At 45.6% G+C, this 144179-nt stretch overlaps 1 protein-coding gene across 1 annotated transcript; it reads right to left on the reverse strand.

Moving 5' to 3' along the window:
- Window positions 1-60396: 60396 nt before the first annotated feature.
- OLFML2A (olfactomedin like 2A) lies at window positions 60397-120833 on the reverse strand. Its single transcript, XM_083160990.1, has 8 exons — window positions 120652-120833; window positions 90012-90275; window positions 85047-85154; window positions 80215-80391; window positions 76883-77132; window positions 64261-64551; window positions 62446-62631; window positions 60397-61499 (listed from the first exon to the last, which is right to left on the reverse strand). Exons 1-8 carry the CDS (start codon window positions 120715-120717, stop codon window positions 60898-60900), a joined length of 1944 nt encoding a protein of 647 aa, XP_083017116.1. The 5' UTR covers window positions 120718-120833; the 3' UTR covers window positions 60397-60897.
- Window positions 120834-144179: the final 23346 nt, after the last annotated feature.

The raw sequence follows: 144179 nt of genomic DNA on the forward strand, positions 1-144179 counted from the left end.
TGATAGAGCTAGTGTCCACAGAAAGGGGAGAGTCCCAGCTTTTGTAATATACTCTCAGTCAGAAAAACTCTAAGTCAGAGAGAACATGAGAAATATGACTAGGAATTGCAATTAACAGGTCGGATGTGGACTGCTGCTTTGAAGTTGGATATCTCCAGTTCCCCAGGGCCGATTTTCAAAATTCTGGTATTGCTGGAAAAAGGGGATCCTCAGCTATCAACCTAGGGCCCCTGGGCAAGTGCCCATTAAGCCCATACGAAAAGACGGCCCTGCAGAAAGCTACTCCTTACTGTCCAATAAAAGGGACCCTGGACATGGTGGCCTTTGGCATTCTTCACAATAACCATTCAAATAAGTGAACTACTAAAAAAGATGGCAATAGAAGCCAATGGGCCGGGTAGATCACAAATATATTCAGCAGGGGAGAACTGGGAGGCATATATATATATGTATATTATGCTGAATGTTATAGCAATATCATATGTTTTTATTTGAAGAAATGATTTGTGATGTAACAGGCGATAAAGGCCCCTGATGGAAGTTGATCATTTCTACAATATAAGCTCTGACAGGAAATGCCATCACCATACTGTGGGGCATATTTATTAATCCTGGTGAAAGATAAAGTGGGCGGTGATAAGGTACCAGCCAATCAGCTCCTAACTAACTCCCCCCCCCCCCATGTCCATACTTGTCTACTTTTGAAAACTAGTTTCAGGGAGATTGTAGTTGGTAGTAGAGTTTTTGCGCAGTGGCCCATTGAGGGGGCGTGTCATGCTCCTCCCAAAGGGCGTGTCTAGTTCCGTATATGGAGAGATCGTGGAAAGAGATTGTGAACGTGGCACCTAGAAGCGTGGGTGTGTACTGCTACAGCTGAGAGGAATCTTATCAAATGACTTATATCCAAATGTAGATGAGCCCCAAAGCAGTTAGTAAGAGATACAGTACTTGGTAAAGTGCTGGGAAATGGCTCAGATGATTCAATGTAAATGTATTCATTCCTCTCATTCCTTTTCCCCCAAAAAATGTGACAGTGTAATCAGTGTTCCCTCTAAGCTGTGCGCGTGTGCGCGTGCACACAACTCGCCGAGCCCGCGCACAGACATTACAACTGAGCGCACAAAGGTTAAAATCTTGTTTTAGTGTACCACGAGTTTAATAAGGTTGAAAATCACTGCTATAGTCTATATGTGTGGTGTGTGAAGTCTGTAAACATTCAAATTGCTTTATTAACTCAACAGAACTCGAAACCTAGGCCTGTATACGTTATGTGACGCACAAAAATGTACATTTCCTTCCAAAGTTGCACAGCCAATATCTTTTTCTGCACAAAGCCTTCGTAAAATTAGAGGGAACATTGAGTGTAATGTAGGCTAGCTGAAATGAGGGAGATTGCTAGACTAATGAGGGAAAGAGGGAGATTGCTGCTATGTCAGGGAGTCTCCTGCAGTATGCAGGAGGGGAGGTAACTATGGTGTAACAGTGTAATGTGGGCTAGGTGACATGAGGGAGATTGCTGCTATGTCAGGGAGTCTCCTGCAGTATGCAGGAGGGGAGGTAACTATGGTGTAACAGTGTAGTGTAGGCTAGGTGACATGAGAGAGATTTCTAGACTAATGAGGGAGAGAGGGAGATTGCTGCTATGTCAGAGAGTCTCCTGCAGAATGCAGGAGGGGAGGTAACTATGATGTAACAGTGTAATGTGGGCTAGGTGACAAGAGGGAGATTGCTAGACTAATGAGGGAAAGAGGGAGATTGCTGCTATTTCAGGGAGTCTCCTGTAGAATGCAGGAGGGGAGGTAACTATGATGTAACAGTGTAATTTGGGCTAGGTGACATGAGAGAGATTGCTAGACTAATGAGGGAGAGAGGGAGATTGCTGCTATGTCAGAGAGTCTCCTGCAGAATGCAGGAGGGTAGGCAACTATGCCCATGTCTTTATCAGGACACTGTAGACAGGAACAAACTACCCTGTTTGTCACACTGGCCTGCCCGCCCACAGTGACCAATGTGCCCGGCCTACCCAATCACAACGCTCTCTTTGCCTGCCTAATTATGAACTAATTATCTTTATTTTCCACACAAGGCAAACAAACGATAAAAGTCTTACTGTGTCCACAGAAGGTCACTGACCACAGAATCCGATGGAATATTTTCCACTGGTCTCACTCTTTGAAGACTTCATACTCACACAAAGAATTCCATGTGCCAATGCTTTTCAATGAGTTCATGGATATTTAAAAAAAACGGGCACACAGCAATGTAGCAGGAGCCTGTATATTTCCCTCACTGCCTACTACACAATACATTAGTGGCATAAGTACAGAAATATATTTTGGGCGCCCCAGACTATAATGTTGTAATGAAGTCTGCACTCACTGCGATTGGTAGTGTGTCACCACGCAGACGTAGCATCTGTTAGACAGCGAGCGTGGCACAGTCTTTAGTGTTAAAGGTTAATAACCTCTGGTCTCATGGCACAAAGAGCCTCTCATTGATTCATCAATACAGACACCAGCTCAATGTGGCTCATGCTGTATTTATGACATATTGTCTCATTTACTTTCCATTTTTTCTCCTGTCTGTGTGTATTAATGCATTCATATATTATCTTCAGTTGCTTTATGTATTGTCATAGACATTGAATGTGGTGGCAGGAAGCAGACAGAATATATTTCTGCACAAAGACACAAAACTTCTGTTCCGCCCACCCTGCGTAGACACCATCTCACCCAGCTTACAGGTCACAATTAACAGACGAGCCTGCGATTCAAGAGACTACATCAGAAAGAGTCATATGAGTTAGTGTATAGCCGCATAGATATTCCATGTCATAACCCCTTCGGGTGTGGTATGGGGCTCCGACAGTCGGGATCCCCACAGTCATTAGCCCGGCGTCCGGCACCCACCCCTTCACTCCTGTATAAAAGCCAAGTTTTTTCATGTTTGGAAACGAAAGGATGCATAACAATCATGACGCATTGGAGAGTTTGGGGCAAAAATAGTAGGTCTTGATTTGGGGAAGGTGCAGCTTGTCGCTGCAACATTTTAAGCACATTTCTCTTAAAGCAGTGGTTCCCAAACTTTGTGGCACCCCGGGGTTGCCTTGGGACACTTGCAGGGGTACCCTGGGTTGGTGTTCCAGGACCAATTCAATTTATTTAGTGTCAATGTAACAGGCGAACCCAGTGGCGTAGCTTGGTTTGGGGCGCCCCCCCGCCGTTACTGGGGGGCGCCTCCGCCCCTCCCCGCCGGCCTCCCCAACCCAGCCGCCGTGCCCCCCCCCCCCATCACCGCAGGCTTACCTGTCTGTGCGTCCCGGCTCCCCTCCTGGCTTCAATTAATAATTCTATGCAGACTGACCACGATAAAATGGCCGCCCCCATACCGCAGACAGTTTCAGAGAACTGTCTGCTTTATGGGGCGGCTATTTTATCGTGGTCCGTCTCCATAGAATTGATTGAAGCCAGGAGGGGAGCCGGGACGCGCAGACAGGTAAGCCTGCGGGGGATGGGGGGCGGGGGCATTACTATAGCACCGCAGCCCCCCGGCGCCCCCACATGCACAGCGCCCCCCCCGCGACCGCGGGGGCTGCGGTGCTATAGTTATGGCACTGGGCGAACCCAATGATTGTGACTTCCAATCATAACATATGTGGACAAACACAAGTGAATCCTGTCCCTCACCACATAATTAAATTGAATGTAAAACACAATTTACTTAATTGAATTTTTTTTTTAATTTCTTAATAAGAAGCCTTTGGCCTTGGGGGGCCGTAGAGAAAAGGATGATACTCTAGGGTGCCATGATTCAAAAAAGTTTGGGAACCACTGTCCGGCTGGTGACTTGTATGTTCCACTTTGTTCAAGCTCAGCTCCATGCTAGTAGCAAGTGTATACACAACTGTTGATAAGGCCGTGCCTTCACATTGTTGTCCATGGACCCTGATAAACCAGATATTTATCTGATAAGATTAGATATGATAAATAACCCAAACCAAATTTATTTACTTTATTACCTTTAAATATAACGGCAACGCTGAAATGATTGCACACCCACACAACCTTTTTATAAAATGTATGGCAATGCTTTACTTAAAGAATAGCTTCATTACAGGTAATTTCAAATGCAGACTAACACAAGAAACATAAAACTGACTAGCTAATACTTAAACAGTAGTTCTAAATCAAAGCAAAATGGACACCTTTCAAGGACAGTGATCAGCCATGATTAAACCTCCTTCATAGTTACCTCCAGCCCCCTGTGCTTCCTTGTTCTTTCTCAACTGCCTTCCCCCTCCTTCTATCACTCTGATATTTAAACCTTTATCACATTAATTAATTAATTACTCATAAGCATTGAGTCTTATTGGAAAGCTCTGCTTTCAATCATGATGTCATAATTAACCCAACACCCAACTTCAGTGGCCTTGTGGGTCTACGCATGTGTGGCCTTGTTCCCATCTTATTCAGTTTGTGGAGACTAGCTTCCTGTCCTTGCTACATTATACTGTCAACATCACATTCTTAAACTTCTAAAACCAAAAACAATATTCTATAAGAAATCACTTTTACAGCTCTGTTCTGAATGATCAGCCATTTTAATAATATTATTATGCAAGTCATGCCTAACAAAATGGCTGCTGCTTTATAATATGTTAGATATTATAACTGTTTAGCGCAAAGGGAAGGCCTCATACGCAGTGAATAGTACAGTGTGCAACAAGCTAAAGTCATCTGCAGCAATAATAGCGGCAGTCAGGAAAACAGAATATAATAAAAGCATAGATTTATTGATTAGTTGATTTTCTGTATTATCAGTCCATCCTCAACTTTTTTCATATCTCCGAAAAAAAGTTCATATCTCTCGTACTGTGCATCATTTGTTTCTCTCTTAATACATCGGAAAACCAGCTTGAAGCATTTCACTAGTATACAGAAAAATCAATAATATTATCTTGGCAAAAACATCAAACTTCTTAAAGCATATATAACATTGACTTATGCGAACCAGTTATTGGGGTTCAACCAAATAAACCAACTGTAGGGAATCACATCACTCACACCTGTTTAATAAACTAAATTTTAACCCAAATAATTTAATTCAACTTTCCTTTTAACGTCACCATCAGTTTTGTACCATATTTTAATTATATTCACAAATTCAAATACAATTTTATAAACTTGGGATAATGTAAATAAGTGTGTTTCTTTAATATACCATGTGTTACTTTCAAATCTTCATGTTGAATCACAAATGTATTAATTAGTAAAAGTAAATTTATTACAATAGATCTTGTTTGTAACCATTTAGAAACCTTAAGTGTGTAAATATAATATAATCCTTGTGGTAATGTCCATATCTTAAGAGACAGTATGTTTGAGAAAACATCATAAGAAACAATTCAATGAGTACTCTTTATCTTTTATCTAGATGTTATACTAGCACACCCAACTCTGTCACATAACTACATGTTTTGTTGTACTCCAAAATATCTCCTGTTATTACACTCTTTACCAATTTTAAACCTAGGGAGAGTCAGTAACCTTATAAGATTCACTTGTGTAAATCCTACATAGAAAATTAAGTGTTGTTTGATTTGACTGCAAATATAAGTAGCCATTAACCCAACATTACCGGAGTGATACCGTAGATGACAATATAACCAACAATCAGTTTACCTTATTGTTATTTTTATCAGCTCATGATGAGCGTCTTAAAGAAGAAATGTCAGTTTGCATTTAGATATTATGTTTGCACCATTGTTACCATCCTTACTTAGAATGCCTCTTCTTTACTGATACCTTACTAGATGTATTCTATCAATGGTTCTGGTGTGGATGTTCTTAGTTACTTTTATGTTATTACTAATATATTTATTTTAAACCTTCTAATTAGTTTAACATATTGGCTATCAGTATTTTATTACCATCCTCTGATGCATACCGAAACCTGGGAGCATCAGTAGTATGATGTATATGTGTGTCTGTTATGATTATACTTGTGGGATTAAAATCAAAAGCAGAAGTAGAATACACCACCATGACTCTAGTAATACCTCTTTGATAACTATACACACTGTCCTTGCCAGCAACCAATCCCTGGTAACCCTCATTCACTATAAAAAGATGAAAACTTAAAAAAACAAAAATGACTTCTTCAGTTAGTTAATGTATGGGAAACTTGGTCACTCATGGGGATCATTGTTTTACACCTTGCCCACAACCCGCAGGGACACCACTAAGGGTATCCCCCGATTCCGTGGACCTCTTCTTGCCCACAACCCGCAGGGACACCACTAAGGATGCCCCCCGATTCCGTGGATCTTGTTTTGGTCTGTGTGGGGGCCCTGGACAGGCCCATCATCAAATAAGTTTATTAAGTTAGAATCACAGTCACAATATTTATCTGCATCAGTTTCTATTTCTTTCAACTGATATCACCACCAGGTCGGAAACCTTCTTGCAGTGAGACGCATTAATTCAATTGGTTTGTTTCACAGGGACAGGTCTTGCCTTTGATCTATGAGACATTTAATTGTAAGAATTTTCTCACCATTGCATAGTCTCCAGGCTGGACCTTATAACAACATCCCTTCATAAGCTTGTTTGCTTTTCTGGCAAAGTATTTAGATGATGTGAGAATTAGAGTGACAAGTCTGCTGCTGGATGTTGAATAGGGATTGATGGTCTCCCAAAAAAATGTATATATCAATTAAAATAATGATCTTATAAGGGGACAGGTTCAGTGGCTGCTGAGGAGTAGTGTGAATGTCATACAAAACCGAAGACAAAACTTCAAGTCAACTCATGGTAATTTCCACACCCACCCTAAATAATGTGTTCTCAATGTGCATTTGTTAACATGTTCAATTTTGACTAAAACCTTTTAGTTAATGGTGAGTGCAACCAACCTTCAATACCCATATATTGACTTATTCCTTAGAATACCTTTCCTGTCAAATATGTACCTCTATGATTTCTTTAATAGCATATACCTTATGGGATAACATATCTGAACACAAATTTCTCAAAACATTTCTTTGCTGTAAAGGATGCTGTACATGGGACAGCTGGGATGTTCCTTATAATCAAGATAACATATCAGATACCATTTAAATATAATGACAATTTTAAATGCATGTAAATTCCCCAAAAAATATTTTTAACCTTAGGAATGGACCAGTGGTAGGAGAAATGTTTGATGGTTCTATAGGAATAATTTTCCTGAGTTCATTCTTCTGCAGATGCGTTTGGGCCTCTGCATAAGATGAAATCAACATACATGCCCTCTCTCTCCTTACATGGGTCATCCCATGGGCAGCTTCCGCAAATGCCAGGAGGAGGGGTTTGGGGAGCTACTGATCTGCCCCCACCATCTTTACATAGGCCATTAGCCTTTTGACTGCATCCATTCATCATCCATTGGCACATTCCTTTTAAATACACAAAAAAACATTAAATTGTATAGTGGTGTGATTCACAACAGTGGCCATCTTATTTTTGTTACCAAGTGCAGCAAGATCACTTTATAACATGTGAGCTTGACACTTAACAACTACTGCCTTTGCAGGGAGTTGCACAGCCTCAATTAGCTCCTTTACTTGCTGTGATATTAGCGTATTATATCATAGCAAAATCACGATGGAAAATGAGGATCTCTAAATCCAATACTACCGCATATCCCGTATATGGCCATCCTGAGTCTCCTTGTTGGTGAAAACTACAATCTTTGTAGATGGTAGTGGCGTGTCAGAGATATCAGGTCTAATTGGAGAAATTTTGCTTTAAACATTCCTCACAATCATGTTCTAAATCCTGCCTCTCATCCATCCTCTGGGACTCCCGGGTCCCACCAGGTAGCAGAGTAGCAGGATTTAGCGTACCACACCTGACAATGGTCAGGTCATGTGGCGCTGGGAGCAAAAGTTCCCAACGAGAGCACCATGCACTGGAAATGTGTCTTGTCCGTAAAGAGTTCATTAGAAAAGATGTAGCATTAGAGACACATAGTGTGCGGTGTTCTGTAATTTCTATACAAAGGCTGCAGCAGCCGCCACAGTCCTTAAACATGTTGGTAAAGCAGATGCCACTCGGTCAAGTGTGCAACTGTTGCACCTGATGGGTCTATGTGAACCCCCATGTATATGTTTTCAAACTCCCAAGGCCTCTGCTTGTTGTTCATTACAGTAAAGACAGGTATATGATAAATCTGATATATCCAGTGCTGTGGTTTCTGTCAGTGCGTGTATCAGAGCCTCAAATGAAGCAATGATGTCAGTATATTGTACTCTGTCAGCTCTGTGTCAGTTAGATTTAGTAGTAGTAATAGAAAAGGTGTCAGTAAGAGAATCCTGTAAAGAATTTAAACACATCATTAGATCATAAACATATTGAATCAGCATTGTGGTAGCAATCATGCAACTCATTGTGGGACATAGTGGGGCTGTCCATAAAACTTTGACTTAATTGAGTCCACGTATATTGGACTGTGCTGTAAATAAATGTAGTAAGTACTGACTATCTGCTATTTGATAGTAAAAGATATGCAGATCATAAACCAATGACTAGATGACTGTAATACTTCCATAAATGTAAAGTGAATTGATTTACACTAAAAAAAAAATAATAAGAATAATCGCATTGGGTAGATAACCTGCAATAACAGAGTGTTGCAAATACTATGGGTATTAAATAGTATGCGTTGTTGTAAAATCTGGAAAAAAAACTATTTCTTGTGGTCCATAGATGTTTAGAAACTTGTTACATGATTAGTAATGAAAAACTCATCAAAATCCTCTAACCCCGTGAGGGTCCTCATATCGGTTAGTGCCTTCTGACAGCAGTCTCTCATGGATTCCTGTTAATAATACACAATTTCTTCCAAACCACTCTGAGAAAAAACAATCATTAAATCATTACAAATATTTGAGAGAATATCATGATTAGTTGTGCAGCAAATGCGATTTACTAGTAGCAGAACCCAGTAGTGCTGCACCTAATTGTGACCTCCATTCCTTATTTGTGGGCTCATATGCATGACCAATGGATCTAGTAAAGTGGCAACATGCAATCAGATAAATCAGTAAGCATAAAAATGCAACTCAATATGCATCTTATAATGATCACTATAAAATCTATATTTTTCAATAAGGGCTTTGATAAGGATTCTGCAGAGGTACCTGCAGACTCAATATTATTTTCTAAAGAATTTCTAGTCGCTCAGTAATAATAATAATAATAATATTTTTTTAAAAACACTTGCTTTTTCTTTGCAAAATGAAATGCATCAATTTGTAAATTAATATCTTCTCTGGAATGGTCACACCTCTCTTGGCTGGGATTTAATTTAAATAAAACAAGTAAAAGCAATAGCATTATTAAGCTCAGACATCATATTAGCATTTGTCATTTGGAAAAAAAATGGCAGTTTTTTAAACAGATGTTGACAAAACAACATTATCACATGAGGGAAGCAATGGGGAGGGGGCTGGAGGTCATCCTTGTGTATGGCTGATCACTGTCCCATACAGAACATTGCAATAACTTTAATCTATTCATTGTGCTTTTTCAAAAGGGTAAACAATGTCTTCAATTTTAAAATCTTTCATGTCCTTGTTATGGAAAACAGTTCTGTAACACTCCTTGGATATTTCACATCATTTAGGAATAAAACTTTACTCTCTTATCAATCTCATTAACCATTTCCTGCCTTTAATCTCCTACAGAGTTATTTCTGATGTTACTCTCACCTCATCACTGAAAAAAAAACTTCTTCCCTTCTGCTTTTTCAAAAATAAACAAAAAATTTCAAAATTATTCTTTTTTCCCCATTTTTTTCTTTTTCTCCCTAAGGCTCTAAAAAAGATATCACCTCTCCTCACTTCTCACTGAACAGAATTAACCCCTCAGTGGGACAGTACAATCTTTCCAAACATATGTGGGTTAGTGGGATATACTATCTCAATTCTTGAAGCTTTCACCACCTGTCACCAGACCATTGCACGTTCACTCTCATCAAATAATCATTACCTCACAGGTGCATCATCATTGCCAATTCCAACTAACTATGACCAGCATAGTATTTTCTATTCCTTCTCACTTGCTCACACTAGTCACATACTCAGAGAACTTTATGTGATCCCATACAAATGCTTAAAAAGGTGTTACCTCTTTCAAAGACAAAAATGTAAATAAAATAAATGAAAAATGTCCCCAAAAAACCTAACCATGCGTTATGTGTCATTCACTGTTACCACACCTACACCTTCCACATCCTGTCATTCCTTGTTACCAGTCTTGTGGGTCTCTACTGTCATTCTTTGTTACCAGTAGTCACGTGTCCCACCCCCACCCTGTCTTCTCTTGTTATGTTTCCCCATATATTCTACCTTGTACGTAGGTGGCAGATACCCCCTGTGAATCTCGCTACCGGTCAGCACGCTCACAGGAAAAAATCAACTCATCAAATCAGAAAAAAATTATATGCAATATGTCATTCTTTGTTACCATATCTGCACATTGTCTAAGTGATCATTACACGATTAGATCACTATCTCCCCTGGTTATCTGACTAACTGTGGCCACAGTATTAACCCCTTAAGATACTCTATAAATTTAGTACCCTCCCCCTTTCAAAACAAACAAAATTAAATTAACACAAATCAAAAACAAAACAAAAATTGGCTTAAAGAAAACCCCACAGCCTTGAGTCAGTTATCACTGATTACCTTCCATTCATAAGAATAAAAATAAACCCAGGACTTATCTGCGCATTACTCAAGGTATATCTGATTCAATATATGTATCCAGATTAAGCAAATAGGCAACAGAAATTGCCAACAGAAAACATGGTCTAATATATCAATATGAACCTTTAAGAATAGATGTTATATTGGACTTATATCTCATCGACATATATATCACTTTTCTTATTCAAAATGTATTACTCATTAAATGAAAAAAAAACATTGAATTCACATGATCATTTCCTGTCTCTTCACCTAACATGGACAACTCCTTATCTCGCATTACATCAACTGAATCCATCACTTTAGAGTTTCCAACTCACAGCTGCTTTGTTTAATAAACCAAAAAAAATTAAATCAAAAACCCATAGCAGAAAAACATCAGTCCTACATTACGTACTTCATCTCCACAAGACAAGAAATCAAAAAAACTTTACAATGAGATAAACTCGATCTTACTTTCTTTGTTATAAACAATATTCCAATTAACTTTATTTATTCTGGTGGTAAAAATGCAACGTATACTTAATTATTTATTAACATTTTCTTATATAAACCATATACAGTAGACAATCCGGGGGTTTCCAAACAATACAGATTATGGATAAATCATGCATTCCATTTCTTCCACATGTTGCTGGCCAGTCAACCAGAAAGAGTCGTAAATGCACAATCTCCTCTACCTATCTCTAATCACCAAATTATAAGCACGGGAAAACCTACAACAAATATATGCAACTTCTTTAAAATTTATAGATTGGACAAACAAAGAAACTCTAATTATCAAAACAACCGCTACAGATTAGTTACTTCAGCAATATCCTCAGCAGACAATATACACCAAACAATCCAATCGCGGTCAAAAAATAAAAACAAACAAAAAAATACTGTCATTTAAAGAATATTTTTTTTTTAAAAAGTAGAAAATTTATTGCCAGCATAACCTTTATACCAATATGCTTGCTATAGTCTGCATGCTTTGCAAATAAACCAAAGAAATACTCTTCCTGACCCAAGCAATGTTGTTTACAACTTCTTGCCAAGTTTCTCGCTGCTCTCCTTATCTATTCTCTGACACAGAGAAGAAATGGGCGATGCGGGGGGGTTTAGCAAGCTGACAGTCTGCAAAATGCAGCGTTGTCTTTCCATGCCTTAAATTACGATCTATTTGTTTTATAATTAAATAGCGAAGTTGCTTCAAGTAATTGTGGATTACCATACCTTAACAGATGTTTGAGAAGATTAGGGTACACAAATGCACCGACTTTAAAAAAATTCTACACATTTTTTTTTTTCCAATAGCTAATTTTTTTTTTCAAACTTTGATCTTCTCAATAACTGATAAAATATGGACACCAACCATCATTGAATCTCGCTGGGGCCTCCAACTGATAAACCAGATATTTATCTGATAAGATTAGATATGATAAATAACCCAAACCAAATTTATTTACTTTATTACCTTTAAATATAACGGCAACGCTGAAATGATTGCACACCCACACAACCTTTTTATAAAAGGTATGGCAATGCTTTACTTAAAGAATAGCTTCATTACAGGTAATTTCAAATGCAGACTAACACAAGAAACATAAAACTGACTAGCTAATACTTAAACAGTAGTTCTAAATCAAAGCAAAATGGACACCTTTCAAGGACAAACCAGATATTTATCTGATAAGATTAGATATGATTGATAACCCAAACCTGTATATATTTACTTTATTACCTTTAAATATAATGGCAACGCTGAAATGATTGCACACCCACACAACCTTGTTATAAAAGGTATGACAATGCTTTACTTAAAGAATAGCTTCATTACAGATATTTGCAAATGCAGACTGACACAAGAAACATAAAACTGACTAGCTAATACTTAAACAGTAATTCTAAATCAAATCAAAATGGACACCTTTCAAGGACAGTGACCAGCCATGATTAAACCTCCTTCATAGTTACCTCCAGCCCCCTGTGCTTCCTTGTTCTTTCTCAAATGCCTTTCTCCTCCTTCTATCACTCTGATATTTAAACCTTTATCACATTAATTAATTAATTAATTACTCATAAGCATTGAGTCTTATTGGAAAGCTCTGCTTTCAATCATGATGTCATAATTAACCCAACACCCAACTTCAGTGGCCTTGTGGGTCTACGCATGTGTGGCCTTGTTCCCATCTTATTCAGTTTGTGGAGACTAGCTTCCTGTCCTTGCTACATTATACTGTCAACATCACATTCTTAAACTTCTAAAACCAAAAACAATATTCTATAAGAAATCACTTTTACAGCTCTGTTCTGAATGATCAGCCATTTTAATAATATTATTATGCAAGTCATGCCTAACAAAATGGCTGCTGCTTTATAATATGTTCGATATTATAACTGTTTAGCGCAAAGGGAAGGCCTCATACGCAGTGAATAGTACAGTGTGCAACAAGCTAAAGTCATCTGCAGCAATAATAGCGGCAGTCAGGAAAACAGAATATAATAAAAGCATAGATTTATTGATTAGTTGATTTTCTGTATTATCAACCCCCACATACCTTAATCCGGCCCTGTACCGGACTGTTCGTGGACTCAGGGAATTGGCTGGTGTGCACATTCACACTACCATAAAATCAATGGAATTTATTGGAATATGTGTGCACAGGGGGTATACACATATCCCAACAAACTCCAGGACACCAACATTGGAGATCTTCGTGTATACTGCTATGGGGGTGCCATGTTGGTGGCCGAAAGATGCCATTAAAAGTATGAGCACACTCTGTAAAGACACGAAAAACTAAATAAATCTCTGCGCTCCTACTCGGATGCTGCTGGGTACCTGGTAGTACCAACCCCTACAAAAAAGACTCAATGAGAAACAAGAATAGGAACTCGCGCTTACTATTAGGGCAGGTGATTATGTGTTGGGGAGATAGTCCTGATTTAGAATTTTCCTCCTTTTTGGTACTCAGCCGAAGTTCTTTACTTCATAAGAGAACAGAAAAACATCTCATGGTGCAGACGCTGAAAGATGAGAGGAAAATGTAGCCAATAAATATATGCCTGTACCGTATGGGGGCCTCTCCTAGGCCAAATTATATAGCAAAGATCGGGGGTCACACTTGATTATCTATTCCCTTTTTTTCTTTTTTGATTCCTTCCAGTTTCACTCAAGAGATATAAGTACAGAGGGGGAAAGCTCATCAGGGCCGTCTTTTTGTATGGGCTTAATGGGCACTTGCCCAGGGGCCCCAGGTGTAGAAGGGCCCTATGCTGATAGCTGAGGATCCCCTTTTTCCAGGGATACCAGAATTTTGAAAATCGGCTCTGGGGAACTGGAGATATCCAACTTCAAAAAAGGGTACTTATGTAATATTTGGGCTCCCATTTTTCTTGTGAGACGGCGTCCCCTCGCGGGGCTTGCTGCGCTCGCCACGCTTCGGGCACGGTGGCTCGCTGCGCTCGCCACACTATATAAAATCAACTCCATGCGTAGTTGGATAGTAGGGGTATGAAAAAATGGGGTACATTTAACATGGGAGCCCAGATAATACATAAGTACCCAAAAAAGCAGTCCACATCCGACCTATTAATTGCATTTCCCAGTCATATTTCTCAGGTTCTCTCAGGTTTTTCTGAGAGTATAGTCCAAAAGCTGGGACTTTTCCCTTTCTGTCCATACTAGCTGCTTGTCTCTATCATGCCCAGAACCAGAGATATCAGCAGCCGGTCCCTGTTCCAGCTTCAAACGTCTGGTGTACAGTTTTATATATATGTCAATGGATTGCTCTGGCTTCTGATCTCTGATCCCCAAGTTCCAGGCACCTCCTGAAAGTTGGGACTGTTTTTATACTATTGAAGGCTAAGAAATCTATTTCCAGATAATGGCGATATCTGCAGTTATACAAGCTGCCCTTCCACCGGAAAATGACGAATATTAAGTCCTCTCCATCCAATCCTCCCCTGTGTATAAAACACCCCCTACTTCACTGGAAGTCATTTACAAGGGACCCTTCATTCAGCTCAGTGCCACCTTCCACACGTTAGTGTTCTCCCTCCCACCACCTGTGCAGTAAAGGAGTAATTAGCAGAAGTTACTGCTCCAGGTCCTACATGTGGAGTGGAAGATAGAGCACCCCCTGACACCTGTGGGACATCAAAGCTGCTGCTGATAGCACCCCCCACCCCTAGGAGGGGAGAATGGGCAAGGGCCCCAGTGCATTGCTTTGCCCAGGAGTCCACACTGCTGTTAAGACGGCCCTGAAGCTCATAGCGTAAAACATATATTTATTCCAAAAGACATATATACACACACAAAACAAATGCATAAAAAAAAACCTGGTACCATACCGTATCTGGCCTTTTAACAAAAGGCTAGTTTGGAAGTGTATGTGGGTTCAGATGTTGTAATCCGTATGGACCTCCTCATAAAATCTCCAAAGGTAGTCCCAATGCTAGGTTCAGTAGGGATTATATACAATATATATAATATATATCGTCTGCTTAGCATCAAATTTATCCATACAGTACTTAGACACATATTTATCCATACAGTACTCAAAAATTCGTGAAAAACACAAAACCCAGAGATACCGGTGACCGGAAGTAGTGATGTGCTCCAGATACATGGGCCTAATGCCCAGTGGTAGGGGTAGGTGGTAGGGGCCATGGGCCCAAAGGGCCCAACTACAACACAGGCCAGGAGGGCCCGACAATTATATGCCCACGGGCCAAGAGGGCCTGACTGAGGTGCTCACAGGCCGGAAGAGCCTGACTTTACCCACGGGCCTAGTGCCCGACACCCAGTAGTCTAGGGAGGAGGGGTAGGTGGCCCAAGGGCCGCCTACCTGCTGTTGGGAGAGACCACGGGGGGGAGCTTCGTTAGCACTTTTGCATTCCTCCCCTGCTGGCCTCTCCAGGAACCAGAGGCCGGGGGCAGGGTGGAGTATGGCGGTGAGTGCTGATTGGCTCGCCGCGGCCGTTTCCTATTGGCTGCCGATCCGGGAGCCATGATTGGCTCCCGAATGGCGCCAATGTTTAAACGCCGGGGGCAGCGGTTTTCATTGGCGGCCAAAAATGTGCCAATTACAAACCGCTGCCTCTCTCCATGGCAGCATCGCTGCCCCGCCTGGACTGTCTATCTGGAGCTACGTCCCGCTGGGGACACAGCTCCATCTCCCCTGCCTGCCACTGGTGCTCCGGTGCTGGGAGCATGGAAGCTGTCCCAGCACTGGGGCACATTACTACATGTGCATCATGTGCAATCAATGCAACTTGTAACAGTGGAGAAACAACTACAAGTGCCAGCGGGCCCTTTAACCCCTTCCCGACATTGCCTTTTTTGTTAATTTTTTTTTTTTCCTCCTTGCGTTCAAATAAGTGTAACTTTTTTAATTTTCCGGCTATATAGACACATGAGGGCTTTTTTTTTGCGGGACAAGTTGTACTTTGTAATGGTACTATTTACTATACCGTATAATATTCTGGGGAATCAGGAAATAATTCAATGTGGGGTAAAAAAAAAAAACGCCATTCCACAATTTTGCGCTGGTTACGCTTTTTTTGGAGTTCATAGTTCGTTTAAAATGATGGGTTATCTTTATTCTATGGGTCGTTACGATTCTGGTGATACCAAACTTATATAGTTTTCGTTATGTTTTACCACTAAAAAAAAAAATAGCAACTTTTACGGTTTTTCTAATTTGCGTCGCGTCGCCATGTTCTGCGGCTTATAACTTTTTTATTTTTCCACCTACGGACCTGGGTGAGGGCTCGTTTTTTGCGGGCTGAAGTGTACTTTTTAATTAATACCATTATGGGATATGGGCGACTTTCTGATCTCTTTTAGTTATTTTTTTTTGGGTAGGCGATGCGACCAAAAAACGTAGTTTTGGCGTTGGGAATTATTTTCCGTTTACGCCTTTAACCGTGCGGGATAACTAATGTTATATTTTAATAAATCGGACTTTTAGGAACGCGGCGATACCAAATATGTTTATTTTTTTTATTTTTTATTTATTTTTATTTGTGAAATGGGGAAAGGGGGGTGATTTGAACTTTTAATATTTTTTTTTTTTTTTTACTTTTACTACAAGGCCCCCTAGTGTACTTGACCACTAGGGGGCGCGATCGCCTGTACTAGGTTCAGCCATAGAGCTCTATGGCTGAACATAGTGATTTTCAGCACTTCCTATTACATCCTGCCTCAGGCAGGATGTAATAGGAATGCTGACACGGCCCGCACAGGGGTCTACATTAGACCCCTGGCTACCATGGCAACCGATCGGCACCCTCCGATCTCGCCGCGGGGGGCCGCGATCGGCGCCGGAGGGGGGCGCCCCCCCTCCGATCAGCTATTTAAGCACTGCGGGCGCTTTGCCCGCGGTGCTTAAAGGGTTAAACGGCCACGATCGGCGAACTCGCCGCTCGTGGCCGTGAGAGCAGGTGCCTGGCTGTAATATACAGCCATTACCTGCTCTCTTTCAAGCCAGCTCACTCCGTGAGCTGGCTTGATTCCCCCGCAACCGACATATGACGTAAATGTACGTCATATGTCGGGAAGGGGTTAATGCCCAGCAGGCTGGGACTTGTGGTTCTCCAAGTCCCAGCTTGCTGGCACTTGTAGTCAGAGCCGGATTATAGCGGGGGCACAAGGGGTCAGTGCCCCTGGGCCCCCCTTTCTGATGGGGCCCCCCGTTCCCCGCCCGGATTGCTCTTACCAGCAATGAGCAATCCACCGCTGTCTAGAGCTACAGATCAGATCGGTGCTCCGATCTGCTGCGCTCCGGGGCCCGCCTCAGGGCTGGTGTTGATGCACACAGTGCGGTTGCCCGGCAGCGGTGGCTGCCGTAAATGTTTGACAGCCGCCGGAGCCCGGTGTCCGCACGTACAAGTACAGGACACAATGGTTTTAGTAGATGCAGCCTGCGGCTCAGGGATTGGCTGAGCACGCAGGCTGCAATGAAGCAGAGGCTGCAGAGGCGTGTTTCCGGTCCGGCCTCAGACAGAGGAGCCGCCGGGGAAACGCAAGTGAAACAGGCAGGGGCAGCCCAACGCTCACCAGGCACATTATCATATCAAGGTAGCTGCTGTAGTCTGGAGTATATACATATATATCTATATATAGATATATATCGATATCTATCCATCTATATATATATATATATATATATATATATCGATATATATCTATAGATATAGATAGATAGATAGATAGATAGATAGATAATCTATATATAATCTATCTATATATAGATATATATCTATATATAAACATGTGCCTAATATGTTTATTCATGTAAGGAGAATCTTCCTCCTGTATTATGATAGGTTGAACACATATTTATCACTATTTCGCCGTGTGCCACACTGACAGATATGAGTGTTGGGCACAGGGTCGGAATCCAGATATAGGCCGCCTCTTGATTGACATGTATGTTAATAATACCCGATGTGGCCTCGCCTACAATGGTGATAGGTGGAAGGCAATTGGCTATCCATCTATGCTGGCACTTTTGACATTACCTATCCCGACCGCTGTGGAGTGCACAGCCATGTTTGTTGAATGTGCGCTCCAGGTACGGCATTGTAATTTTGATATTAGACCTTAGGGCCCCCCTATCTTAAGTACCCCGGGCCCCCCAAAGTCTTAATCCAGCTCTGCTTGTAGTGCCATAGTAAAAAACAATAGTTTAATCTATTTTTTACACCATAATCAGCCCGATGCCCACCGCCCAGGGGCATCGGGGACAGTACCAGGCTTCAGCCTGGTCAGGTAAGTCCTGGAGGGGGGGGACCCCTTCATTGGGGGGGTCCCCACTCCCCCAGGGCCCTTGGCCAGGCTGACTGGTCGGTAGGGTTAATGTTTTGGCCGCGGGACCTTATATTATAAGTGTCCCCCGGCTGTGACATTACCCTGCTGGCTGGTTGTGCCTGGGACTGGTTCTTGAAATACGGGGGACCCCTAGTCATTTTGTCCCCCGTATTTTGGGAACCAGCCCCGGACCTGGAGCCTGGGGCTGGTTGTTAAAAATCGGGGAACCCCTATTTGTCGGGTTCCCTGATTTTTAATTACCGGCCCCAGCTCCTTCAGCCTGGTGCTGGTTTCGGCTGTGGGGGGGACCCCACGCCGTTTTTTTTAATATTTATTTTGGTACTCTTTACTTAGTGCGGCGCCCGTCGCGGGCATCGCGGGTACATTAATGTATGGCCGCGACGCGACCGACGCGATGCCCGCGATTTCCCATTGAAACCAATGTTAAACAGGGAAATCGTATCGGTCGCGTCGCGGCCGCACATAAATGCACCCGCGATGCCCGCGACGCGATGCTCACGATTTCCCATAGGGAACAATGTTAAAAGTCGCGATGGACCCGATTTTAGTGTTAAATGGCTCAATCAACCCGATTTGGCCATAGGAATCAATGTTAAATGGGCCACAGAGCCCATTAACCCTTAAATGTCCCCCCAAATTTTTAACGCCACCCCACGATCCACGCCAACCCGAAGCGTGGCGAGCGCAGCGAGCCCGCGAGGGGCGGCGGTACGCGTCCTCCGACCTTTTCATGCCCTACTATCCACGTCGGCGTGGTGTGAGAATATAATAGTGTGGCGAGCGCAGCGAGCCACCGAGCCCGAAGCGTGGCGAGCGCAGCGAGCCCCGCGAGGGGACGCGGATACCTTCACAGGTAGACGCGTCCCCTCGCGGGCTTCACAGGTGTCCGTGGCGACCCGGACACCTGTGAAGCCCGCGAGGGGACGCGTCTACCTGTGAAGGTATCCGCGTCCCCTCGCGGGGCGCGCTGCGCTCGCCACGCTTCGGGCTCGGTGGCTCGCTGCGCTCGCCACACTATTATATTCTCACACCACGCCGACGTGGATAGTAGGGCATGAAAAGGTCGGAGGACGCGTACCGCCGCCCCTCGCGGGCTCGCTGCGCTCGCCACGCTTCGGGATGGCGTGGATCGTGGGGTGGCGTTAAAAATTTGGGGGGACATTTAACGGTTCATTGGCCCTATTTGGGCTGTGTGGCCCATTTTACATTGATTTATATGCCAAAATCGGGTCCATTGAGGCATTTAAGTGTCAAATCGCGGTCAATCAGGCTTTTTAACATTGTTTCCTACATCGCGGGCATCGCGACCATCCAATTTTACCCGCGATGCCCGCGATTACCGCGATCACCGCGATTTTTACCCGCGATGACCACGATTTTGATCGGCGGCGCCGTTCTAGGTAAAGAGTACCTTTATTTTTTTTCTATTTTTTTACACTGCAGCCTGCACGGATCTGACTGATCCGTGCAGGCTAAAATGCAAATAGAACAGGAAAATGGTGTTCTATTTTTCTGTCGTATTTGCGTGGGTGTTTCACACCACTTAGCAGCCGTATTATCGGTACGGCTGCTTAGTACATCAGGAACCACCATTCTTTTGAATGGTGATTTCTGTCGTATCCTATCGATGGTGTAGGACATTCGTATTTGTAACTACAAATACGAATGTCCCATCTTTAGGAATACGAATTGTTGTATTTTTGGGATTGTAAATCCCGAAAATACAAATTCGTAAAAAAAAGGTGTATTTCTCCCTACGAATACACCTTTTTTCTACGAATCCATTTTGGTAAATGTCCCTCATGATCTTCACGTGTGCTGGTCAGGCTTACCAGGTTAATATTAACGCATAGTAAAGTTCTAGTGGTACTTGTGTAGTTTCACGGTGGCAGTTACGCCGTCAGCGTAGCGTCCCTGTCAGAATCAGCGTAGTGTTCCCGCGGCCAGCGTAGTTAGCGTAGTCAGTCAGAAGTAGCGTAGTGTTCCCGCTGCCGCTTAAGCGTCCCTGTCAGATCCAGTGTAGTCAGTCAGCAGTACATTATATGGCTGCCAACAAATCCTCTATCCACAGCAGTCCGTAGCGTGGCGAGCGCAGCGAGCCCCGCGAGGGGACGTGGATTACCGAGGGGAAGCGGGGGCGCTTCGGGCTTGGTGGCATGCTGCGCTCGCCACACTATATAGAATCAACTCCACGCCGACGTGGATAGTGGGGGTATGAAAAGGTCGGGAGGATGTGTAACGCATCCCGTCACGGGGCTCGCTGCGCTCGCCACGCTTCCAGCTGCCGTGGATAGTGGGGGTTTGAAAAAGGAGGCATTTGCTAGTATGTAACATGGAACACTGGCAAATGCCTCCTTCATTGTGAATGAGATGCACTTGTGTCCGCACCCCCTCTTTGGACAGGAGATGCATGCGCTACAGAACCCCTAACCCTGTCGGCAGGGTTGATGTATACTGCCGCAATAGCTACTCAGATGCAGGAGCGTCTCATTGCTGAAGCGTCCGAGACACTCCTGCGTCTCAAACAGATGGATCGCCTCTCCGCCGGCGCTAGCATGATCACCTCTCCGCCAAAGAGAGGAGATCATGCTGGCACCGTCGGTGTGAGAGAGGCGCTCACTAGGCTTGCCAGGGACGCCGGGGACAGAGATGCAGTTCCCGGCAACAGTACGGTAGTTACTTGTGTAGTTTCACAGCGGCAGCCTACACTGATAACGTAGCTTAGGCTGCCGCCGTGAAACTACACAAGTCAGGCAGCCGTTGGGCTACACTGATAACGTAGTTTAGGCTGCCGCCGTGAAACTACACCAGTAAGGCAGCCGTTGGGCTACACTGATAATGTAGCTTAGGCTGCCGCCGTGAAACTACACAAGTAAGGCAGCCATTAGGGTACGCTGATAACGTAGCTTAGGCTGCCGCCGTGAAACTACACAAGTAAGGCAGCCATTGGGCTACGCTGATAACGTAGCTTAGGCTGCCGCCATGAAACTACACAAGTAAGGCAGTCATTGGGCTACGCTGATAACGTAGCTTAGGCTGCCGCCGTGAAACTACACAAGTAAGGCAGCCGTTGGGCTACGCTGATAACGTAGCTTAGGCTGCCGCCGTGAAACTACACAAGTAAGGCAGCCGTTGGGCTACACTGATAACGTAGCTTAGGCTGCCGCCATGAAACTACACAAGTAAGGCAGCCGTTGGGCTACACTGATAACGTAGCTTAGGCTGCCGCCGTGAAACTACACAAGTAAGGCAGCCGTTGGGCTACGCTGATAACGTAGCTTAGGCTGCCGCCGTGAAACTACACAAGTAAGGCAGCCATTGGGCCACGCTGATAACGTAGCTTAGGCTGCCGCCGTGAAACTACACAAGTAAGGCAGTCATTGGGCTACGCTGATAACGTAGCTTAGGCTGCCGCCGTGAAACTACACAAGTAAGGCAGCCGTTGGGCTACGCTGATAACGTAGCTTAGGCTGCCGCCGTGAAACTACACAAGTAAGGCAGCCGTTGGGCTACACTGATAACGTAGCTTAGGCTGCCGCCATGAAACTACACAAGTAAGGCAGCCGTTGGGCTACACTGATAACGTAGCTTAGGCTGCCGCCGTGAAACTACACAAGTAAGGCAGCCGTTGGGCTACGCTGATAACGTAGCTTAGGCTGCCGCCGTGAAACTACACAAGTAAGGCAGCCATTGGGCCACGCTGATAACGTAGCTTAGGCTGCCGCCGTGAAACTACACAAGTAAGGCAGCCGTTGGGCTACACTGATAACGTAGCTTAGGCTGCCGCCGTGAAACTACACAAGTAAGGCAGCCGTTGGGCTACGCTGATAACGTAGCTTAGGCTGCCGCCGTGAAACTACACAAGTAAGGCAGCCGTTAGGGTACGTTGATAACATAGCTTAGGCTGCCGCCGTGAAACTACACAAGTACCGTTTTAGCAAAACCATGTTGTAAACCTGTTTTTTTTTCCAATTCTTCCTTAGTTTAAATGTAATTTACATTCATTCACAGTCAGTTACAGTTTATTTATAATGACATTTCCAACAGCAGCATTGCAGCCATAGCCTCAGCTAGCTGGGTGACTGAAGATAATTACTATACCCGATGTGAAATGGGTGGTCAGCACATAATGAGCCTGAGAGGCGCACACCCACACACAATTCATACGTTTAGGAGATTTGGACACCCGTGGAATTAGGTGCATGAATCTCCTGGAATGTTGAATGAGTTGGAACAGCCGGCTGGTTACTATGCAGTCCCGCTAGCGGAGGTAGAAGCATTAATGTAGCACATAAAATGTTTGACATTTAGGAGTTATGGAGAACCACAAACCTTGATGTGTCACATAAAATGAATGCACCCTCCCACAGGGAAAGAGTCTTCTAGCAGTATGCCACAGTATGCGAGTCAGGACTAGTGACTGTAGCCACAAAACCCATGGGGCAGGATGGGCCTGATTCTAGTTGACTGTAAACTGCGAAGATCACAGCCTACCGAGTCCCAGAGTGCACGCCCCGCCACCCCAGCGAATACCCGCACCACCTCGCCGCCGTAGCTCCTTCCAACCATGCAAGGGTATGTGTTATGAAAACACGCCCCCTCGCACGTGCCCAAAGCAGTCAGTGACCAAGGAATGATTTCTCCTGAGCTCGCAAATATAAGGTGGAGACTGGGGCGAAGACGAGGCAAGAGCAAAGACAGGGCGGGATTTTAGCAAAGGACATCTCCTGCGGTAAGAGCTGTCCATTGCTATGATAGTGGGTTTTAGTCCTATCTGCACGTGCCGTCTACAATACTTGTGATTACCAAACAATACACAGAGCATCCCACTGGTGGCCACACATTACAAAGTGTATCCAAATGACATTCATAGAAGGCAGAAAGCATTCTTGTGCAGATAGTCATACATTCAATACAGAGAGCATACCAGTGTCAAATAGTCATACATTCAATACAGAGAGCATACCAGTGGCAGATAGTCATACATTCAATACAGAGAGCATACCAGTGGCAGATATTCAACAAATAACATTACTAATTTATATAATCATTTTAAAAAGAAATAACTGCTGTGTGTTTGTGCAGCGTATTAGCAATAACCCTTCAGACCAACTCTCGAGTACTTTCAATAGAAAACAATACAGTGCAGGTTCAGCTACAGCGCGGGATATAGTTTGGGTTGGATTCAGTGCTGGTCAGACGTGTGGGTCAGATAAAGCACAGACCAGATACAGTGTAAAATACATTGCGGGCCGGAAACAGTGGGGATACAGTACAGGGAAGGCTAAAGAGAATAATTCAGGTTCCCACGCTGATCTCTCTCGTTATATGGCGATTTACTGAGATCTTCGTGCAGGAGCCCTCAAACTGCAATCATGCTGCAACTGCAGTTGAAGTAGCAACAGGGGGGCGGTAGACATTGCCGGGGTGTCGCGTTGTTGTCTGTGGGAGCCGCCGAGACAATAGGCAGTGGCTTAATCAATTGGTCTTTATTTTGATTAGCAGCTCACAGCCTACCAGGTCAATATCACAGGCAAGTGTAATTACAGCAGGCATCATACAGGTAATCCCAGGGTAGTACAGACTCTTCCAAATGCTCCAGTGGTCCCCACCATAGCCCACACCCCGGGCCTATCGCTTGGGAAGCTAATCAGCCATACAGAGAATTTACCATCTGCCCTGGAAACACATATATCAGGAGAGCACAGGTGCTGCTGATTACACAACTCTGCTAATGCTACTGCTTCCAAAACCTGGTCTGGATCCTCCACATTATTCTCATGTGTAGAGATGCTGTCTCTGAAACACTAGATAGATAGATAGATAGATAGATAGATAGATAGATAGATAGACATACCCTCCAACATCTGAAGGCCAGACTTCTAACTGCCCCCTAGGGATGGCCATCGACCATCAATGATTCGGAATTATCGATGGTTCAAGGCCGAGGTTGAATACTTTTGCCATCGATGGGGGAGAACCAGAGGGTTTCCCTCCATCGATGGAACAGCAAAACAATGTTTTGCTTTTTTTTTTTTCAAAGTGCCGGGACACGGAGCATAGATCTGCACCCGACACCCGCAAAGCCCCGCCCCCCATGTTTTGATTGGCCCACAGGCCAATCAATCAAACACAATGGATGACCATCGATATATAAAAATATCGATGGTCAGCCATTGTATAGTTTAGCACTATCGATGGCCAGTTGCAAAATTGCCATCTATGGCAACGGCAACAATGGCCATCCCTAGTGCCCCTCCCCCCCCACCACCGTGGGACACTGCTGGTCTCGGGCGGGACGCGGGAATGTCCCAGAAAACCGGGATGGTCCCACAAAAAGTACAGTTGGGAGGTATGCTGACATATGACAACTTTTGAATAAGCACATCAGAAGAATGGAGCATACCTCAGGCCCGGCGTCAGCTGACCCGGGCCCCAACGATTCCAGGGGCTTAATGGGGTGGAGTTACATGTGGCTTAATGGGGGCGGGGCTACAGGGCACTCGCACAGATGCTGGTGCTGCTGTTGCCTGAGCAGAAAGAGAGGCTGCTGCAGTTCCAGGAACTTCCAGACAGGGATGCCCATCCAGTAAGACTGCCCCCTGCTGGTGTTTCTGAGGTAAGAGTAAGTGGTGTGTGTGCATACATGTGGGGTGGGTTATGGTTAGGGGGTGGGGGGATGTAAGGGTTAGATTACAGCATACCAGGGTTGGCACTAGTGAGGAGAGTTGGGATTAGGCTGCGGGGGTGGGGGGGTGGTGGTGGTGGGTTATGGAGCATGTTGTGTAATAGAGCACAGGCTGAGGCATGAGGGACTGCGTTAGTATGAGAGCAAGAGCTGCATGGTGAGGGAGCGCATCAGTGTGATAGAACGCAGGCTGCGGGGTGAGGGAGCATGTCAATGTGATAGAGTGCAGGCCACTGGGTGAGGGATTGTGTCAGTGTGATAGAGTGCAGGCTGCGGGGTGAGGGAGCATGTCAATGTGATAGAGTGCAGGTCCCGTGGTGAGGGAGTGCCGCAGGGTGAGTGAGTGCGTCAGTGTGATAGAACGCAGGCTGCGGGGTGAGGGAGCATGTCAATGTGATAGAGTGCAGGCCACTGGGTGAGGGATTGTGTCAGTGTGATAGAGTGCAGGCTGCGGGGTGAGGGAGCATGTCAATGTGATAGAGTGCAGGTCCCGCGGTGAGGGAGTGCCGCAGGGTGAGTGAGTGCATCAGTGTGATAGAACGCAGGCTGCGGGGTGAGGGAGCATGTCAATGTGATAGAGTGCAGGCCACTGTGTGAGGGATTGTGTCAGTGTGATAGAGTGCAGGCTGCGGGGTGAGGGAGCATGTCAATGTGATAGAGTGCAGGTCCCGCGGTGAGGGAGTGCCGCAGGGTGAGTGAGTGCGTCAGTGTGATAGAACGCAGGCTGCGGGGTGAGGGATTGTGTCAGTGTGATAGAGTGCAGGCTGCGGGGTGAGGGAGCATGTCAATGTGATAGAGTGCAGGCCGCTGGGTGAGGGATTGTGTCAGTGTGATAGAGTGCAGGCTGCGGGGTGAGGGAGCATGTCAATGTGATAGAGTGCAGGCCACGCGGTGAGGGAGTGCCGCAGGGTGAGTGAGTGCGTCAGTGTGATAGAAGGCAGGCTGCGGGGTGAGGGAGCATGTCAATGTGATAGAGTGCAGGCCACTGGGTGAGGGATTGTGTCAGTGTGATAGAGTGCAGGCTGCGGGGTGAGGGAGCATGTCAATGTGATAGAGTGCAGGCCGCTGGGTGAGTGAGTGCGTCAGTGTGATAGAAGGCAGGCTGCGGGGTGAGGGAGCATGTCAATGTGATAGAGTGCAGGCCACGCGGTGAGGGAGTGCCGCAGGGTGAGTGAGTGCGTCAGTGTGATAGAAGGCAGGCTGCGGGGTGAGGGAGCATGTCAATGTGATAGAGTGCAGGCCACGCGGTGAGGGAGTGCCGCAGGGTGAGTGAGTGCATCACCGCAGGCTGCGGGGTAAGGGAGCGTGTCAGTGTGATAGAACGCAGGGTGAGGGATTGCGTCAGTGTGATAGAACACAGCCCATGGGCGATGGAGTGCGTCAGTATGCTAAAGCGCAGACCGCGTTATGAGGGAGCATTTCAATTGATAGAGCGCAGGGTGCGGGAGTGCGTCAGTGTGCTACAGCGCAGACCATGGGGTGAGGAAGTGCATCAGGGTGATAATCATGCTTTGACTTGATAACGCAATGTAACCACAAATACTGTTACCACATAGTGAGAGGGTTATTTCTCCACAAACAGGTAAATGCCCCAATAATCATTCTGCTTATTCACCTCACAGAGGACGGTTCTCTGCAAATATCCATCTCTGTCGGGAATTCTGGTATCGTGTAAAACATGATTTTATTTAATAATAACTTCGTTATTGCTCTACCCACGAGCTCTGCATGTTCTGAGAGGGTTTCAGCTTCCCTAATATCATTTCCTTCTCGCTGGAGGCCCTGAGAATAGGATAAGCTTTCTATTGTTTTCTTAGTAATGTGAAATATGGCTTCAAATCAGGACTTTATACTTTCTGCAGCCTAATACTGAGAGATACCTAGGGGGTTATTCTAGTTCACTCTTTCTGACAAAATCCTTCTTAGATGGACAAAACCATGTGCACTGCAGGGGGGCAGATGTAACATGTGCAGAGAGAATTAGATTTGTCTGGGGTTTTACTTTAAAGTGAGATCTATATTGCAGTGTAAAAATAAGCAGCCAGTATTTACCCTGCACAGAAACAAAATAACTCGCCCAAAATTTAATTCTCTCTGCACATTTTACATCTGCCCCCCTGCAGTGCACATGGTTTTGTCCATCTAAGAAGGATTTTGTCAAAAAGAGTGTACTAGAATAAGGCCCCTAGTGAGGCGCCGTGCTATCAGATACACTGTGCTTATTTCTTTGAGAATTTCCTTACATACCCCTCATAGGGATTTGTAATTATATATATACAGCATATAATCATATAATTATATATTACTGTATATTTCCACCAAATTACTTCTGGATATTTTTAATAACCTTTATTTATATAGTGACAACATACTTTATTAAGCAGCACTTGTTTATTCATTCCCATAAGCCTCTGTTACTTTACAGCAGGAATGTCCCAACTGTGGCCCTCCAGCTGTTGGGAAACTACACCTCCCAGCATGCCTTGCCATTGTTTTAGCATTCCCTTATAGCAAAACTGTGGCAAGGCATGATGGGACTTTTTTAGTTTCACAACAGCTGGAGGGCCATAGTGTGGACATGCCAATTACATACCTCCCAACTGTCCCGTTTGCCGCAGGAACGTCCCTGTTTTTGGGAACATTCCCGTGTCCCCCCCCCCCGTGGCCAACAGTGTCCAGCGGCGCGGGGGGGGGGGGGGACTGAGCAGCGCTAAATAGACGCTATGCATCTATTCCCGCAGCCAGAGGGGCTGGGGGCATGGCTGGAAGCTCACAGTGTCAAAACGGGGGCATGGCCTCGTGGAATGAAGCTAATTACAGGCCACGCCCCTAATTACAGGCCATGCCTCCTATTTTCAGGCAAGCGCATATGTCCCTCCTGGCGGGGTCTAATGTGCCAAAATGCCACATTATAGGGCCTGATTCTTAAGTCATATGCAAAGTCACATTATCAACTGAGATTCACAGCCACAGAAACGGGATTGGAAATGCATTGGGCGTTCCTGGACACTGACTGCGATCTTTCAAACCAAGCGCAAAAAAATGCTCCCCTGCGAGTACATGCAGGGAGGCATGTTAATCAGAATAGGGGCCTCAGAATCGTTTACATTGGAGGCCAAACTTTGAAAAATAATTTACACATAGCATGTGACCAACATAACACAACCAAAAAGGTTACTTTCAAAAAGACTACTTTCAAGTTCATTTAGATTGAAATCCGTCATAAACTCTGCTACACCAAATGCCGTTGGGGCGGAATACAGACAGTCAACAATAATTATGTCAACATATGTAGGAGCCACATTGCCGGCTTCCATTGTGTCAACAATATTAAAATGATACTTAGGGTCCCATTTATTAACATTATTTTTATTTTTAAGTGTGCCAAGCATACCAAGGCACAAAACTCTAAGCATGGCGAGCAAAGTCAGGCGCGCAAGGGGACACTCTGCACTGTTTAGGGGGTCCATGTCAACATATGTCGACAGACAATAACCCACGAAAACCCATGTCGACTTTTTCCTGTGTTGATCATTCTTATGTTGACATTTTTGCTTGTGTCAACCTTTGACAATGTCGACCTAGACCATGTTTGCCCGTCGACTATTGACCTCTTTTTTGAATTTGTTCTACAGGTATAATAGAAATTCCTTGTTCCAAAGAGCTGACACTCTACATAGTATATCTCTGCGGGATGCGGTCATTTGGTCTACTGCATTATGGTAGAAAGTCATTAGGTCGAATCCATTAGGTCGACATGCTAAAAGGTCGACATGACTCTAGGTCGACATGGGAAAAGGTCGACATGATTCTAGTTCGAAAGGTCATTAGTTCGACAGGTCATTAGTTCGACAAGGTCATTAGTTCGACATTGTCTATGTCGACATTCACAAGGTCGACATGGAGTTTTTCACTGTTTTTTGAGCCAACATGTGCCGACAGGCGGTATTTCATGCCCTACCATCCACTAGGGCGTGGTGGGAGAATAAAATAGTGTGCCGAGCGTAGCGAGGCACCGTGCCCGACGCATTGCGAGCGCAGCGAGCGATGCGAGGGGATGCAGTGCACTTTAAACTGTGTCCATGTCGACTGTGTTGACATTCAGGTCAAAAAACAGTGAAAAACCCCATGTCGACCTTGTGAATGTCGACATAGACAATGTCGAACTAATGACCTTGTCGAACTAATGACCTGTCGAACTAATGACCTTTCGACCTATAATCATGTCGACCTTTTCCCATGTCGACCTAGAATCATGTCGACCTTTTAGCATGTCGACCTAATGGATTCGACCTAATGACTTTCTACCATAATGCAATAGACCAAATGATCCCAACCCATCTCTGCATAAAAAAGCATGCAGACCCACTAGGGACACACAACAAATATTGTTTGGTTTCAGCAGTTGGAGTGGTGGCAGGGACTGCCAGTCCCTATATATTGTTTGTAGAAACATGTGAGGCTTCCTCAGTGTTAAAGTCCTGACAGAGTAATGGAGACCCTTACCACGGAAGAAGGGTCCGGGAGGCACCAACTGAGCCATCTCAATCCTGAATCCTATTGTTTTATCCCGCACACGCATGACTTGATATTAAAGGGGAACAGAAGAATGTTTAGATGATAACAAATCATGTCTATTATCTCTGAGCAAACCATAGGATAGCGTCTGGAAATAACCCTGATGATCTTTGGTAATATATTGTGGCTTTTATTTTCATTTCCTTTTTTTGTGTACGGTTTGTCTTGGTTGCAAAATCTCATTGGCACGCATCACTGTTATCTGTTTTCTATTTGATTGAAATTTTACTACAAACTTCCTGCGACTTATAAATGTGAGTTTCCCTAACATACAGTATGTTTTCTCCAGTTGAATAACATAGTACTTATTAATATTAATAATAACTTTCATGTACAGGCTCTGATTTACAAGAAAGAAAGGAATCAGTTATCAAAGTAACTGAAGGGGCGCCTGTATGAGTGGCCTCAGCCAGCGGCTGTCAATAAAAGGGGTTGTCAATCCCTATGGAGAATTGCAAAGAAGGGTGGTAGACTGCGCTTATTGATGACAGAGTGAGGAAAATTAAAAAATATTTTTAATTCTATAATAGCATGCTACAATGTAAACACATGAATTTCAATATACACAATAAAAAAAAGGGGGGGGGGGGGAGGGGATAGGGAAATGGAAAATGCTGCGTCCACTGAAATAGTGATATCACCTTTATAAGTCCACAGTTCAATGGGTGACCGGAGGATTGGATGATCCTTTAGAGCTTAGCCACAGCGGTACTCGGTTGTAACTTCATCCAGATTTAGTAGGGGGTTGCAAGCCTCCCAACTTGGAAAGAGAAGTATTGTTGAGACGTCCGCAGGATGACTCTGGGTGGGTATTAGATAGGCAGCTTGCCTTCAGAAGGTGAGTGCCTCACTCCCACTGGGCCCAGGCTCCTAACTGCCCACCTAATACGCTGCTTTCCACCATCACCATCTTCCACTCAAAGCTCACTGGAGATCTACACTTGCTTACCACCATCGGCCCATTTGACCTGGAGTGAGGCACTCACCTTCTGAAGGCAAGCCGCCTATCTAATACCCACCCAGAGTCATCCTGCGGACGTCTCAACAATACTTCTCTTTCCAAGTTGGGAGGCTTGCAACCCCCTACTAAATCTGGATGAAGTTACAACCGAGTACCGCTGTGGCTAAGCTCTAAAGGATCATCCAATCCTCCGGTCACCCATTGAACTGTGGACTTATAAAGGTGATATCACTATTTCAGTGGACGCAGCATTTTCCATTTCCCTATCCCCTCCCCCCCCCCTTTTTTTTATTGTGTATATTGAAATTCATGTGTTTACATTGTAGCATGCTATTATAGAATTAAAAATATTTTTTAATTTTCCTCACTCTGTCATCAATAAGCGCAGTCTACCACCCTTCTTTGCAAGGCTCTGATTTACTCTGATTTACCCTGATTTACTCCGATTTCAAAGCAGGATCTTATTGGCTATCAACTGTCAACAACTGTCATATGATTTGGGATAGCCAATAAGATCCTGCTTTGAAATCAGAGTAAATCAGAGTAAATCAGAACCTGCACATCTCTAACTTTCAGTCAGGTCCATACTGGGACATCGACACAATTCTCATATTTTGGGTGAATGTAGCTTACAATAACACCAAACAACAAGCCATTCTTCAGCCAGATGGAGTTAGGACCCTCATCGTCAACTATCGAAAGGTGGATGTAAAGTCCCGCACATATGGATCGATTTTGTCTAAACTTTTATTCGATTTTGCCTATATCGATAAAATCGGATCGAAATCAAACAGTTTTCAGCCGCATTTGTTCCCGATTCCATCCCGATGTGCAACAGTGCGAATGCCGATTTCGGTCCCCAGGCCCATGGTTGGGATCCACACATGGGCACATAAGCACATGTGCAAACCCCCTGTTCCGAACATCTTTGTCGTGTATCACACTCGCCGAAGTCGTTTGCACACGTGCATATTCGTGAATGCGCAAATCCCAACCATCGACCGAAATCAGCCCGATCAGAGCAGGTCTGAATAACCCCCTATTATTCCACAAATAACTTTATATCTACATTGAGGTTTTCAGCTATTTTCCCAGCAATGTACAGTATCGGGAGTATACACTGGGGACGTGACAGATGACAGACGGTCTAATTAAATAAAATCCCTACACCCTTCATATAAACGCTTCTGTTTATTTTCTATGTTCCCAGCGAGGGAGGTCTGAATTTGGGAATTCTGAACATATGTATAGAAATTCATTGCTCAGATTCTACCATGGCAATAGTAACAATAAAAGGATAGATAACAAGTTATCAAAGTGGGGGTGCTTTAAGGAGGGCTGTGTAACCAAGCAGCAGTTAAAAAGATTGGGGTGTTACTCCCATACAAGGTAAACAAACAGAATAGGAGAAAACTGCGTTAAATAATTGCTGACACATATCAATAAATGTATCAAATTTAATGGATTAATATATACATACAATACATAAAACATTAATATGAAAAGTAATTTAGAAACAATACTTTAAGTACAGACAAAATAAGTAAAAAGGTCGGTGACAATTATAGGTACCGTATATTTGTATGGATATCTGAATAAGATGAAATACCGATGGAGTGCCTCTCAGCCAGTGCCGGGGCTTGTCAGATTGCCCCCGCTAACAAGATGGCGAGATGGCGCTCCGGGCGGCGTGGGATGCGAACCCTGCCCGTCTCTGCTTCAGGGAGGTGGGATCGTGCGTCGAGAATGGCGGCGAGCTCCGTTGGAAGGGGACGTGCGCAGTAGTAGAAGTAGAACAGATGCTGGTCCGGTCACTGGACAATTGAATGATGCTTTCAAAAAAGTTGAGCTGTAGTTGTCACCTTACAGGACCCACCAAGGTACCCCTTTCACATTGCCGGGTTGCACGGGTTCGTCTTGGAAGCAGCCCAGCATTTGCTTATTGCCAGGTCGCTGATATCATTCAGGGCGGGCGTAGGGGCGGCACGTCAGGTGGAGAGAAGGCAGCACTAATGTGCCACTGCCGCCTCGAAGTGAACAGGACCTGGTTCACTGGAACCGGGTTACCCGCTCACACTGCCCAGCAACCTGGGTCCGGCCCAGGAATAACACCGCTTTTGTCCTAGATCAGATTGCCAGGTTACTGGATCCAGGATATTTGACATGGCCCTTTCACACCCCACGCTGACCCGGGTTATTTGTGCGGTGTGAAAGGGGTATTCATTAGAGCAGGGGTGTCCAAACTTTTTGTGACGAGGGCCAGATTTGGTGAAGTGTAAATATGTGGGGGCCGACCATTCAGCCTGACATTCTTTGAATCATTAATCACATCAGAATGGTCCCCCACTCCTCCTCCATTCACTCTATGTCCCCCAACCTGCCCCTTCACTGTATTTCCCCCAACCTGCCCCCATTCCCTGTATGTCCCCCAGCCTGCCCCTCCTTCACTGTATGTCCCGCATTCACTGTATGTTCCCCACTCTGCACCCATTCACTCTGTCCCCTAGCCTGCCCCCTTCTCTTAATGTCCATCAGTGCCTCCATTCATTGTATGTCCCCAAGCCTGACCCTCCTTCACTGTATGACTCCCATTAACTGTATGACCCCCATTCACTATGTACCCCACTCTGCCCCCATTCACTGTATGTCCCCCAGCCTGCCCCTGCTCCCCCTTCTTTGAATGGCCATCACTGCCTCCATTCACTGTATGTCCCCCAGCCTGCCCCTGCTCCCCCTTCTCTGAATGGCCATCACTGCCTCCATTCACTGTATGTCCCCCAGCCTGACCCTCCTTCACTGTATGTCCCCCACTCTGCCCCCTCCCTTCTCTGTATCTTTCCCAGCCCCTTGTGTGAGCCAGAGGAAGGAGAGGCAAAGCAGACACTGCAAGAACAGGAGATGCTTGGGCTCCCGCTGCTGCCCTCCTCTGCTCTGCATGTTACGGGAGCAAGCTTCCCCCTTGCTGCCCCCCTCCCCAAATACTGCTGTCACTGTGATTGTGGAGTAGGGTGATATACGATTGCAGCAGCAGGGGTAGGACGCCAAACACATCTGACTGTGGCGGCCGGCACCTCCTCACTGCAGCAGACAGCAAGGTAAAGGCGCGCTCGCCGGGGCCCCACCTTTAGCTGGAGGCTGCGGGTCATTTGAAATGACAGCACGAGCCGCAATTGGCCCCCGGGCCTGACTTTGGGCATACCTGCATTAGAGTATCATAGGTGATCACACATAAAGATGGACGCTCAGGGGCAGAACATTTTGTACCTGATGGAAGGGGTCATGCTGCAGGTCCTGGCAAGAACATGTGCATTATATTACTTGTCAGGCAGAGAATGACTTGCTGAGAAAATGAAGATAATTACTATTAAGCAATCTTCTCTGAATCGGTAAAAATCTAAACATCTTGGCTGTTTTTATAATGTGGTGTTGGAAATATTCCCCAGCAGCGGTTTAGCTTTAGCGCAAGAAATAAATGTGTGCCTGTCGCTATTACTTTAATTGTTTCCAAATGAGACGCTCACTAATGTCATACTGTCGTCTTGTGTTTCTGTATTACGCATATATTTCAGCGTGGCGCTTATCTCCCTCCTCCTGTCTGAAGTGCTAATCTTCTTTGTTTAGTTGTGACACTGCAGATGATTGCCAGATGTCTTCCAGATCTGGGCTTAATTAAGGTAGATCAGCATTCTGCTAACAAAACAGAAAATATGCGCTGCTTATTAACCGCTTTATCGCTGAAGAAAGTGGTTGCTTGGTCACGGGCTAAGGAAAGGCGCCGGAGGAGGCAACTAAGGGGCATATTTATTCATAATATTGGGATTTAGACACAAAAATAGTTATTTCTTGTTGACACTCTTCATAGCAATAAATGTAACCCAAATGCAGGGATGTAACTCCCAGAGGCAAAAGAGTCGCCTGCCTCTGGGCTCCAAGTCCGGAAGTGGCACCTGCATGTCAGGGTTGCCTACGTCCTGGCTTCCCTCTCCGACACCCAGTTCAGTGAGCCATGGGGGAAGGGAAAGAGGTGGGGATGGAGGTGGGGCGGCTGACATGACCAGTATGGGGGCACAGTCAATTTGATTGGATCCTTTTCATTTCAGGTATTGTATAGCGGGGGGCAGGGCTACAAAGACGCAAATCACATCATTTGATTCTGGGGGTGTCTCCTTTAGGCTGCCCGGATTCCAGGAGACATGCCTACCTTTCCGAGGGGCCAGGAGGTTGACTTAATTTCCGGGACCCTCCCAGCCATTCCAAGAGGGTAGGCAACCCTGCTGCATGTACAGCGGAACCTGTTTGGTTCACAGAGGGATCTTCCAGCGGAGCAGAGGTAATTGGTTCTATCGCAGGAGACCTACTGACACCCGCAATAGGGGACAGGGCGGCTCCCCTGGTACCTCTCAGTCGTACCTCTCAGGTGCCGAAGAACGCAAGATGGGATCCAGCGGTGAATGCTGATTCTGTGCTATCTATACTATTCTGTACGTCATGTATTGTTTTATATACAGTATGTACACATACACACATTTATATTTATACACACACCATATTTATAATGGGTACAATGTGCACAATGCACATGGGCCCCTGAGTCCCACTAGGGCCCACACCGCACCCATTTCATAAAACGTACCCGGCTGGAAATGCCCCCCAAAAATGGCCTTTTCCAAAGGTCTGCGGATGCGGAATACAGACTCTGTTGTGCTGGGCAGCGGAACGGCGCATCCGGCAGAGAGGAGGGGGCTGCACACGGGTCTCCACCTCTGTTAGAGGGCAGCTGACACACCATACTTGGGTTCCCTTTTTTTAAAGGGGAGGGGCAGCTACTCCAACTTGTGGGCGACTCCCTGCAGCCATTACCAGGGGAGATACAGAAGAAGTCTCTCCCATTATTAAACTCGGCATCTACAGGCTTCTCCGATATCTGATCCAGTTCTTCCTTGGTACGTTCAGGAGATATTTAGCATTGTGCATTTCCCCAGAATAAGGTGTACTTGGGGACTATCCTGCAGATATTGGGGACATTTATCATAGCTTGAATAGATATAACCATAATCAAGGTTGTACGTCCCTGTTTCTGGAATTCCAGCCATTAATATTCGCTGTTCAAGGAGAGATGCACATTCCAAGAGGAATTCGGCTTTTTTCTCCGATGTGACAATGGTAGGGAACACAAACAAGAAGGTGCAATATTGTGTTATACCGTTTTAATATATTTATATCGTTTTTTGAGCCGACATGTGCCGACAGGTGGTATTTCATGCCCTACCACTAGGGCGTGGTGGGAGAATAAAATAGTTTGCTGAGCACAGGAGCCATGCGGGAGGATGCAATGCACTTAAAACAGTGTCCATGTCGACTGTGTCGACATTCGGGTAAAAAAAAAAACAGTGAAAAACCCCATGTCGACCTTTTGACTGTCGACCTAGACCATGTCGACCTAATGCTTGTGTCGACCTAATGACCTGTTGACCTTGTCCCATGTTGACCTAGACCCATGTCGACCTTGCAGTATGTCGACCCAGTGGTGTCGACCTAATGACTGTTGACCATCTTTAGGTCAACCATACAATCCATACCCAAGCTGACGCACGTTTCCAGCAATAACCGTGGTCTTTCTCAAGGCTGAAGACCACAGTTATCGGTGGACCCGGATTATAGGGCAGTGTAAATAGTCCAACCTGGGTCATCCAAACTTGGGGCTCGATTCTGGTTTTCTCGGTAAACTGCAAACATCGCAGCTGAGACGCCGCCCGGCCAAATAAAGTTTCATGCGGGAGTGTCTTATTATACCATAGAATATGAGGTAAGATTACTAAAACTACTAAAATTTTTAAAAAAAGGTGATGTTGACACTAGCAACCAATCAGATGCTGTCTTTCCATTACGAGGCTGCAATAAAAAAATAAAAGAAAGACTCTTATTGGTTTCTATGGACCACATGATCTCTTTTCATTTTTAGAAGCTGTCGTGTATTTATGTACAATAATAATAATTAAATAAAACCAGGGCCGGCGCCACCACTAGGCAGCTCTAGGCATTTGCCTAGGGTGCCGGCCACTGGAGGGCGCCAGTGTGCAGCAGGGACTGGAGCAGAGCAGTGAGTGCCGGCACCGGCGGCCTCCGATACCCCCCACCCCGGGAAATTACCCAACACCCCCTGCGAAGTCCCCCCCGCCCGTAATGCCGTGGCGGCCTGCTGCCGCAATCACTGGCGCCCAACCCCCCGCCGGGTACAACGGCCGGGGGTGGGTGAGCACCGGAGCATCCCCCCGAAATGCCACGGACCCCCCCCCCCCCCCCCGTACTGCACCCGGGGGGTGGGTGAGCACTGGCACTGAATAAAACCCAATAACGTAGCATTCTAATGACGTTGCTGACTATTTGACGCTTGTGATACCGGCACGAGAAGCACAAATAAGAACCTGTTATATCCAAAGAACTTGGAAATGTGAAAAATTGGTCCTTCACAAAGCCGGCCCTTGTTTGTTCTGTGGAAAATGTATTTGTTTTTGTAAATGTACTCCTCTGCAGTCTGCACCATACAAAGGGCAACTTGTCTCTTTTATCTGCTCACCGCTTATTGTTTGCTGCCATTGAATCCCACTTGGATGCTCTCCGTGCCCCTTATATGGCTAAAGCTCAGAAGCAGCTTTGTAGACACTTGTGCATTTCTTCTGCGTAATTTATGACATTTGTGAAAGGGTCTCATGCTATGGGAAGGGAAGCAAACTCTAGTCTGCATAGATGACCTATTTTGACTAAACAAATACTCACTGTGCGATTTTCTATAGAGGTTTTTGTATCTGGGTTATTACATTTTTATATTACAGTCTACCACAAATATACAGTGCGCCTGCGCCCATCTTGGGAGCTGGCAGAAGTCATTTTTGCTTTCCTTGTAAGTTTCCACTGATTGTGCCCATTCGTGAGAAGTGGTATCACCCACAGATAGTGTTTGACATCTGAGATGTGGGGTGTCTGTGCTAATGTATTCTCCATTCCACGCTGAAGAATAGCGCTATTAAACCAACATAGAACTGAAGAGGACGTGTTTGTGACCGGAACGAATATGGGATTGAGAATGATTTATTTCACCCCCTACCCCCCCCCCCCCCCCACACACACACACACACACACACACACACACCTTCAGGGAATGTATGTACAGTAATGTCAATTACAGGCCTTATATGCAAGTGTTGAGAAGGAGCAAAACTGTCATCAGACCTCCTTATTGTAGCAAGTGCCACACAATAATTATCAGTTATTATTATCATTATTATTAACAGTTTCTTATATAGCGCACACATATTCCGAAGCGCTTTACAGAGTATAGTTGAACAGTCACATCAGTCCCTGCCCCAGTGGAGCTTACAATCTATATTCCCTACCACATGTACACGCACACACACAGATATTCTAGGGTTAATTTTTGTTGGAAGCCAATTAACCTACCAGTATATTTTTGGATTGTGGGAGGAAACCGGAGTACCCGGAGTAAACCCACGCAAGCACAGGGAGAATATACAACAAACTCCACACAGACCCATGGTGGGAATCAAACCCATGACCTCAGTGCTGTGAGGCAGTAATGCTATAACCATTACACCATCCGTACTGCAGTTGTTTAATGTTTATATACTGTATTTTATACATAATACACAGCACATTACAGAATATAGTTAAGAGGGGGGACAAAAGAAAAAAAAACTAAATATTCTGAAAAACCACAGCTTTCTGAATTTTTTTCGTTTTTTGGGAATACACGGATAAGGGAGATCCTACCTGTAGTGGTAGTAGTGGTAGTAGTAGTAGTAGTAGTAGTAGTAGTAGCAGTGGTAGTAGTACCCAGGGCCGGTGTAAGGCGTCTCAACACCCTAGGCAAAACATCAATCTACTCCCCCCACCCCACCCCCCTAAAAAAAATAATGTGGTTTTCCCAGCCCCCCTAGAAAGGTTGGCAAGTTCCTTTCTTTCCCTGGAGGCCCTCTGCACCCTGCCCTTTGCTACACGCAACAGAGTACAAGGAGGAGGGGGCAGCAATGTAGTTTCTCAAGAGAAAATATGAGGTGAAGTCTTAGAAGTTCCACAGCTGCCACCTGCATTAAGTACAACAAGGATCCTCATCCTTGATTTTTTTATTTGCAAACTTGGTGGCGCCGGCCCTGGTAGTACCCGATCAGCCAGTGAATGGTTATCCGTGCACTCCTTCAGGTAAATAAGGGCTCTGCTACATTATAAACCAAATAAGAGCAATTTGGGGTGTAACCCATGGGTTGGGTGTACACTTTTCAACTTTTCACTGACAAGTTGAGCGATGATTGAAGTAATGAGAGAAATCAGAAGATTGATGCGGAGTAATTACAGGAATTTTCAAATCATGTCATAAGAATCTGTCTGACAATGTTCGTTTGCAAACTATGTAATGTGAAAATGTTGGTGCATTATTAAGCCCTGATGTCCTTCTAATAAATCCCAGATGTAATTACTGTCAGCAAACCTGGTCGCACAGTATTCCGCAAGGAAAATATTACTAGTTTTGCTTTTTCAGTGGATTTAAAAAACGTCTTTTGTTAGGTGTTCACTATAAATGTACAGGTTCCAGCACAAAGAAAAAGCAAAAAATACGAACCTGACTTATTTTATGTACAGCTGCTCAGTTTCTTACCTTTTGTTCCACACAGGGGTGTTTTAAGAGAGGAGGAGCCTCATCCCGGCCAAGCCCCTTCCTCTCGGGAGCGGCACAGTGTGTAGTAGGCTCTGAGCCCTAGACATTACTGCGCTTGCATGGATCTCTGAAAAAGTATCTTGATGGACATTTTTCTTGCGATTTTCACTTTGCATTGTTGTGAAGTGTGAGCATTAGACAGCTTAGACTCCTTTGCGCATGCCCAGATCACCAGAAAAATGGCGACCAAGCCATTATCCGTCTACAGTATTTCGTCAGCGCTTCTGCTGCAGGACACCGTGGTGTAAGTGGGAATAGGCTGGGTGCAGCACACATTATAAATACACCACTGGATCCAAGCTACTGTGCTTTCTGTGTAAGAACTTGTGCTGCACTTTCCTGGCTGATTGAGCACCTGTGGGAACAGTCAGTACATTCATCAATGCGTTGTAACACCCGACGCGTTTCATCCACCAAGGGACTTCCTCAGGGGTAAACCAAAAACAATTCGAAGACTTTACATTTAGGATTTATAAATTCTTATAAATTGCGTACTGTGCCCCTTCTAACTGAATAGCACTGTACGAAGTGAGTGGAAAAACTAATTTCAACAGCCATAAACTATTTCACGCATGATAAACCTTTAAACCAACGGTACAGAGATCTTTTATTAATTCAGATAGGTTGTAGGCCTCTCATCGGGCCTCCGCTGGGAGAAAACTGCTTTTAAATGGGCCGTAATGTTAACCTGTCCATGTATTTCAACTATTAGACAGTCTATAAGTGCCAGGAACGAATCTCCTCTGAACCAGGAGATGTGCTCATCAGTCAGGTACTTGTTGTGCTCATCAGTCAGGTACTTGTGTTCTAATTTGTCTTTCCGCTCACTTCATACAGTGCTATATAGGCACAGTACGGAATTTATAAGACTATAAGAATCCAGCCAGACAGTGCCGCTACTTAGAACTTGGATATCCTGACCAAATCATACATTTAAAGTCTTCGAATAGTTTTTAGCTTACCCCTGAGGAAGTCCCTTGGTGGACGAAACACGTTGGGTGTTACAACGCATTGATGAAGGTGCAACAAGAACAACTTGAATGCGTTTTATCCAGTTGAAAGGCTTTTAATAAAGAGAAAAACCATCACATACAGGACTTTCGGACTAAGAGTGTCACGGCTAAAGGGCTGGATGGAGTCGTGCGGTGCACAGGAACCGGAGACGGACCAGGAGGAGTAGGATTGAAACGTGCAGGTTTAATAACTGATTTCATAAATGATAAACTTCACTCAAATACTTCTTTAAGTGACAGTTGGAATAAATTAAATAGAGTCCAGCACAATACTAATAACGGGCAGGGAAATCTGGAAACGTATACTTGGTGAGCCAGAGTACATAGATGAGGATCCGGAAGGAGGTTGATTTGATGACAGAAGAAATGGATCCGGATGACTGAAAGATGATGGAATGAATGAGTTGTATGAAGGAGGACAGCGGAAAGCTGTGCAGGGTAATTCTGGGACACAAGCAGGAACAAGCACTAGGTAGGACTTGCAGCATTGGTGTCAGGAGAAAACTTCCTTGTAGCAAGATGCAGGGAGCAAGGCACCAGAGTCAGGAGAGAAAGAGCCAGGATCCGGGAATCAGCTAGGAGTTGTGAATGACTCCAAAGACTCATTGCACTGACACTGAACAGCCTAGGCAGATCCCCTATATCCCCAGGGGATGGCTGCCATTGGCTGTCAGCACAGGATGAGGAGGGAACCTCCACTCTGGGCCAATCTGTCTCCTGCCCTCAACCAAGATGGCGACGCCGGCCTCCCGGCACCACTACTGCTGCCATCCCTACCCAGAGCTGCCGCTACCCGCACACCGCAGACCGGAGCCTGCACACGCTAGCCGGCGGCGGGCGCGGACGGGTGAGTACTGTACCCGCCGCGCTCCGTCGCGGCTACGTGTGACAGTACCCCCCCTTTTCAGGGTGACCCCAGGGCGCCTATGGGCCTTGTGCGGATTTCTCTGGAGAAATTGCTTTACCAGTTTTGGAGCGTGCAAATCAATGGAATCCACCCAAGAGTTCTCTTCGGGACCAAACCCAACCCATTCCACCAGATACTGGGTACGAGAATTGCGGCAACGAGAGTCTATAATGCGTCTTACCTCGAATTCAGACCCACTTTCGGAGTTAATCTTGGGCGGTTTGGGAATCTTCTTTTGATAAGAGTTCAACCTTAAAGGCTTGAGGAGGGACACATGGAAGGAATTCGAAATCCTTAGGGAAGGAGGAAGTTGAAGTCTATAAGCGACAGGATTAATGACTTGGATGATAGGGTATGGCCCAATGAACCGGGGAGCCAGCTTCATAGAGGGCAGACGGAGGCGTATATGGCGGGTAGACAGCCATACCCGGTCTCCGACTTTCAATCTGGGCGCTGCCCTTCTTTTCCTGTCTGCCATCCTCTTGTATCGGGCGGAAGATTTAAGAAGAGCGGTGTGGACATCCGACCAGATTTTAGCAAAGCGTTGTAATGAAGTGGTTGCTGCAGGAACTTCGGAAGAGGATAATTCTGAGAAATCCGGAGATCGTGGATGTTTGCCGAATACTGTAAAGAAGGGGGTGGTTCCGGAGGAAGAGTGATAGGAGTTGTTATGCATATATTCTGCCCACGGGAGAAGATCCACCCAGTCATCTTGGGACGACGAGACAAACAGTCGGATAAAGGCCTCCAAGTCTTGATTCACCCGTTCTGTCTGGCCATTGGTCTGGGGATGAAAGGCAGTGGAAAACTTGAGTTTGACCTGTACCGCGGCACAGAGAGCTCTCCAGAACTTTGCAACGAACTGTACTCCGCGGTCGGATACAATCTCTTTGGGCAGTCCGTGAAGTTTAAAAATGGTTGAGATAAATAGCTGAGCCAGTACTGGAGCAGAGGGGAGACCTTTTAGTGGGAAAAAATGGACCATTTTCGAGAATCGGTCGACCACTACCCAGATTGCGGTATGACCTTTTGAGGGAGGTAGTTCGCAAATGAAGTCCATTGACAGATGGGTCCATGGTTCTGTGGGAATGGTTAGAGGGCGGAGAGGACCAGCGGGAGTTGTTCTGGGCACCTTATGCTGAGCACATCTTACACAAGAAGCGACGAAGTTGGTTACGTCGTGGCGGATGGTTGGCCACCAATAAGAACGTGACAGGAACATCAAGGTCTTTTGTGCTCCTGCGTGCCCTGCGAAGCGGGAAGAATGTGCCCATGACAATATTTTCTTGCGGAGTTCGGGGGGAACGAACGTTTTACCTGGAGGAGGAGATGGCTGTACGGTTACTTGGGCGAAGACCAGCGGATCGAGGATTGGACGAGGAGGTGTCTCTAGGTCAGAGGTCGTCTCAAAGGAGCGGGATAGAGCGTCTGCCTTAGTATTCGTGGTTCCAGGTCGGAATTTAATTTGGAAGTCAAAGCGTTCAAAAAACATGGCCCAACGGGCTTGACGGGCAGTAAGGCACTGAGCCTGTTTAAGAAAGGACAGATTTTTGTGGTCTGAATACACGGTGATCTTATGCCGTGCCCCCTCCAGAAGGTATCGCCACTCCTCTAACGCAGTTTTGACTGCAAGCAACTCCTGTTCCCCGATGGGGTAATTCTTCTCTGCCGGGAGGAATTTTTTGGAGAGGAAGGCACAAGGGTGTAATTCTTGATCCTCACCTTTTTGTGACAAGATGGCCCCGATCCCTTCCGAGGATGCGTCCACCTCGAGAATGAAGGGCCTGTCGAGGTCTGGTTGGAGGAGGATTGGTGCCGTTATGAATGCTCTCTTTAACTGCTGGAAGGCAGAGGATGCTTCTGGCGACCATCGGCTTGGATCAGCTCCCTTGCAAGTGAGAGCAGTGAGGGGAGCAGCGATAGTAGAGAAGTTCCGGATAAATCGCCGGTAATAGTTTGAGAACCCTAGGAATCTCTGAATTCCTTTGAGTGTTGTGGGGGCTGCCCAGTCTTGGATGGCTCTCACCTTCTCTGGGTCCATTTCTATCCCAGTGGCGGAGAGAATGTGACCCAAGAATGGAATGGACGTGACCTCAAAAACGCACTTCTCCAACTTGCAGAACAGTTGATTTTGGCGAAGACGTCGTAGGACTTCGGACACTGTCTGTCTGTGAAGTTGAAGATTTGGAGAGAAGATGAGTATATCATCTAGATAGACTACGATGGAGTGGTACAGCAAGTCCCGAAAGATATCATTTACAAACTGTTGGAAGACGGCGGGGGCGTTACAAAGGCCGAAGGGCATCACCAGGTATTCATAGTGGCCGTCGCGCGTGTTAAAAGCCGTCTTCCACTCGTCACCTGGACGGATCCGGATCAAATTGTAGGCCCCTCGCAGGTCCAATTTAGTAAAGATTGCTGCCCCTCTGATCTTGTCGAATAGTTCTGCGATAAGGGGTAAGGGATAGCGGTTTTTAATGGTGATGTCGTTCAGGCCCCTATAGTCGATACATGGCCGAAGACCGCCATCCTTCTTTTTCACAAAGAAAAACCCGGCCCCGGCCGGAGAAGTAGATGGTCGAATGAAACCTTTGTTTAAGTTCTCTTGAATGTACGAGGACATGGCCTCAGTCTCAGGTAGCGACAGGGGATAGATGCGGCCACGAGGAGGGAATTTCCCGGCCACCAGCTCTATCGGGCAGTCCCAAGGACGGTGAGGAGGCAGGGTGTCGGCACCACCTTTACTGAATACATCTGTAAATGAACGATATGGTGCGGGTATCGACAAGGGTGGAGCTGAAGAGGATGAAGGATAGTTACCCTCACGTTGTGGATGGGTCTGGTAGACCGGAAGGATCTGAGGAATGCAAGTAGACTGGCAATCTGTTCCCCAGGCCTTGACCTCCATATTGGTCCAATCGATGTGTGGGTTATGTTTGGAGAGCCAGGGAAGGCCCAGGACCATTTGGTGTGAGGACTGTGGAAGAATGAAGAATTCGAGGGTCTCTTGATGTAGAGCTCCTATGAGCAGTGTCACCGGGGTGGTCTGATGGGTGATTTGTCCACTACGAATTCGACTCCCATCCACTGCAGTGAGGACCAGCGAGTGATCCAGGGGTTGCACAGGCAGGGCATGTTGGGTGACAAAAGAAGAAGAAAGGAAGTTTCCCGCTGCTCCAGAGTCCAATAGGGCCTGAACTCTTTTTCTCCCTTGGGGACACACAAGGGTAACCGGAATGGTGGAATCAGAAGAAGAGGGAGATGGAAGCAAGACTCCTAATCGGACCTCCCTCGGGGAGATTAGGAGCGGTCGTTTCCCGGCCGCAGCGGGCAGGAAGCCAATAAGTGAGCTGAGGAGCCACAGTACATGCATAGATTCTCTCGCCGTCTTCGGGACTTCTCTTCGAGAGAGAGACGGGAGCGGTTGATTTGCATGGGCTCATCTGTTGACACCGCAGGAGGCGGGGTTGGTTTGGAGGCTGGTGCGACATTGGAAGGAAATCGAGGGCGAAGGCGATCAGAGCGATTCCTCTCAAGTTGGCGTTCTTGGAGTCGCAGATCGACTTTGTTACATAATGAAATGAGTTCAGCCAGGGTGGAAGGAGAATCGCGAGTTGCTAACTCGTCCTTGATGCGCCCGGCTAGGCCGTTCCAGAAGGCAGAAACGAGAGCCTCTTCGTTCCATCTGAGTTCGGAAGCCAGGGTTTGAAATTGTACGACATATTGTCCCACTGGGCGACTGCCCTGACGAATCCTTAGGATCTCTGTGGCTGCGGAGGACACTCTGCCAGGCTCGTCGAAGATGCGACGGAAGGAGGCCACAAACTCTTCATAGTTATTGAGGATGGGATCCGCACGCTCCCAAAGGGGGGACACCCACTCCAGGGCTGGACCCGCCAGTAGGGACACGATGTAAGCCACCCGAGTCTTGGGAGAGGGGAAATTGGAAGGCTGGAGGGTAAAATGGACGTCACATTGATTCAGGAATCCTCGACACCCCCTCGGGGACCCGTCATATTTACTGGGGGTTGACAGGTGTAGATGGTGAGGAGCAGCTGGCCCAGGGGGAGCAGCAGAGGCCGAAGCTCCGGAGGTTGGTGCTGCTGAAACTGAGGGAGCCACCTGAGGTGATGACAAGGTCTGGAGAAATTGAGCCACTTGACGCTGGGTAGTCTCTACTTGTTCCAATCGAGCCATGATGCCTTGAAGAACATCCGTCATGGAGGCCTGTGCTTCACCCGATTCCATCGGGTCAGTGCAAACTGTCACGGCTAAAGGGCTGGATGGAGTCGTGCGGTGCACAGGAACCGGAGACGGACCAGGAGGAGTAGGATTGAAACGTGCAGGTTTAATAACTGATTTCATAAATGATAAACTTCACTCAAATACTTCTTTAAGTGACAGTTGGAATAAATTAAATAGAGTCCAGCACAATACTAATAACGGGCAGGGAAATCTGGAAACGTATACTTGGTGAGCCAGAGTACATAGATGAGGATCCGGAAGGAGGTTGATTTGATGACAGAAGAAATGGATCCGGATGACTGAAAGATGATGGAATGAATGAGTTGTATGAAGGAGGACAGCGGAAAGCTGTGCAGGGTAATTCTGGGACACAAGCAGGAACAAGCACTAGGTAGGACTTGCAGCATTGGTGTCAGGAGAAAACTTCCTTGTAGCAAGATGCAGGGAGCAAGGCACCAGAGTCAGGAGAGAAAGAGCCAGGATCCGGGAATCAGCTAGGAGTTGTGAATGACTCCAAAGACTCATTGCACTGACACTGAACAGCCTAGGCAGATCCCCTATATCCCCAGGGGATGGCTGCCATTGGCTGTCAGCACAGGATGAGGAGGGAACCTCCACTCTGGGCCAATCTGTCTCCTGCCCTCAACCAAGATGGCGACGCCGGCCTCCCGGCACCACTACTGCTGCCATCCCTACCCAGAGCTGCCGCTACCCGCACACCGCAGACCGGAGCCTGCACACGCTAGCCGGCGGCGGGCGCGGACGGGTGAGTACTGTACCCGCCGCGCTCCGTCGCGGCTACGTGTGACAAAGAGTTTGTGCCGCAACACACACTGCGCTGCAACATACACACTGTCAGTTTGAGAGCTTTTGTGTTGCAGTTTAGTGGTGTTGTACGTAGGCTATTTTCATAAAATGATATAGATAATATCACATTTGCTCCGTAGCTACAATAGAGAGAGAGACCCTCTTTAGATCTTAAATTTGTGTCTTAAACCTTTGTATCCCAAGGGCTCAGGGGACAGTTCCTCAGCACAAAAAAAAAAAACTATGGCCCCCCCGTCCCTTAAGGGCCACTAGGCTTAGGCCTAGTCAGTCACATGGATAATACAGCAGTGACCTACTTATTTCCAGATAAGTCAACAAAATCAGGCTGGCATGTCTGTGTCCTCTATCAGCAGCCTTCTAATGACTGTCAGGTGCTATAATATCTCGCTGTTTACAGGAAGTGGGAAAACATGGTCCATTACAGCTTTCTTTTTTAAACAGAGGCCCTTATTCAGATCTGATCGCAGTACAAATTTGTTCTCAAAATGGGCAAAACCATGTGCACTGCAGGTGGGGCAGATGTAACATGTGCAGAGAGAGTTACATTTGGGTGGGGTGTGTTGAAACTGAAATCTAAATTGCAGTGTAAAAATAATGCAGCCAGTATTTACCCTGCACAGAAACAAAATAACTCACCCAAATCTAACTCTCTCTGCACATGTTACATCTGCCCCACCTGCAGTGCCCATGGTTTTGCCCATTTTGAGAACATATTTGTACTGCGATCAGATCTGAATAAGGGCCATAGGGTGATGTCAGTGTGATGCTGGGCGATTTCCCCTTCTCCTATGTGTCATGCATAGAATTAATCATTCCCGTTTCCTAGTTAAATGTTCTGCTAACGTGAACCGTAAATGAAATATGCAGCATAAATGAGCTCTAGAGGCCGTTATTATTATATGGGAATAATGCTAAGGATTACATATGTGATGTACGATGCACATTACAGCATTACCTATTGAAAACTGATATTGTTTTTCCAATTACCTGGATAATTGGGCCGGGAACCTTTGGCCGTTACACGCCCATGTGCAAAGCAACCGGCTCAGAATGTGTTCCCCGGGGACGTCTTAGTCCGGCTGCCTCTCTGCTTACATCATACGTTCCTTCCCATCAGCCAGATGTTCTCACCATGATCCCTAGCACAGTACGAGAGGGTTACACACTTGGTACAAAGTCAGCAATGAAGTCTGCAATATTTCCTTCCTTTAGTCACATGGATGCACCTGACCCAAAGCCATTTACATATGTTTAAGGTTCTGAAGCATTTGAGTAGATAATTAGAAATAAACTATTTCTGCAATAATTACTAGAATGGCCAAATATTGTAGGATGCTGATTCATTCGAATTCGGACCCATTAATTTTATGGTGGGGGTCTGCGTCTGTGCAAAAACTTTCATGTGAGGGGATGGACAGTGGGTATTGGGACTTTGGAAGAGCCCGGACAGCTCATTTTGCCCACTGCAAACTGCCCCCGACTGCCTCCGCTGTGCTCCTGCGCTGCGCTCGGTGCAGGTTCCGAAGCACAGGCATCTTCAATGCAGAGCGCCGGCAGCCAATTAAAATGCTGCACTGTCTTTTGAGCCAATCAGAGCTCGTGTACCATTAGACAATCAGAGCGGCTGCCGGCCAGTGCTGCATTTTAATTGGCCGCCGGTGTGGGGAGATGTGAAATCAGCCCCCGAAATTCCTGGTGGCAGCGCTGAGCAGGTGCATTGCACTGTGGCCCCTGAGGACTGCTGGGTATGGTGAGGGAGTAAAGGAGGGGACCTAAATTATATTTTTGAATCTAGGATCTAGGCCAACATATCACAAGTTCCGCCACAGTGCTAGATAAATGATAAGTAGAATTTGATTGGTTGCTATGGGCAACATTTCCACCACATAACAACTGGATGTTTTAGCTATTTCAGTTTCAAAGGGTATAGATTACCTCCTAAATGACTTTTACAAATTTGTTCTCAAAATGGGCAAAATCATGTGCACTGCAGGTGGGGCAGATGTAACCTGTGCAGAGAGAGTTAGATTTGGGCGAGGTGTGTTGAAACTGGAATCTAAATTGCAGTGTAAAAATAATGCAGCCATTATTTACCTTGCACAGAAACAAAATAACTCACACAAATCTAACTCTCTCTGCACATGTTACATCTGCCCCCCCCCCCCTGCAGTGCACATGGTTTTGCCCATTTTGAGAACAAATTTGTACTGCGATCAGATCTGAATAAGGGCCATAGGGTGAAATTTAATAGGGTGAAATTTAATAGGGTGAGAGAATCAGAAAGTGAGAGATTTGGTAAGAAATCTCCAGGTTTTTTTTAAAGCTGCAATCATTTACACTGCAGAACCAGTTTGATTTTGCAGTGTAAATGATTGCTGCTTCAAAAAATGACCAAATCTCTCACTTTCTGATTCTCTCATCCTATTAAATTTCACCCATTGTGTGCACTCTTAATGGAACATATTTTATTACGTACAGCAATCAAAACATTCCAATGTACAAATGGAACCAGTGTTAAAGATCTTTTACCCATGACTTTCTTAATATGTAAATGATCAGAAAAAATATAAACATTGTAATTAAATAAGAGATTCTTATTCTTTTGTCAAATATAGAAATAAAATTGTCAAGGAAACATTTTTATTCATCATTAGACCTGCAATGTTTACTTTATATGGGAAATATAGGGCGATATGTAATAGAGTTTGATTTTATTAGGTGTCCACACCAAATTGCACATGTCACATTTGTGATTTGCAGACAAAACCCACAAATATAATAGGGTGTGAATTTTTAGACAAAGTCGGAATCGCAGTGCGATTTTTAGTAATGATAATGTGCAATTTTTTTTACATGGAAGTGTGCGGAACTTACATTTAAAAAAGAAAATACTGTGCAGGGTTCCCCCCATGAGCATAACCAACCCCGGGCTCATCGAACCGGTCCTGGTTTAAAAAATACAGGGGACAAAATGTGTAGGAGAAACATTTATATTTATCACACTGGCCTTTATTTAGATCTGATCGCAGAAAATGGGAAAAACCATGAGCACTGCAGGTGGGGCAGATGTAACATGTGCAGAGAGAGTTAGAATTGTGTGAGTTATTTTGTTTCTGTGCAGGGTAAATACTGACTGCATTATTTTTATACTGCAATTAAGATTTCAGTTTCAACACACCTCACCCAAATGTAACTCTCTCTGCACATGTTACATCTGCCCCACCTGCAGTGCACATGGTGTTGCCTATTTTGAGAACAAATTTGTACTGCGATCAGATCTGAATAAGGGCCTATGTGCATTTCCTTTCTGTACATATGAAAAAAATATGGTGACGATGCACCAGGGTCCCAGCTTTTCAGCTATGTGGATGTACTCTTCCCAATGTGCCATTTGTAATTAATTTTTAATTGTGGAAGAGGAGCTGCTTGATCAGAAGCCAACATGTGTTTTATAACAAACACTAAAGTAATTTGTGTGCACATAAAAGATTGATTGTGTTCAGTTGTGGTGACTGAGTAATAAGAGAATAATTCATCCAGATGGGAAACTATGGGGGAGGGGCCTCGACAACCACACTGGCATTTTGGAAAGAATCAGGCCCTATATTCTCTGTCTGGACCATTAGCGCTATTGCTTTTATTATTTAGAAAATACTGTATATGCATAAATATAAAAAAAGAGAGAGATAAAGTACCAGCCAATCAGCTCATAACTGTCATGTTACTGGTGTTTACAAAATGACAGGAAGTAATTGATTGGTACTTTCTCCACCTTAGAATTCTCTTCCAGAGGCGTAAGTACGTCCCAGTCGCCCAGAGGCAAGTTGGAATTTGGTGCCCCCTCCCCTTAAAAAAAAAGGTGTGACAACGGCAGGTAGGTCTTGGTCAGACCCACAAGATTCAGCCATCTGCTGCATAAATCAGCATCCCAGCTCACAGTTCAGCAGCAGCGGTGGGTGCCCTGTCACTTGCTGTAGCACAGGCTGAGCGGGACCAGGCATAAGTCGTCTTGTCCCCAATTGCAGGGCTCCTGAGACAGAGCAGATTAACTGCAGCAGCAGCATCACAAAGCTCCACTGGAAGAGCTGTGGTCACACTTGGATCCTGCTGTGAACCAGCTAGTGCCCCTTTAGGGGTTGGAGACCAGTGGCAGGCGACTCCATTGTCTCTGGGAGTTACACCCCTGATTCTCTCAAAGATTTGATGAGAGAGAGAAAGAGAAATAAGGGTAAATGTAACAGGTGTGCCGTGCATATTTCACACGAGAATGTCCATATTATTAAAGTGACATTTGTGAACGCATTGCTTTTACCATAGATGTATGTGTGTATGTATGTAGAGATTTATTATTTATTTATTTAGTTTCTTATATAGCGCAGCAGATTCCGTTGCATTTTACAATTGTAAACAACAGTTATTAAACAAACTGGGTAGATACAACCCGACATAGAGGTAGGAGGGCCCTGCTCGCAAGCTTACAAGCTTATAGATAGATAGTAATCTCTGTCATCGGTGGTGGTGTGTTGGGTGAGTCCAGATGCCTCTGAAGGGGCTGACATTCAGTAATATAGGGCCACTAAAATGAAATTCTATCTTGCCCCACCAACCAAATAGGTTGCGGTGCCCCTGGGTGTGGGTAACACTTCACATGAATGGGGTCAGGCTTGCACTTCACCTAAAAGCATTTCTTGAAACTTAACAGGTCCAAGACCAATCATTGGATTCCTTAGCTTGGCAATATCTTCTGTTCCCAATATCAGCAGCCATCCCGACTCCATTGTAACCTTTATTCATGAACATTCAGGAAAACTGCCGCCTCCATCTCCAAGATCCTGCCCTTTCCTTCATCATCCTTGATGCCACCAAAACAGAAATTGTTGTGGCTAATTCCCCCAGAACACCCATTTTCAGAGGTTAGCCGAAATTTTCTCTCGAATATTAGTAAAAGGGGCCACAGCAGGTATCGGAGATCCCTACAGTTCCGCAAGTAGCAACATCCCCATAGGTTTCAATGGGGAATGCGATGTTGCCAGATTTACCGATATCTTTTCCAATATTGACTGCCATTTCAGAATAACGGTAGCCCATTGTAGCCTATGAGATACTCTCTGCACCACTGGCCGGATAAAGGGTTCCCCCGGAACCCTCCCCAAAAGTTCCCAATATCCTGCTCAGACCCCCCGGGGACCTGGCAGGGCAAGTTGCAGGTATGGGCACCTTTCGGAGCTCCCGTCCGTGCACCTGGACAGCAATACATCCCGCAGTTAGGATCGGATATTGCAATTCGATCCTTAGCAGTAAGATCCTGGCCATATGGAATTGAATAGGAGATCCATAATAAATAGGTGGAGAGATATATAGAGGCGTTGGTGTATTAAGCAGTGAGAAGAAGCGGACCCATGGAGACGTTGTCTATAGCAACAATCAGCATCTACTTATCATTTCAGAGTGAATTTGATAAATGCTTCCACAAAGCTGATTGGTTGATATGACAACGTCACTGTACTGGTCTACTTCTCCACCCTTTACACTGATTGAGATATGAACCATAAAGTACCAACCAATCTGCTGCTAACTGTCATTTTTAAACACACCCTGTAAAATGACAGGAGCAGATTGGTTGGTACTTTGGGGTCTATGTACCGAGCCTTGGAGAAAGATGAGGGGGGAGAGATAAAGTATGAGGCAATCAGCTCCTAACTGCCATGCTAAAGGCTGAGTTTGAAAAATGACTGGAGCTGTTTGTTACTTTATCTCTGTCTAAAGGTGCCCATACACTACTGTGATGTATCGCAGCAGTGTATGAGTCACCCGAACCCCCCTGAGCCGCCGGGACCCTCCTTTCACATCCGATGTCAGAGGTCGGACAGGCAGCAGGTCTGACCTCCGACTCAGGTCCGATTCAAACAGAACTGCGCTTTGTACCCATGGGGGACTTCAATTACCTCTGATTTGGGCAGATTTGTTGGCCTGATCCGCCGGGATCAGGTGAAATCGCCTCAAATCGGACAAGTGTATGGGCACCTTAAGGCTTAGTACTATAACTGGATTCACACTATAAGATGGTACCGGGATAGAGGATAGACCATGTTTAGGTGGACAATACCGTGGTCGACTGCATCTAGTTAGACACCAAAACTTGGTTGACCGCGTCTAGATAGACAGTGAGGCAGATCGACGGGAATGTGGTCAACAGTAGCAAGTTAGACACAAGTTTTTTTTTTTTTTTTTATGCCGAATGTCAGAGGGGTCCCGTCGGACACTGTATATGTGCACGTGTGCGCTCGCCATGCTTCGGGCAAACTCTTATAATCTACGTCCACTTGGATAGTTAAATATGTACCAAGTGGACTGGCACCAAAAATAAATGAAAAACTCTTGTGGACCTTGCTACGGTCGACCATGTTCCCATTGTTCCTTCACTTGCATCCATCTGGTGTCACTGAATATCTAGATGCCGTTGACCAAAATTAAGTAACTAGACGCGGTCGACCATGGTATTGTCGAGCTAAACATGATCGATCCGCCGTCCAGATACGCTATAAGATTATGGGGGGGGGTTCAATCTCGCCGTTGCCTATTCAATGCTGCCAGGTCAGATAGCATTAAAGGCGGTTTATGATAAAACAGATCCGGCTTTAAAACAAGTTGGATCTGTTTTGACAGAAACGGTCACAGATTGACGGACGTTTTTCGACAATCCGCGGCTGTTTGACAGTCCTCGGACTTTCCGACACTCGACAGTCCGAACATTGAATTCCAAGAGAGTCGAGAGAAACAGGTCGGAATCCCAGTGTGAATACCCCCCTATATGTCCAATCTTTATGGCTGGAATGAGAATCTGGTAATCTAACAAATTACAATTGGCCATACGTCCCCAAAAGAGGGAAAATGTGCAGAAATTGTCATTCAGATAAATTTGTCTGAATGTCCATTTTTGAGAGCAAATGGCCAATTGTTATTACCAGATTCTCATTCCAACCAAAGATTGGTAACTTAATCTTATAGTGTGTTTCCACCAATAGACCCCAATCTATCAGCAGTATTTTCATAAGTATTAGGGATAAATCAATGACCCTATATAATCTGTATACCTATAGTAATATTCACAACAAATATATAGATTAAATACGACATCCTCTGTAGAAATAAAGAATTCCTTTCTTAATAATGTTTTATTTTTTTTTCTTACATTTTTCAGCAGACAATACAGATTTTGACGTAATAATAGGTCATAAGTTAATTCAATATGATAACAATGAATCGAGTCCTTTGTTGTAATGATTTTATGCTGCGTGCAAGCACCCACTCAAGCAAGCGCCCACTCACGCAAGCGCCCACTCACGCAAGCACCAGATGGCGTTTCAGCGGCGGCACCTCTGCTATGCATTATTTATAAGGATGAAAACATACTGTATTGTGCATATTATATACAGTTGACAAGAGCATTAACATCATTTACATACATAGGGTGAGATTTAATAGGATGAGAGATTCAGAAAGTGAGAGATTTGGTGAGAAATCTCCAGTTTTTTTAAAGCGGCAATCATTTACACTGCAGAACCAAAAAACTGGAGATTTCTTACCAAATCTCTCACTTTCTGAATCTCTCATCCTATTAAATCTCACTCAACTTGTTTTAGAAAGCTTTTTATCTATTTACAGCACTTAAAGAATATTTCCAACATGTTCAATGCAGGCGGTCATGCTATAAGACAAAGATTTGAAATATGTATTTGAAAAAAAAACCTGTGGAGACATTTACAAAAATAAAATATATAACTAGACAGTCAGACTCCCAAATTTTTTCAGTGAGGAAAGCAGGTGCTGGTTGGAAGGTGGATTGGCTGATAAGAAGAAAAAACCTGGAGAAAAATGTAAAGACCAGAACTTCCAGACTGAAATCATTGTGGCATTTTCCAGGACCATTGTAAGCACTGGGACGAGCCAAGAATAAGGAGAGCTGCAGATAAGCCCCAGGGATATACTATATATGGAGCATGTGTTGCTTTCAAAAGCCGCGAAGTTCTCTTCCCTGCCTTGAGTGTCACTCTCTGCTGTGGTGCTGCGAGCACAGTGTGGTCTGTATTTCAGCACAGATGTGCAGACCAGACCTGTACTAGAAGCAGCACAGCAGACAGCGACACCCCAGGCAGGGAAGAGAAACTACACGGGTTTTGTAAGATGCAGGGTGTAGAATGAATGCTAGGGAGGATTTTTCTCTGGACTTCCCTGAAGTTATCATCGCTCTTCTGATAACGATCTGAGACATTTGTGTTTGGAGAAGCCGGCAGTGATCAGTGATTATAGATATAGAGTCACACAACTCAACAAGATATCACCACTTCCAAAAACGTCATCTAGTGATAGCTTCAGCATTAGAATTTCTGGGCTTTGGATCTGAGTAATGATGGATTCCAGCTGCGTGGGACTTCTACTATTCTTCTGCTATTATTATTTTTCTAAAATAGATAGATTTAAAATATGTATATTTTAGTATTTAATATGAAGATAAGATGCAGTGATGGATCCCTGGCTTTCCATTGTAGACTTGACACATGCCATTTAATTATGGTGGTATTTTGTCAAATTCAAGGTTTTTCGTTTTTCAATTACTGGGGCATTGCAGTGGCATCACACGGGGGGAGGGATCACCTGCTGAGGGGTGACACCATACTGCTGAATTCTACTCGGTCACAGGAGCAGGCTGCTGCACCGTTACATTACGTACAGCATTTGCCTCCTGTCAGTGTGCAGTAGCCGGCACTGCACACTACACTGTCACCAGGAGCAACCTGATATCCGTGATTCCCAGAATGACAAAAATGGTGACCGTACCAGTGAGGCCAGGCCCCCTCCCAGTGAGGCCACACCCCTTTTCCAGTGCACCAGGTGTGAATAGTCTAGTGACTGCAATGCATTGTTCAATACAGCTCAAATACTGTGAACACACCAGAACATAGGTAACAATCTATGCAATACCATCCAATAATTACAATGTATCTTATCTGCTTCAATTACTGTACTCATAGTGAACACATTACAAATACAGTAAATGACAAGGCAAAATACTATATAACTGCAATTGACTCAGCAATTCAAAAACATAACTGGTAGGAGGCCATAGGGAAGGGTTGGGATCATTTGGTCTACAGAAAGTTGGTCGACACCATTAGGTCGAAATGGGGAAAGGTCGTTATGGTTCTAGGTCGACATGGGTCTAGGTCGACATGGGTTTAGGTTGACAGGTCAATAGGTCGACACAAGCAATAGGTCGACAGTCATAAGGTCAACCTGGGGTTTTCACTGTTTTTTTACCCGAATAGGGTGGCCAATCCCGGGATCGGCGGGATCCCGGGATTTGGCCCCCAAAACGCCGGGATTTCAATCCCGGGATTGGAGTTTCCAATCCCGGGATTTCGGGATTAGATTGCGCATGCGCGCAGTCTAATGCCGGGTAGCGTCTGAGCATCGCTCAGACGCTGCCCGACTTCTCCCGGCAGCACTGCGCAGCGTGACGAGATCAGAGGTCACGCTGCGCAGGCAGAGGTCGCGCCCGGCAATGTGATGCCGCGCCGCCCGCCCAGCCAGCAAGCCCACCCGCCCGCCCAGCCAGCTATGAACCCGCCCAGCAAGCCCACTCGCCCGCCCAGCCAGCAAGCCTACCCGCCCGCCCAGCCAGCAAGCCCACCCGCCCGCCCAGCCAGCTATGAACCCGCCCAGCCAGCTATGAACCCGCCCAGCAAGCCCACTCGCCCGCCCAGCCAGCAAGCCTACCCGCCCAGCCAGCGCGAAGCCAGCCAGCATGCCAGCACGCCAGCCCGCACCATGGACAACCCGTCCCCCCCCACCCAGCAACCGGGCTCCTGGCAACCCTGCTGCACCCTCAAATGAAGGTAAATATGGGGCAGCTAGGGTGTCTTTTTATTAGGAAAGCCAATCCCGGGATCCCGGGAATCCCGGGATTGAGCATTTTTCAATCCCAAATCCCGAGATTGAAAAAATGCCCCGGGATTGGCTTCCCTATACCCGAATGACGACACAGTCGACATGGACACAGTTTCCAGTGCACCGCATTCCCGGTCATGGTGCCTCGCTGCGCTCGGCACACTATTTTATTCTCCCACCGCATCCTAGTGGATGGTAGTGCATGAAATACCGCCTGTCAGCTCAAAAAACAGTGAAAATCCCCACGTCAACCGTTTGTCTGTTGACCTGAACACGGTCATACTAATGCTTGTGTTGACCTAGACCCATGTTGACCTAACGGTGTCAACCCAATGCTTGTCGACCAACTTGCTGTAGGCCCAATGACCGTATCCCATAGGGATCCCTTTTATCTTACAAAGCGCTGTGGCTTATTTCATTATATATGACATTTGCTGTACATTTTAATTGGCCGACAACTAGTCAGGTAGGGGGTGGGGTGTCTCTATCTGACATCATCAAAGGCCCTTTGCCAGCATCTCTGTGAGAGATGTGCAAAATATCCACTAAAAATACCAGCGTCGCTCACATTTGTTATATAAAATGAAATAAAAAATGTTGTGTAAAAAAAAGATGATATTTCCTATATAAAGTAAACATTACAGGTCATTTTGAGGAATCAAGATGGTTACTTGCCAATTTTGACACCTATTTTGACACATTTACTTGAAACTCAAAGGGTTAAGGATCGGCTTGCAGTCTCCTAGGAAATAGGAATTCCCTGCACAGCATATTTGGGTTAGTATAACCTAATCAGAATTAGACACTAAAAATATACAATTATATCAATAAAAAGTTTAAACTACTGTACGTATAATTTAAGTGTTTTTGAAAGCAGTTTCTCTATAATCCAGGGATTTAAAAGCTGTTGGTCAGGAAGAAAGCCGTCTAAAAATGATCGCTTTAATATTACTCTGCGGGACAATAGTCCAGTTTTTTATCTCAATACATATTTTTAGAAGAACAATATACTAAATTTGTTATTTAAAAGGGAAAGCAACAGTTCCAACTAGAAATAATCTGATCATTTGAAAATTATAACTGATTGCTAAATTGATTGATAATCAGGGCCGGCGCCACCACTAGGCAAATCTAGGCATTTGCCTAGGGCGCCGACCACTGGAGGGCTGTATTTCGCCCCCCTTGCCGCCCGGGTACCTGTCCTGCGGCGCTGTGCGTATATAAAGCTGGCGGCGGCGGCAGCGGGGGGTCCCTGCAGTCAATAAGAATTTAATAACGAGCGCTATCCGCCGGGCTATGCGGAAGCGCTTCTTGTTTTGTAAACACTGGCAGCACGCTGATTGGCTGAGATTCAGCCAATCAGCGTGCGCCGTGCGGCCAGTGTTTCCAAAACAGAAGCGCTTCCTCATAGCCCGGCGGATAGCGCTCGTTATTTCTTATTGACTGCAGGGCCAGCTTTACAGCACCGCAGGACAGGTACCCGGGCGGCAGACACCGGGCCGTCCCCACCCCGACTTGCCTGGGGCGCTCCGGTGCCTTGCACCGGCCCTGTTGATAATAATGTTTTATATTATAATTAAAGAAAAACCTGATGATTCCAGATGACACATATCATGATTCCAGATGACACATATCATGATTCCAGATGACACATGCAGAATGCTGCAACAGTTACAGTTTCCTATAGTTAGCTGATAATTCTAAATTTAAATATTGTTTTCAGTCATTAAACAAGTACAGTATTAATAAAATCTGTAAATACTGATAGTGAACTGATTCAATTCAGTAAGAGGAATTTGCCATTGCATCAGAATATAAATGCTAGTAACGGCCCAATGTCACACCAGACCTGCTGATTATTGTGTGCAGCCGCTGGACCGACGAACAAATCTCTGCTAGTCCAGAAGTACAGTAAGTGCAGCATATATTGATCCTAACTGAATTGACTGCATTGAATTCCAATGCAATACCAATAGGGGAGACTTAGAATTAACTGCTCAAAGCGGTCATAACCGACAGGTGAACCATAACACCCCTATATGAACCACAGAGACCTCGTGCTCAGTTCCTCCCTCCCAGAGATACATACCGCAGCTGGGCCAGATTGATATGCTGTTTACAAAGTCAGCCAGTTAGAATACACTGCCAACTATTCATAAAACCAATTGACATGCCTTAATGATACATGGATAAAAAATTGTTACAAGGGCTGACAGGAATGAGCGGACTGGGTAAAAACCGGAACTGGATTGAGCCCCCAGAACGTCTGACCAGACAGGCTCCATTCATCAAACTGCCATTCTGCAGCTTATAGTGTATTGTCTGGGGGTGTCATGTCCGATGAGGTGTCAAGTCCAGGGCTTCCAGGGGGAAGGAGAGATTACAGCCCCACCTTATGGAGTGTTCTGGTTTCTACTGCATCCCCTGACCACACAGGAAGGCTGTAATCTATATGTCTATCTGGTGACAAGGCACCCCACTGGGTGAGACACCAACCCCCACTCCCCGGACAGGCACACCCAAGAAGGGACTCTACAAGCTCCAGAATGGCGGTGTTTGATGAATGAAGCCTGTCTGGTCCGGTGTTCCGGGTCTGACCCGGTTTTTACCCATTCATGGAATAAACACAGGGCTGTAGCTAGTCTAAAGCCAACAGAGAGCTGCAAGGACATCATGAGGGGTAGAGGGCACAGGGCCAGCATTAGTCTCCTGCTATGGCGCCACCAAGACATGGGATCACTTGAATCTAATAGCTAATGAGGGCTGATCTGCAGGACATGTGTTTTGGGTTGACACCTGCAATAAGTCTGGTCATTATATATTGCAAACTATTTATAATATATTATTACCGATGTGATATATTCATAATATAAACTTCTGGGAGATCATAGCATACAGCATTTTATTTATTTTGAGCAAAGGAACAGCAGGATCGTGACTAAAGGAATTCTAGCGGTGGCGTTGCATTATATGCAGTGATCATGGTATCTGCACTGTTGCTGGCCAATGACTTCGTCTATCATCTTAAAGATGTTACAGGCAACGCTTTACTTCCTAGTGATGGCCGCCCTGTCATTGTGACATCACATGTTCGGGGTACTATAGCGGAACATATCCCTGCTCCGGTACTGAGACACAGCAGCCTAAAGCAGGCCTATTGTCACTGTCATTCCCATGAGATGGCGCTCTTCTGAAAAGATGGTAACATTTCCATGCATCAAATGCCCACTTCTCTGTCCTAAGTGCAATATATACTAACGCACTCAATACAGAAAAACATATGATACTATCATTTCTTTTGGATTGTGAGCATTTAAACCAAACACAGATCTGTATACTGTATATTAGAAAGATAAATAACTACAGTACTACACAAAAATATTCTAAAGCTGTGGGAAAATAGAATTGGCACCAGTAGCTGGCACACTGAATTTTTATTTCTCCATGACTTGGCCGAGTACGCTTGTTAACACCCATTTATGGCGTGCAACTATCCAGGTGATGGCACTCATTTCCTCCTATTAAGCTGTCAAAAAAATAACCGGTCACCCAAACAGGCTGTTTCTGTAAAAGATTAGTTACTGGTTGCACACTGTAAGATCAGGATGGCTGCAAAAGGATCAAAACAAAATAGTTTCAGTACAGAAAGGCATTTGGCATCACCATTATCGTACACTGAAATAACCAATAAAGTTTTGATTGTTGATGTGAACCATATATTGCAGCAGTGAAGTACACTCATGTCACTTTGTGTTTCATTTTAAATAAAGACGTGCTGGAAGAAAAAAAAAACTGTTGGCATGGTTAAAGGGCTTTTTGATTTAAACAAAAAACACTCGAAGCAGAACCACGCTGTCCTTAAATATGTATGTGTCTGCCGGCCAACTACATATTGACAGTACTGAGAAAACTATTCCACTTTAAATACTATTAAAATTTTTAATAAAACATTTATTTGCACAACGTAAATGTTCATTGTCTTGTATTAATGCTGCTTGACCCTAGACGTAATGGTAAAAAAAAAAAAGTAAAAAAAAAATGAAGCTGGGGGGGCCTGGGTTTCTTTGGTGGTCCTTTTGTATGAGAAATTGCTCCCAACTGTTTTGTGTTACGTTTGTTTCAGCTCCTTCATTGGGGTTAAATGAAAAAATATAGCATGTCAAAAGGCTGACAATGAAATGTTTTTTTTTCCTTTTATACCGTGAACCATTCATCCTATGTCCATTCACGCTTTTACAATTTTGTTCAGCTTCTTAACAATGGATTAGTCACATACCACATTTCTAGGCCATTAGACTCTTCATGGCCTGGGTTATTTTCTCCTCAGCCAGAGAATAATGCTCCTCAAGCAATATGCTAGAACCGATTGGTAAAAGTGCTTTCTTTGTGTAGGACTGACCTATGTGTTAACAAGCTATTCATTCAATCAGTCGACAAAGTTCACTTTATAGGTCAACTGGTGCCCATTGTCCCAAGCATACAGTACTTTTTCTTTGGGGTTGTAGTCAATCTGCGTTGTAAAGGCATATTCATTAATGAAAGGCAACTTTGGATCCGCCTCACTGTCGGTGTGAGTGTCGTAGGCATAAGAAATCTGTCCTTCCTTTTGGTTGTAGACATCTACAGCATACAGTATTCCACATATTATAAAGCAGTTTCCGTAGGAGTTGCGCTTCAGGCCAGTTCTCCAAGTCGTCTCCTTCTTCACGGATAAGTCATTGGGGTCAAGCTTGCTAATGACTATGACTTCTTGATGCGAGTAATCGTAATCCACGGCTGGGTAGATAACCCAGAGGCCACTCTCGTCCACAGCGAAATCAATATCCGAATGTCCTCTCCATTTCCATGGGGTGGTGTCTTCATAAACCACATCATGCAGGAGTGTCCAGGCTGCTACGAATCGTTGCTTCAGATCGTATTTGATGATGTTTTTGGTGAATGCCCGGTTATAATAAAAGGACCCCTGAAATACCACATGTCCCGTGCCAATCCAATTGTAAGGGACCTTGTACAGATTGCTCCAACGACCTGAAACAGAAGATGTAGAGCATGAAAAAAAAAAAAAACCAATCTACTATACAATGTTACTCGTTACTCTTGGGAGTGCAAATAATTCATTCTGACACAAGGGTTTTTCTTTATGTATACAGTTTCGAATGTAAAGGTATTGCAGCCAGACACATAATTTAAATAAAGGAGAGACAATCTCTGACATTCCATCTCTCATGATGTTCTGTTCTGTGGGGGTATGAAAAGGTCGGAGGGCGCGTACCGCCGCCCCTCGCTGGCTCGCTGCGCTTGCCACGCTTCGGGTTGGCGTTGATCCTGGGGGTGGCCTTGACAATGGGGGGGGGGCATTTAACATTGTAAGGACCCATCAGGGTGGTTGTACAATAAAAAATCGTATACCATCGCATACGATACAATATTTTATTGTACAATATCGCGTCGCATCGCATCCCATTGTATACCATATTTAGTCTTATGGTATACGATGCGATGGGCGCCGTGCTAGGAAACAAGTACCGTTTTTTTTCCACCACGACAATGCACCAGCTTCCTCACAAGGAATTGCGCGTACTCGTCCGCCTTGGCTTCCTGCAATTTCTTTCTGTTCCCTAACTTGAAAACTTGGCTTGCGGGAATTTTTTATTTAGTTCAAATGAGGAGGTCATTGTCGAGACAGAAGCCTACGGGAGTTTGACAAATCATATCTTTTAGAGGGTTTAAAGAAATGGCCGGGAAGTTGGGAAAAGGGTATTGCCGCATTTTTGCGAAAAATTTTCGTCTTCATTCTTTAAATAGGTACTTATTGATCCACCCTTGTATTACCTACACAACATTTTATCTGTAATTTATCAAACTCAACTGAAGATGTGGCTAACTATGTATTAAAAAACACAAAATCTATCAAAAATATAAAGCAACCTGTGGGGAAACCATTGGAACAGCTTCATATTGATCGCTTTTGTACCTTGTTTGAAATTGTCGAGATTTCTGAACTCCACTAGATTATTGCCATAGTAATAGTTAGTGACGTAGATCCTCCCATCCTTTGCTGTAGGGTCTTTCATCCAGGCTCCTTCATTCCGACCATAACTGTGCTGTTTCTTAGGAGCCTCTACTGATGCGATGGTGCCTTCACACTCGCCTTCTCTGACTGGGAGAAAAGAAGACGCCTTTCAGACCAAACGTTCTACAATAACGCGTCTAGAACCGGGGTCTTTTTAAGGAAAAAAAAAACTTTTTAAAGAATAAATATTTATTCTGGGCCCACAAAGGGATATTAAAACAAAAGTTTGCCCATTAATATAGCTTAAACACAACACAAGTACCAACCAAAGAACATTCATGTGTAAATTTACTAAAATGGTGTTGCATCTTCCATAGAACTCCCATCTTAGTCAATTTACGCCGAAGACAATGCTTAATACACCCAGTTTTATAATCAGAAGTATGGAGAAAAAAATCTGAATAATGATTTTGTACAGCTGCTGAGACGCGGATACACCAAATGCCTGCAAGCGGTTTTTAGAAAGGAAATGTCACTGTCTCTTAATCAATCACACAAGTCTGAAACAACTTAGAAATGTCCCCATACAGCTGGCCTTGTTTCTCCTGAATTAATCATCCAGAAGACATTGGAATTGAATCAGAAGACTTATTGTATAGCATTCTCTGACATCTGATACGCTGCCTGTCTGTTTGATCAAGGCAGAGCTTCTTTCTAATCCAGTAAATGACATTACTATAGAGTTAGATAAACTCCATATACATTAATGTAGGTTCCTTGTATTATATTATTATAATTTTATTTCCCCTTTTATTCACAAATCCCTGATTATTGGTTATTCCCAACTGTTCTGGTTTTATTACTCCTTAAAATGCTAAGTTCTGCCCATTAGTGAGTGTCTATCAGTAAATGTTGGGATAGGGTCATATTTTAGATACATGTAACATAATTTGGAGACAGATTGAATGTGGGGAACAAAGGACAGTTCAGAGTCGAGGGTGACTAGGCAGCGAGCTTGAGGGGTAGGGTAGATTGTCGGAGATATCAGGATGGCAATCATAAGACGAAAGACCAAGTAGAGAGCATTTTGTCCCTAGTGGAGCAGGTTATGTTGGGATGTATGGATTGTGCATATTAAATGTAAACCAATGGTGTATATTAGCTTTAAACTAATAGTTTAATAATGCCCAGATACCTAGGTGGGGAAGAGGAGGAAAAGCTGCAACCCGCATCACTTACAGCTCTCTCCACTCTCCCAACTCTCCTCTGGTAGGGAAGATACATCAGTAGCTCATAAAACCTGATACTCCTGTATCTCATCCTGCACTGTATACTGTCCTGCTGCTGGTATTCTAATTGGCTGTTTCTGCTGCTGCATAAGAGGGACAGTTAGTGATGTCAGTGCTCTTGGGGGGGGGGTTTGACAAAGGAGGGCAATACAATATGCCCTGCTCCCCACCCTTAATCTGGCTATGACTGGCGGACTCAGCATACATCATTCCACACACCTTGCCTCAGATATCGGAGCACAATGACACAATCTAGGTGCCTGCTCGGGTGTGTGGCAACGCTGCCTGAGAGTTGAACATAAGACGGTAACCAGAAGATGGACCATCCGGATACACTAATACCAAGTCATGGTGTCTTGGAAGGTGTGGCTTAAATATGCAGACTGAACCTATATTTTAGACTCTTCATTAGACCCGAGCCTTATTTCATTAATTTTATTAGTGAGCGCTTTAAAAGATCTCTTCTATCTACCAGATTTCCCGATACCTTTATTAATGTTTTGTGCTTCAGAACCAAGCCCGGTAGAAGACACAGCCGTCTGTGAGTATTCTGTCTGGGTGGTAGTTTTGGCCATGGCGGTTGTGGTTGTGCTCTCAGTTGTAGTGGTGGTGGTAGTGGTGGGTTCTGTCGTTGTGGTGCTGGTGGTGGTGATAGTAGTTGTGGGAGTTTTCTCAGTCTCCACAGTCCTTTCCTCGTGTACCGGGTGGGATTCTGAAATGTTTCCCTCTGATCTGGCGTCCAGCTTCTCACCTCGCAAAGTCAGTCTGCCGGTGTTCTCTGCAAATAGTACAAAGACAAAATGATAAATGCAGTCTGGATGTTTCTAGTATACAGGTTAGGTATACCGGAAGCTTATCTTATCTTATAGATATGTTCTGTAAAAGTAATAACATTATAATTGTACATTTAAAAAATGCAAAATCACCTTATTCAGTTTTGTAATCATTCATCGGGCTATATTTACTAAAGGTCGATGTTGGTCGATTTTTGGACGATGTTGATCGATTTGAAAATTACTATATACTGTATATATCGATGTTGGGCTTCCAAGGCTAAAACACACACATTTACTGATGGACACATTTACTGAAGGATCCCAATGCGCAATCACGTATAGTGGAAATCGAAAAGAAAAAGACGTTTACACTAGACAAAAGACATTTAAGGGGGGATATGCTCAACATGTATAAATATATTAGGGGCCAATATAAGGAACTGTCAAACACCCTTTTTTCTACTAGAAAGGAATCTAGGACGCGAGGGCACGAGTTTAGATTAGAAGAAAAAAGATTTTGTTCATCTATAAGAAAAAAATCAGAGCAGTCAAACTTTGGAACTCTCTTCCTGCAGAAGTGGTGTCGGCCGACACTATAAATATGTTTAAAATAAGGTTGGATAAACATTTATTGGTTAAAAACATCCATGGGTATGAATAATACCCCTTTTACACCGCCGAAAAATCCGGGTCAGCGGCGGGTCAGACCCGGATCCTCGGCGGTGTAAATGGGGGGTATCCGTGTCCATTTACACGGGTCCTCTACCCAGGTCCTGACCTGGGTAGAACCCGGATGGGACCCGTGTAAATGGCGGTGTAAATGGTCCCGCTGCGGGTCCAGGCACCCGCAGCGGGTCCACAGCGTGCAGCGCTGGGGAAGCTGTCCCCAGGTGCTGCGGGAGGAGGGGGGTCCCTGCGGCTACTGAGGCGAGATGGGGTACCTGTCAGCGGCCAGCCTGACACGGCGCTGCCACTGCTGTATCTCCCCCCCGGCGGCCGGTTCTTGCGGCGGATGGACAGTCAGTGTCGGCGGTCCCTCTGGCGCAGGGGAAATAGTACTATTTCCCCTGCGCCAGAGGGACCGCCAACACTGACTGTCCATCCGCCGCAAGGACCGGCCACCGGGGGGAGATACAGCAGCGGCAGCGCCGGCAATCATAGTGTCAGGCTGACAGGTACCCCCTCACCCCTCAATAGCTGCAGGGACCCCCCTCCTCCTCACAGCACCCGGGGACAGCTTCCCCCCTCTACCCCCACAGCACCCGGGGACAGTTTCCCCCCTCTACTCTCACAGCACCCGGGGACAGCTTCCCCCCTCTACCCCCACAGCACCCGGGGACAGCTTCCCCCCTCTACCCTCACAGCACCCGGGGACAGCTTCCCCCCTCTACCCCCTCCAAGCTATATAGATAGATCCATATAGATCTATATATATAGATGGTACTTGTTTCCTAGCACGGCCACACCGATTAAGATCGGGGTGGTCGTGCTGAAAAAAATCGGGTCGATCGCATCGCATGCGATTTGGTCGCATGCGATGCGATCGACGCGACCGACCGATTTTTGACCCGATTTTTTCATTAAATCCAATGTAAATTGGGTCCCTGGGACCCAATTTTACATTGGATTGAATGAAAAAAATTCCAAACCCCCCCAAATTGAAGCGCGTACACAGCGCCCCACGATAGACGGCAACCCGAAGCGTGGCGAGCGCAGCGAGCCCGCGAGGGGCGGCGGTACGCGTCCTCCGACCTTTTCATGCCCTACTATCCACTAGGGCGTGGAGTGAGAACAGAATAGTGTGGCGAGCGCAGCGAGCCACCGAGCCCGAAGCGTGGCGAGCGCAGCGAGCCCCGCGAGGGGACGCGGATACCTTCACAGGTAATCGCGTCCCTTCGCGGGCTTCACAGGTGTCCGCGTCGCCACGGACACCTGTGAAGCCCGCGAAGGGACGCGTTTACCTGTGAAGGTATCCGCGTCCCCTCGCGGGGCTCGCTGCGCTCGCCACGCTTCGGGCTCGGTGGCTCGCTGCGCTCGCCACACTATTCTATTCTCACTCCACGCCCTAGTGGATAGTAGGGCATGAAAAGGTCGGAGGACGCGTACCGCCGCCCCTCGCGGGCTCGCTGCGCTCGCCACGCTTCGGGTTGGCGTCTATCGTGGGGCGACGACGGGGACATTTATAATGTGAAATGGGTCATATTGACCCATTTCACATTTTTTTACATTTTTACACCATTTCAATGTTAAAAAATTTTTTAACATTGAATCCTATGTAAAAATCGGGTGCATCGCGTCGCATCGCGTCGGGACCAATGTTAATGGTCCCGACCGACGCGATGCCCCCGATATTTTACCGTTCCCGACAAGATTTCAATGTTAAAAAAATTTTTAACATTGAAGTCAATGCAAATATCGGGGGCATCGCGTCGGTCGCGTCGGGACCAATGTTAATGGTCCCGACCGACGCGATGCCCCCGATTTTTGTTTCCTAGCCGGCAAAATGGACCTGATTTCAAAAGAAATCGGGTCCATCGGGGTAATCGTGTCCCTTAATTAAGGGACACGATTACTTACGATTGTGGCCGTGCTAGGAAACAAGTACCATATAGATATATAGATCTATATATATAGATATATATCTATATAGATATATATATCTCTATAGATATATATATATCTATATAGATATATATATATCTCTATATATATATATAGATATATATATCTATATATATATAGATATATATATCTATATATATATATAGATATATATATCTATATATATATAGATATATATCTATATAGATATATATATATCTCTATATATATCTATATCTATATATATATATATATAGATATAGATATATATAGATATATATAGATATATATATATATATCAACAAGGAAAGGCAGGGCTGACCCAGGTTCAGTGTAAATGGTGCAGACCCAGGTCCGACCCAGGTCGAAGTGCTGTGTAAATGCAGTATAAAGCAGGGTCAGACCCTGGAAACTCCAGCGTTCAAAGACCAGGGTCGGACCAGGGTTTTTGGTGTAAAAGGGGTACCTGTAACATAATCTGTCTTTAAAATATCATAACATACTATACAACAAGGGATGAGCTACTATAAACATGGGTTGAACTAGATGGACGCAAGTCTTTATTCAGCCTCACCTACTATGTAACTATGTAACTACTGTATATAGTAGAAATCGAACGGAATTGAAATCTGATCGAATGCCAGATCTAACCGTGTGTACACACCTTAACAGCAGCTGCGGAGCAGAAGGGGTGACACCTGCTAACATTGCACATTAGTTTTGATGCATGTATATGTCAGTAACTTTATTACTTTTCTACTTTAACATAATGCAGCAAGCACTAATAACCATTAACTATGATTCTATTACCTTTCAATTGATCTTTCAGCATATTTGTTTCTATGCCAAATACTAGTCGCATTATGTCCTAAGGATACAGATTTTTTTTCATTAAATCGCACATTTAAGAGACTATTTAACTTTTTTATACAGTATGAAAACTGCAGTCTCTACGCATTTACAATACATGTCCTGAGGATATTATCTATTTTATTCTAGAAACATTTAACTAATGAGTTGCATGCAATCTGTAGCAAGGGGATCTGTATGCCTAGCCCATACAGTACCCTTCCAGCCAGTGTCTTTCACACCGCACAGCCGCCTCTGCAGGAATTATATACCTACAGTTTAACACTGTTTTTTTTCTTAAGCCCCATACACAGTACCCAATCTTTTCAAGATATCGCTCAGAAGGGCGAAGGTGTATGCTCAATACCGTTAACTATCATCCACGAACGTCCCCCTACCATCGTCTGAACATGCAGGTGAATTTTGGCTACATGACCTGCATGTTCAGTGGGGTCCTTGCAACGTCATTGAACGATATCGTTCAGTGTGTATGCATTATTGTCCACCCGCGCCCGTTGCTAACAATATCAGTGGTGACGTGGTTCATCTAGAGCAGGCACGTCCAAACTGTGGCCCTCCGGCAGTTGCCATATTTTGGAAATGCCTGATCTAGAGTATAAGGGCTTTACTTCATTAAATATTTTTGCTTATGTTAGCTCCTGCCAGCCGTTGTGCTACAGTACAGTAGTTTGTTGCCCCTATGGACACAAACAAAACAATCAATTGAAACACTAGAGAGATATCTCTGTCAAGAGTGGAGTTGTCCTGCACTGTAGGTTACTCCACGGGCAGGTCCTGATTAACCAATAGGCTGATTAGCCTAGAACACTGGGTCACAGTCTTGTGCAGGAGGATAGCCTTGAGCTATTTAATTTTAAACCCATTTCCTCCTTCGTCAAACCCATGGCTAACACACATTAATACCGCTTTCAGACCGCACTCTAGACCCGGGTTATTGCCATGTCCTAGCGGCCCCAACACGGGTCTAGGTGCAGACCGTAGCCACCAAGGTGAAAGAGCCACCACGGGTCGAGCAACACAGGAGTTCAACCCTGGTAATGACCGGGGTTGAACACGGCTCTTACCCGTGACAAGTGCAGTGTGAACGGGTGCCTGGGTCGAGCGACCCGGATCCCGTTCACAGTATGGAGGAGGCAGCACTGTCAGCTCCAAGTGCTGCCTCCTCCCAAGCCCCGGTGACGCGCCACCACTCAGCTCCACCCCGTGTGATGTCACTGACACAGCAACTGCCATGTTAGCCCACAGCTCCGGGCGCTTAAATGGAACCTATGAATTAGAATGAGGGCCTGTGTGTTATACTGTTTTCAGACCGCATATGCCGTGTCGCTCTGAGGATGGGACCTGTGTCCGAATCCCGGGTGCGACACGGCATATGCGGTCTGAAAACAGTATAACACACAAGCCCTCATTCTAATTCATAGGTTCCATTTAAGGGCCCGGAGCTGTGGGCTAATGTGGCAACTCAACGACTAATATGCCTTTGCCCCTTAATGTATGTATATGTTTTTCCCCATAAAATAACTACAACCAATGTGTTATACTCTTTTTTTAGAGGCTATTTGTACCATGTATTACAGTATGTCTTTGGATAGACATTGATGTGGGTGTAGTAAGCCTGATTTTCAGTTCTGGTTATACATGATTGTCTTGGCAGTATTCGGAGGGGGGCGATCATTCTGGTGTAAAAGGTCGGTGATATGATATTACGTTGCGGTTACATTGATGACACTAACATCTGCAGGTGGAAGCAGAGCCGCCACACACTGCTAACTACTGTATAAATGACATCAACAGAGACACTTATGGTAAGGTACTTATTTTCTGCAAACATCAACATCTGAATAACTACTTTTATGTTTTCAATATAGAGTTCTAATGGCTGGTAAGAGACATCTCCATCAATGTTGAATTAATGCCAGTCGTCGGTCTGACTAATGTACAGTGAGATGTACTGTATAACCTTTGCAAAGAGCATGGGATAATTAGACACTAGAAGATGCACCTCAAAAGTCGTATACATAATATATAGGAAGCTGCTTATGTAGCAGACGTCACATTTGATCTAATGAATATAGAATGGCGGAGTTTGCCGGGAAACCGCTGGAATTTGGAATGTTATCAAGAAAACACGTGAATTTACTCAACAAAGTAAGACTTAATCAATTCATCATGACATTTATATTCCGTATTCTGATGCACATTCCTCTGGACAAAAAGAAAACAGATTATCTGTAGCATTATCATGCCTACAGACACTATAAATATATTATTTGCTATGCGGGGAGACGGACTTTATAGATAACCAGTCTGCAATGTGATCTGCTAGATATTTGGAATGTTAGAATGTGTCCTGTTTTTTTGTCCTTAAAAGTCAAGAGCAGAAACCATTTGGGGGGGGGGGGTGTAGAGAAGGCTGCAGGCGAACCTCATAGATTCATATTATTCATGCCTAATCCACTGGGGATTGGTGGCACCGCCGAGATACAGGGCATAGGAAGCGGCTTGCAGGGTGTCCGGAATACACACCTGCGACCTGCAGAGCCACCTGCGGTGTCCCAAGTTTCAAGGATCATTATCGCTATGCTACAGCCATGCTCTGTGATTTATACCATTTAAGTCCGATTATCAATAAAATATTAATTTCACCAGCTATCGTCTGGCTATAGTGCCCATACACTATTGCGATTTGGCCACTTTTCACACGATTCGGACAGAGAAGGATGAGAAATCAGGTGAAAATTGTCCCCATTGCATGCGTTTGACATCCGGTGTGCATTAGGTGAGAGGTTGGACGTGCCACACATAAGATAAATTGTATGAGCAGTGTGAGCGCCCATCATCGCATCCAATTTCCCCATAACTCCTCTGGCAGCTCCTTGGGAGTCCTTTTTACATGCAATAAATCCCATGTAAAAATGACACATAAAGTGCTAAAATCTGATGGTAGTCCTCCCGGGAAACTGCTGAGGAAGTTAAATGAAAATCAGGTCCAACTTGTGCTTATATGTCAACCCCCAGCTCCAGTTATGTGGTGAGGGACAGGATTCACTTCTCCTTGTTCACATATTTTATTAGCAGAAGCAGCAAGCACTGGTTTTGCCGATTATATTGACCATAAATAATTTGAATTTGTCAAGGACCACCAATGCAGGGCACCTGGCAAGTGCTTCGAGGCAACCCAGGAAACGTCATCACAGGGCTGCAGCTAGAGCGGGTTAGGGGGCATGTGACCTGGATCACAGTGGGAGCCGCTAACACAGAAGCAGTTCAGTGAAGGATCTGTAAATAAACTACAGTTCCTAGCAGGCCTTGTTGCCAGAAGGTCAGGACTGCTGGGAGCTTTAGTTTGTTCACTGCAGTGTGGTGCGCCAGGTAGCCAGATCAAGAGGGAGCACTGGGGGCAACTTACATTAGCCCTCCCCATCTCAGCCCCCCCCCCCCCCCCCAAGTCTTTTTGTAGGTGTGTAGCAACCAAATCAGGACAACACGTGCAGCATAAATGTAATGCAAAACTCAGCATGGGCCAGACACAAAGTGAAAGTAACAGGATATAAACAGGAAGTGAGTCCCCTCAGCATGACATCTCCCACGATGCACAACATGCATTTACATCCCCCCTTTAAAATTGGAAGGATGCAGAACATAGGTGAAACAAATGCAACAATGTTAGGCGTGAACAAAAGAAAAGATATTACACAATAAAGTCTTGGAACTTCTGGTTGGGTTTGGACACACGACCCAATCTGGTAATGGTACACTGAGAACCTATAGGCATGTCCGCTGTGATACAAGAGGGCTCTATTACTTCAGGAGTGGTCTCTGAGGAAGAACTGTCCATGCAATGCGAGTCATCACTGACATTGGGTGCAGCTGTGGTAAAAACTGATGAGTCAGCCTGTGTAGAGCTTTCACAGACTGTGTAGAGCAGGCATGTCCAAACTATGGCCCTCCAGCTGGTTTGAAACTACACATCCTAGCATGCTTTGCAGAAGTTTTTTTATTCTCTAATAGCAAAACTGTGGAAAGGCATCATGGGACTTGTAGTTTCACAACAGCTGGAGGGCCATAGTTTGGACATGCCTGGTGTAGAGGTTTCTTTCATAATAGAAGGCATTATCACACTGTACTATGTAGCTATTTGGACAGCCTGCAGGATGCTGCACCACTGCCATATTGTCAAATCCTTGCTAGGTTTTCTTGCGGACCAGCTATCTCTCCCAAAATGGAGGTATAATTCCAATGGGATGGGATGCAGACAAGTTATCTGCAGGTCCCAGTCTAGCGATAGCTTTGCAGACCCCAGCGCACAAATGATCACAGCAAGATAACAAAAAGCAGGAAATATGGTGCAGCGGTGGTCACTGACACCTAAATGTTAAGGGGGGTTCTTTAATCCTAGTTACTCATTCTGCAGATGGCTGAATCTTGTGAGTTTGACCCTGATCCACCGGTAGGTTGACCAACTCATCCCTTTAATCCGGGACACATATTAATTACACAGGTTCTGTGGCTGGCTTTCACCTGGTTTTAAACTGCCACAGAACCTGTGTAATTAATATGTGTCCCGGATTAAAGGGATGAGTTGGTCACCCTATCCACCGGCCATTGTCACACCTTTTTTAAGGGGAGGGGGTCACCAAATTTCAACTTGCCTACGGACAACCAGGATGAATTTACGCCTCGATGGACATGGGCAATATGAATGATGAGTCCCTGGGTGCCCATACATGTGTGTTTAGCAACATTACAATGGGGCTACATGTGTGTTAGCCTAGGGCAACTTTTCATCAGGCCCTGGGTAGTAATAATAATAATAATAATAATAATAATAATAATTCTACAATAAACCCTATGGTTCATATAGAAGTGTTTTGTACCAATAAGAAACTTGCACAAATGCCAGGAATATATGTCCGAATATATGTACGACTACAAATTATATTTAAGACTAAGTTAATCTTATGGGAAAATAACAAGTGAATACATAGAAAAGACTCATTGACGTTTTGAGTATCTGCAATTGTTATATCTACTGCAGTTCAAAGAAGGTCTAGAAATGTTATCTCTTCCCCTTGCGTATGGTGTATGATACAAAAGCTCAGTGTGATACCAGGTAATCCAGTGGGGAAAACTGCGTGCTTGTGTTTATTTTGGCAATTTCAATTGTTGCTTATGTTAAATCATTCCAGAATTTAGAATGCCGAGGTGAACCAATGTGGTCTAATAGAGCTGTTTTGTTTGGCGGATGTTCACATACTGACCATGGAAAGTCTAAACACTTAAAACAAACAAGACAAGTATCAGGTCAGAGTTCAGGAGCTGAAACATGTGAGAATGGGAGAAGGCCATCCAAATTCCGGTCTGAGCAAGGATAGCGCCGGTAATACAACGATGCATCCGAGAAGTTGCAGGTGGAACCATTTACATGGTACTTGTGCCGATACAGTATAATATTCACTATATGTGCATTATACCTTGTAGGACCCAGATTAAAGTTCTCAACCCATTAAGACTGAGTGGGATGTACTAAAGGGAAAAATGCGGTAAACCCCTGATTTTACCGCATTTTCAAGTAGACCCGGCCGCCGCGTCTTCCGTGGTCAGGGTATCGCCACCTCTATAGAAGCCTATGGGCTTCTTATCGCCGCCCGTGCAGACACCGACTCCACTCCTCCTCCCCGGGCATACCCCTCCGTCAAACTAGTCTCCTCCCCCTAACAACACAGCCGGAGGTCCTTCTGGCTGCAGGGGGAGAAGGAGGTGCCAGGGACAGCCGCTTCTCATATAGGGGCAGATGTATGAACGGTCGTTATGGGGGAGAAGGGGTATTAGCGCACGTTATGTGCACTGATACCGCTTCTCCCCCATGTATGAAGCGGCCGGGATGCGGTAATGGACAGGGGCGCTATGCGCCCCTGTCCATATCGGCGCTGCTATTAAAATGATAGCAGGCCGAATGTATGAAAGGTCAGCATCGCTGACCGTTCCGCACGAAGCCTGCTTTGGCTTCGCCAGCATCAGGCTGGCGAAGCCCTATCTAAACAGCAGGGACAGCGCTGTCCCTGCTGTTAGGTCTGGGCTGCGCTGGGGATCTCGCGTGAACAGCGAGATCCCGCGCATGCCTAGTGCGGCCGGCCGGGGGACAGGAGATAGCGCATCAGTATTAACTGATGCGCTATCTTCAGAAAGGGACATCGCCGAAGGGGGGAGTTAACGCTCCCCCGCTTCGACAGACAAGATGTTAATACATCTTGTCGATGTCCCTTCCTGCTTCGCCTCGCTATTGAGGCGAAGCAGGAAGTATCATAGCGGCGCGATAAGCGCTGCTATGATACATCTGCCCCAAAGGGAGCTGAGGGAGAACTTGAAGAGGGATGTGACGGAGACCCCCCGCACACCACATCACAGGTATCGCGGGGGGGCCTCCGTCACTGCATTGCGATGCTAGTCGCATATGTTAGTACATATGCGACAGCATCACTGCGAGGGGCGGCGATGTATTTTAATACATTCCGCCCTAAGTATTTATACAAGAAAGAAAGTAAATGTACATTTTAAGTAGAACCTCATTACCAATTCACAGGTGTACTCCTGGGGCATGGAGGGCCAACCAGGGAAATGTAGTGGTAGGATCCGAGGTTTATGGGTGTGTCTAATGTCCATAGGGGGTGTGGCCAGCTGCTACAGAGGATTGGCTAACCATTAGACCGCATGGTCTGGGCCCAGGGGCGGATTGGGTCTTCATTCCGGCCCGGGAGCGGGGTGGGGGGGGGGGTATGGGGGCAGCTCACCTGCTGCTGCTTCCTTCTGGGGGCCTGCTGCTGTGCCACTTAAAGGCCCTGGGAGGTGCTGTGCGCACATGCGCAGCAGCCTCCCGCGTCAATTTTGGATTTGGACAAAGTGCCGCGGTCGCTGCCCGCAGCCCGGGGGGATCGCGGCCGGACCCTTTTTAAACAGTTTTGGGCCGGCCCACTGGGAAATGGCCCGGTTTCCCGGTGGGCCAATCCACCTCTGTCTGGGCCATAATAAATACTGGTAGTGCATCATGATAATGTAACAGAATAATAACAGTAACGCACTGTAGTGACTAGTCCAATGTCCTGTGCAGTATTAAACAACATACATACAACGTATAATTCAACAAATGCATATTGTTTAATTTAAGTGGACAGTCTGGAACTTGATCCTAAGAGAAGGAGGTGGGGCGCTCCAGGCAGATGGGCTCACCGTGGGTTTCCTATGTACCCCGTTGGGCCAGTCCTACTCTGGGTGTATTTAACCAAATAGGACGTCATCAAGCCGCATCTTACTTATAATGATAACAGGTATAAAAAGTGTTTAAATATAATAAAACTTTGCAGAAAATGACTAACATACACAGTAGTTGCATAAAGACTCTCATTCTTTGATGGTCAAGGTCACGGAACTAATTGTAACTGTAATTGTAGCGCCGATTGCCAGATAAGTACAGAATAGGTTAAACATTTTGCACATCCTACTCATCCTTCTCCATTCTCTTCATGTAACTCCATACGGACAGCCGCCCACCCTGAGGCTGCGTACAGTGGAGGCGACGGACTTTATTTTCCATTGAGATCGCATACAAGATACACTAATATCAGACAATACAGTGTATATTAGTGTGCCCAGAAAAAGCACTGGAAAAACATCTGGGAATTTGCAGAAATGCCTCCCCCTGAATTATAACAATATAATAACGACGTTGTGTAAATAAACTCCGTCTCAAACACGACATTTTTAACATTTATTATATCTACTGTTTTCATTTTCGTTTAGGGTTTTTTGTTTTTAAACACTATGGAACTGAACAAATGCGTGCTAATATACTGTATATTATACACAGTAATAGATCCCAGCCTACGTTAAACAGTCTGTAACACTGAATACAGAAACATATGATAGCTTATGGCCCTGAACACACAGCCAAAGAGACACACACACACACACACACACACACACACACACGCACACGTGCTTTCTGATTAGCCTTCACACAGTGCCTCCGTGGTGCACAGTCTAGAATGCCCAGAACAACGCAGGAAGCATCTCTACATCGCTTGAGAGGTAACACAAGGTCATATCTACATCAAATTCTCTCCTTCTTAATTATAATTGTATTGATCCAAAGAAAGCATAAAGTTGTCTCTGTTGGCACCTGTGCATTAAACGTTGGCAGACACAGGAAGTCTGCCCGGTTCCTAGACTGGTGAGGACACGATCATGTAGGAATCGGGGGGCACTCTTCCCGGTGCTGTGGGGAATGAGTGAAGGACTTTCTCCCCATTTTGGGTGGATAAGGGAGAATGAATCTCACTTATGTTCCGTAGCATAGGGGGTTGCGAATGAGTCCTTTCACGATCTTATTTTTTTGGTTTTGAAGGTTTACATACAGTATAATAGGATGTGCCAGGGTTCAAAGTGTGTGAGTGTGTGTGTGTGTGTGTGTGTGTGTGTGTGTGTGTGAGAGGAGAGAGTTCCACCACCTGTAATGGTCAGGTGGAACTAGTTCAACCTAAACCTCAGCCGTGGCCTTGCACAGTAATTCTAACAGAAAAACATTACAATTTGCATGAGGACACCAAAAAACCATACCATACTAATGGGGGGGGGGGGGGGGGGGAATAAGTTCCACCACCACTCCAGGACCACTTTAAGCCCCGAGATGTAGCTAGTTGGACCTAGCTTAGCTTGTATGTTGTATTATTATTATTGATGTATGTGGAAACGGATCCTATGATGTCCAGACATAAATGCAATTATAATAGTGAAACACTCGGCTAGTGTTAATTGAGTTATTTAGGATTAGACTCTGATAGGTTACAGTAATCACACTCTTCGTACCTCTATGGCTTGTAAGACCATCAGCCTCCTCGTGCTTTGCAGCTTTGTAGTAGGTTACTCCACGTATCACCACGGGCGGCTGGTGCATAGGGGATCTAGGCCTCGGGGTTGGCTGAGTCAGCACCGGTCTTGCTTTGCTGCCATCTTTCTTGTTTTTTTCAGCTCTCGGTGGTTTCTCCTTGGCGACTTTAGGCAGCGTCTTCTTGCTTTTCGGGTATTTGACATCGGTGACTTTTGCCCCTGCTGTGTCCTGCAGGAGAAGAACTTCATTGTAAAGCAATCCAAATTCTTTTTTAACTGAAATTATGATATTAACCCGAAATATGTCCAAAAATACCTCCAAATTGTGGATTATTTTAATGGTTTACTTTGCACTATGGTTGCAATAACCATATAAGGGCTGGTAAACCAGACATGCCAAGGCTTCAGTGTCCCGGATTTAACAGTAGTCTCCATTCTGAAGATAAGGGTATTGATGTATTTCCCCAATCATTTGGACTGATTGAAGTGGTGTCTCTCTATGTGCACTGCTGACCTTACTGACATATAATGAATTAAAGTCAATCGGAGAATGTTAATCAGTTAATGCCTTCCACAGTTCTTGTGTCATTTCCACTTAATATCACTCAACCACTGGACAGCCATAAAAAACGTCACTGCCATCAGCCTCAGGGTAATTGTACTACACACAACCTTTGTTTCCACATACTTAAATTGGGGTAATCTATCAAAAATCATGCACTATGGTAATGAGACTGGCTTTGTCCATTGGTGGGTAACCAACGTGCGATTGTTTAAGACAACTGTACATGATCATTGAACACTGACTACAAGGCTACTGAGAGCACAATCTACAGTATATGGAAAGGATCAACTAAAACATAAAAAAAAAAATCAATGAAAACAACCAAGGTCAACTTTGGTCTCTCTTTGCATCCTGATTTGCTGAAATGTGCCTAGATTCTCCCCAAAGCTCACGTTGATGGGCCAAGACTGCAGCCCTGCTAAGCTCTAAAGCAGGCATGTCCAACGTTGGCCCTCCAGATGTTTTGAAACTACACACCCCAGCATGCTTTGCAGTAGTTTTAGCATTCTCTAATAGGAAAACTGTGGCAAAGCATGCTGGGATGTGTAGTTTCACAACATCTGGAGGGCCAATGTTGCTCTAAGGCATAGGCAAACGCCGGGGGGCGGGGGGGGGGTATGGTTCTGGCTGCGTGGAAACCCCCCTCCTCTTGGCAAGTGCCTTAAATTAAAACACTAGCACTGGTATATAATATGATCAGCAGAGCTGCCACCACACCATGCAGTGTAAGGGACAGAGCAGAGCGGCTGCACAGGCCCAGTGTACCAGCTTCTTCTACCACATTGACTGTATGTGTGAATCTGAAACATCGCACTGGACCAGAGAGCAGCTGCCAGGAGGAAGAGACAGGAGCTTTACCATGAAGTGGGAGATTAGTGCAGTACTGGTTCTATTATGTTTGTGTATTTTTTTATTATATGTTTAACCTTTTCCTGACCACTTATCTTATTTAAATGTTGGAAACCGCCTATACTACAGGCCATCTGTACTGTTAAATATTGATACTCTATTCCATACAATATCCATTGTATAAAAAGACCAATTTTCCGGGCTGTTACCTCTCCCCCAAACTCCCGTACTTACTCCAATGTGCTGCAGAGTTGGAGTTTTGGATTATATTTGGAAACCCCCCTCTAAAAATACTGTGTTTGCCACTGTAAAGGGTATGAGCATAATGTGCATCCACAAAGATGTGCGTTGACATGTTTTGAAAGCATTGGAATTCATTCAGCGCTGTCCAAAAAGCATTGCCACACCTACATGGCAAAGTATATACACACAAATGCAAGTATGAATACAAATGTGTATGAACAAATAGAACCAAACAGATCAGTGGCGTAACTATATATTTTGCGCCCCCCGGCCAAACTTTTTCAGCGCCCCCCTCTCTCTCTCCCTCCCCATGCCCATACCTGACAGAGCCGCATCTGCGGTCACTGTCCCGTCCAGTCTCCCGGCGCCGGCTCCTGCTGATAATGAAAAGTGACTCTTAGAAAATGGCTGCCAAAACTGTCTGCAATACGGGGGCTGCCATTTTCTAAGTGTCAGTTTTCATTATCAGCAGGAGCCGGCACCGGGAGCGAGTGACGGGACAGTGACCTCAGATGCGGCCGGGCAGCAGCGCAGCGGGTAACTATAGCACCGCAGCCCCCCCGGCGCCCATAGTTACTCTGCGCCTCCCCGCCACGGCAGGGGCTGCGGAGGCATAGTTACGCCACTGAAACAGATTTTAAGTTCACATGCACATTCATGCCTTGTAAAAATGTCAGATGCGACATTTGCACATCACTGGGTAAAAAACAGTTCCAAAGCTGGTGTAGCAGCAATGTGGGCTTTTCCAGCGGGTATTGTGCCTGGGTATTGTGCATAACAAAAATACAGAGGTATTACATACTACAATATATCATTGCTCCCAGGGTTGCCGCTAGGAATTTTGTGGCCCGGGACTGATTTTTAATCTGCCACTCATTTACTGCCCCCGGCACCGGGTCCCAACCCCCTTCCTGCTGCCTCCTGCTCAGTGCGCTGTGGATGAAGGAAGCCCTGCTCCCAGAGTGCAGGCTTCTTTGCCTCCGGATGCCGGCAGCCAATTAAAATGTGGCACGGCTGGTGAGCCAATCAGAACTCGCATACTGTTAGGCAATCAGAGTGGCTGCCGACGGAACGTGAGGTCTGATTGGCTGCTGGCGTCTGGAGGTGAAGAAGACTCTGCAGGGTTTCGTTCAGCGCACTGAGAGCGCAGGCAGCACAGCGGAGGCAGTGGCGGGGGGGGGGGGGGTGCGGTGGTCAAAATGAGTTGCCTGGGCCCTTCCCTCACTCTCAGAAAGGTCAGGCCTGGGATAGCTGTATTCACAGCACCCCCCTATTGGCGGGTCTGATTGCTCCTCCTCTGTTCCCAGTGGGATGATTAATCTTACCATGCCTAAAAACAACTTAATAACTTTGTCTGAATTATTTCGCTAGTGGTTGTCATATCTATCCACTGCGTGGTTCAATATAGATGGTTCCCATGGCAACAAGGAAATTCAGTTAGAGATAGGAAGTAGTTCTATAAACAAGACATGGCTCCAGCTGGAATATGGAGTATGTAGGCTATTTTATAAGGAAGATTACACAATATGGCCTACCAAATATTTATTGCCAAGGTTTAAATCTCCTTAAACGAGGCAACTCTAAACAGAGTGGTCTGTAAGGCCCATATACGAGATAAATGTTTGCCCTATATCGGACCTTCCGTTATGGATACCTGCACTTTGTTTTCGGGTGCATCCTTCTGAAGCAGCTGGTAACCCAGATTGGAAATCTCCTTCTTGATACTCATCATTATATCGGAGTAGTTGTCATACTTCTTCATCTGATTAGAAAGGTTGATGACACTTTCCTTCATGAAGTCGTTTTCTCTGCTTAAGTTTGTTTTGATGGTCTAGAATCACAGAAGAGACGTCTTCAGAACACCAGTAATATCAGCAATAAATGGGTAAATCTTCACAATACATTATTTACACAGCTTTCATTACTAATTGTATTCCCCTGCCCTCAATGCGATTCCACTTTCCCAAACCAAACCTGGAGAACATCTGGAGAACATCTGGAGAACATCTGGAGAACATCTGGCTATGCAACCCCCATGTGCTTTCATTTATCTATAAATACTAAAGGATTATACAAAAAGCAAAGTCATATGAATATTTATATATACACAGGTTGAGTATCCCTTATCCGAAATGCTCGGGACTATGGGCATTTTGGATTTGTTTTTCATACTTACCTAGTCCTCTGGTGGTGCCCCAATGGTCCCCCGACATCCCTGGTGTCCCCTGGTGTCCACTACGGCCTTCAGGATGCATTTCAGGGATGCATTGCGCGGGTGCTCCAGTGACGTCACCAATGCACCCACACATTCACGCAATGCACCCCTGGGACCAGAGAGGCCGCTGAAGAGGATCCCGGAGGTCGCCGTGGACATCAGGGGATGATGTAAGTATGAAAAAAAAGGGTCTGGGGAAAAAAAAAAAAAAAACAGTAAACTAAATATTCTGAAAAACGACGGTTTTCGGAATATTTCGGTTTTTGTAATACACCGATAAGGGAGACCCGACCTGTAATATAAAGTAATATATATATTTAATAGTCCAGCATGCATGCGTAAGGCGACTAACAACCTTTTTTGGCCTAGGCCATTGATGAAGAACCTTGGCACTCCAGCTGTTGTTGAACTACACATCCCAGCATTCCCCACAAAAGTTTTAAGCATTGGCCAAATAGCAAAACTATAGCAGGGCATGCTGGGATTTTTAGTTCAACAACAGCTGGGATGCCAAGGTTCTCCATCACTGGCCTAGGAGATATTCCCCTGGGGTGTTGAATGACCTCCCTATAGTCGGGATTCCGAAGGTCAGTATACAGACAGCGGAATCCCGAGTACCAGCAGCTGGTATACTGATAATTGGAATCCCGACTGTCGACTCGCTTTACCACACCCACACCCATTCCCCGGGTGGTCCCCCTGTACCTTAAATAACAACTGTGACTCTGCATGGGTCACACGTACAATGCCACTTGGACCCAAGAAAAGTACAGGAAAAAAAATCACTCCACTATGGCCCTTATTCTGGTTAACTTGTTTTTGCGCAAATTTGCAAGGTGGACCGATGTTTTGCATATGTGCGTGCGCAGCAGCATTTCTGCACGTGTATACGCTGGGTGCGGGTGAACTCGCTTTGCTGGGTGCTCGCTCCCTGCCTTTCGAGTGGGGGGTGGAGAGGTGCGTTGGGTGCCGGGCAGGCTCATTAGCATATGTGAACGCCCAGCGTTTCATTGGTAATCCCATGAAAATGAGGGGCGTACGCATGCTAGTGTGTCCGTGACGCACGTGGTGGGGAGGATATAACCGGATGTCAGCTGCCCGCCCAATTCCCTGGATTTCTACACGCATATGTACGAGTGGTCTGGACCACCCTTACATATGCATCCGCCTCGGCGACCATCGAAAGATGGGGGAGGTTCCCACTGGCATGAGATGTTTATGTTAACTATCCATTCGCATGCCGGGTGAACGAACCTGGCGTGCGAAGGCGTGTGGGCGTACCACCATTCTGGTTGACTCGCAAAGGTGCGAATTCACGCCCGAGCGGGTCAACCAAAATAAGGGCCAATATCCGACATTGGTGGTGCATCATCCAGCATTTTTTGTAGAAGTGCGCACAGTACATAAACACGTCTTAACTTCATTTCATTGTGTTCACAGCGCACTTCCATCAGGGAGGATGGAGTGGCCAGCACTAAGAGTGCTAGATCGAAGGTGCTGCACAGATGCTGTCCTTCGGCACCTGCGTCCAGCACAGCTTCCTGCTCACAGCACTTGTGTTACCCCAGCCGCACCCAGCTTCCTGCTCCCAGCCTCCTCTTGTGTAACATGTGCTGTGATCATGGGGCCAGCTCAGGGCACAGAATGTAAATGTGTTGGTTTGCCTCAGATGTTCCGAAGTGGATCAAGAAGCATTAAAAAAAGCACCATAGAATAATACCAGTTAAACACATGTTACACACATGGGAATGCTAATATATGGTACTAGGTTTTTGGTTTTCGCACTACTTTACATTCAGTTAACTCATCTGAAATGCATCTTAAAACACAGAATGTTGACTAATGTGTGTATGATGCCTTGGAAGTGGAACAGTATAAGGCACTTCTGGAATTACTACAAATTGATATAAAATTATTGTCTGTTATAAGAAGATATCTGGACTTTAAGTCGATATACATTTGCCATACATTTGTTCAAAAGTCAAGGTAACTAGGGACAAATGTAATCGGGTGAGAGAATCTGAAAGTGAGAGATGTTGGCAGAGTTCTCCCAGTTTTTTAAAGCGGCAATCACTTACACTGCAAAACCAGGTTGATTTTGCCATGTATATGATTGCCGTTTAAAAAAAATGGGAAAACTGTCCGAAAAAATTTCTCACTTTCTCTAACACTCCATTACATTTCGCCCCTGTTATAAGACACATAGGGGGTGATCGGACGTCTGCAAATTTGCAATGGCCAGCATTCAGTTAAGACACTGCTTTGTTAGGGATTCGGTATGAAATTCCGACGGTCAAAATCCCGACAGGGTCAAAATCCAGAATGGGTTATAATACCGACAAGGACAAAATCCCGACAAGGTCAAAATCCCGACATTTAAAATACCGACAAGGACAGAATCCCGACATTTAAAATCCAGACAAGGTCAAAAAATACCGACATATAGAATGTACAGGTGAAAAAGTCAACATGACTTTCCAAGGACAAGGGTTTTTCACTGTTTTTTTTTACCCGAATGTCGACACAGTCGACATGGACACAGTTGGAAGTGAACCGCTCGGCACACTATTTTATTCTCCCACCACGCCCTAGTGGATGGTAGGGCATGAAATACCGCCTGTCGGCACATATCGGCTCAAAAAACAGTGAAAAACCCATGTCGACCTCGCGTCCTGTTGACCCAAAGTCATGTTGACTGTTTCACCTGTACATTCTATATGTCGGTATTTTGACCTTGTCGGGATTTTAAATGTCGGGATTTTGTCCTTGTCGGTATTTCAAATGTCGGGATTTTGTCCTTGACGGGATTTTGTCCTTGTCGGTATTATGACCCATTCTGGATTTTGACCGTCGGGATTTTGACTGCATCCCCCTGTTAGAGTTAAATCCCACCTTGTGCATTAATGGGATTGTGCAGCCTTGCAGATATCTCCAAAACCATTCGCTAATTTTTCACAGGCTCAGGGTGCCCCGAGACTTACTCGCAGGCTGCGATGAAAACCGGCATATCCGGCCTTGAGCGGACTTCACACAAACTGCCCTAAACCGCTTGGGGATGCTTGCATTCTCCCGGACACTTCCAGCATTTTCTTGCCACGCCTGTGTTTTTCTTAACACTCCAACTAAACGGCCAGTTACCACCCCAGACGTCTACTTCCTGTCAATCACCTGTCAATTGGCTAGCGGACAAAAAAAGTAGCAGGATTCTAGCGCAAGCCAATTTGCAGATCTACCCCCATACTGGAGTTCACTATTAATCCCAATCTCTAGAGTATGCTTGCAACGGTGCCAATGTGATCAGCGAGTAATGTTTCATTGGGTGGAAAAAATGTTCTAAAAATTCTGGTCGCCTACATGTGGTGGTTATCTACTATTTTACTAACTAGAGACTCATAAAAGCAACACAGTCTTACCAAACTGTAAAAGACACACATAGAGATTCCAACACATTTCATTATTGACTTTTATTAAATTGTACACACAAAACAAGTGGTACAGATTGTGCGTGCTCCCGTAGGCACACATGGCTGTTTACTTGTGCAAACTACTATGTTAATAAGAAACTAGAATATATTCAGAAGTAGGTTTTTCAACCTTATCTTTTTATGAATATAAATAATATTGAAAAGGACTAAAATAAAATGCTCTGCCGTGCTATATATCAGCCTCAGACTAGGTGGACAAGTCTCCCACTTGCTTCCCAGAGCCCCCGTACCCCCTTTCCCGCTTACTCAAATACCAAAATTTAGGGGCTTAAATGACCTGAATAGTGCCATTTTGCTGCGTTTAAGCACCACCCCCTATCTGCGTAGAGGCAGCTATAAAAAAAGGCCTTTTCTTATGTAATCTATTGGAAAAAACAGGCCTTACCTGGGTTAAGTGTAGACGGGGCTGATCCAGCAATTTACCGGGTACTGTAGTGGAAATGTGTCTTAAATTCGGGTTCAACCTGGTATCGATCCGGGCACAAATTACCGGGTCTGACCCAGGTTGCTAGTGGAAAAGGGGTATCATCTTCGTGTCTGTACTGAGCTTTGCTTCTGTGCAGTACCCTACAGCAGGGCTGGGCAACACCGGACCTTCAGATGTTAATGAACTACACATCCCAGGATGCTTTGCATTAGTTTTGCTATGTGGCCATGCTGAAACTGATGCAAGGCATGCTGGGATGTGTAGTTCATCAACATCTGGAGGGCCGGAGTTGCCCAGCCCTGCCCTACAGTGTCGTTACTTACTAGCACATTGGTTATTAGAAGTCATCTATACTGTACCTCTTCCAGATTGTTCATCTGTGACATCACTTTGTTAATGTAGGAATGGATTTTCATCAGGTCCATGCTGTATAGGGTTCCTTCCAATAGGTCTACCATAGACTGCAGCTACAGAGACAATACAAAACCAGGAATAATCAGTCATCCATCATCCCAGAGTTAGCGTTAGAAGTGAGAACGGCAGTGTGACATATGGCAAAGCCCTTTACTTATTCCGGCGCTGAGCAGATAGCGGTTACCAGCTCGCTATGATCCACAACAAATGCTGCCCAGTGACCTAAGACCTTGTTTTGGTTTTTACACAAAGCAAGCGCCAATTTTTCAATTTCTAGAGACTCTAGCCAATGACCGATTGTTTACTGTAAACAAAACCATCAATTAACTTCTCAGAGAATGCCAAATGTCCAATGTCCAGGACCTTATTAATAAGCAGCCTGCAGGGGCTGTCACCAGGTGCCCTCTTCACCGGTGAAGTAGGTAGCAAATCGCGGTACTTGTGTATTATCACGGCGCCCACTAAGCAATTTGCTTAGTGGGCTATTCTGCGTAGGAAAATCACATCGCATGGGCTTTTTTAAGGGCCGTGTGATGCGATTTTCCTAATTTATTCACTGCTCTCTTCGCCCCGGTGGATCGCATCGCACCTCCTGCAAAATCGCATGCGATGGCATGCGATTTTATTGGGTGTGCGATGCCATTACATTAGCAATACAATAATATCATTGTATGCCACGCCACCCCGAAGCGTGGCGAGCGGTGGCGGAACGCGTCCTCCGACATTTTCATACCCCCACTATCCATTGATTTTCTATAGTGTGGCGAGCACAGCGAGCCCCGAGAGGGGACGCAGAATACATGTAAAGTAATCCGCAGCTGCTCGCAACGCTTCGGGCTCGGTGGCTCGCTGCGCTTGACACACCATTTAAAATAAACTCCATGCCGACGTGGATAGTGGGGGTATAAAAGGACGGAGGACGCGTTCCGCTGTACTCGCCACGCTTCTGGGTGGCGTGGATAGTGGGGGGGCGGGCTAAAACCTCATTGTATGTCATACAATGATATTATTGTATAGCTAATATAATGGAATTGCACATCCTATACAATCGCATGCGATTTTGTGGGAGGTGCGAGCGCTCGCGGTGCTACATTTCAGAGTCCATGTCGACGGTGTTGACATTCGGGTCAAAAAATTACAAAAAAAACCCCAATGTCGACCTTTTGACTGTCAACCTAACCCAGGTCGACCTAGACTCATGTCGACCTAAATGCATGTCGACAAACTTGCTGGTGACCAACTGATCCACACCCGGCATTTATAGTGCTACATTGGGAAGTGCTGGAATTTTGTTTCACCGCTGAATCTACAACATTGACACTTACCTCCAAATACTGTTATATACTGTTGGGTATAGTGATAGCTATATAAATAGGGGGACATTATTGCCAAATTCTTTACCTTAATGATGGTATCTATACTCTGTATATTGTAATATTAGTTGGTATATACAGTAGCCCTGCTTCAAGCTTTCTGAGAAATGTGTCCGGGTTTACTGTAACCAACCTTTGCAGCCTAGAACAACTGCAGACAGCGAAACATTAAGGAGAGACATCGGAGCGCAAATCAATACTTGTCAGAATAATTATTTTGGTCTCGAAAACACAATTGTTAGTCTATGGGATGTTCTCGTTACGAGTCGCAGCATTGTCAGCAACCTGATGTGGACAGAAAGAACCCTTCTCGTGGATTTTCCAGTTCACGTTTAGTGACAACTTGTGGCATTTGACACACATTTATTTCACAAGACTTATTTGCAGACTCCAAGAATTAGGCAGTTCTGACTATGCAGAGGAATTCAGTAACGTGCTAAGAGAAAGTGGATCTCACGTTCAGTATTGTTTGTGTTTCGGTAGACTGGAAATTATATAGGTAAAGCTTCGGGCTGGTACAATGAATTCTTTTTATAAGCTAATCTTGTACCCCTCATAAACCAGCGTTTTACTATAAAGGTAGCCATAAATGTGCACAGACAATCAATGCAGTATATAAATAATAATAAAATAAATACGGTCTGTACAGCTGTAAAAGATTTATGCCATTTATAACTGTCATGGGAGTTAGTTACCAACATAGTGCGAGAATGTGAATACACAGTAACCATAGCAACCATCTCGACATTTGATGTCATTGTCGAAGAAACAATAGATCAATGAAAGATAATTGCTGATTGGTCAGTACAACTTACTATGGTGCACGGTCGGTAAATAATATTGAGTATCTGTCCAATATAGTAATAAATAATAAAGTGCATGTTGGATTGATTAAGTAATGGAAGCAGAGCGCACTTTCGGAGATGAGTGGCCATATTTACTGCAGCGCTATATATTCACTACCCACCCCCACTCCACTTCCCCCCATGATGCAATGCCCAATGACGGTACTCATTGCTGGAACACCACCGCATAACCATACGGAATGAAAGTTGCCCTTTCTTAGAAGTGTCGGTTAAAGGTTTACATTAACATTGATGATTGCTTATTGCTTTACATCGCTCTGCCCGGCTGTCTCTTTTATAGCAAAGCTGCAGGCACAGACAGACACAGCAGCAATGGCGGGCTGGGACAGGGGAAGGGTGCCATCTGCCCACCAGGCCACTACAATGCTGCATAAGTAGGGCCACCGCAGCCTGTCACCTTCATGGTGTCTGCTGCACAGTGTGTGTCAGGCTCTGACAGGCAGCAAGCATGATAAAGGGGGCTGCTGCTGGCATGCTGTGCGCACTATCTATGAGTACAGTAGCATGTTACCACTGGCACTGAGCAAGAAAACCCTAGCAATGAGCATGTAGGTAAGCAGCACTTACTGTATGTGGCATAATATGGAAGGGTCATTACCGTGTGTGGCATATTGTGTAATGGGGAATATGTTGTGTGACATAATGTATAATGGGCATTACGGTGTGCATAATCCCCTGTCCCACAAAGCCATGCCCTAAAATTTTGTGGCGCGCCTACGGCGCGCACTTTCACGTTTTTTGGCCTGTTAGATTCTTTTGCACTTTGGGGCATAATTTGCATTAAGGGTGGCGTTATGTGGCCCGCATTATTGTTTCCATGTCTATGTGAGATAGGTCATACATTTTGAGCTTGCAGGGGGGCGCCGAATACCATAGCACCCGCCCTGGTTGTGACATATGGGGGGGGGAGATGGCGGGGAAGAGAGTTTCACCACCTCACCAGGACCACTTTAAGCACTGCGTATTCCTATTCTGTTCCCACCCTGACCAGTCACATGACCTGGCACACCTGTCCCTGCAGGGAATGTTGTTCTATTATTAGCCCGGTAGCAGTTATAAATCCCTCCCACTTCCTTAGACCCGCCATTGTCATGCAACTGTGGAAATGCTTGGTAGAAAAATGGGAAATGTTTTACGATCTGCAAATATTTTACAGTTCAAAAAAACGACCTTCATTTTGCATCCAATTAAGTACTACCAATGATTTATATGCAATTGGGAAGGTTTTTTTTTTTAATACTTAGTAAAACTGAATAGAGCGTCTCTCAGCAATTAGAACACTACAAGCTGCTGTACAATAAATACAATAAGGGAAAAAATAATCAGCAAGGGAAATATTAGAACAATCTTAAAGCATTGATGGGAAAACTAGCTTGTGATTTTATTTTTCCCACTCTGCAAAACATCATACTCCAGTTTCAGTTAAACAAGCGCTTGTAGTGTTTGGCGTATTGGCTCAGGGCTTTGCGAGATAAAATAAGGGAAGCCTTAGGGAGTTTTCATAGAACTTTCTCAATTTTATGGGAGAAACTGACCATCCCAGTGCACAGACATTTTCCCATGACTTCCTAAGATACGGATAAAATTAGCTGGTGAAAAAATCCACCCACATAACTTATCTTTCCACAGACAACGCCTGGTGCTGCTATCAATTTAAATTTGTAACTTTTTTTTTTTTCAACTATAAAACGCTATATAAAAACTACCTCAGCGTTCACACATTAACAATTTGACTATTTCACTGCAGTTACGCCAATATTATTACATATATGGGGCTCACCTTTTGGCTGCAATTCTAAAATGATCCTCCTTTTATTTTTGGCACCTCAGCTGCCTGTCTTTGATAATCCTTGGGTTTCGTGGTTCCATATCAATTTGTTACGGGTTTCTGATTTTTTGGCGGATCAGCTACTTTAATTCAGTTCCCGATAAGTAGAATTTCAGCACCTAAGGATGCCCACAGTGGACATTTAAGTTCTTGCACATTCAGGTGCAAAGAACTTGTAGCGGTATTTGTAGAAAATTGTAGACTTGCGGTCAGCAAAAGACATGGCCGCCGCCGCTGTGTATGAATCAGGGGCTTAGTGTTTTTCTTTTGATTAATACTGTAAGTAATTTCAATGAAATGCAGACGCACTTATACATAAAACCTAATTTAGCTGATTCGTTACTTTGTTTAAAGCATATCGGTCCCCTATGTACCATGTTAAATAAATCTAATTTGTAGATTCTTTTAATTTCGGATAAATGCTGTCACCCATGGTTATCAATGCTCTAGCTGCCCCCAGCAAGGTTGGCATAGCAACTGAAGATGTGAGGGCATGGCCGTTATAGTGGGTGGGATGGTACACGATACGATGGAACAGACTGTGCGAGGAAATTGCTAATCATAGCCATGGCCCCATCTTCAATACTGAGATTACTGGCATTGTACAGCAGGGGGAGGGGGCGTGGCTACAATGATCATCAGCCAACCCAGCCTGCCCACTTTATTCAGTAATTGGGCAGCTGGGTGGTGGTGAGACGTATGACTCTGGGAGATTTGCCCACTTTCACACCCTGTGCTCAGTATACTACATACTTGGACCTGCTAGAACATCTTCTTGATCTTTTACCATTTTTAAAAAAGGGATACGAATAAACATAAAGGTACAATTATGTCATCTGATACCTTAAAAAACTCGGGAGCTTGTTTCTTCATCTTCTCCATCTTCCATTCATTTTCGCACGGATTAAGCGACGATGGCGGTGCAGTGCAGGAACACTTACAGTCTGACCCCGAGCTGACGGTCTCCACTGTGTAATAATCTTCCACGCGCATACTGCCATCTTTAATCCGGAAACAAGCTTCTTTACTTAGAGGTCTCATGATACATTTACAGCGACAATCCGAGCCCTCGGAAATCATCTGCACTTGGTCGGTGTCTCCAAAGATCTAAAAAATTCATAAATGTCAATTGAAGTAAAAATGATAACTTAAATTCTGTTACCTTTATTAATATAAAATGAGTCTCAGTAGCCAAATTCTACTGCATAAATAACAGCATTATATAACAGCTATTAAATATAACAGACACCGTAGAACCTTTGCTTTACTCGGTCCCACAAAGTGTATAGGGAGACATTTGCCAAGCACATTTGTGCATGAATGATGTAATTACAGTAATTTGCTCAGTTTGTGCCCAATTAGTGCATTGCATGAAGTCGGTTGGCAGCTGCGTTCATGATAAAAAACAGGCCGAGTAATGAATGTCCTGGACCCTAACTAAGTAGGACAATGGTATCATTTGTGCTGCGCCAATTCATAGCACGATCTTCAGCTCATTCGTCATTTAAACAAAAATAAAAAAAAAATATTTTATTGCAAACTGACTGTTGGGGGCTCCTGTCAATCCTCTGCCCTGGTCTTGTTCCAGTGATACCAAGGCAACCTTGCTAAGCAGATACCGTCAATTAAATATTATTTTTCTTCTAGGAATACTTAATTTATTTAGAAACCTATCAAATCAATCATCTAACATTTGCAGGGTTTTATAAACTTTAGATATATTAAATCATTTTTTTTTTAAATTTTTTACCATCATTCAGGTTACTTTTTAAAAGCGTACACTGAAGTACACCGTATCGCTTTAACCATTAAAAAGTCACATGCTTGGCAGATGAGCAGTCAGTTGAATAACGGAATGACTGGAATAGGCATGTAGTGGGTTAAACATCCAAGGCTGTGTTGACCTTAGGGAAGCATGTGACTCGGCATCCAATAAGGATGCAGGGATTGTAAAGTTAGCTGGGGATATTAGCTGCAGGAAGAGGAGGAGTCTTCCTCTTTTCCCCAAGTTTCCCGCCCTCCCTCCCCTTTACTTGGTTGTGGGTGGGTGTTTCTTTGCGTTAGCTGTTTGGCTGGAAAGAACGGCAGGTTCATTGATTTAAGGTCTTTGTTAAATGATGATTTGGTGTGCATAGTTGTTTTTCAGTGCGCTCACCTTCGTTGACTATAGGCCTTCGTTGGATCACGCGGTTGGGGACAGCGACACCACGCGGATGGGTGGGCAGTTAATCAAGAAGGCTGAGCAGATACCTCTTGTTGTTAGGGTATTTGTTGATTAGGTAAGATAGTTGTGGGTGGAGCTTAAATAATAAGCCGTTAATTAATTATAATTAATCAATTAGTTTAAAGTGCTTTAATAATAAATACAGCTAACACTTTCTGCCAAACCTAAGTCCTGAGTCGTTGGTTCAGGTTTAGTTAAGTAAGTTAAGTAAATAATAAACTTCATGCAAACACAAGGTCACACATCAGCTGCTGTGATGTTCAAGACCAGTTTTCAAAACAGCCTGCGTTTGTCAAAAAATACCCCAAATTTAAAGGTAAGTCCAGCTACTGTAAGGCTGAAAGAAGGCATCTAAACAACTGGAAAAAAAAAATATTCTGAAAAACCATAGTTTTTCAGAATATTTTGGTTTTTGGAATACACGGATAAGGGAGACCCGACCTGTAGTAAGCCTGCTTGAAGCAAATGCTTTGAAAGCTAGATGTAGTTTCACTTGATGCCAACAGATGGCAGTGTTTGGGTGACACCCGGACACTAGACATATATATATTTATAGAGGATCCAACATCTGAATGTTTCTGCTTAGTTTTTCTTCAGGTACTCTGAATTTAGTATCATTGTTACAAATACATAAATGGTCCAGCACCGTCTAATACTGGAAGACGCAGCGATTGTTGTAACTCAGAAGTCATACTGTATTACTAGCAGATGTTGACTTCGTTAAATCCCTTGTGATGATCATTTACTTATGATCTGGCAATAACAAAGTAATCTGTACCAAGTGTGTCTATTTTCTTCTGTGCTTATTGTGCTTATAAACTTCTCCCACTATTTCTTCGGCTTCTGCTGTCTGCAACTCTACAAATTTGTTAAACATTTCACACCGCTTTGTATTTTTTTTCTATACAAATACATAGATCACCTTCCCTGCAGTCCCAATTTAGGTCTACTTATGTTTTCGTTGGCTGCATTTCCAATCATCTACTTAAAACAGCAAGCACTTTGTCATGAATACACAATACACATCATTTTTCCGCGTACACCCTACATACGGACCCAATTTTCCAACACTTTTTTCCCATCTTACCTACTTTATTTGGTAGTGGGTGATATATTGGAGATCCACCCACTTTTCCGGGGATGCAGAGGACCATCCCAAAAGTGGGTGGTATATTGGAGTTCCACCCACTTTTCCAGGGGGGGGTGCAGAGGACCATCCCAAAAGTTGGGAGTCTCCCGCACAGTCTGGGTGAGTAGGTAACTATGCCTTGGTACCGCCTGTCCGGCTGCAATTAGCAGGGAGTGTTACCAATGGCAAGCCACTGCTAGGCTGTCCATGCAGTGGGGGATCTCCTACTGCAAATAAGTAGTACCGCTCACATGGGCCCAAGGATTATTATGATCATAGGCCTATTGAAAGATGTGGAGGAGCTCCGAGCAGTGATGTGTGGGTGTGGCCAGAGCTATGTGGGCGTGGCTAGTCCCATGTGGGCATGTATACCCCTATAGTATCAGAATTATTGTCTCCCCAAATTCATAATAGTAGAAAAATAGCATTATTTGGAAGACAATTAGTAATACAATTATAATACTTTTGATTTATAACAGACTATGGTGCCTTCTGTACTGCTCATCATATCATGCTATCATGATAATGGCATTTTGTTAATCTGGCCCTGCTCATTTCACTATGAACAATAGTTTTAAGGCAGCGGCGTAGCTACGTTTTGGGCGCCCATGCAAACCCCCCCAATCCCCCGCAGCCTTACCTTTCGCGCTGGTCCCGGCGGCTCCGTTCTTCTACTGAGGACCACCACAAAATGGCCGCCCCCATACAGCAGACAGTTTCTGTCTGCTGTATGGGGGCGGCCATTTTGTGGTGGTCCTCAGCAGAAGAACGGAGCCGCCGGGACCAGCGAAATAGGTAAGCCTGCGGGGGATTGGGGGGAGGTGTAACTATAGCACCGCAGCCCCCGGCGCCCCCATATGCACAGCGCCCCCCCTTCCCCCGCGGTGGCGGGGGCTGCGGTGCTATAGTTACGCCACTGTTTTAAGGGTTTCATCATCATCGTCATCATCATAATAATAAAACTGCTTCTAACCCTGTGACAGATGTGCAAAATATCTGCTAAAAAACGCCCGCGTCACTCACATTTGTTATATAAATAATGTGTAAACAAATATTATTCTTCCTATATAAGGTAACATTACCGGTCATCATGATGAATAAAAATGTTCGCTTTGCAATTTTCACACCTATTTTGACAAATGTATTTGGCACTCAAAGGGTTAAAAGTTAATTATTTATTTATATATATATATATATGTCCAATCACTACTCGAATCAGTAGTGTCAGCGGCACTCAAGGTAAATAATCCACGATACTCCAGCAGATAGATGCAGCAACGTTTCGATTTATTAGAAAATCGTCGTCAAGCTTAACAAACAAACGGTGGTGATTCAGGATTTGGGGGCATATAAGCTTGAAATTGAACGGCAATTATCGGATGGTGGTGTGTATAGAAAATTGGATAGGGATGTGTATTTGTCAGGCCTCAACAGTCTTATCAACAGGGCTGTGTCGGAAGGTCATATCTCTAAAGCTCTGGGCTCTGCATTGATTCCTGTTGGACCCGTTACTCCGGTCCTTTATACACTTCCTAAAGTGCATAAACATGCTACTGTCCCGCCAGGTAGACCCATTATTGCGGCTAATGGGTCTTTGTTCCAGAATAGTGCCGTTTTCTTGGATGCCTTATTACAGCCCTGTATTCTACAGCACCCCCGATATTTGCTGGATACCACCACGTTTCTTAACAAACTACTTTCTATTGTTGACATCCCTAAGGGGTGTTTTTTATGTAGCGTGGATGTATCCAGCCTATATACTGTGATTCCTAATGAGGGGGGTCTAAGGGCTATTCAACAACTTATTGATGGTAACCCCCTATACAAGGGTCCCCCAGTTTCATTCTTTTGTGAGCTTTTAGAAATGTTGCTTTCTCATAATTATTTTATTCATGACAGTAATTTTTTTCTTCAATGCTCTGGCTGTGCGATGGGGTCCAGTGTGGCCCCATCGTACGCCAACGCATACATGTTTGCAGCAGAACAGGAAATTTTCTTTGATGACCCTACTGTATCTGGTATGATCTTTTTTTATACCAGATACATAGACGACATTTTTTTGATTTGGAGTGGGTCTGAACATCAATTTGTCGACTTCATTGGTCGACACAACAAGTCTAACTCCCCTCTGAAATTTACTTTTGAGATTGATGGGTCCAAAGTGAATTTTCTAGATGTAGCTGTCACTTTAAAAGATGAAAAGATCTCCACCTCACTATTTAAAAAGAGTACGGACCGGAATACCGTTCTTCATGCGGCCAGTTTCCACCCCAAACCGCTTAAATTCGGTTTACCGTTCTCGCAGTTCATCAGAGCCTGTAGAATTTGCAGTAGCAGTGAGGAAGCATCTCTCCAGATTGATTCAATGATCCAAAATTTTTTGGTTAGAGGTTATGATTTAGAACTATTAAACAAAGCTAAACATAAGGCATTAGCTAGTCCCAGAGCCACTTTACTAGAGCCCAAAAAAAACCTTGATAATGTTCCTAAGAAAATTCCCTGGGTAAATCACTTTAATGAACTTAGTGGTGACATTAACACAATTGCTAAACGACATTGGCCAATTGTAGGCACTGACAAAGATCTGGGTCTATCAGATGTCATGTTATACCCGTGGGAGAAATGTCAGGGACTGGGTGGTGCGTACTGACATTTCTACTCTGCCCAATGATCCACCGGTATCCAAATTCTTGGGTAGACGTAATGGATGTTTTAGATGCCTCAACTGTATTACTTGCCGTAGTATGAAGGTGGGTGATAGTTTTTGTCACCCGTTCAGTGGCAGGAGATTTTCTATACGCCACAAGGTCACTTGTACCACCCGGTACGTGGTGTATCTTATTTCCTGCCCCTGCGGACTCCACTATGTGGGGAAAACGGAGCGGACGCTCCGGGAAAGAATGGCCGGTCATCGTGCAGCCATACGTTCTGCACTACTATCGGGCACCAGTGACCAGCCTGTGGCGAGACATTTCGCACAGGCTGGCCACAGCATGGCCAATTTGCAATATCTTATTATAGACCATGTCCCCTTGAGATTGCGTGGAGGCAACCGTTCACTGGCTCTACTACAGTGTGAGGCAAGATGGATTCACCGTCTTAGGACGATGTCTCCACACGGTCTCAATGAGCATCTGGGATTACATGCCTTTTTGTAAACGATTTCATTTGCTGCATTTGTTTATACTTGCTACATTTGTTTATACTGTCTTTTTGTATTTTTTGTATTTTTCTGTAATCAGGACCGCAAGACTTATCGCGGGACTGTTACTTTTAAAGACGGCTATTATGTGTGGATGGAGTGATTCATACTGTTATAAATTGCATTACTGTAACATGTCTTGTATCGGATTCTTTATGACTGTTCATGTATACACTGTATCTGGTATTGACATCCACCTTTGTGCCCTTGTTTTTAAGTTGCCTGTGTTTACGTATTCCGAGCCGTCTGATTCGCCGCTGATGGTGACGTCACTGCCGATCGTCAGTTGCTATGGTCCCCGGGAGACGCTGTGTCTTTTGGTGTCCTTGGTAACGGGCGCGGGAGTGACGCGCATACGTGACGTGATCTGGCGGCGGCGGGAAGCGTGATACAGGCGTGCACTTTGGATAGGGGATATAAGGTGAGTGTGTGTGTTTGTTTGTTAAGCCTGACGACGATTTTCTAATAAATCGAAACGTTGCTGCATCTATCTGCTGGAGTATCGTGGATTATTTACCTTGAGTGCTGCTGACACTACTGATTCGAGTAGTGATTGGACATATATTTTTGACCCCAGCCAGGGTCTACAGCTGGCACCGGGACGGTATCATTATTATCTGGAGTGCTTGGCCGACTGGAACAGTATATATATATATATATATATATATATATATATATATATATATAAAATCAGCAGGTGTGGAGGTATCCTTGCGGGCTCCAACGAACGGCACTTCGAGGGTTTAGAAAAAACGTGCGTTTATTACAACGTTTCGGGGCGACTTGCACCCCGTCGTCAGGTGAACAGCAAGTCGCCCCGAAACGTTGTAATAAACGCACGTTTTTTCTAAACCCTCGAAGTGCCGTTCGTTGGAGCCCGCAAGGATACCTCCACACCTGCTGATTATACTATTTTTGAAAAGGCACTCAGATATTTGAACCCCCTGCGGCCGAGAGCCGGATCGATCTAGGATATATATATATATATATATATATATATATATATATATATATATACACATTAGTAGATCAAGAAGGAATTTGAAAACAACAAAGATTTCTACCTAGACCCATCAGAACAGGTTTATTAGTTCTTTGCCAAATGATTTAAAATCTGTATTTTGTACGCAGAGGAAACATTAATATACCGCATTAATACATTTGTATGTGTATGCATTTTAGTTTTTTGGCTACACATAGGTATACTGTGATGTTCCCCTGTTCTAGATGGTAAACTCTACTCCGTGATTTTTGACCTATACCACGTTCTCATTGCCGCCCCTGCAAAAACCCGGGTTTTTGTTGCCAGGTTTTTGGCAGGGCACAGAGCATCTCAGCTCTACAGACCCCATTCATACTGCACCTTAGACCGGGGAAATTCCAGAGCCTGCCCCATTCACACTGCTTCCCCTGGTCTGCCTGCCAACAAGTGTGTGGAATCTAAGAGCAGCTTTGATTGGCTGTTGAAAAAGTATCTTTGATTGGCTGTTTAAAAAGCAGCTTTGAGCAATGCAATGAACTTGCTTTTTTGCATCTTGTGAGAAAAACTCGGGTCTAGCCTGTTCACACTGCCATACACCCGTGTATTACCCAGGAATAACCCTGCAAAAAACCCGTGTGTAATTCCCAGGGCATTACACCTGGGAATTTCACTTACACCCGTTCACACTGAGAGGACACGGGAAATTACTGCTTGCCCTGGCAAAAACCCGGGTTTTTGCGACAGTGAGAATGGGGTATTACAGTATGTATGGTGTATACTGTTTTATATTCATAGGTAGCGGTAGGATGTCTAGTATGCATTTAATTCAAGTGCCCATGTGTAATATATTGCTTTCTGATTATATCTTTTTTGCTGTGCCAAGGTTCAGGAACAGAGAGCTGCATGCTGGGAAGTTTAGTGCTTATGGGTAAAGGTCTGTGGCATATAGTAGTTTATGCAATTACTGAATTAAGTTACGAGAGACGTCATTGAAGAAGAGGCGACCTGTAGCTATATTTCCAATCACATACATTTGTTTCTCAATTATAAACGGTTTCCATGTTTCCTGGGTTACAGACATAAAACCTGATGAAGAGGTGGCGATACAGCCGCTGGGATTTGTATAGAGACGCCCACTACCAAAGTCTCTGATCCGCTGCTTTTGTAAAAAGATGCCCCATGGTTTGTAAAGGAGTTGCATCATCGAACCTTTGAGCAACCAGATTCCTCCTCCGGGACGTGCAGCCCTGTGTGAATATAGCCGAACAACCCCCGGCACTCTGCGCATACAGTTCTTCCCGGCGGCGGCAGCTGTCCTGTCCCTGTTAACGCAAGCGGCCCGGGAAAAAACCAACAACTTAGACCCCCCCCTAAATCCTCCCATGTACACAGATAACATGATGGTACAAATGACAGGGGGCACTGGCCTGGTACACAGATGGCACTGGCCTGCTGGCAGACATATAACATTGGGGCAGGGTTTTTTAGCCTGGTACACAGATGGCACTGGCCTGCTGTCACACAGATTACACTGGGACATGGGATAGGCACACAACGGCCTGGTACACAGAGAAAATGGCACAGTGACTGGGCAAACTCCGGCCTGGTACACAGACAGCCAGTAACTGTTACATTTGTCACACAGACTCCAATAACTGTTACTGGGAGCAGCACGTCAACATGCTTAGCACGTCTATGGTGGCCATGTCAGCATTCAGCATGTCTACATAGATGATGTCACCCTCCCGGTGGCCCTTAGTCATCGGCATCCTCAGCATGTACATTTCAGTTGTCAACATTCTGGGGCTGTTGACATGGTAAATGTAGACAGTTTAAACTTTGTCGACATCCTCAGATTGACATTGACGTGCCTGAAGTGACTGGGGAGTGGTCAGCAGCATCTGCCGCCAGTTAATAAGATACAGTAACCAGTGGTAACTGGAAGCCGCTGGGATGGCCCGTCCTCGCTCACTGTTCTCCCAGGGGATCTCTTTGATCTGTATACATATCTCCGACAGGAAACGTTACATGAGATATAACTTATCCATGCCATCATCCTCTGTTTCCAGCGGCAGCTGCTCTGCCCACAGAATGCCTCACCACAAATCTCCCCAGTATCGGTCTCGCACACAAGGCAGCGGCAACTGCAAGTTCTAACAAACCCACAGCATTGACAAATATTAGCTTTCTGTGAAAGTAGCTGGTATGCATTGTGCTGCATTGCGTAATACAGGTCACACAGCAACACGCGTGTACGCTGAGAGACGTTGTGTGCTCCCTAACAGAAATATGATTTTACCAAATAAATTCACACATGTAGTGAAAAGTCTATGGCAGGTGAGGCAGTGCCTCACCTGGCTACCTGTTCTGCACACCTCTTATTAAAACTCAGCGAATCTCCAGCAGTTTATACTTCTGCACTTGTGTATAATGCCGGCATGTACCCCATGGCTCATAAATTGGGTGCAAATCTGGCTCTGATACTTGCCAGAGACTCCTCAGCCATTTACCTCACCGCACGTCCCTGATTTTTACCCACCGTCGTGCGTACCTCTAGGACCCCTGGGTCCAGGCGACTGTTAGAAAATCCCCATTAGCACCTAATTAACTCAATTCTAACGCTCTTAAAGTGCTCAGTGAGCTCCATTAGGACGTACAAAGAGAACATTCAAAGTCGGACATATTTTTGAGGGCTGGAGGGGGGCGGGGTTCTCTCGATCATCATTTGGGCGCAGTGTGACTGAGAGGCCACCCTGGACAAACCTGCATAATTCCGCAATATATCCACAACCTTTGTCATTTCCGTCCCTAAAATGAGCAAAATAAACAATTGTGATGAAAACGAAAGGGAGATATGAACCTTCAAAAGTCGGAGGAGTTCAGGAACAACGGCCGGAGAGGGCTGGAGGGTCACTACTGCGCTTCACGCAGGTAGCAGTAAAACTGAAGGTATTAGGAGAGACTGTGCCCCCGCGGGGTAGAGAAGGTAGCGAAACCAGCTTTGCTGCGCCTGACTGAGGGTTAAATACATTTTCTTGTGGCCACGTATATGGAACCACTGGTAAAACACAATACATGAACAAGCCCTGACATTTTTCAGTGTCTTTTCTTCAACAAGTATAGAAGCTCTTAGTAACTGCTTTGGGGCTCATCTACATTTGGATGTAAGTCATTGGGCAGTAATCAATGCCCTGGTGGCAAGTTAGGACTTCGAGCAGTGCCGATAACTCACCATCAGGTATTCAATGCCCCCCTGCAGCGAGGCTCACTCACCATCTTCCACCTTCCACAAAATGCGGCGGACTCTGCGTTTAAGGGAATCTTCGCCGGCCTCTCACGGAGAGGATTTCCTTGAAAGATTGAATACGGCGAGGAGGTTTGATGGCGAGGATGGGGGTTTTTTCGGCAAGGAAAAGGCATCCTCAGCGTAAAAATCCCCTAGCCGTTGCCACTGAATACCGCTCATTACGTTGTCTACCTCTCATATGTAGCAGTACACGCCCACTGCGCTTCTAGGTGTCACCTTCACCATCTCCCTGAAATGCTTTTTCAGAAGTAGGCAAGTACAGTATGGTGTCAGCCCCGTAGACGGGTTGGGGTAGGTTGCAATAACTTGTGCATATTTTTAGTACATACACCAGGCCCCATGATACCAGTCTGCACTTTTTTATACATAGCAAAATCAATAAACACTGCAATAAAACAACAATCAGGTGTAGAATGCGGAATATGCAGAAAGCATGTAGTACATGTGAAGTCCTATAGAGGAAGTGTTGTCAGATTCCGGGCACTTCACATAAAGGCGCTAGGTAAGGTTATTTACCTCATGGGTCAAAAAAATAGACAAGAAAAAAAATTTAACTTCTAGGATATTCCCAAATGCACTGATGTAATGGGTCCATTCTAGCACCCATCATCTTTGTTAACCCATGCAGTTCCTCTTCCCTGCCTGGGGTGTCGCTGTCTGCTGTAGTGCTTCTAGCACAGTGTGGTCTGTATATCAGCACTGATATGCAAACCAGACCTGTGCTAGAAACACCACAGCAGACAGCGACACCCCAGGCAAATGTATACCTTGCTTCGCAGCTGTATCGGTGGCTGAGATTATGGATGTCCTCTTTGGATGGAAGAAAACTGATGGCTGTGTCATGTGCGCCATGCTGGGTATTTGTGGAAGAAGGCCTGGTACGTGCCATGCTGGGGGTTTGGTGAAGAAGGCCTGGTATGTGCCATGCTGGGGGTTTGGATAAGAAGGCCTGGTATGTGCCATGCTGTGGGTTTGGAGAAGAAGGCCTGGTATGTGCCATGCTGGGGGTTTGGAGAAGAAGGCCTGGTATGTGCCATGCTGGGGGGTTTGGGGAAGAAGGCCTGGTATGTGCCATGCTGGGGGTTTGGGGAAGAAGGCCTGGTATGTGCCATGCTGGCGGTTTGGAGAAGGAGGCTGGGTTTGTGCCATGCTGGTGGTGGTGGTGGGGGGGGGGGGGTGTGTGAAAGGAACAGTTAAAAACCTTTATTTCAATTGGGACCCAGAAAAGTCAGACAGGAACCCAATTTTTTAAGTGAGGGATCCCACGGACCCGACTGTTTTGTCTATGTGCTTTCACTGAGTATATGCCATCCAACAAAAATCTAAAACTGTACATGCCAACCAACAAAAAACGGCCTACCAAATAGCAACCAACAATTTCCTACTACATGCCAACCAACAATAACCTAGTATATGCCAACCAATAACCTAGTACATACCAACCAACACTGACCTACAGTACTACATGCCAACCAACAATGGGCCAGGAGGGAATTTAGGGTTGAAGCTGACCTCTGGTACAAAATTACTGAATGACCCCATCACGTCATTGCCTACTTTATGTTATGGCCTCCCAGCTGCCAAAGCAAGTGGGATGAAGTTTTACCTAACGTGTCAATAAGCCTTTCACCATCCCTGAAATAACCAAAACATAAAGCTCCCAGAATCTATTCCGACAGTTGGAAAAACGGACCCGACTTTGAATAGGTTCCATGTCAATTCGGCCTAATCTTTTGTAAATAGACAATATTTATGCCTGTCCGGCTTGAATACCACCTAAGAAGCATTCAGGAGCTTGGCCTTGGTAGCTAATGCCATCTGAAGATGGTGTTAGCCTTCAGGCTACTGTAACAAGAATGTATTCAGAGAGGGATCCAACTGAGGCTTATACATTCATAGTAAGTGCCCAGAGGCTTGCGTGATAATGTAAGCTAGAGTATCACACTGCCTCCAGCTCGTCGCTGGGATGGGCTCCTGTTGGATTCATCGGCACTGTGACCGTTGGGATTGCGCTGTTAGAATTCTTACCATTGGAATCCTGACTACATCCCACAGTGTCATCACATACCCACACCAGACAATCAGTATGTAGCCAATGAGAACAATACAGTTAATGTTAGTGATCATGATCAGCTCATATTGTGCCCATAACAAATACGCCTCTAGAAAAACATCTGAACATCTGCTTTCTGGTCCGACTCCGTGGCATTTATCAATATGCATACATTTACAGCACATGTCGCTGTCAGTTCTAGACGAGTTACAGGTATTGCATCATGTGAGTGGAGGGAAACGGATCATTGCTGCAGTCATATGGTTCCCCAGAGACCCATTTACTTATCATATAAATGCAGATAAAGTTTCCTTTAGCATGAAAACGAGCAGTAAAACAAAAGGTATTGCGTGTCAAATAGTCATGTTGTATTGTATTATTGGACAGTCAGAGTTGTGATAGACAGAACGAAAATGCAAAAATGTTATGTTAGTTTTAAGACCGGAACAGGGTAACTCTGTCTGACTTATTGTGGAAACCAATAACATCCCATACGTGTTATTTCATTGCGGCCTGCTAATAGTGTACATTAGTGTCTGGGGAACATAATAAACTAGCAGGAGCAATTGCCCAGCATAGTAAAATCTAGAATTGACACTAACTTGATTAACACAAATGAACAAAAATACATTTTCTCCTCTTTCTCTTTTTTTTCCCGCTGCCCTACAGGCCCTCTAGCCCAACTAGAGACAGTGGAAGCACCGGCCACTGGGCTTCAGCTGTCAGTGGGGCACCAGGAAAGAAAGACTAAGGGGGCTGCTGCTAGGAAAGATCTCTTTCCACTCATTTCATACTTATTTGCTTCAGCCGTTGCTGACTGCTGTCCTCGTTCACAAACCCCCTTTGAATTCCCCTTGAGCTGAATGGTGATAACAGATCAAAGTGTTATATTGAGCTGCAACTCTGCTGTTGTGTGTTTATGATGAAGGAAAGGACAGCAGAAGTTGTTTTAAGGAAAGCTACTAAATTTCTCAAATGGGTAAAACCATGTGCACTGCAGGTGAAGAGAGAGTTAGATTTAGGAGAGGTCTTCTTAGACCCCAGCTTTCCACTGTCACCCTCTGCCTCTCCCCATCACCCACTGCTGCGTGGCATATTGTGAACTAGGGTTTGAGTGGAGGAGGGAACCCAAATGATATTTTTGCACCTCGGCAAGACACTCACAAGTTCCCCCACTGAGGGTGCATGGTGTGCTGAGTACACACTGCACACCCATATAATGATGCTTACCTCTCTGGAGTCCCTCATTGACCATCAAATATCACCAGGAAAATGCCTACTTACAATACCTAAATGAACACCTTACTTTCTGGGACATGCCTGCAAGAAGCAGGTGGGAGGCGACAAGGCTGAAGCCGGACCAATTGCATAATTAGGCCCTGCCCTTGTGCAGTCAAAATGCTGTGTTTCTATATGGCTTGCGATGTGATGCTTCCGCGCATCAAAATGTGCAAAAAGTATGTGCAGGCAGTACTTTTTGTAATAGATCGCATCTAGATCAAGTCGCATGCTGTTTTAGCATATCACATGCGATTTGAACTAGATGTGATGCAATCTAGTACAAAACAATGGGCACCGCACATATCGTACTGTGTGTGGGCACCTTTTGGACTCTTCACTGTAGCCAGGGTTCCACCAGGAATTTCTGGGCAAGAACAGTGATTTCCTGCAGCCACTAGCCTGACTTCTGTCCAGATCCTAGCCCTCTACCCCGACATCCACAGCAACAATGGCAGTCATCGAGTTCATCTATAGAGGCATCCATGGTCCAAACAATGCATTGCGCGGGTGCGACAGTGACATTATGATGTCACCCACGCACCCTCGCAATGCATCCTTAGGACCAAGGATATCTCAAAAGACGAATGGATTGCTGTGGACATCGGGGGATGTATGTAAAAAAAATTATGTTCTAAAATATGGAAAAATCCCTTATCCAAAATGCTCGTGGTCTTTCGATAAGGGATACGCGACATGTAGTAGCTATAGAAGATTTTACAATAAGAGGTGTAGAAAATAACTACATCATAATAAATATTAAAATAAATGTCTGGTTTAATATCTCACATTTCAAAAGGAAAATGCAATTACAACAAAAGACTGATTGCTTTGAGTCTGTGCAGCTGAGATTTAAGTGTTTAAATGCCAAAGTGTGAAAGACAGGAAAGCAGCATCCGAGAATTATGCACTCGGTACTGAGTCATGCAGGGCTTTGTGTTCTCTCGAAAGAGACATCGTTTTCCTTATTAATAGTCCTGTTGGGAGTGAGGTGGCCCCAGTTGCAGTAAGTTATTACATATAGGCACTGGAGCAGGTCCTTTATGACTCAATCCCAATGGTTGTCTCCTGCTCCCCAATCTGATAGTTAGACAGCGGTCACATGCATTTCTCCAACAGAGGACGCAACACCACCCCGCGACACCCTCCAGCAGGTGGCTGATCAGGCTGCGGCCCATAGATCCAGAGCATCCAATCGGCAAGTAGAGCCTCCTAGTCTGGCACCTCCCAGTCAGCTCCGCTTCTGCTGCACCGCATCCCAGCAACCAACCCCAGCAGCACAGTCAGTTGTGGGTGGTGAACTCAGGTGCAAAAATATATTATGGGCCCCCACTTCTTCCTAAACCCAAGTTCACAACATGCAACACTGCAGTGGGTGAAAGGGAGAGGCAGAGGGGGACAGGGAGAGGCCGAGGGTGACAGGAAGAGTAGACTGGGGCAGCAATGGGCCCCTCACTCCTAGTGCTTGTCTGGTGACGTTGCCGCTTTAATTGGACTCTCCGCGGGCAGCGTTCGAATTCAGGCGTCCTGTCACGCCGGAGCCGATTGGCCACGGACCACGTGAGGACCAATCAAGAGGGAGAACCAATTAATGGCTGGGTATATTAAGCAAGGAAAGATACAAATCAGACACTCTTTGAAAAAGCCCCCACAATAGGGGCGAAACGCGTTAGAGGGATTGTCCAGCCAACCGGTGCTTACAGCCTGTGGAATACTCTCTGCTTATTGCTCGACCATTAAAACAGCAGATTCATCACGGCACCTGCACCGGCACCATCCACCCGCCACCTTGCTGCATTTCCATCAGGCACCCTGAGAACTCCAGCTTTGCACCAGAGAACCCAGCGTCTGTGAGAGAGACGCCACCGCTTCTTACATCTTAAGCGTCACGGTTCCGGAGGGTAAGAGCGGCTGCCAGCAACAACAACAATCTGGCCAGCTCCCCTCCCCGGCTGCATTGGAGGGACACTAAGACATAGACAGCAGCGCCTGGAGGCGCAGGTGAGAGACGCAGTTACAGCGTCTTCTATAACAAACTGTGACTGTTATATACCACTCCATTCAAAGTGTTTTTTTTACTAGAAAGACAGGACCTGCCTTAATGTCTTCAAATATTTTAATACTGTCCATGATCATCAATTAATTGTTATATGTATTGACGTATATTGATATATGTTTTTAGGTGGCCACCTTGATTAGCATTTGTATATTATCATTTTTTTCTAAAAATAAATGTTTATTTATTATTTAATATTTTCAGTAAATATATTTCATAACACACCCCTTTTTTGTAAGTGCATTCTTCCATGGTACTAGATAACACATTAGCGCAGCTTTCTATCCTTTTTCTTTTGTCCATTTTTGTCTTCTGATCTCCAGCAGGTTGCTCTAGGTTTCCTGCAGGCAATCAGTTGTAGTGTACTAACACTTGTGCACTGAGAAGGCTGCAGCTCTTAGATAAAATTATCATTGTGTATTATTCATTTTTAATTAATTATTTATAAAAAAAAAAAAAAATTTTCTGCATTATAATTCATTCAGCGCCCTAATTTCGACACTGTGTGTCGACTTTTCCCTTTTTTTTGCCTATTGAGAAATACCCGCAGGCACTGGAGCAGGTCCTTTATGACTCAATCCCAATGGTTTTCTCCTGCTCCCCAATCTGATAGTTAGACAGCGATCACATGTATTTCTCCAACAGGGGACGCAACACCACCCCGCGACACCCTCCAGCAGGTGGCTGATCAGGCTGCGGCCCATAGATCCAGAGCATCCAATCGGCAAGTAGAGCCTCCTAGTCTGGCACCTCCCAGTCAGCTCCGCTTCTGCTGCACCGCATCCCAGCAACCACCCCCAGCAGCACAGTCAGTTGTGGGTGGTGAACTCAGGTGCAAAAATATATTATGGGCCCCCACTTCTTCCTAAACCCAAGTTCACAACATGCAACACTGCAGTGGGTGAAAGGGAGAGGCAGAGGGGGACAGGGAGAGGCCGAGGGTGACAGGAAGAGGGTGACTGGGGCAGCAATGGGCCCCTCACTCCTCAGGGGCCCCGGTGCACTGCACCTGCTGCGCCAATGGTAGTTCCGCCTCTGGGCACAGGGGGACAGGGAGAGGCCAAGGGGGAGAGAGAAAATGTGCATGCAGCTTTACAGAGGTAAACGAAGGGGTTCAGCTTCAGAGTGTGGCCACGCCCAATTGTGACTTTGGCCATGCCCCAGTACAGTAACATCTACAAATGTCTGCAGGTATACATATATACGATTTGGCACTTGATGGGCCATTTTTGACATGCAATAAATCACATGGGGAGCCGGGAGCCAGACAGGGGGATGCTGAGAACCAGGCCGAGGGAGCCGAGAGCCGGATTGGAGGAGAATACAAAAAAAAATCCACACAAATGAAGGGACAGCCAATGATTGACTGAGAGAGCTCGCTCAACGGCCGCCTATTTGTATTCATTTGGTATCAATGGCATGTCAATTTCCCTTCACCCTCTTTGCGTCCACAATTAGCCCCTCTAGACTGTAAGCTCTTGGGCAGAGACCTTCCCCCTGTATGTTCTCTACATAATTATGTCATCTACAAATTAAAATATGTACAGTATATTTGTAAAGTCAGATTCTTGACTGTAACATTTTTGTACTCATATCAATTAAAGATGATTATGATAGCAATAATAACATATGACGCACGCATTTGTAGAGATTGCCGCACTCCCGTTGGACAAGCCCGGAATCTATCACGCGAGATCGCAGTGTCAGTACTGGCCAAGGGGCAGCGACAGGGTGGCGGTGACACGGCGGGGTTGGTAATGTGGCGTTTTGTGCGATACTGCGATTAGTGCAGACGTGTCTGTACTCAGGGCTATTTTTCAGCAGGCTCCAGCAGGAACTGTGGCCCTTATTCTAGTTCACTCTTTCTGACAAAATATTTCTTAGATGGACAAAACCATGTGCACTGCAGGTGAGGCAGGTGTTACTTGTGAAGAGATAATTAGATTTGGGTGGGGTTTTACACCTGCCTCACCTGCAGTGCACATGGTTTTGTCCATCTAAGAAATATTTTGTCAGAAAGAGTGAACTAGAATAAGGGCCACAGTTCCTGCTGGAGGCAGCAGAAAAATAGCCCTGTTTGTACTGCTCGGGGGTAGGGTCGCCACAGATTTGTGATGCAATATGAAGCCGCTACGACCCCAAACACGTTTTATCGTAACTAGGCTGCGCAGCCGGTTATGTGCGAGCACTTCGCTGTGTACATTGCAGGCACATCGCAGTGTGTATGAGTGTGTATCAGGCCCATGGTGTGGTGATTTCCCCATTTACATATTTTTCTAGGCTGTTCTTACTGTTTGTGCCTTTTGGGTACAAGCGGCATTTATGTCATCTGACCTTCCAACTGTGTCTTATAAAGTTATAATGAACTTCCCTTTGCATAGACAGAAACACCTACACCCAGGAGAATTCAACTGGAACACTTAATCGCTGTCCCACCTCTTCTATGGGTGGGTGAAAATAGTGAGACGTCTTTCCTACAACAATAATAAACCAGGGAACAGCTGACACAAACAGTGTATTAGAGCATTACATTTACCAGCGCAGCTGTACTACAGCCAGGAATGTATCACATTCCCATCACTTTACTGTAGCGCCATACAGAAAACCCAAATGTGTCAATTGGTCGGTGTAAAAAAAAAAAACTCCCTAATGGACTAATTTATCAACAATTCAGATGAATCTGCATAAAGTAATAATCAATTTAGCGATGTGATATTTAATAGAATTAAAGCAATTTATCACGCTTAAAGCCCACACACGCTGGGCGATTTTAAGCTGAGCCCAGTGTGTATGGGCAGGTGATTAGCCGTGAGCGCTGGCCGTCGCGGTTCATCTGTCGGTATTATCAGCCATGGCGTCCCGCTATGGAAAGCTGACAAGATGTAGTGTTCATTCTAGCACCCGCTATCTTTGAAAACCCACGCAGTTCCTCTTCCCTGCCTGGGGTGTCGCTGTCTGCTGTAGTGCTTCTAGCACAGTGCGGTCTGTATATCAGCACTGATATGCAAACCAGACCTGTGCTAGAAACACCACAGCAGACAGCGACACCCCAGGCAGGGAAGAGGAACTGCATGGGTTTTCAATGATGGCGAGTGCTAGAATGAACAGTAAAGATGGCGGACAAGTTATTTTTAGTGATTTATCGATCGCTTATAATCCCACTAAGTGTTAAGTCAGAGTATCAGTGATTCTTCCTACAGGACGAAATCCCCTCTGTTTTATCATATTTGCTACCTACACTACAGACGGTTTTGCCGGATATTATTGTTAGCATCGATAGTAAAAGTCTTTCAGTGCAGCAGTTCCCATTGCTGATTCACAATCATCATGACCAATGTCAAATAGTTTTGCCATTGATGGGAGAGAACCAGATGCTTTCCCTCCATGTATGGCAAAGAATAAATGAACATTTTTTTTCCCCCCAAGAAGTCGGAACACTAGAATAGCTCCGCCCCCTGACACCTGTTGGGCTCCGCGGCCAATCACCCATGCCGAAGTCCCTGCTGACGAAGCGCGTTGGGCGTGGTTTGAGGTCATGTGGACGTTGTGACGTCACGTTCTCCGTGAGGCACGGAGACGGAAAGTGAATGCCTTGATTCAGCATGGTAGCCTGTGTGCGATGATTCGGCTGTAGGCACAATCACTCATGAGGCTCAGCCATGTTTTTTTAAATGTATGGGATTGATACTTCTTTTAGTATTTTTTTTGCGAATCTGTGTGATACTTATCAGTGTGTGCCCCTGTCTTCTTGTCGCTCCATATATTAAATTATATGGCATCTGATTGGCTCACAATGTATAGGTAGACAGTCAATGCGTCGACACCAAAAGCTTAATGGCTATGTCGCCATTAACAAAAATGTCTGCATGTACTATGTTGACTTTGATAAGCCAAGGACTAAAAAATGATATGCATTTTTGTTGCTCTTCAATGTTTTTCACTTCAGCAGGATTACCTGCTAGCTCTTGTTCTAGCCAATGGCGCCAAACATGGCGGCCCATCTACACATGAGCTCTTGCAATGGTTGCAGTAGTGCGCAGGGAGGTCAGTAAGAAGGTCAGTAGGCGGATACGCTGCCGTAGGACTTGCAGGGATCACCAGCCGGGATTTTCTCACCCTCGCTACAGCAGCTGAGATATTAATACATCTCTCCCTAGAACTCTCTGAGAAACGATATAGGGGGTTATTCTGATTCACTCGGAGAGGCACAATCACTCTCTCATGGACAAAACCATATGCACTGCAGGTGGGGCTGATGTAACATGTGCATTTGGGTGTGTGTGTGGGGGGGGGGGTGTACTACAAACTTATATCTATATTGCAGTGTAAAAATAAATCAGCCATAATTTACCCTGTACAGAAACAATAAAACACCCAAATCTAATTAGCTCTGCACATGTTACATCTGCCCCACCTGCAGTGCATATGGTTTTGTCCATTAGAGAGTGATTGTGCCTTTCCGAGTTAATCAGAATAATGCACTGTGAGCAGTCTTGCAAAAGAAATCGTCAGTGGCCACATCCAACAATATGCGGGTGTTGACGATATTGCCGGAACGACTGGTCGTTATCGGGAAATTTGTTTAGAATATTGTCTAGTGTGTACCCGGCCTAAAGTGCGGCTTTGTTGGTTGTCCCTTTGCTAAATATCCTTCAACAGTTGAACATGAATGGAATGTTAATTGAGCGGATATAAATAAATTGAGGCATGTGAAAATATGAAGACTTGGACCCCTAGGAACACATTTATGAGTGGCTGGACACTGCACTTTAATACGTTTTTAATCAAGCATCTGCCCTTTCTCTAGTGTAAAGTAACCACGGAACCGTGCGGCCCTTTTCAGTTATTAGACAGCTAAATACAAACATTTGACCTTTTCCAGCTGATAAACTTTAAGTGGCCCCGTCCGGACGGCCTTTCCTAAAGGAATGGAAGCTTGAGGGGAAGCTCAACACCTTCTCACACATGCTAACAATAAATTCTGTTTTTCAGTGATGTATTCAATTTTTATTGTGCTTGGGATGAGGCAACAATTAGTCATTGGCCCATGGTGCTGCACTTTACAACAACGTGCGAGAGCGGAACGGTATGCAGAGGAAACAAGCCACATAGCCGCTGTTTACAGTCACCGTACTGCTAAGTGCACTTGTTGCTTCATGAGGAAAGAGCCTCACGATCTGTCACTACTGGCACACATCTGCCTCATACTTGGCACCTCAAAGTCATTACCAATGGGGCCATGTCTTCTTTTCTGTAAATTCTAAGGACAGGGGGATTCATTTTGAAACTGAGGTTGGACTGGCCCGTAGGGGTACAGGGGAAACCCACACGGTGTTTGTGCCCACCTCCTCCTCTAGGGATCGGGTTAGAGCAGGGCTGGGCAACACCGGCCCTCCAGATGTTGATGAACTCCACATCCCAGCATGCCTTGCATCAGTTTCAGCATGGCCACATAGCAAAACTAATGCAAAGCATCCTGGGATGTGTAGTTCATTAACATCTGGAGGGCCGGTGTTGCCCAGCCCTGGCTTAGAGGGTGCACTTCAGTAACGCCTAATACACATGTAAATTAAATTATATCGTACAGATTTATGGCATTTTTTTCTACAGTGCGTTGCTGTTATTCAATCAGTACATTATCATAGTATTTACTGTACATAGTATTATTATCGTTTATTTATATGGCGCCACAAGGGTTCCGCAGCGCCTGACAATACATAGATGAGCAAAGAACCATACAAGAAAGATTGTGATTTACAATACAGTACATTTTAAAGGGAAGGGGCAGACAAACTGGGGTGACACAGCTGGGATAGAAGCGAACATAAACAGAGGGTTAGGATGAGAAATGATTAGATTTAATGAAGAAGTAGGTCTTGAGAGCCCGTTTAAAGTTTTGTAGGGAGGTGGCAAGTTTGATAGGGAGGTGTAGAGAATTCCAGAGATACATTGATCAAGGGGGCCAGTCCATGAAACATTACTAAGCACATCATTGTGGTGTCTTATGCTGTAGCCTCTATACAACCACTACAGCAATACACTGGTCCATAAGACAGACATTTATCATATGTAGTGAGGATTGGTTGCCATGGGCACCCTCTCCACTTGCGCACTTCTCCACTCCTTTCCCTGCTTCATACATCACCCCCAGTGACTTAAGTCCCACTCTACGATGTGTCCCAAGCCTGACATTGGCAGTGACGTGACACAGGGCCTTATTTTGGTTCATTCTTTCTGACAAAATCCTTCTTAGATGGACAAAACCATGTGCACTGCAGGGGGGGCAGATGTAACATGTGCAGAGAGAGTTAGATTTGGATGAGTAATTTTGTTTCTGTGCAGGGAAAATACTGACTGCTTTATTTTTACACTGCAATATAGATCTCACTTTGAAGTAAAACCCCACCCAAATTTAATTCTCTCTGCACAAGTAACACCTGCCCCACCTGCAGTGCACATGGTTTTGCCCATCTAAGAAGGATTTTGTCAGAAAGAATGAACCAAAATAAGGCCCACAGTGGGAGAGCCAAGACTGGCAAGTGCACCATGAGGATAGATAGATAGATAGATAGATAGATAGATAGATAGATAGATAGATAGATAGATAGATAGATAGATAGATAGATAGATAGATAGATAGATAGATAGATAGATAGATAGATAGATAGATAATATATGATTGCAGTGTAAAAAAAAATGTTTTTTGGGATGTTTATTTCTTTGAAAGATGGGCTGCTGGATACTTGGCTATATTCTAAAGTTACTGATAAAAACTATTACATGCTACAAGTTGTCATCTGAAATGTTTGATTTATGGCTTGCCCTATTCACAATTGTTACAAGTGAAATGTATTCATTCAGGTACTAAACAAGCAGAATTAGAAATGAATATCATGGTTGAGAAGTTTGCTGCATCATATTGACAAGTTTTGGCTATGGATAGGCAGTCGCTTTTTACGCCTTAGAATTTTGGCCAGCCTTTATTACCTTGAGTCAATACTTATAATCAGTCGAGTCCTTACGTTAAAAGAATTTTTTTTTAAAATGATGGCTGATGGTCCAATCAGACCAAGACCTTAAGTTGGGTAATACACGTCTAACGGCATGTTATAAACATCCACCGAATTTACGTGATATACTGGTAAAAACATATATGCCTCCAGATGTGGATAAACCTAAGAAGTTGGGTTGCACATGCTGCACATGCAAATACCTTACACCGGGAGCCGTATTTAACCATCCTCATATAGGCAAATCTTAACATCAAACATGCATTAACTGGCAAATCAAAATGTATGTTCTACCAAAGAATTTGTCTCTGTGGTTTAAGTTATATTGGGAAGACCAAAAGGTAGGTATGTCCGCACACAGGTCTGCAATAACAGCTGCACATCAAACCAATATGAGCGAACAACCAGTAGCACGACATTTCCTGACGGCTGGCCATACTTAATATACCATCAAGTATCGCATGATCGATCACATTGCAGCTTCATTGCGTGTTGGCGATCATGGCCATCGGTTGCTGCAATGTGAGGCACAATGGATTCTGCGGTTGGATACGGTGTCCCCTAAGGGATTAAATGAGAATATAGGTTTGACTTAATTCAATGTTGCCAATGGGTTTATAACATGTGCAGTATATTTGTTATTGCATTTGACCAGTTAATTATCCAGCAATCCTCGTCTATATACTGTATATATATATATATATGTCTAGCGTCCATTTGTGTGTCTCTGAAACACTGCCATCTGTTGGCAGCGAGTGAAACTACATTTCGTTCTCTCTCACACATGCACAAACACAGAGGCAATCACAAGGTAGCAGACTAGCTTTCGAAGTATTTGCTTCAACGGGGCTTACTAGTTTATTATACATTTCTTTAGTCCCATTGTGCATTTTTTTTTTGTTTCTGCTTTTTATGGTGTTTTTATGTATGTTTATATGTTACCATGGCGATCTCTGTCACCCTATGGTGGTTCCGATTTAGGACAATTGTAGGAAGACATCCCCTGTTGAGCAGCACCGGGGTGAGAGTGCACGCCCGCCGACGGACACAGGTCGACAGTATTTAAGGTAAACAAACTGCACTTAGTAGCCTGATGACGATACTACTTTGTATTAAACTGCTGTAACGGAATACTTCGTAACAAATACGATTGATCTTGGCTGGAGTGCTGCACCGTCTCCGTACTTATATATAATTACATTAGGGGAGAGTTAATTAAATATTTGACTAAATATAGCTAGCTAATTTTTAAGTTGATAATTTGGCCCAAGAATGTCGTTATAAATATACAAATGGCCCTTGGCAGAAAAAAGGTTCCCCACCCTTGGTATGAAAGCTTTCCACATGACTGCTAATAAGATGACATAATTCACCACACGACTATACAAGTATTACGTACAGAAGGTTATAGATATATATATATATCACGTATCATGTATATATTTTGTCTGTATATTTGGAGTATGAAAAACATTTTTTACAGAAAATTGAATATATTGGCGTTTACCTCTTATTTTTGAGCCCAAGGATTTTCATCACTTGGGCAAGGCAGTAATTTGGTTTGGCTGCACCACACACTACACTACACTACACTACACGCACTACATACTGTATTCTATAAAAAACTGATACCGGCATGAAGCGGACAGCAGCAGAAAATATAATAAAAACAAAAGAAAAGTAAAATCATGATCCTAAAACAAACGAAATAACGGGAGCGGGTAGTGTGCACCTGAGAAACCTACCTGAACGTACAGTGAAAAGTGACTTTATCATTCGAAGGTATCCAAGTGACATCTATGTACATAGGGTTGTCCACTGATGGTTACAAACCATCGATGGTTAACCACTAACACCAAATGGTTTTGCCATCAATGATGGAGAACTTATGGTTCTCCACCATCGATAACACAGAGCCCCCCATTTTTGTTTTTTTATACTCGGTGCCAGGTTTCAGAGATTAGCTACAAACCCTTATACACCCCCTTTTGATAGCGTGCAACTCACTAATCCTGACTCACTTATACCACAAGTGCAGGGTCGCACCGGGACTTTGAAACGGTTCAGTCCCGATGCAACCCTGCATGTGTGGTCTGTTCAGATCACATCAGGCAACCCATTCGCTGGCATCATGTGGGGGCGTGGCGGAGCATCAGCACTGCACCGGGGGCGGTGGAGGAGGCAGCAGCGCTTAGAGCTGCCGCTGCTCCAATAGTGTGAACAGGAAATGGGTGGCTCCACTCCATTAACCCTTTCACACTGCACAGCGACATGGCAACGAACTGGTAAGAACCCTTCTTGTTACACGGTTCGTATTGACGTGTTGCTACCGGTTATCTGTAACCAGTAACCCCTTTCACATTGCACCAATTACCGGGTTGAACCGGCTAGAAACTGGCATGAACCCGGTAATTAGATGCGATGTAAAAGGGGTATTATTGATACCCCTTTTACACCGTCGCAAAAACCTGGGTCAGCGGTGGGTCAGAGGCGGTGTAAATGGGTCACGCTGTGTCCCTTTACACGGGACTTCTACCCAGGTCCTGACCTGGGTAGAACATGGCTAGGAACTGGGTAGAGGGCGGTGGAAACGGGTACGCTGGGTCATCCGACCCGGCTCCCATTTACATCAATGGGGGACGTACAACCTGTGGACCACAGCATCCGCAGGTTGGATGGGGTGGGCACAGACAGCCTGCGCTGCAATCTGCTATACTCTGCAGACAGCAGCGCCGGCAGAGGAGGAGGTGAATGGATGCCTGTGTGTGTCATCCATTCACATCCTGGACGAGGGCTGGGGGGTGCACGGGGGCCGGGGGCAGCCCAGCAGATTACCTTAGTGCTGGGCTTGCCCCCAGCGCAGCGGTCCGGGTCCTGGCGCCGGTGATCGGCACTTGGAGATGATGTCATCTCCAAGCGACGGCTCGGGAACCGACTGCGTCAAGTAGGGGTGGGCGGGGAGCGCTTATGTAAAAGGGACAAAAAGTTGGGTCACACCCACTTGAAGCTGGGTCCAAAAACCCGGGTGCGACCCAGCGTTTTGGTATAAAAGGGGTATTAGAATACTGGGAGGTAAGTGTTCTGTTCCATATTATATATAGTAACATAAGACAATGATTTAGTACTTTCAGATTTGCCAGAAATGATATGAACCTGCATTCCCAGGAGGAACCCTCCACCTGTGTATTTCATATTAATATTTTAATGAAAAGTAGAAGTAGCAGTCTGGTAACTTTGGCCAACACCCATCTTAATAGATCTCCCATCTTAGTACATTTACCCCTGTGACTGCATTTCACACAACCTAAACTTCTCCAGGACTGAATGAGTTAGGGGACTGCTGGAAGCAGCTGTCCAGAGCGAATGGGTTCCCACTGCCAGCACCATCGGACATTGCTCAGGAGGGAATGGATTCCAGATTAAAGGGAAGGCAGGAATGCAGGAGTACGTCAGTTGTGAATGCGGAGTTCAAACAAGAAGATTATTCAGGATAATATCTTGATTGAGGGATGTGTAGTAAAATACTTCAAAATGACATTATAGCGAGGAAGATACATTGGTAGCATTGGGGAAAGGAGAAGATTTGTTGGGGAAATTCCTCGTGTACACCTGTGTTATATACAATCTCAGTAGTACTACATTTGCTTTTATATTTCTTCTCTGCCTAAGTAATAATTGTGCAAAAGTGATTATTTTTTTCTTCTTTCAAGGTGCATAAGCTCATTGGGGGTTATTCAGACCTGACCGCTGCTGTGCGGAATTGCAGAGTCCTGCTTTCACATAGCCGACGCCTGGCAGGGTGTGATCCTGCCTCGTGCAAGGCTTGCTCAGCTCACTCACCATCGATGGATTTTTCTGCCGTCCCTGTCAGTGCGTAACCCGGGACCTACTCGGCCAGTGCGATAGAATCAGACTGACCGAGGCCGGAGCTGGCGTCACACAACCTACATGGGCACGCCTGCGGTTTTTTCTCTAACACTCCCTGAAGACGGCTGGTTACCAACCCCCAACTCTATATTCCTGGCAGTCCGGTTGCAATCAAAAAAGATGATGTTTTTTTTGCACAGAATGCTATGATTGGTACATAGTCGATTGAGAAACTTCAGCCTCGCAAAATCACGGTGCTGTAATCAGTTCTGAATAACCCCAAATATCCGGAGCTGAAAGGTGAGATAGTTGTTGGTGACCCCCAGGCTCCGCCCCCCCACACCACGCCCCCTACTCTCATTCACTTCACCATCCTGACTTCGCTCACACACACACTCTAGGGGTATTGAGATGGGGGGCGAGGTACTAATTACCTGGCCCACGTTTGGGGCCCAGACCCTACATGCTGGCTGCTCTCCAAATTTACTTCCACCACCTCAGCAGCACCCAGACAGGGAGGATCACATCCTATGGCCCTTATTCAGATCTGATCGCAGTACAAATTTGTTCTCAAAATGGGCAAAACCATGTGCACTGCAGGTGGGGCAGATGTAACATGTGCAGAGAGAGTTAAATTTGGGTGGGGTGTGTTGAAACTGAAATCTAAATTGCAGTGTAAAAATAATGCAGCCAGTATTCACCCTGCACAGAAACAAAATAACACAAACCTAACTCTCTCTGCACATGTTACATCTGCCCCACCTGCAGTGCACGTGGTTTTGCCCATTTTGAGAACAAATTTGTACAGCGATCAGAACTGAATAAGGGCCTATGTCCTCTGGGGTCACTGTTTTTTCCTGTACTCGGGTGCATAACGCTGAACCAGCAGCAATGGAGAAGGCCGATGAGCCCCTTCAGGGTTGGTGGCCGGAGGTGTCTGCCTCCCATTGTCTCATGTGTTAGCGCCTCTGGTTTGAAGTTCTATCTTTGTGTTTGATAAAGAATTTAATTATCGTGCATAAACTAAGTTCAAAGAGACAGTAGACTGGGCTCCTGCACCCCCTCCCTTCCCTCCCTCCCCTCCCTCACAATAATGGTTGGCAGACAGACAAGACTTCCATTAGTTGGTTTTCCCTTTACTTAGCGGTAACAATGTTTCAGAACTCAGTAAAACAATTAGGCCTTGGCACAGAGACACGAAAAACAGACTACAAATAACATAATAATTAAATAGAGTTAGAATATCATCAAATGGCCTTAGTTTCTTATTGACTGGATTGGCTTCCATGGCATGTAACAACTCTGGGGTAACATGTGACACCACAGAAGTAGCTTTTGGAAGACTGGAAAAGACTTCTGTAGCGCAGTTGAAAACAGATGTGAATGACACCATGAAGGAAAACATTAATATCCACTTGTTTCCTCTCAGGACTGATGTGAGGCTCCGACAGTGAGCTGGGAAATAATACAGAGAGGGGCCTGCAGCAGCCGCAGCGCAGCCATATCCCAGCAATGTGACACGCAACACGGCAGGAAATAGCAAGGCTTTCTCAGTGCTTCTACCCCCATTGTTCTTAAATGGTTCCTCCATTCATTTCAATAGATCCAAGTACATTCTACATGTAAGCAATGCTGAGAAAATTGGCTGCAAGTAGGATTAACACGCCTCAAGTAGGGATCCTTCTTGTTAATTATTATTACCATATATATATATATATATATATATATATATATATATATATATATATATATATATATATATATATATATATATATATAGCGCACACATACTCCACAGCACTGTAGTGGTGTTCACATCCAAGTGAATTTGGGTGTGGTATAGTAGTGTTCATTCCTGCACCCACTATCTTTTAAAACCCATGCAGTTCCTCTTCCCTGCCTGGGGTGTCGCTGTCTTCTGTGGTGCTTCTAGCACAGTGTGATCTGTATATCAGCAATGATATGCAAACCAGACTTGTACTAGAAACACCACAGCAGACAGCGACACCCCAGGCAGGGAGCAGGAACTGCATGGGTTTTCAAAGATAACGGGTGCTAGAATGAACACTAGTATAACGCCCCGACAGTTGGGATTGTAAAGGTCAGTATACGGACATCCGAATTCCAACTGCTAGTACTCCTACAGTGGGGTGAGCACATCAAAGCCCCTTATAGGCTCACCACAGGTTCCATTCTACCTCTATGGGGGTTATGGACCCTCAAGAGGGAAAATAGTCCCTGTAACTCAGGATCCCGACTGTCAGGCATTTAAAAGTCAGGATTCCGATGTTGGTGCTCCTGGACAAACGATATAGGGCATACACACTAAGGGCCTTATTCTAGTTCACTCTGACAAATTCCTTCTTAGATGGACAAAACCATGTGCACTGCAGGGGGGCAGATATAATATGTGCAGAGAGAATTAGATTTGGGTGAGTTATTTTGTTTCTGTGCAGGGTAAATACTGACTGCTTTATTTTTACACTGCAATATAGGTCTCACTTTGAAGTAAAACCCCACCCAAATCTAATACTCTCTGAAAAAGTAACATCTGCCCCACCTGCAGTGCACATGGTTTTGTCCATCTAAGAAGGATTTTGTCAGAAAGAGTGAACTAGAATAAGGCCCTAAGTGATATCAGTAATGATGTCAGTGATGTTTCCTAATTGCATAGTGTGTACCAAGCTTAAGGTGTATAAAACATGTGTGAAAAGACGTCAGTGATCTCTGATGACCGTCATTCACACTGCATTAACCCTGTATTAAATGCAGATAAAGGCACATTAGCCAGTGTTTATGAGCCTGTACAAATGCACAGAAGAGGGGTATTATATAATGCACAGTGTGATCCTTTCATTACCAGCGCACTCAGTGCTGCAGTTTATTGCTTACACTATACAAAATCTACAAGAATGGTACTCATCGCCTTGTCCCATTGGAGAATCTAGAATCATTTGTCTTTGTTGAAGCCAACTAACCTGACAATATGTTTTTGGAAAATGGGTGAAAACAGAAGCGCCGGAAAAAATGTCACACGACCAAGATTTAATAAAAACAGGTACCAATATAAGCGATTAACCATTCGCTATCATTTATCAATGACATATAAGCCATTGGAATTGTGGCCGCCTCAAAACTTTTTTTAAAACTGCAGTGATAAGTGATATTAAAGAAGATTCATTTACACCCCCAAAAGTGTCCATTTGCCACTTTATGTTACCGACCAACCACCAGAGCCGCGAGATGACAAAGAAGAACAATTGCCTGGTAGAAGGAGCGCAATGCAGCACAGTCATTTGCGACAGGAACGGCCATTAACCCTTTGATGTCGCTGTGAGCGGTCATCAAAATATCCGCTGAAAATGCCCGTTCGTTTAGTATAAACAAATACAAATACAGCCGAGTCAATCCATTGAAGTTTATACCGCTTTCACACTGCCAAAATGTTTAAAGAACCGGTATTTTTAAAGGGTATTTAAAACGGGTCTGAGCCTTCACATTGCAGTAGATTACCGTTTAAGTACCATTCACATCAGTCAACCCGTTTAATCCCCTGAACACGTTTCAAGACCGAATTCAGGGGACAGCCTATCACAGGTCTGTAATCTGTTGTTTTTACTAAATACCGTTTCAGAGCCATTCTCACTGCATAAAAACCGGCTCTGAAACATGTAGGACTCGTTTTGAAACACCGGTTCTCTTTAACCGGTAAATCAACTCCGGCGCTTTCCCACTGCAGCCTTAAACGTTTAGAAATGGGAAAAAAAAACGTTTAACAAGTGCAGTGTGAGGGGTATTAGTTAAATATTGCACCTACCCAAAAAAAAAGCAATCGCCGGCATTTTTAACTGATATTTTGAGGATCTGTCACAGCAACGCTGGCACTCAAAAGGGTTAATAAAAAAAAAAGTTGGCTTGGCAGTTTTCACTCCTATTTTGACCAATTCCCTTGGCACTCAAAGGGTTAAATCGGAGATCTGGACTACAACTGTTTTAATCAGTCAAAGGCGCAGAGAGCACATGACACAGGCAAGCCTGTTGGGCAGATGATTAGCAGCAGCAGCAGCAGGGGGATCCGCTGTGGATATTCCACCCAAGTGCTGATTTCAGGAATGTTATGTGTGGATGTAAATTATCACACACAATTTTCCCGATACTTCAGAAAGCAGACAGGGCTGCTGGTGCCTCTGCTAAGTGTCCAGCATATAGGAGATTATGGTGACAGAAGCAAACAACAAGGATCAGGGATCTGGAGACCTCAGAGATAAGGAAAGCATTGGCACAGGTTTGTTATACAGAAGTTTGGCAGGATCCTCTTCCTGACCCATTACTGGCAAAAGTCCACAGATAATAGTGAAATGGTAAATCCCCCTACCTTGCTGTTTGCTGTCACTGTAGTGATGAAGAAGAGGAGAGAGAAGAGATGTTTATATCCCCCCATGGCTGGCTGTGCTCAGAGTGGACTGTACACAGGACTGGTCATGTACTGGCAGGCAGTGGCTGATGTGCTGGGAGCTGGTGGAGGAGCAATGACAGACTCCCTCCTCTGCCTCCCTCAGCTCTGATAGGGAACTGATTCCCTTTCACTGTCTCCCAGCCTCTGTCTTCTGTATGAAGGGAGGAGCATGGAGTAACACCTCTCACCATCACAGCCACAACAATGACAAATGGACACAGCTCCAATATTACTTCATCGAAAGTTGAAATTGCAGCATTTTGTTGACAGCTGTAAGTGGTGGGCAACAGCTGGCCCTCCCAACCCTACTAGCCACCAACTTTTTCCTGCATTGCTCACATATTTGTTTGTCATAGATTGTAACAATTGCTTAGAAGACCTGCTGATACAGTATTACAGATGGGTGTTTATTTCATTGTTTAAATGTACTAAATTAAAATACTGCGGACATTAGGAGTAATTTACCGTGTGCTAAATAAATGACTGCAAAGTGGTGTACACGCGGGGCGATTCATCTAGTGACTTTGACTGCATTGTCAAAATCGCTTACAATATGTGTTGAATCGCCCTGTGCGCACATCACTTTAGTTGTTGTTTTTGCTCATTTACGTATTGTTAGGCGCTGCGGAACCCTTGTGACATCATACAGTGGTGTAAGAAAAAAAAAACTGCCCCCTCCCGGGATACGGCTATTTGGTCTACAACAAGAAAGTCCAAGAACCATTAGGTTGACATGCAGAAAGGTCGACATGGGTCTAGGTCGACCTGGGTTAGGTCGACAGGGTCCTTGGGTCGACACCAGCATTAGGTCGACAGTCAAAAGGTCAACATGGGGTTTTTCCACTGTGTTTTGAGCCAAGGCACCGAGCCCGAAGCATGGCAAGCGGTGCACTTTAACCTGTGCACCTTGCCCATGATAATGGTGGAGACCCAATTCTTGTCGACCAACTTGTTGTAGACCTATTGCATACCTCACAACTTCTGTGTTGGGGAAATAGGGCCGCGCGAGCGTCCGAAAAGGGGGTGGGGCATATACAAATGAGGGCGCGGCTTATGCTAATTAGCTCATTTTCTATTCTATTAGATTGGGAGGTCTCCCAACTGCCACCCCCCGCAGCGGGACAATGCCTGGCGCGGGTGGGACAGCGGGAAAGGACCCGAAAATCGGGACTGTCCCGCTGTAATCGTGACAGTTGGGAGGGATGCTATTGATCCATACCCCCCCCCCCTCTTAGAAAAGTTTGCCCCCCCCCACTAGAAAAGTTAAGCCCTCCAACCAAGCTCCATGCCAGTCAAGTTGTCACCAACCCCGCCTTTCCCTTTGTCTGCATCAATGTGTGTGCGTCTCTGGTGCTTCTCCTCCTACCATGAAAAATAACCCTTGTAAAATTGCTGCTCCCTTACAGCAGACAGTTATTGAGGATGCTAGCAGAGGCTCATGCCTTGGATTGAGCCGATTAGATAGATAGATAGATAGATAGATAGATAGATAGATAGATAGATAGATAGATACAGTATACATGTACATGCATATACTGAGCCAGACAATTTTTGTTGAATTTTGCTTTCATTTACCAAATATTCATGATTTTGGATTTGTACTTATTTTGCTCCTCAGACATCAGCAGTCACCTGCCCAGCACTGACACAGGTGGAGGAAGCAGCGGCATTAATCCTACCGGTGTTAGCGGGAATCCTGGAGATAATACACAACCAGTGTCTAGACACAGAAGGGCACGATTCCTGGCTGTATACTACTCCTCCGCTCCTCCTTAATATAAGGACATGCATAAGGATCAGCATACCGCTAAGTACTGTCCATATTTCAAAATGAGAGGAGGGGGTACTTATCAATAAAAAGCCTAATCAAGGGGTACGGGAGAGAAAAAAGGTTGGGAACCACTGCTCTAGTGTGTATGGGGCTTCACATCTCACAATACTGTTCTCCAGTGAGCACACACAAAGGGCCCGATTCTGGTTCACTCGCAAAAGCAAATTCTGAGGGTGTATTCAAACTGATATCTATATTGCAGTGTAAAATAAAGCAGCCAGTATTTACCCTGCACAGAAACAATGTAACTCACCCTCTGCCCCTTTCAAGCAAACATATAACCCGGGATATTGCCAGGGCAGCCCTGGTCGGGTTTAGTGTCCTGGGTCACGCTAGAAGTGTATAGAGAGCAGGATTACCGGTGCTTACAGATGTTGTCATCTCCAAGTGTCAGCAGATGGAAGACCCGGAACGCAGGTTAAAAGCAACTGTGTCATGGCTTAAAACCATGTTCAATAACCCATGTCGGACCCAGGGTTTTGGTGTGAAAGGGGTATGAATAGTATTTTAGGAGAAACCCGACAAGAGTAGAAACGTGTGTTACTCAAGTCTCTTTGAAGGCTGGTCTTTGAAGTGACATTTTGAGTGTTAAATCCTTCTGCGTTTCCAGTGGACCAAAATCCGGAATGAAGGTGCTACCTTTCACACTTCTGTGTCAGATATAACATGGAAAACCATCATTCCTACAGAAATCACCTGGAGACTGGGACGGTAGGAGGCTCAGTAGGAAGCATTTACATGGTGATCAATGTCACCCACTAATAAGACTGGAGTCACTGTTCAGAAATCATGAGCGCTGGAAAAGGTGGATTTTAGGCCTGATGGTGCTGTTTGCAGGTATTATTTATGAACAGTTTATATTATAGCGCAACGCTTTGGCTGAGGTTCCCCTGACGGTATTTGCCGAGGTATCACAAGGATCCATGCAAGATCTCGCACAAGTTTATGGGGGCCTTTACCAGGGCTGTAACTAGGTGTGTGCCACTGTGGGAGCAACTGCTGGCACCTGACCCACCTAATCTGCAGAGCAGGGAAGTGGGGCAGGAGAGATGGTTTCCCCACTCTGCATCCTGCTGTTGCCCAGTTACTGCAGAGAGAGAGAGAGAGAGGCCAGCCCGGAGGACCAGCAGGTACAGGCAGCCGTAGGGATGGCAATCGACCATCGATGATTCAAAATCATCGATGGTTCATGGCCGATGTCGAATACTTTTGCCATCGATGGGGGAGAACCAGATGGTTTCCCTCCATCGATGGAACAGCAAAACGATGTTTTGCTTTTCTTTTCAAAGTGCCGGGACACGGAGCGTAGCTCCACCCCCTGACACCCGCAAAGCCCCGCCCCCGTGTTTTGATTGGCCCACAGACCAATCAATCAAACACAATGGATGACCATCGATATGTAAAAATATCGATGGTCATCCATTGCATAGTTTAGCACTATCGATGGCCTGTTGCAGAATTGCCATCGATGGCAACCATCGATGGCAATGGCAACCATGGCCATCCCTAGGCAGCAGTGGGTGGTCAGGAGTTTTCAAAGTCCCTTTAAAATCAAAGGGTGGAGGCTGATTGGCTGAGAGAGAAGATTGAAGCGCAGGTCTGCAGCTAATTTAAATCTTACACCGTCTCGCACAGCCAATCGGGAGCGGCGGCTCTTGATTGGCTGCCGGACCGTGCGAGCTGGCGCGAGATTCAGATAGTACTTATAGTAAGGAGCAGGATTGTCACAAGCATATTTACTGATAGAATCTGAAGTATTTATATTTATTTGTATTCAGTATTGAAAAACCAACATAAGACAGTATTAAGAATTGATGGCCTTATTCTGGTTTACTCTCAGAGGCAAATTCCTTCTCAAATGGACAAAACCATGTGCACTGCAGGTGGGGCAGATGTAACATGTGCAGAGAGAATTAGATTTGGGTGGGGTTTTTCTTCAAAGTGAGATCTATAGTGCAGTGTAGAAATAAGCAGTCAGTATTTACCCTGCACAGCAACAAAATAACTCACCCAAATCGAATGCTCTCTGCACAAGTTACATCTGCCCCACCTGCAGTGCACATGGTTTTGTCCATTTGAGAAGGAATTTGCCTCTGAGAGTGAACCAGAATAAGGCCCATGGTCTAGCTAGGTGCTTGGTTGGTGGTGCTCCCAAATTAGTTCATCAAATTAACTGAAGATAAAGGTATGTGTGAGACAGCCAAAGGGTTGAAAGAACATACATGGGTTATTATGGGGCACACTTTCGTATTAGTAGTGCATGTTGACATTTTGTCAATATCGACCTTTGGTGTCAACCTATTAACTGTCAACCTAGACACAATTGACCTATAATTCTGATCCAATTTGAATGTTTATATCTGATTTTTTTTTTACCCAAATATATAATAGCTAGATAATTGGGTAAGGTGCGATTAGGGAGATTCCTACACTCTGCAGGGAGTCCGGGAGATTGTTACTATTTCAGAGAGTCTCCCTGACAAAGAGGGAGAGTTGGCAGGCATATTTTCACTCCAGCATCTGTGGTTCTATTGCAGTACTTGTAATGATGTTCGGAACTGTACACTGTTATGTTTTATATTTATTTTGTGTATTCTTCTTTAGTTATTTGTCGTTACATTTTAGCATCTAACAAATAGATGAGTTACAAAAGATAGTTTAACTAAATCAATCTTTTTTGCTATACATCGAAAATACATTTATTTATATCTCACTATTATATATTAAAACCCCTTCACAAGTAGGTCCAAGTACACATGCGATTGTTATTGAAATAGACAACATCATGCAAGTGGCCTGTATACATTACAGAGCGGCATAAGTGATCTTTTGGTTACTAAGCGCCATCTAGTGTTCCCAATATGAAACAACATTTACACAAGAGATTTTACAAACTGCCTTTATAATTTATTTGCCTTCACGTACACACCCGAGATACACACAATTTAATAAGAATTGACAAATCCCACTACTCTTGCGTATTTTGTCCAAAATAAAGATACCTTTATGTAAAGATACCTTTATGTGATTTTGACCTTCCGAAAAATAGTAAGTTTGGGTATGAACCCTATTCATTGAGTGGGCTAAGAAACACACCTTTGTTGTAAGATCTTTTGGTGCATTTTGAGTTGGGGTATTGTCACCTCAAAGATACCTTTATGTGTGTTTTCTATCATTTACTTATTTGAGTATGGAACCACACAGGGACGTCTTAAGAGAGGGGAAGGTCTGCGTGCAGCCTCTTCAGCCGGGCCCCCTTCTTTCTGCCAGGGGTGGCACCGGGAGCAGTAGGATCTGGGCGCTTTAGTGTTCAGACCCTACTGCACATGCGCAAACCTTCACTGCGCTGTGGAGTCTGAGAACTAGAATGTTCAGGCTCCACTGTGCATGTGCAGATCACTACACCGGGGGAGACTACTGAGTGACATCACTACATGAAGGGAGACCATTGAGTGACATCACTACACAGGGGGAGACCATTGAGTGACATCACTACACAGGGGGAGACCACTGAGTGACATCACTACACAATTTGCATACCCACGCATTTAAGGGAAGTTGCATTTCTTTCCTTTAGTATATTTTCTTTGATGTTTAGCACTTAACGGGGGAAATTTAGTAAGCTAAAAGCATAAAAAAATAGGTGTATTCGTATACAAAAATACACCTATTTTTTATGAATTCATATTTTGTGGATTTACTATCCCGAAAATATGTAAATTCGTATTCGTATTCATGGCACATACGTATTTGTATTTGTAGACAGGGCCGCCGAGAGGTATGCCAGGCCCCGGTAACATTTTGGAGGCGTGACCTGATCACGGGAGGTGTGGTCACCTCCCACGATTGGGCCACGCCTCCAAAAAGTCGAGGGAGGAGTGTTTTTGTCAGCATAGCACATGCTGTAGGTAGGGATAGAGGAGGGAAGGGGAGGTCCGACCAGGGCTCCTCCAGCAAGCCTGGACCCTGGTAATTAGGTCCCGCCCCCCCCCCCCTCTCGGCAGACCTGTTTACAAATACAAATGTATATGCCATCAACAGTATACGAATAGGAATCACCATTCAAAACAATGGTGATTACTAATTTTCTAATCGGCCGTATTGAAAATACAGCCGCTAATAGCGGTAATCGGGTGCTAATTGCTGGCCAATTATCCCAGGAAATTACACTTAATTTTCCTGGTGTATTTGAAAGAAGCCTGCACGGATCAGTCAGATCCATGCAAGCTACAGTGTAAAAAAAAATAATAATAATAAAAAAAAAACTCAGGACACACTATGGCCTTTATTCAGATCTGATCGCAGTACAAATTTGTTTGGAACATCGGCAAAACCATGCTGCACTGCAGGTGGGGTAGATAACATATGCAGAGAGTTAGATTTGTGTGAGTTATTTTGTTTCTGTGCAGGGTAAATACTGGCTGCATTATTTTTACACTGCAATTTAGATTTCCGTTTCAACACACCCCACCCAAATTTTACTCTCTCTGTACATGTTACATTTGCCCCACCTGCAGTGCACATGGGAGGTTATTCTGGTTGGTGCGTAAATTTCCGAATTCTTTCGGAGCGGGCCGCACGCCACGCTGTGCGGACATCGTACGAAGAAACGCCCACCGGTCCTCCGCATTCGGACGGACTCACTCTTTAAGAAGAGGGCGTGTTTACGGACGACATCCAAACGTTGCATGTGCGGTGGACACACACATATTCTGCACGGTCTTACAGCGTCTGCACGGTCTTATAGCATCAGAACGGACGGGAACCTGCCCGTACGCACCGATGCGGTGTATTTCCTCAAAACATACTACTATCATCGGAACTCATACATCACACACGACACACTTATGCAATTAGGCTACCTCAATAAAAATGGATTGTTTTTATTGGTCATCAATGGCAGTGTAAATGTGTGTAAAAAATGCAGCTGTGCTTTCAGCATATATTTGTGTGTTTAGTAATGGTCCATTTAAGCTGCAAGGTTTCCAATTGAAGCAATGAAAAGAGTGTAATTAATGAGTAATGAGTAGAGGAGTGGATTGTATTGTGTTCAGCTGACAGTGGTTCAGGTGCCGCCGTACTAATTGGGCGTTCCGAATGCCTAGCGCATGACCGAGTGGTGTCCGCAAAGTAAAACTTGCTTATGAAGACCGCATATTTCCTGGCTGTTGGTTCGTTTGCAGTCGGTGTTCTGTCCGAATGCACGCCTACCAGAATTAGTGCACTCGCTCATGTACGCCCATGTTTACGCCCAGTTTAGCCCACTTTGAAACTACGCCCCTGTGTAGTTCCGAATGACGCCCATATTACTCCCATATTTCCCGAGTGAATGCGGTGCACATTTCTGTACGGTATTAGTGAGAACGAGTACGGAGACCGTGCGTGGTACATGCGCATAGCGTTGCCCACGCATGCGCAGACGGCTAAAAAACGCCATCCGAAAGAATTCGGAAATTTACGCATCGACCAGAATAAGGCCCTTGGTTTTGCCCATTTTCCAAACAAATTTGTACTGCGATCAGATCTGAATAAGGGCCTATATTTGGTTTGACTCTGGAATTCATTTGTATCACCCTGCCTTGGACCAGCTCCCCTCCTTTTCCACCCCAATATTTCCACGCTATTTCTGGATCAAACTGTCTTGGGACAACACCACCTGCTCAATATTTGGGACCGTTGCTCTGGCGTTGTATTTGCCTGCCTTTGGGATAAAAGCATAAAACAAGGACCCTGTCAGGTATATGGACACCCAGCAACTCCAGTATAATAGTGCTATGGATTTTATAACTGTGGAATACTAACCACCGAGGGAGCACCATAGGAACAAGCAGGACTGCAATAAGTATATTACTATTATTTTTGTTTTTTTTCCCACTGCTCTAAAAATGAATAAGTTACATTGATTGAATTTTATATATTGCATCACTACAACTGTCCCGAATGTCCTAATGCTTATTATTTTTATCATTTATATCCATTATAATAAATATTGTTATATTATTGTAAACCCAATTAATCACCTATTTTACTTAATATTTAATACATACATTTCCCAATATTATATTAGATCATTCCTGCACTAGCGCTCCACCTTCTGTCTTTCCTCCAAAATTGACTAAGATGGGAGTTCTGTTTCACATGGGCAACCAATCAGAATCGACTTCTTATTTATTTAGTACCGTCTAGAAGATAATAGATAGTATCTGATTGGTTGCCCTAGAATGTCTGTGTGTTCGTGTACATGTGGTAGGGAATATAGACTGTAAGCTCCACTGGGGCAGGGACTGATGTGAGTGTCCAACTATACTCTGTACAGCGCTGCGGTATATGTGTGCACTATATAAGAAACTGGTGATAAATAAATAATATAATGTAGCAACTTCAACAACAAATATCATGGTTTAAATTGATATGTACTGCCACCTACTGGATGTATGTTTCCATGCACTTCTCAGACTATCTATGTAAGTATAATTGAATGATGTGTGTGTGTGTGTGTGTGTGTGTGTGTGTGTGTATGGATGTTGTACGATAACTCTCGAATGCTTTAACTAATTGTCTTCACACTTTGCACACTACCATATCATCTTAAGGGACGCTCTAAGTTTCGAAGATGGGTTTAATCGGACGAGCCCTTAAGGGTGCTGTCATAAGGGTCTGTTGTATTCGCGCATTGTGCTATGTCGTTGGAAATCTTAAGACTTTCTGAATACAGCACAATAAACAGATTCCCTTAAGTGGACCATTAAAGGCCTATAAGGGCCCATTAAATGAAAAACATTTTCACTTTACAAAACTTTTGACAAACTGAAATTAATAAGCGACTCATTGGCTGAGTGGTCTGTGAATCGGACACAGGGCCGTTTTTACAGGGGGACGAGCTGTGCATCTGCCCGGGGCGCCGCACGGCTCATCCCCTCTTTTTAAATGCTGCCACTCAGTTCCCTGCTCTCCCCCCGTTCGCAGTGTAATAGTCCAGGATCTTACTGCGCATGTGCAGCTAATAGAAAGTTAGCCAGCAGGCTTACTTTCACTTTCCCCGTGTGCCCTGCAGCAGCTGCTCCTTGCTTATAAAGCAGGCAGGGGCAGGGGCAGCTGAGCTGATCAGAGGAGAGGGGACAGATGCTTCCACACAGGGCCGTTTCTAGACAATTTAGCTCCCAGGGCAAAGGAATAAAAATGCGCCCCCCCCCAAAAAAAATAAAAAATTAACACGTCATAGAAGAAATTGCGCACGCTGTAAAAGGGGGCATGGTTTATTTGTAAAAGGGGTGTGGCTTAATATAAGGGCATGGTCTAGCAGGAAAACAATTACCTTACATCTCATGTTTGCAGCCTGCATGACCAGACATTGGTTACCGCAGGAATTGTCATTGTCCTCCCGCACTTTAGTTGGCGGGCTGAAGGCCACACAGTGACATAAAAATATAAAAGGCCCACACAGTGACCTAGTACGCCTCACGGATCAAGGCCAAACAATGACAGGCTACTTGAAATATTATACACTATTTATCCGTGATGCCAATTACACATGACGCCACACACCGTGATGACAATTACACATTGTCGCACACCGTGATGACAATTACACATTGTCGCACACCGTGATGACAATTACACATTATATCGCACACCGTGATGACAATTACACATTATATCGCACACCGTGATGACAATTACACATTGTTGCACACCGTGATGACAATTACACATGACGCCACACACCGTGATGCCAATTACACATGATGCCACACACCGTGATGACAATTACACATTGTCGAACACCGTGATGACAATTACACATTGTCGCACACCGTGATGACAATTACACATTATATCGCACACCGTGATGACAATTACACATTATATCGCACACCGTGATGACAATTACACATTATGTCGCACACCGTGATGACAATTACACATTATATCGCACACGTGATGACAATTACACATTGTTGCACACCGTGATGACAATTACACATTATATCGCACACCGTGATGACAATTACACATTATATCGCACACCGTGATGACAATTACACATTGTCGCACACCGTGATGACAATTACACATTATATCGCACACCGTGATGACAATTACACATTATGTCGCACACCGTGATGACAATTACACATTATGTCGCACACCGTGATGACAATTACACATTATATCGCACACCGTGATGACAATTACACATTATATCGCACACGTGATGACAATTACACATTATATCGCACACGTGATGACAATTACACATTATATCGCACACGTGATGACAATTACACATTGTTGCACACCGTGATGACAATTACACATTATATCGCACACCGTGATGACAATTACACATTGTTGCACACCGTGATGACAATTACACATTATATCGCACACCGTGATGACAATTACACATTGTCGCACACCGTGATGACAATTACACATTGGCGCCTGAGAAAAGACAACATAACTATAAAGGGAAATGTGAACTACTCATATTTATCAAACTTCAATTGTAAAATTAATTCGGAAGGGTCCCTAGTGATAATATTGCCACTTCTTAGAGGCGTTATGTAGGTATTATTTGCAATAAGGCTGCCTTAGCAGCCCCCCCCCCTTCTCTCTCCCCCAATTGTGTGCAGTTCTCTAGGGAACAGATACCTTTTATTAATCTACTCTAAGCATTGTGACTCCATGCTTCTGTGCACTGTATGGGGGAAGAGATCCCTGCAGCTCCGTCTCTCACCTGTCCCCCCTCCCTCCCCCTCCTCATTTCTCCTGCGGGGGACTGTAATGTATAACAGCACAGGCAGGAGTGATTCTAAAATAAACATGTCCTGCTGTATATTCTATGGCACCAGCGCAGGGGAGGGAGAGGGGACAGGGGAGAGACAGAGCTGCAGGGATCTCTCCCCCTGTGCTGTGCAAGGAGGCAGAGTAAACCACATGAAGAAAAGTAGGAGCTGGAGCAGATGATCAGCAGAGAGGGGCCAGGTGCTTCTCTATATTAGTTTGTGTTAATAAAACAGTGTAAAGAAACATGTGTAGCCGGTGACCTCTCCCATGTCTGCCCTCCCTCCTCACTGCTGCCGGGGACTGGAATGTAGTGTACTGCAGCACTTCGAGCTCAGGCAGAAGTTCATGAGCCCACTGTGATTCTTCAGCAAACAGGGACTCTCCTGCCTGAGCTCCTGGGCGGCTGCTGTACACTCCCATCCATAGCAGCAGCGCTGGGGAGGGAGAGGGGACAGGGGGAGAGACGGAACTGCAGAATCTCTCCCACTGATACTAATGAAATCAGGAGCTGGGGAGGGAGGGGGGACGGGGAGAGACGGACGTGGGAGAGACAGAGCTTACCTGCTCCACATGGATGTTTCTTTACAATGTTTTATTGAAAATATATATGGAAGCATCTGTCCCCTCTCCTCTGATCAGCTGCCCCTGCTCCTGCCTGCTTTATAAGCAAGGAGCAGCTGCTGCAGGGCACACGGGGAAAGTGAAAGTAAGCCTGCTGGCTAACTTTCTATTAGCTGCACATGCGCAGTAAGATCCTGGACTATTACACTGCGAACGGGGGGAGAGCAGGGAACTGAGTGGCAGCATTTAAAAAGAGGGAATGAGCCGTGCGGCGCCCCGGGCAGATGCACAGCTCGTCCCCCTGTAAAAACGGCCCTGCTTCCATATATATTTTCAATAAAACATTGTAAAGAAACATCCATGTGGAGCAGGTAAGCTCTGTCTCTCCCACGTCCGTCCGCCCTCCAGCTCCGTCTCTCCCCGTCCCCCCTCCCTCCCCAGCTCCTGATTTCATTAGTATCAGTGGGAGAGATTCTGCAGTTCCGTCTCTCCCCCTGTCCCCTCTCCCTCCCCAGCGCTGCTGCTATGGATGGGAGTGTACAGCAGCCGCCCAGGAGCTCAGGCAGGAGAGTCCCTGTTTGCTGAAGAATCACAGTGGGCTCATGAACTTCTGCCTGAGCTCGAAGTGCTGCAGTACACTACATTCCAGTCCCCGGCAGCAGTGAGGAGGGAGGGCAGACATGGGAGAGGTCACCGGCTACACATGTTTCTTTACACTGTTTTATTAACACAAACTAATATAGAGAAGCACCTGGCCCCTCTCTGCTGATCATCTGCTCCAGCTCCTACTTTTCTTCATGTGGTTTACTCTGCCTCCTTGCACAGCACAGGGGGAGAGATCCCTGCAGCTCTGTCTCTCCCCTGTCCCCTCGCCCTCCCCTGCGCTGGTGCCATAGAATATACAGCAGGACATGTTTATTTTAGAATCACTCCTGCCTGTGCTGTTATACATTACAGTCCCCCGCAGGAGAAATGAGGAGGGGGAGGGAGGGGGGACAGGTGAGAGACGGAGCTGCAGGGATCTCTTCCCCCATACAGTGCACAGAAGCATGGAGTCACAATGCTTAGAGTAGATTAATAAAAGGTATCTGTTCCCTAGAGAACTGCACACAATTGGGGGAGAGAGAAGGGGGGGGGGGGGGGGCTGCTAAGGCAGCCTTATTGCAAATAATACCTACATAACGCCTCTAAGAAGTGGCAATATTATCACTAGGGACCCTTCCGAATTAATTTTACAATTGAAGTTTGATAAATATGAGTAGTTCACATTTCCCTTTATAGTTATGTTGTCTTTTCTCAGGCGCCAATGTGTAATTGTCATCACGGTGTGCGACAATGTGTAATTGTCATCACGGTGTGCGATATAATGTGTAATTGTCATCACGGTGTGCAACAATGTGTAATTGTCATCACGTGTGCGATATAATGTGTAATTGTCATCACGTGTGCGATATAATGTGTAATTGTCATCACGTGTGCGATATAATGTGTAATTGTCATCACGGTGTGCGATATAATGTGTAATTGTCATCACGGTGTGCGACATAATGTGTAATTGTCATCACGGTGTGCGACATAATGTGTAATTGTCATCACGGTGTGCGATATAATGTGTAATTGTCATCACGGTGTGCGACAATGTGTAATTGTCATCACGGTGTGCGATATAATGTGTAATTGTCATCACGGTGTGCGATATAATGTGTAATTGTCATCACGGTGTGCAACAATGTGTAATTGTCATCACGTGTGCGATATAATGTGTAATTGTCATCACGGTGTGCGACATAATGTGTAATTGTCATCACGGTGTGCGATATAATGTGTAATTGTCATCACGGTGTGCGATATAATGTGTAATTGTCATCACGGTGTGCGACAATGTGTAATTGTCATCACGGTGTTCGACAATGTGTAATTGTCATCACGGTGTGTGGCATCATGTGTAATTGGCATCACGGTGTGTGGCGTCATGTGTAATTGTCATCACGGTGTGCAACAATGTGTAATTGTCATCACGGTGTGCGATATAATGTGTAATTGTCATCACGGTGTGCGATATAATGTGTAATTGTCATCACGGTGTGCGACAATGTGTAATTGTCATCACGGTGTGCGACAATGTGTAATTGTCATCACGGTGTGTGGCGTCATGTGTAATTGGCATCACGGATAAATAGTGTATAATAATTCAAGTAGCCTGTCATTGTTTGGCCTTGATCCGTGAGGCGTACTAGGTCACTGTGTGGGCCTTTTATATTTTTATGTCACTGTGTGGCCTTCAGCCCGCCAACTAAAGTGCGGGAGGACAATGACAATTCCTGCGGTAACCAATGTCTGGTCATGCAGGCTGCAAACATGAGATGTAAGGTAATTGTTTTCCTGCTAGACCATGCCCTTATATTAAGCCACACCCCTTTTACAAATAAACCATGCCCCCTTTTACAGCGTGCGCAATTTCTTCTATGACGTGTTAATTTTTTATTTTTTTTGGGGGGGGGGCGCATTTTTATTCCTTTGCCCTGGGAGCTAAATTGTCTAGAAACGGCCCTGATCGGACACTGTAGATATCGTTGTGAAATTCATGTGAGACAGGGTTGCCTACCCTCCCGGATTGGCCCGGGAGGGTCCCGGAAATCGGGTCCCCCTCCCGGCCCCCCGGAAAGGTTCTGCAGCTGCCCGGCCGCATTGTTGAATTACCGTGATTCGAGGCTATTCGCTGGGAGGGGAGGGGCTAAATATGCAAATGACACCATTTAGACACCATTTAGTCCCGCCCCTCCGCGAGGCCCCGCAAATCAGGGTGATTAACAGTGCTGGGGGCGGGGCTTGATGACGTCTACATCAGGCCCCCGCCCCCACACGTGATGCTGACAGAGAGCCCGGAGAGGAGAATTTCAATGTAGGCAAGTATGATGTGAGATCGATCTTCAGTCAGTTCTTTTTTCTCTTGATTGTTTGCTTATTTATTGAGGGTTTTCGAGGTCTTCTGTACCTACTGCAGAACCTTCTGCCCTGCTGTGGTTGGGTATGGTAGGTGGATAGTTGGAGACTTGCTCTGGCTGCTGCAGCAGCTTCTGTCCTGCTGTGGTTGGGAGGGGTAGGTGGATAGTTGGAGACTTGCTCTGGCTGCTGCAGCAGCTTCTGCTCTGCTGTGGTTTGGAAGGGAAGGTGGATAGTTTTAGACCTGCTCTGGCTGCTGCAGCAGCTTCTGCCCTGCTGTGGTTGTGAAGGGAAGGTGAATAGTTAGAGACTTGCTCTGGTTGCTGCAGCAGCTCCTGTCCTGCTGTGGTTGTGAAGGGAAGGTGAATAGTTACAGACTTGCTCTGGCTGCTGCAGCAGCTTCTGTCCTGCTGTGGTTGGGAGGGGTAGGTGGATAATTGGAGACTTGCTCTGGCTGCTGCAGCAGCTTTTGCTCTGCTGTGGTTAGGTATGGTAGGTGGATAGTTTTAGACCTGCTCTGGCTGCTGCAGCAGCTTCTGCCCTGCTGTGGTTGTGAAGGGAAGGTGAATAGTTAGAGACTTGCTCTGGTTGCTGCAGCAGCTCCTGTCCTGCTGTGGTTGGGAAGGGAAGGTAGATAGTTAGAGACATGCTCTGGTTGCTGCAGCAACTCCTGCCCTGCTGTGGTTGGGATGGGTAGGTGGATAGTTGGAGACCTGCTCTGGCTTCTGCAGCAGCTTATGCCCTGCTGTGGTTGGGAAGGGAAGGTGAATAGTTAGAGACATGCTCTGGTTGCTACAGCAGCTCCTGTCCTGCTGTGGTTGGGAAGGGAAGGTGGATAGTTAGAGACATGCTCTGGTTGCTGCAGCAACTCCTGCCCTGCTGTGGTTGGGATGGGTAGGTGGATAGTTGTAGACTTGCTCTGGCTTCTGCAGCAGCTTCTGCCCTGCTGTGGTTGGGAAGGGTAGGTGGATAGTTAGAGACATGCTTTGGTTGCTGCAGCAACTCCTGCCCTGCTAAGGTTGGGATGGGTAGGTGGATAGTTGTAGACTTGCTCTGGCTTCTGCAGCAGCTCCTGCCCTGCTGTGGTTAGGAAAGGAAGGTGGATAGTTGGAGACCTGCTCTCTGCTGTGGTTGGGAAGGGAAGGTGGATAGTTAGAGACATGCTCTGGTTGCTGCAGCAGCTTCTGCCCTGCTGTGGTTGGGAAGGGAAGGTGGATAGTTGTAGACCTGCTCTGGCTGCTGCTGCAGCTTCTGCCCTGCTGTGGTTGGGAAGGGAAGGTGGATAGTTTTAGACCTGCTCTGGCTGCTGCAGCAGCTTCTGCCCTGCTGTGGTTGGGTATGGTAGGTGGATAGTTGGAGACTTGCTCTGGCTGCTGCAGCAGCTTCTGCCCTGCTGTGGTTGGGAGGGGTAGGTGGATAGTTGGAGACTTGCTCTGGCTGCTGCAGCAGCTTCTGCTCTGCTGTGGTTTGGAAGGGAAGGTGGATAGTTTTAGACCTGCTCTGGCTGCTGCAGCAGCTTCTGCCCTGCTGTGGTTGTGAAGGGAAGGTGAATAGTTAGAGACTTGCTCTGGTTGCTGCAGCAGCTCCTGTCCTGCTGTGGTTGGGAAGGGAAGGTGGACAGTTAGAGACATGCTTTGGTTGCTGCAGCAACTCCTGCCCTGCTGTGGTTGGGATGGGTAGGTGGATAGTTGGAGACCTGCTCTGGCTTCTGCAGCAGCTTATGCCCTGCTGTGGTTGGGAAGGGAAGGTGGATAGTTAGAGATCTGCTCTCTGCTGTGGTTGGGAAGGGAAGGTGGATAGTTAGAGACATGCTCTGGTTGCTGCAGCAGCTTCTGCCCTGCTGTGGTTGGGAAGGGAAGTTGGATAGTTGTAGACCTGCTCTGGTTGCTACAGCAGCTCCTGTCCTGCTGTGGTTGGGAAGGGAAGGTGGATAGTTAGAGACATGCTCTGGTTGCTGCAGCAACTCCTGCCCTGCTGTGGTTGGGATGGGTAGGTGGATAGTTGTAGACTTGCTCTGGCTTCTGCAGCAGCTTCTGCCCTGCTGTGGTTGGGAAGGGTAGGTGGATAGTTAGAGACATGCTTTGGTTGCTGCAGCAACTCCTGCCCTGCTAAGGTTGGGATGGGTAGGTGGATAGTTGTAGACTTGCTCTGGCTTCTGCAGCAGCTCCTGCCCTGCTGTGGTTAGGAAAGGAAGGTGGATAGTTGGAGACCTGCTCTCTGCTGTGGTTGGGAAGGGAAGGTGGATAGTTAGAGACATGCTCTGGTTGCTGCAGCAGCTTCTGCCCTCCTGTGGTTGGGAAGGGAAGGTGGATAGTTGTAGACCTGCTCTGGCTGCTGCTGCAGCTTCTGCCCTGCTGTGGTTGGGAAGGGAAGGTGGATAGTTTTAGACCTGCTCTGGCTGCTGCAGCAGCTTCTGCCCTGCTGTGGTTGGGTATGGTAGGTGGATAGTTGGAGACTTGCTCTGGCTGCTGCAGCAGCTTCTGCCCTGCTGTGGTTGGGAGGGGTAGGTGGATAGTTGGAGACTTGCTCTGGCTGCTGCAGCAGCTTCTGCTCTGCTGTGGTTTGGAAGGGAAGGTGGATAGTTTTAGACCTGCTCTGGCTGCTGCTGCAGCTTCTGCCCTGCTGTGGTTGTGAAGGGAAGGTGAATAGTTAGAGACTTGCTCTGGTTGCTGCAGCAGCTCCTGTCCTGCTGTGGTTGGGAAGGGAAGGTGGACAGTTAGAGACATGCTTTGGTTGCTGCAGCAACTCCTGCCCTGCTGTGGTTGGGATGGGTAGGTGGATAGTTGGAGACCTGCTCTGGCTTCTGCAGCAGCTTATGCCCTGCTGTGGTTGGGAAGGGAAGGTGAATAGTTAGAGACATGCTCTGGCTGCTGCAGCAGCTTCTGCCCTGCTGTGGTTGTGAAGGGAAGGTGAATAGTTAGAGACTTGCTCTGGTTGCTGCAGCAGCTCCTGTCCTGCTGTGGTTGGGAAGGGAAGGTGGACAATTAGAGACATGCTTTGGTTGCTTCAGCAACTCCTGCCCTGCTGTGGTTGGGATGGGTAGGTGGATAGTTGGAGACCTGCTCTGGCTTCTGCAGCAGCTTATGCCCTGCTGTGGTTGGGAAGGGAAGGTGAATAGTTAGAGACATGCTCTGGTTGCTACAGCAGCTCCTGCCCTGCTGTGGTTGGGATGGTTAGGTGGATAGTTGTAGACTTGCTCTGGCGTCTGCAGCAGCTCCTGCCCTGCTGTGGTTAGGAAGGGAAGGTGGATAGTTAGAGATCTGCTCTCTGCTGTGGTTGGGAAGGGAAGGTGGATAGTTAGAGACATGCTCTGGTTGCTGCAGCAGCTTCTGCCCTGCTGTGGTTGGGAAGGGAAGTTGGATAGTTGTAGACCTGCTCTGGTTGCTACAGCAGCTCCTGTCCTGCTGTGGTTGGGAAGGGAAGGTGGATAGTTAGAGACATGCTCTGGTTGCTGCAGCAACTCCTGCCCTGCTGTGGTTGGGATGGGTAGGTGGATAGTTGTAGACTTGCTCTGGCTTCTGCAGCAGCTTCTGCCCTGCTGTGGTTGGGAAGGGTAGGTGGATAGTTAGAGACATGCTTTGGTTGCTGCAGCAACTCCTGCCCTGCTAAGGTTGGGATGGGTAGGTGGATAGTTGTAGACTTGCTCTGGCTTCTGCAGCAGCTCCTGCCCTGCTGTGGTTAGGAAAGGAAGGTGGATAGTTGGAGACCTGCTCTCTGCTGTGGTTGGGAAGGGAAGGTGGATAGTTAGAGACATGCTCTGGTTGCTGCAGCAGCTTCTGCCCTGCTGTGGTTGGGAAGGGAAGGTGGATAGTTGTAGACCTGCTCTGGCTGCTGCTGCAGCTTCTGCCCTGCTGTGGTTGGGAAGGGAAGGTGGATAGTTTTAGACCTGCTCTGGCTGCTGCAGCAGCTTCTGCCCTGCTGTGGTTGGGTATGGTAGGTGGATAGTTGGAGACTTGCTCTGGCTGCTGCAGCAGCTTCTGCCCTGCTGTGGTTGGGAGGGGTAGGTGGATAGTTGGAGACTTGCTCTGGCTGCTGCAGCAGCTTCTGCTCTGCTGTGGTTTGGAAGGGAAGGTGGATAGTTTTAGACCTGCTCTGGCTGCTGCAGCAGCTTCTGCCCTGCTGTGGTTGTGAAGGGAAGGTGAATAGTTAGAGACTTGCTCTGGTTGCTGCAGCAGCTCCTGTCCTGCTGTGGTTGGGAAGGGAAGGTGGACAGTTAGAGACATGCTTTGGTTGCTGCAGCAACTCCTGCCCTGCTGTGGTTGGGATGGGTAGGTGGATAGTTGGAGACCTGCTCTGGCTTCTGCAGCAGCTTATGCCCTGCTGTGGTTGGGAAGGGAAGGTGAATAGTTAGAGACATGCTCTGGCTGCTGCAGCAGCTTCTGCCCTGCTGTGGTTGTGAAGGGAAGGTGAATAGTTAGAGACTTGCTCTGGTTGCTGCAGCAGCTCCTGTCCTGCTGTGGTTGGGAAGGGAAGGTGGACAATTAGAGACATGCTTTGGTTGCTTCAGCAACTCCTGCCCTGCTGTGGTTGGGATGGGTAGGTGGATAGTTGGAGACCTGCTCTGGCTTCTGCAGCAGCTTATGCCCTGCTGTGGTTGGGAAGGGAAGGTGAATAGTTAGAGACATGCTCTGGTTGCTACAGCAGCTCCTGCCCTGCTGTGGTTGGGATGGTTAGGTGGATAGTTGTAGACTTGCTCTGGCGTCTGCAGCAGCTCCTGCCCTGCTGTGGTTAGGAAGGGAAGGTGGATAGTTAGAGATCTGCTCTCTGCTGTGGTTGGGAAGGGAAGGTGGATAGTTAGAGACATGCTCTGGTTGCTGCAGCAGCTTCTGCCCTGCTGTGGTTGGGAAGGGAAGTTGGATAGTTGTAGACCTGCTCTGGCTGCTGCTGCAGCTTCTGCCCTGCTGTGGTTGGAAAGGTGGGGTGGATAGTTGGAGACCTGCTCTGGCTGCTGCAGCAGCTTCTCCCCTGCTGTGGTTGGGTATGGTAGGTGGATAGTTGGAGACTTGCTCTGGCTGCCACAGCAGCTTCTGCCCTGCTGTGGTTGGGAGGGGTAGGTGAATAGTTGGAGACTTGCTCTGGCTGCTGCAGCAGCTTCTGCCCTGCTGTGGTTGGGTATGGTAGGTGGATAGTTGGAGACTTGCTGTGCCTGCTGCTGTAGCTTCTGTCCTTCTGTGATTGGTAAGGGAAGGTGGATAGTTGAAGACCTGCTCTGGCTTCTGCAGCAGCTTCTGCCCTGCTGTGGTTGGGAAGGGAAGGTGAATAGTTAGAGACTTGCTCTGGTTGCTGCAGCAGCTTCTGCCCTGCTGTGGTTGGGAAGGGAAGGTGAATAGTTAGAGACATGCTCTGTTTGCTGCAGCAGCTCCTGTCCTGCTGTGATTGGGAAGGGAAGGTGCAGTGGCGTAACTATAGAGGGTGCAGGGGGTGCAACTGTTATGGGGCCCGGCGGTTTGGGGGGCCCGTGGACATAGCAGGCTATCCCCTGCACCCTCTTGCAGTTTTTTTTTTCATTCTCTTTTACAAACTACGCCGAGTGTTTCCCTATGCTCAGCAGCCGGGGCTCCTCCCCACCTGACCTGTCTTCTTGCTTCCGGCGCCTGTGTATGCACTACGCAGGGGAGCTGCAGGATACCAGCAGAAGGCCCAGTGGGAGCGCACGATACTCATCCCTGGCAGCGACAGTGAACAGGGGAGGAGAAGGAGGCCTGGCTGCAGAGATGACCCGGAGAATAGGAGACCGGCGGTAGCAGCACTTACCTGGGGAGCAGAAGGCGCTGTGGCAGGCAGCGCAGGAGTCCTGGCGGCAGCGGTGACCAGGGGAGGAGGCCTGGCTGCGGCGAGGATTTGGAGAACAGGAGGACGGCGGCAGCAGCACTGACCTGGGGAGCAGGAGGCGCGGTGGCAGCGCAGGAGACCTGGCGGCAGCGGTGACCAGGGGAGGAGGCCTGGCTGCGGCAATGACCTGGAGAACAGGAGGCCAACGGCAGCAGCAGCACTGACCTGGGGACCAGAAGGAGCGATGGCAGCGCAGGAGTCCTTGAGGCAGTGATGACCAGGGTAGCATAAGACCCGGCTGCAGCAGTGTATGTGCGGGGATGTAGGTGACACAGAGGTGAGTGGGGATTTGGTGCAAAGTGCCCGGTTTTGGGGGGGAGAGGAGGGGGGGGCAAGGTACCCTCTGGTGGAGGAGGTAGGATTAAATATGGAAGTAAAAGATGCCTGGCTCTCCCTCCCATGCTCCCCTACTCCTTCCCTCTCTCCTGTAGTCCCCTGCGCTCTCTCCTTTTCTGTATCCCTCATGTGCTCCTCCACCCCTGCCATCTCTCCCCTGCGCTCCTTTGCTCTTTCTAGTCTTTTTTTTCCCTCCTGTGCTCTCCCCAACCTCTCCCTCCCTGACCTTCGCTCACCTGATCTCTCCTTTTTTTGTTTTTCTCCTTCACATGCTTCCTCACCCCACCCTCTCTACCCTACTCTCTCCCTGTTTCTCTTAACACTCTATCACTCCACCTCCATTTCTGTCACTTCTCTCGTCATCTTTCTCTGCCCCTCTTTTCCTCCTCTGTCTCTCTGAACCCCATCTCTTTCCCCATATTTCCCCTCTCTCTTTCTTCCCTCTCCCTCACATCTCTCTCTACCTGGCACTGTCTCACTCCTTGTCTCTCCACCTTTCTCTCGCAGACACCCACTCTCTACCTCTCTACCTGACAGCCCTCTCCCTGACACCTTCTCTCACTCCCTGTCTCTCCACCTTTCTCTCACATACACCCTCTCACTATCTCTCTACCTGACACCCCCTCTCTACCTGACACGCTCTCTTGATCCCTACTTTATTTCTTTCTCCATGACATTTTTCACACTTGCTCGCACCCCTCCCTTTCTCTCTTGTGCCTCCCCCTCTCTCTACCCCATTCCTGTTTTTCTCCCTTGCACTCCCTTCTCTTTCACTCATTCCCTCTTTTTGCATGAGGAACTATCTCCTGATCACCCCCATCTCCCTCTCTCTCTCTCTTTCTCTCTCTCTACTAGACACTTTTTGATCCTCACTCTGGAGGGGGGGGGGCCTTTCAGGATTTTTGCTATGGGGCCCGCAAGGTTCTAGTTACGCCCCTGGGAAGGTGGATAGTTAGAGACTTGCTCTGGTTGCTGCAGCAACTCCTGTCCTGCTGTGGTTGGGATAGGGTAGGTGGATAGTTGTAGACTTGCTCTGGCTTCTGCAGCAGCTCCTGCCCTGCTGTGGTTAGGAAGGGAAGGTGGATAGTTGGAGACGTGCTCTGGCTGCTGCAGCAGCTCCTGTCCTGCTGTGGTTAGGAAGAGAAGATGGATAGTTAGAGACCTGCTCTCTGATGTGGTTGGGAAGGGAAGGTGGATAGTTGGAGACTTGCTCTGGCTGCTGCAGCAGCTTCTGCCCTGCTGTGGTTAGGAAGGGAAGGTGGATAGTTAGAGACCTGCTCTCTGCTGTGGTTGGGAAGGGAAGGTGGATAGTTGGAGACGTGCTCTGGCTGCTGCAGCAGCTCCTGTCCTGCTGTGGTTAGGAAGAGAAGATGGATAGTTAGAGACCTGCTCTCTGATGTGGTTGGGAAGGGAAGGTGGATAGTTGGAGACTTGCTCTGGCTGCTGCAGCAGCTTCTGCCCTGCTGTGGTTGGGAATGGAATGTGGATAGTTAGACCACGACCCCAGGGTTTTGCCAAGATCAAAAATGGCCGCGAGAGGTCTGCTGCGCATGCGTGGCAGCATGCAGTTCCTCCCGATGGTGCTTTGGTGTGTGCCCCTGATCCCAAGCAGCAGGGCCGGCCTAGGGGGAGCTGGTGAACGGTATCTGCTTCTGGACTCCGCCTGCAGCATGACGGTTTTTGAAAGGGTGCGTGGTCACGGGGTTCTGAGATTAGGCCACACCCCCAACTTTGCCTGGCCCTGCTCTGTAGTAGCTGGCTCCTGTGGTCCAGGTCCAGAAGCCAGGTAATGTGTGTGTGTGCATGGACTGGGGGCCACACCAGTGTATGTGATACTGTATATCTGTGTGGGGATATACAGCATGTGTGCTGACATGAGGGAGAGGGGCATGGCAGTAATTTGATACTGCCCCCTTCTCACCCCACAAAAACACCACAAAAAGTAAATTTTTTATATATGTTAGATATAGAAAGTAAATACAGTTATCCTAGCACTACAAGTCCCAGCATGACCAGTCCGTTTCTATTCGTATACAGATTTGATCATTCATGTATACCTACATGCTGAGGATCAGATATAGGGATGGCCATCGACCATCGATGATTTAAAATCATCGATAGTTTGTGGCTGATGTCGAATACTTTTTCCATCGATGTGGGAGTACCGAATGGTTTCCCTACATCGATGGCAAAGGAGAAGCGATGTTTCCTTTTTTTTTTAAGGTGCCGGGACACAGAGCATAGCTCCGCCCCCGACACCCGGAAGTCCCGCACCCATGTTCTGATTGGCCCACGGGCCATTCAGTCAAATATAATGGATGACCATCGATAGCTAAAACTATCGACGTTTATCCTTCAAATAGTTTGCCACTATCAATGGCTGGGTGCAGAATTGCCATCGATGGCCATCCCTAATCAGATAGCCTCAATTCACCATTGATTGTTCTGTCAACAATGATTATTAAAATCTCACCATTGATTGGCCATCCTACATCGATTCTTCAATTGCTCACCATGTCTATCCGACCTTGATTATTCAAACCTCACCATCAATTGCTCATCCAACATCGATTGTTTGGCCAGCATTGATTATTTTATTTTTTATTTTTATTTATAGTTACTTATATAGCGCAGCAGATTCCGTTGCGCTTTACAACTGATGACAACACTGAAAGAACAAACTGGGTAAAACCAACAGACATAGGGGGAAATTTACTAAGAATACGAATACAAATAATTGTATTCGTATTCTTGCTACGAATGAATACGACTGCATACCTCGTATGCAAAGTCGTGTTCCGGAGGGGGATTTACAAAGCAGTCATATACGACTGCTTTGTAACCCTCCGATGGTGTAACCATTCGTATTAGCTGGCCGTATAAGAATTAGTGTAGACAGTCTGCACGGATCAGTCAGATCAGTGCAGGCTGCAAGGTGTAAAAAAAAAAATAGAAATAAAAATAAATAAATAAAAAAAAAGCGTGGGGTCCCCCCCCTCGCAGCCATAACCAGCACCAGGCTGAAAGAGCCGGGGCCGGTAATTAAAAACCAGGGAACCCGACAAATAGGGGTTCCCCGATTTTTAACAACCAGCCCCAGGCTCCAGGTCCAGGGCTGGTTCCCAAAATACGGGGGATAAAATGAGTAGGGGTC

Source organism: Crinia signifera, chromosome 9 (assembly GCF_055691185.1).
Source record: "Crinia signifera chromosome 9, ASM5569118v1, whole genome shotgun sequence".
NCBI lineage: Eukaryota > Metazoa > Chordata > Amphibia > Anura > Myobatrachidae > Crinia > Crinia signifera.

Bases quoted from the DNA above. Each gene is read 5' to 3' on its own strand.
- OLFML2A (XM_083160990.1), bottom strand. From the start codon at position 120,717: ATGGGGGGATATAAACATCTCTTCTCTCTCCTCTTCTTCATCACTACA. The intron at 80,392-85,046 runs GTACAGTATAGA...CTGTGATTCTAG, and splicing joins AGATGAACAATCTGGAAGAG to ACCATCAAAACAAACTTAAG. The intron at 61,500-62,445 runs GTACAAAAGCGA...CTTCTGTTTCAG, and splicing joins TCTCGACAATTTCAAACAAG to GTCGTTGGAGCAATCTGTAC.